A 125,449-nucleotide genomic window follows, 5' to 3' on the forward strand; every position below is an offset into this window, starting at 1 on the left:
AAACAAAAACGCAGCATGCAGTACCGATTAAAAATCGCAAATCGGAACTGCTTGTAAAACCACATCAAAATCGCAATCACATATAGTGTGCAAGAGGCCAGAGCCAAAAAGATGAGGAACTGAGGGAGATGGCATGTACCATGAGCTGTCCAGATGCCCACCGCTCTCCCGTTCTCCTCCTTTGCCTGATAAATTAACACTGGCAACTTCTTCTGGGTCGCCAGAGCCGGGCAGCACCACGCCTACGCTGGACCGACTGCGTACACCCGACAGCACTCCAACCCAACTGGGAACTCTCTGCGCATGACGTCAAGATGACATCATGCGCAGTGCACTCCTGGCCGCAATTGCGTGCTGTATGATGCGCACAGGTGGGCCAGGGTAGGCGTGGTGCTGCCCATCTTCAGCGAGCCGGGGGGAACTTAGCAGGCAAAGGAGGGGAATGGGGGGAGCGGTGGTTATCAGGAAAGCTCATTGTACATGCCTGTCCCCCCACATTTCTAATAAGCGAGTCGGCTCCGGTATCCTTTATGGTGATTTGCTCTTGGAATTCACCCTGAGGCCTGGAACCCGCTAGCGTTTTGCCTGAGCAGTTTGCAAACGGATTCATGCGAGTTTTTGGTCGCGTTTTGCAACAGTGTATTTTTTTCCTCAGCAGTTGTGTAGCGTTTTGCGTTTCGCGTTTTTATCCTGATTGGTCCTGTGAATTATTTTTAATTTTGTCAAAAAAATGTGAGATGGAAGAAAAAGTAGGTATGACCCGACTATGCACAAATCACAAAATAATTTCATCAAAAGATACTTTATTAATCATAGAAAATGTATATACTAAAACACACAGTTAAAAATGTGCCCGCCCCGCACCCCCAAAGAAACCCACCCACACAGCCCAACTCCCCCAGACCCTACAATATCCCCACCGATGAATCAGGAGCACCAATACACCAATAAGGATATGAATGGTTGGAATGCATGCATCAATAAAGCCACAGAGACCACTAATCCCTCCACATGAATGAGATCTAAGCGCTTAAATCATAAAGTCTCCAAACAGCTGTATAATGTATATCAAATGACCAGGAACAGAGCATCCATCTCAGTACAATTGATCCATATTGCCAACAGGTCAGCATGAAAGCACATTAGCCATGTAGGATAGGATTAAGATGCAGCCCAGCACATTGACCAGATGTAACAGAGTTAGTAAGCAGGCATTCAATTGCAAATAGGCATAACTCCAGCTTTTATGGAAACAGACGCCTTGCTTCACTGTAAAGAGGCAGTGGTAAACAGCAGCCACATAAAGCAAGTTCAGAAGCAAGCAGTTCAAATGCAAGCAGTTAGCACAAGCACAGTTCCATTGTGTGTGGAATCAAACAGTTCCTTGTCCATAAGGAGAGATCAGCAGTAACCAAATGGCAGGCAAGTTGATACCTCAAGGTAAGCTTACGTGTTTCCAAGTGCAATCCGGTCAGAGCAGCAGCTGAATGCTTGTAGCGTCCTGGCTAGAGCGCTGGTATGCCTGTGTATCGCTGGAGACCATGTAGGGCGAGGCTGGGTCCTTGTGCAGGAGGGTGATGGAGGCCGAGATGCAGCACATGCATCCTCGACCGGTTTCGCCGGACTTCCGGCTTCCACTGGAGGTATGCGTCACATCCAAAGTCCTCCGTGTGGGGATCTTAAGCTTCCGCCAGCCCGACGTCACAGATGGGCTGGCCCCGCCCACCCCCACCAGCGGCCAATGCCGGGCGAGCGGGCGGGGCGGGCAGACGCGACGGCCGGCCGCCATGGCAACCAGCCGGCGCGTCCCCCACGGCCCCGCCCACCCGTCCGAACGCCGCACACGGGGCGGGCAGGGCGGGCGAACACAGCAGCGGGGAGCGGCCGGGACCCAACAGCACCGAGCCACCCTCCACCACAGCGTCCACCAAGCCCCAGCCACACCAGGCGGCACCACCAGAGGGGACGGGCGAGGCCGGACCAGGAGGCACGCCAGACCAGAGGAGAAAGGACCACCACCACACGGGTACTAACCCCAAATCACCACAGTAATCTATTATCTACTGCCCAAAACGGGTCAGCAAGTTATATAAATACAATAATCCCAATAACATTAGTATTTCAGATGGTTGATGGTAAGTAAAATATACAGCCTAAATTTATAACATACAAGGGAAATCCATCGGAGATCCCTGCAAAATGCAGATGCTAAACGTATCCTCAATAAAACTGCTTACTGCTATACTATCCTAGTGTCTGGCAATAGCTACGATAAGGGACACCCCACCCCAAAACAAAGGCAGAACGGGTGCCCCACAGGGAGGATGTTAATAAGGCAAAAAAGATGTAATGCCATATTAAACTGGCAAAAAAGAGGCATAGCTGGTATTTTCATTCAAACCAGGAGGTGAAGTTGCCCCAAGGTCGAAAATCCATCTAGACTCACGTTGAAGCAACAGTCTATCCATGTCTCCACCTCGCTCAGATGCATGAATGCGATCCAAGCCAATGAATCTCATCTTGGCAGGATTACCTGCATGCATGGTCTTGAAATGCCTGGCCACCGGGGTGAGACCGGACGTATTCTTGCTCCTTATACTAGTTACATGATCCGAGATCCTAGCTCGTAGCTCACGTTTGGTTTTACCTATGTAGAATGCACCACACGGGCATATCAACAGGTAAACAACCAATATGGTGTTGCAATTTACAAAATGAGCCAGCGTCCAGTTCCTACCATCCGGTAGCCTAACTTCTCGACCGACATGTATATACCTACACATGGTACAACCGCCACATGTGTATGTGCCTAAAACCTTACAATGCCTAGAGTTCGTTAGAGGATTTCTGAAGTGACTACTGACCAGACTATCTCGAAGAGATGGTGATCGTCGGTACGAAAAAAGGGGATTTTCCGGAACATATCTACAAAGTTTGGCATCATTGGTGAGAATGTGCCAATGTTTCTTAAATATGTGGCTGATTTGTTGATGTTGAGCTGAGTATCTCGTACAGAAGCGCACAGCATCTCTCCCATCCCGTGCCCCCCGATATCTGTTCGAAAGAAGGGACGCACGGTTACTTGCGTCCGCCCTCTTAAATGCCCTCCTCAAAGTCCATTCAGGGTAACCCCTTTCTCTAAATTTACCCTTCAATTTATTGGCCTCTATCCTAAAAGTCGCATCATCTGAGCAGTTGCGCCTCACCCGAAGATACTGCCCCACCGGTATGCCTCTCACAGTATGGGAGGGGTGAAAGCTATCTGCTCTCAAAAGAGAGTTAGTGGCTGTCTCCTTTCTGTATAGGCTTGTTGATATAGCACCTCCCTCCCCTAGTGATATCCAAATATCAAGAAAGGGAATTGCATGGGGACTACTTTGCATAGTGAACTTCAAATTCCTCGAGTTTACATTCAAGATATCAGCAAACTGATTTAAAAGATCTTGACCTCCTGTCCAAAAGATGATGATGTCATCGATGTACCTGTGCCACACCAAAATGTGGCACAGGTACATCGAGAGGCCATCACTAGAAAATAATTCACGCTCCCACTCCCCCAGGTACAGGTTTGCATACGACGGGGCACAAGTGGTCCCCATCGCCGCTCCCTGCACCTGGAGGTAATGGGACCCCTCAAAAACAAAAATATTGTGAGTGAGTAGAAACTCAAGCAGGGACAGGAGAAAACCACTGTGCGCCGTGTACTGTATCCCCAGCTCACTGAGAAAAGTTCCTACAGCCTTAATACCTGCATCATGAGGGATGCTAGAATAGAGAGCCTCCACGTCCATGGCCACCAGAAGTGTATCAGGGGGCAATTGTAGCCCCTCCAAAATCTGCAAAAGATGCGATGTATCACGAATATAAGACGGAAGTGCCTGCACATGTGATTGGAGATACCGATCCACATAGATGCTGGCTTTTTCGGTCAGGGATCCACAACCTGACACGATCGGACGACCGGGAGGTTTATCCAGTTTTTTATGAACCTTGGGCAAGGCATAAAAAGTCAGTATGATGGGTTTAACCACTTTTAAAAACTTCACCGTATTCTCATCAATTACCGATCTCGCCGCGGCATCATCAATTATTGAAAACAATTTCTGTTGGCACATGGCGCCATGGACGCAGGGACCCTCCTATAACAATCACGTCTACTTAGAATATCAAGGCACATGTTTCTGTACAATTCGACCGACATGACAACCACGTTGCCCCCCTTGTCTGAGGGTTTAATAACCCACCTACTGTTATTCTTAGTTATTTCCTGTAAAGTCTCACGTTCTTGAATGCTTAAATTATCTGTAGTCACTTTTTGATTTTTTAAGCTCATTAGTTCTTTTTCAACCACATTAATAAAGGTTCTAAGATTTGGACTTAATGTAAAGGGAGGGAACTTTTTGGACTTATTATGCAGGCCTATATCATCCAGTTGAGGCAAAAAATAGCAAGGGCCCGAACCAAAGGCAGCAAGCCCGGTATCACCCCCCTCCCTAGATGAGGTTTCTGATGCTAATTCCTGTAATGATTGGAGGGCCAGCAAGTCCTCGTCAGACCACGGTCCGTCATCAAGGGTCGGTATAAATCGTTTGGGTGTATCCCCAAACATTGACTGTAGTAGGAGTCTGCGCCCAAATAGGTCCACCACAGTCTCAAAAATGTCAGCATTATAAGTGGGACAAAATCCCAACCCCTTCGACAGCAGATCCAGGTATGATCGAGGAATAGCTTCCCCCGTTAGATTAATAATTTGTAAGCTATCTAGGTCCGGGTATTTCTCCATTGGTGGGGTGCCATCAATTACCTCCCTGGATGAGCATTGGCTAAAAAAAACGAAGTAGAAGATATAGCCGATGTAGATCCTGATCCAGCGGCCAAAGCCTGAACCTGATCTGATGAACCTTCTGTTGTTCCGACTGCCGCCATTTTTTCCAAAATTTCCTGACATGATGGCTCGTTTTTCTTTGCTTTTTTATCCTTTTCCTTTTCTTTTTGTTTCACTGATTTATGGGGGTCACGCCCTGATCTTGTGTCGTGTCTGCGTGAACCCTCACCGGCTGATATGGAGCTGTCTGATACTGTACTGACAGGTTCGACAGAGGAATCCGATTCCTCTGTCGCCGATGGTCGTGGTTGGGGTTTGACACCCACTGGACCACGAGGTTTCGGACCCTCCCTTGGAAATTTCTTAGGGGGGCCGTTCCAAAGATATGCAGTGCCCACTTTATAGGCTGTCCTGTCCCTCAATACTTTCTGATCTCTCTGTATGACAAGTTTTTTATTGAATTGGGTAATGTGTTTCTCCAATTCCTCACTTCTCGTTTTGTAGAGTGGATCACTTTTAAATGGCGACAGGGAATCGGATAATTTATTTATCTCTATTTCTATCCCAGTTAGGTCCTCAGAATCTAGCTCGTTCATAAGGGTCAAACAAATCTTTGCGCAGCATTCAAAATTTTTCTCCCATCTCCTTTTAAAGTCCTCACTTAGATTGCGTCGGTGTGGGAACACCTGAAATCGCAACCAAAGGGGGGCAAACTGGTCGCTAAGATAGGTCTTATTGTACTTCAGATTCCACCACAATCTAGATTTCCTCTCATATAGCCTGGTCAGTTTTCTAAATCCTCCATTAATGAGTTGCTGCGCATCCCTACTGCCCTGTGTCTGTGAGCATTCACGCTCCACCTCTGCGAGGAGGGTGTCCCACCGCAGCATCGCCAGACACTAACCATCAACAAAACAAACACATATATATAGACCCCCTGACTCTAAGAGTCAATATTAGCCCACGTAAGTTGGGTATTAATCTCCCGGGGGATATGAGTTGTTAAATTAATTTGTAGACACTCGGGCCATCCCACTAATATATTATGTCAAAAAAATGTGAGATGGAAGAAAAAGTAGCTATGACCCGACTATGCACAAATCACAAAATAATTTCATCAAAAGATACTTTATTAATCATAGAAAATGTATATACTAAAACACACAGTTAAAAATGTGCCCGCCCCGCACCCCCAAAGAAACCCACCCACACAGCCCAACTCCCCCAGACCCTACAATATCCCCACCGATGAATCAGGAGCACCAATACACCAATAAGGATATGAATGGTTGGAATGCATGCATCAATAAAGCCACAGAGACCACTAATCCCTCCACATGAATGAGATCTAAGCGCTTAAATTTAATTTTGTTACAGTGTGCTGAACCGCAAAACGCTAGCAAAACCGCTCAGTTTAGGTTTTGCTGAGCGTTTCTGCTAGCGTTTCAATACTTTACATTGAAGCGCTAACGCTCCCAAAATGCTGCAGGTCCTGCGTTTGCGTTTCTGGGAAACGCAAACGCTCCTGTGGAAGTTGCCCCATCCATTAACATCAGCTGAGCGTTTTGGCAAAACGCTAGCGTATCGCAGCGCTGCCAAAATGCTAAAAAAACCGCTCTTGTGGGTTCCAGCCCTCACTGCACGGAAAACAATACTTTACTCTGTGACTGGACGCATACTTAAACTCCATGGTAACAGGTCATCGGGACAGATAGTGTCAAGACAATATATACGATGTGTAAAATGTTGGCACTATATAAATACTAAATGACGATAATATATCCCAACTAAAAGGTGTCTTCGCTCCTGGTAGTTATGTCACATAAAATAGGTCTCTCCTGTTAAAAAAAAAAAAGTGCAGTGACTGTATTAATGTGGAAACTGAACAGCAGCTAGACGGCAGATTGGATTACACTCTCAGTATTCTAATCAAGCACTTCTGACTGCTGTCTGCCCTGCAAATTAACCTAACCTCCTGCCCTGTCAGTAACCTTCTCCTACAATCAGCCACCTTCAGCGCATTACAACAGACACCATTCACAGCAGGGAAGTGCTGAGGGATTAATTACCATTGGAAGGCAGCTCTGCAGAAGCACAGTCTGAGCTGTGCTATCTATGTCTGATTGTGCTGCCTTCTCTCTGTGGAATGAGCAGTGTTGCCAACTCCTCAGTAAGGAAAGTAGCTATTGGCTGTCCTAGAAGTCGCTAGAAGTCGCTGGATGACGTCATCACGTAATTTGCATTACAGCTCCGCCCTAGATGGCATCATCACGTAATTTGTGTAGCGTCTCCACCCCGTCTCTCTCTGACTCAAGCAGCAGCGCCTATCAGCACCTCTTACAGCTCCACCCCCACATATCATTATCCAGCAACCGGCCCACACCTGACGTCACTCACCGCCCCACTCACACCAGCAACTTGCAAGAGCGCCTGCGATGGAAGCAGGAAGGGGCTACTGTGAGTGACGTCCCTGACAACAGAGTCTCCCAAGTCTCCAATAACAGGAGACAAAAAGTCGCCAGATTTGTCGCTAGTAGCTTTTTTTTAAAAACTGTCGCTAGAGGGGTGTCAAAAGTCGCAAAATATAGCTACAAAGTAACTAAGTTGGCAACACTGGGAATGAGGAAGCGATCTCCACAGAATGAGGAAGTCATGTCTGCGCATGTCTGCCATGGAGGGCAGCTTTGAGGCAGCGTAATCAGACATTACACCGGCCCCGGTGCACGTGGGCTAATTAGGAATCAGGAGTGAGTATTTAAACAAGACCTCCGGACACAGAACTTTGAGGAACGCCGCCTTGCATCACTGCTTCTGTCGCTCTGCTGCTACTTTGCTGGACTGCCTTGCCCGTGACCAAGAGGCTTGTTTGCTTCGAAACAGCATTGTAGGAGTAATATGGACATTACTTTGCTCCTCCTCTGATTGTCACAGGGATTTTTTTTGCTGTACATTTGCTTCCGTTCTCCTCTTATCTTTTTTGTTAATGATGTTGCTGCTAATGTATTGTACACCAATATAATCCCTGCTAGCAGTTTCTGTATGTATTGTTGAATTATTGCTGTACCAATTTGTCAATACACTTTTGCATACAAAATTGTGCTGGTGTGCGTGTTACTTTTTTGAAACAGAGACCATTAGGCTACTTAAACACCAAGACGTTGTGTTTTAGGGGACGTTATGGTCGCATAACGTGCCCCTAATGCAACGCCTGGTGCTCTTAGATGTGGACGTCAGAGTGAGCCATGTTGTGCAGCTCACTCTAACGCCGTGATGCGTACTCTTGGACGCATGCGGCATCACGTGGTCCCGCCGGCCAATCGCCGCACAGTGCGGCCGCTCCAGGAAGTAAACACTGCACGTCACACCGTGCAGTGAATATTAATTAGTCATGTGGCTGGCCGAGGAGGAGGAAGGAAGACCTCCTCCTCCAACACTACTGAGCATGTGCGCACAGTCTAACGCGGCCTAGCCGCGCATAACGCAGTAGCATGCAGCACATTCAACTTACGTGCTGCGTTACAATATAACGCAACGTGGGCACTGTGAACAGCCCATTGAGTTTTCATTACTGTGCGGTGGGCTGCGTTACAGGCTGCTCTAACCTGCGCCTGTAACGTCCCACTGTGAAAGCAGCTTTACACTTCCCAGCCACACGTGTCTTCTCTTTCCTTGGAAGTGGTGTCATTTTCTGTCTTGCTTTGCTTGGCCTTCATATGATAGTTAAAGTCACCACCCTCTGGCAGACCTGGCACAACGTCCTCCAGCACCCAAGGCTAAGACACCAAAGTGCACCCCTCCATCCCTCCCACCCCAGCCGTCACACACTGATTGCTATTAGACTAAGAGGCCCCTCCCCCATCCCCCCCACCCGAGCCATCACACACTGATTGCTATTACACTAAGAGGCCCCACCCCAGCCATCACACACTGATTGCTATTACACTAAGAGGCCCCTCCCCCATCCCTCCCACCCCAGCCGTCACACACTGATTGCTATTAGACTAAGAGGCCCCTCCCCCATCCCTCCCACCCCAGCCATCACACACTGATTGCTATTACACTAAGAGGCCCCACCCCAGCCATCACACACTGATTGCTATTACACTAAGAGGCCCCTCCCCCATCCCTCCCACCCCAGCCGTCACACACTGATTGCTATTACACTAAGAGGCTCCTCCTCCATCCCTCCCACCCCAGCTGTCACACACTGATTGCTATTACACTAAGAGGCCTCTCCATCCCTCCCACCCCAGCCTTCACACACTGATTGCTATTACACTAAGACGCCCCTCCCCCATCCCTCCCACCCCAGCTATCACACACTGATTGCTATTACACTAAGAGGCCCCTCCCCCATGCCTCCCACCCCAGCAATCACACACTGATTGCTATTACACTAAGAGGCCCCTCCCCCATCCCTCCCACCCCAGCCGTCACACACTGATTGCTATTACACTAAGAGGCCCCTCCATCCCTCCCACCCCAGCCGTCACACACTGATTGCTGTTACACTAGGAGGCTCCTCCCCCATCCCTGCCACCCCAGCCGTCACACACTGATTGCTATTAGACTAAGAGGCCCCTCCTCCATCCCTCCCACCCCAACCGTCACACACTGACTGCTATTACACTAAGAGGCCCCTCCTCCATCCCTCCCCAGCCATCACACACTGATTGCTGTTACACTAGGAGGCTCCTCCCCCATCCCTGCCACCCCAGCCGTCACACACTGATTGCTATTAGACTAGGAGGCTCCTCCCCCATCCCTCCCACCCCAACCGTCACACACTGACTGCTATTACACTAAGAGGCCCCTCCTCCATCCCTCCCACCCCAGCCGTCACACACGGATTGCTATTAGACTATAGGGGCCCCTCCATCCCTCCCACCCCAGCCGTCACACACTGATTGCTATTACACTAAGAGGCCCCTCACCATCCCTCCCACCCCAGCCTTCACACACTGATTGCTATTACACTAAGAGGCCCCTCCCCATCCCTCCCACCCCAGCTGTCACACACTGATTGCTATTACACTAAGAGGCCCCTCCCCATCCCTCCCACCCCAGCTGTCACACACTGATTGCTATTACACTAAGAGGCCCCTCTCCATCCCTCCCACCCCAGCCGTCACACACTGATTGCTATTAGACTAAGAGGCCCCTCCTCCATCCCTCCCACCCCAGCCGTCACACACGGATTGCTATTAGACTATAGGGGCCCCTCCCCATCCCTCCCACCCCAGCCGTCACACACTGATTGCTGTTACACTAAGAGGCCCCTCCCCATCCCTCCCACCCCAGCCGTCACACACTGATTGCTATTAGACTAAGAGGCCCCTCCTCCATCCCTCACACCCCAGCCGTCACACACGGATTGCTATTAGACTATAGGGGCCCCTCCCCATCCCTCCCACCCCAGCCGTCACACACGGATTGCTATTAGACTATAGGGGCCCATACAATGGTCGATTTCAGCCATCGATCAGAATTGGATTCTTTCAAATCAGCAAACCGATCGATTTGCAGCCGATTTCAATCGATTTGATCTGACAGGATGGAAAATCTAGGTCGATCTGCTGCTGGCAGCAGATCGATGGCCCACAGAGTTGCATTGGATCTAATGGTGCAATAATGCATTTAGATCAATTTTAAATGGATTTCCAATAGATTTCAATCTGTTCCTAGTGTGTGGCACACATCAGATAGATTCCTGTCAGACTGGACCAGACAGGCATCTGACAGAAATCTATCTGATGGATGAATCTGCTGCAAACCTATAAGTGTATGGCCACCTTAATGCTGGGTACACACTATGAGATTTTCTGGCCGATTTACTGTCAGATCGAATATTTCCAACATGTCCGATCTGATTTCCAATCAATTTCCTATTGAAGTGCACGGAAATCGATCGGAAAATGCTCGGAAATTGATCGGAAAGCAGATCGGACATGTTGGAAATAATCGATCTGACAGTAAATCGGCCAGAGAATCTCATAGTGTGTACCCAGCATTAGAGGCCCCCCAGTGCCCCAACACCTTAATCTCTAGTTATCTGGCTTGCAGTCACTGCCATGTATCCCCTTTTCCTATTTCTCTCTGCTGCTTCAGACTTAATAGGGGAATGATAGCTGAGTGATTTGTCCGCCCCCTCCTACACTGCGCCCTGAGGCTGGAGCCTCTCTCGCCTCTGTCTCAGCCTGTGCCCCCTCCTACACTGCGCCCTGAGGCTGGAGCCTCTCTCGCCTCTGTCTCAGCCTGTGCCCCCTCCTACACTGCGCCCTGAGGCTGGAGCCTCTCTTGCCTCTACCTCGGCCTGCCCCCTCCTACACTGCGCCCTGAGGCTGGAGCCTCTCTCGCCCCTGTCTCAGCCTGTGCCCCCTCCTACACTGCGCCCTGAGGCTGGAGCCTCTCTTGCCTCTACCTCGGCCTGCCACCTCCTATACTGTACCCTGAAGCTGGAGCCTCTCTCGCCTCTGCCTCGGCCCAGCCCCTCTTACACTGTGCCCTGAGTCTGGAGCCTCTCTCGCCTCGGCCCGCCCCCTCCTACACTGCGCCCTGAGGCTGGAGCCTCTCTTGCCTCTACCTTGGCCTGCCCCCTCCTACACTGTACCCTGAAGCTGGAGCCTCTCTCACCTCTGCCTTGGCCCAGCCCCTCCTACACTGTGCCCTGAGTCTGGAGCCTCTCTCGCCTCGGTCCGCCCCCTCCTACACTGCGCCCTGAGGCTGTAGCCTCTCTCGCCTCTGCCACGGGCCCAGTCCTCTGGCATCTTCTCCATGTTGCTTGTAGTTCTCCTGTGTTGACTGAAGAGATGCTACTGCCAGGGACTCTTCTCAGAATCCTGCCGATTCTGCCTCATTTTGTAGCGATAGTGGGATGATGTGGCTGGACAACATCAACATAGATGACTACAAGCAACGTAAAGAAGGTGGAAGCTTCCATCAACACATCAAGTTTCTTCAAGAAAGCTGACAGAAGACTTGCACTACAGACACTCTGCAGTCATCATACAAATAGGCAATGGACTAAGATAAGGATCCCTACAGAAGAACTCAAAATACTACGAACGACTTTCAAAATTAATATATCAATCAAATGGCTTATAGATTTTGAATTTGTGCTACTGGCAGATGAGTAATGGGTCTGAGGAAGACCCTTTCCCTCATTCGCTGGACGTGCTTATCTGGCCGCTCTGTTGTTGGAGATAAACCTTTGCCCCTGACTGGGTAACCTGAACGATTAATGAACGGGTTGCTGCAGCCAATTCAAAAATACTGACTCCACCTCGTGAATTCAGATATAAAACGCAGGTCTCACAGTCCACTTATGATGAGTGAATCCTCCAGCAGGGGGTGCGTCCTCAAAGCCCGGTACACACATTCAATTATGATTGGCCAATCAGTGACCAATTCCACCACCTCCACAAAGTATGAGGGTCAATACATACTGAATACTATAAGCAGATGTGCAGTAAACCCTCATACTACATGGAGGAGGTAAACCTGGTCAGTGATTGGCCAATCATAATTGAAAGTGTGTGCCAGGCTTAACATTACTTGCTCCATTGGAAAAGTACAGAATATGATTCTCGCATTCTTCGGACCAATGAAATTGTTTGTTAGCGGAAATCAAGAATACTGCATGCAATCAATTCCTTCTGAACTTTGAAGATAAAGACTGTGTACAGAACAACATAAATCATTTATTTTCGAGATGAATATCTCCAAATTCCGGAATTAATTCAAAGGACAGTTCTGTAACATGATAAATCAGAGATATTCATTATTTGCTCAATTTATAATAACCAGTACAAAAGTGTGTGTATACATATTATGTAACATAACAGTAAGCAAAAGGCATCTAGGTATACGTAGGGTCTCCACCACCTGCTGCTGTGTACAGGACTTCTCACGTCCTTCTCCCCATATTTGGAACTCCCTCCCAAAATCTATCTGACACTCACCAACCTTTGAGGTTTTAACATGCAATATTAATCCTCATCCCTTGACAGCAAATTTATAATCTGACCTTTAAGATAGTAACTGCTTTGCCTTCATTTTATCCTAAACCATGCTACATATTGCAGATGTTACTACCTTGTATACAGCTACGTGGATTATTAGACTTTCAACTTTTATGGGCAGGACTCTGTCCCTTGTTGTATCTTGGTAATGCTGTAATTGTCTTACTGTCCTATGATGAGGTTTATTTATAAAGGCACAAATGGCAACTCACGCGCGCTGGCCGCGAACACTAGTCTATTAAATTTATAAGTTTTGAGATTAAAAAAAAAATGATAAACCTCATAAATTAGCCTGAATAATTATTTATAGTTCATTAAAAGCATCAATGAAAGTTTAAAAAACATGGATATATAATTATGATGTACTCCTAAGCAGCCGGTATGGGTCGAGCACAGGTGGTTCCCGCTCAAAGTAAGATGTTGGGCGGGGCCTGCTGAACTGCCAGAGGGGTGCCCAGTGGTGTTTGGGGGGAACCTGAACAAATGCTAGATTTTCAGCCAAAACGATCATGAACAGTTGTTTCTGCTGAGGAAAATCTGAGGTTTGTGTGTAGGTACAGTGGGATGCGAAGGTTTGGGCAACCTTGTTAATCCTCATGATTTTCCTGTATAAATCGTTGGTTGTTACAATAAAACATGTCAGATAAATATATCATATAGGAGACACACACAGAGAAGTGAAATTAAGATTATTGGATTTACAGAACGTGCGCAATAATTGTTTAAACAAAATTAGGCAGGTGCATAAATTTGGGCACCACAAAAAAGAAACGAAATCAGTATTTAGTAGAAACTCCTTTTGCAGAAATTACAGCCTCTAAACGCTTCATGTAGGTTCCAATGAGAGTCTGGATTCTGGATGAAGGTATTTTGGACCATTCCTCTTTACAAAACAACCACCACCATATTTTACTGTAGGTAGCAGGTGTTTTTCTTGGAATGCTGTGTTCTTTTTCCTACATGCATAATGCCCCTTGTCATGCCCAAATAACTCAGTTTTAGCTTCATCAGTCCACAGCACCTTATTCCAAAATGAAGCTGGCTTGTCCAAATGTGCTTTAGCATACCTCGAGCGGCTCTGTTTGTGCTGTGGGCGGAGAGAAGGCTTCCTCTGCATCACTCTCGCATACAGCATCTCCTTGTGTAAAGTGTGTCAAATGGTTGAACGATGAACACTAACTCCATCAGAGGCAAGATGATGTTGTAGGTCTTTGGTGCTAGTCTGTGGGTTGACTGACTGTTCTCGCCATTCGTTGCTTCTGTTTATCTGAAATTTTTCTTGGTCTGCCACTTTGAGCCTTAACGTGAACTGAGCCTGTGGTCTTCCATTTCATCAATATGTTCCTAACTGTGGAAACAGACCGCTGAAATCTCTAAGGTCATTTGAGAGTTGTTTTGCGACCCCCATGTTGCTACGCTTCAGAGAAAATTAAAAGAGGAGGGAAACTTACAATTGACCCCGTTAAATACTCTTTCTCATAATTGGATTCACCTGTGTATGTAGGTCAGGAGTCACTGAGTTTACCAAGCCAATTTGAGTTCAAATAATTAGTTCTAAAGGTTTTGAAATCAATCAAATGACAAAAAGTGCCCAAATGTATGCACCTGCCTAATTTTATTTAAACAATTATTGTGCATTTTCTGTAAATCCAATAAACTTTATTTCACTTCTCAAATACCACAGTGTGTGTCTCCTATATGATATATTTAACTGACCTTTTTTATCGTAACAACCAATGATTTATACAGGAAAATCATTATGATCAACAAGGTTGCCCAAACTTTTGCATCCCACTGTATGTTAACTGTCACCCGAACTGATCACAAAACGTGATTTCAAGTACCAGAATTCCCACACATGCAGATGGCTGTAGAGAGTGACCTATCAATACAAATCTAAACACTGGATACCACTTGAATTAGTGGAGAAGAAATGTCTTCTAGAATATGGAAAAGTCCAGGTGAATTGAGTTAGTTAGTTTACTATGCGTATCACATAAAATGAAAGGACAGTTGTCTTGTATGCGGCGTGTAGGACGCTGTGAGATCCTCTGTAGGAGCCAGCGTGTGGAATACAATGCCCGGTTCCTCCTCTAAGACTCGATATTGTGAGATAGCCAAAGACTTCACAACTAGGGGGGGTCGTCATCTGCCGTCTCTCCTGCTCTCCTCAGAGGGGTTACTGAAAGCAGAAAACATCATCTACAAAATCCTGGAGCAACTCATTACATCACTTTACAAACACCCTCGGGTACTGGGTAGCCAGAGGTGCCTCCTAGTATTAGGTAGGCAGAGGTGCCCCCCAGTGTTAGGTAGGCAGAGCTCCCCCAGTATAAGGTAGCCCAAGGTGCCCCCAAGTGTTGGGTAGGCAGAGGTGCCCCCCAGTGTTAGGTAGGCAGAGCTCCCCCCAGTATTGAGTAGGCAGAGGTGCCCCCCAGTATTAGGTAGCCCAAGGTGCCCCCCAGTGTTAGGTAGGCAGAGGTGCCCCTCCCCCAGTATTAGGTAGTCAGAGCTCCCCCCAGTATTAGGTAGGCAGAGCTCCCCCCAGTGTTAGGTAGGCAGAGCTCCCCCCAGTATTAGGTAGCCCAAGGTGCCCCCCAGTATTAGGTAGTCAGAGCTCCCCCCAGTATTAGGTAGGCAGAGCTCCCCCCAGTATTAGGTAGCCAGAGCTCCCCCCCAGTATTAGGTAGCCAGAGGTGCCCCCCAGTATAAGGTAGCCCAAGGTGCCCCCCAGTGTTAGGTAGCCAGAGGTGCCCCCCAGTGTTAGGTAGGAAGAGCTCCCCCCAGTGTTAGGTAGTCAGAGCTCCCCCCAGTGTTAGGTAGTCAGAGCTCCCCCCAGTATTAGGTAGGCAGAGGTGCTCCTCAGTGTTAGGTAGGCAGAGCTCCCCCCAGTGTTAGGTAGTCAGAGCTCCCCCCAGTATTAGGCAGCCAGAGGTGCCCCCAGTATTAGGTAGTCAGAGCTCCCCCCAGTGTTAGGTAGGCAGAGGTGCCCCCAGTGTTAGGTAGGCAGAGCTCCCCCCAGTATTAGGTAGTCAGAGCTCCCCCCAGTATTAGGTAGTCAGAGCTCCCCCCAGTATTAGGTAGTCAGAGCTCCCCCCAGTATTAGGTAGTCAGAGCTCCCCCCAGTATTAGGTAGTCAGAGCTCCCCCCAGTATTAGGTAGTCAGAGCTCCCTCCAGTGTTAGGTAGTCAGAGCTCCCCCCAGTATTAGGTAGTCAGAGCTCCCCCCAGTATTAGGTAGTCAGAGCTCCCCCCAGTATTAGGTAGTCAGAGCTCCCCCCAGTGTTAGGTAGTCAGAGCTCCCCCCAGTATTAGGTAGTCAGAGCTCCCCCCAGTATTAGGTAGTCAGAGCTCCACCCAGTATTAGGTAGTCAGAGGTGCCCCCCAGTGTTAGGTAGCCAGAGGTGCCCCCCAGTGTTAGGTAGGCAGAGCTCCCCCCAGTGTTAGGTAGGCAGAGCTCCCCCCAGTGTTAGGTAGCCAGAGGTGCCCCCAGTATAAGGTAGCCGGAGGTGCCCCCCAGTGTTAGGTAGGCAGAGGTGCCCCCCAGTATTAGGTAGGCAGAGGTGCCCCCCAGTGTTAGGTAGGCAGAGCTCCCCCCAGTGTTAGGTAGGCAGAGCTCCCCCCAGTATTAGGTAGGCAGAGGTGCCCCCCAGTGTTAGGTAGGCAGAGCTCCCCCCAGTGTTAGGTAGCCAGAGGTGCCCCCCAGTATAAGGTAGCCGGAGGTGCCCCCCAGTGTTAGGTAGACAGAGGTGCCCCCAATGTTAGGCAGCCAGAGGTGCCCCCCAGTGTTAGGTAGCCAGAGGTGCCCCCCAGTATTAGGTAGGCAGAGGTGCCCCCCAGTATTAGGTAGGCAGAGGTGCCCCCCAGTGTTAGGTAGGCAGAGCTCCCCCCCCCCCCAGTATTAGGTAGTCAGAGCTCCCCCCAGTATTAGGTAGTCAGAGCTCCCCCCAGTATTCGGTAGTCAGTGCTCCCCCCAGTATTAGGTAGTCAGAGCTCCCCCCAGTATTAGGTAGTCAGAGCTTCCCCCAGTATTAGGTAGTCAGAGCTCCCCCCAGTATTAGGTAGTCAGAGCTCCCTCCAGTATTAGGTAGTCAGAGCTCCCCCCAGTATTAGGTAGTCAGAGCTCCCCCCAGTATTAGGTAGTCAGAGCTCCCCCCAGTATTAGGTAGTCAGAGCTCCCCCCAGTATTAGGTAGTCAGAGCTCCCCCCAGTATTAGGTAGTCAGAGCTCCCCCCAGTATTAGGTAGCCAGAGGTGACCCCCAGTATTTGGCAGCCAGTCGAGAGGAAACACTCCTCTTCAGGCTCCAACAAGACAATTCTCCTCTCTGTTCCTCAGTTCCTGTTTTTATGGCTCTGGTGGCCTTTCTCCTGACGTAACAGGCCGGTATGTGCCGGTTGGTCACGTGATGGCAGACAGCACTGGAGCCATGGAGACAGGGAACCCACAGTAGGATGAAGCTTCTCTGTTGCACGGAGAGGTGAGTTACTTCTCTGCTTCACTCTCCATGAGTCCCCAGGTGGTCCCATTGTTACTGGACATTCCCACAAGGCCTGAGGCAGCTGCCTCAGTTGCCTTGTAAGTAATCTGGCACTGAGTAGAGCCCAAATCATGTATGTGGTCCTCTGTGCTCCAGGGCTACAGTGCCTTATCAAGTCCCCCTCTCAAGTGTGTCATGTATCTATTAGACTTACAATCAGCGCCACCTTGCGTTCCCGACGGTTGCCTGGAAACAGGAAAGAAAAGCCATTATTTTCAGTTGACATAAACAGAGAATTCTAGAATGCTTTAAAGTGATCCAGGTGTAAATCTCAGTGACGTAAGCTGAGCCTGTGGTGGGAATGTACGCGATTGGAGGTCGCCTGCAGTGAAAACCGCACAGCCAAAGGACCTTTCCCCCAGAGATATGCAAGTATTAGCACTGTTTCAAAGACCGTCAGGAGGAACTCTCCCAGTGTCAGATGGAGGCTCCTCCTCTTTGAGCTTTCAAGCTTCCCTATTGGTTTTTTAATGTGATGGACGGCTTACCTGACCAATAGAGGAGATCAGCTTGCTTTCCTCTCTTTTCAGCTAACCTGTTATCCACTGGCTGGGTCAGTTATTGCCAAGGATTTCTACTGCTTGAGTCGTTTCCTGTTGCAGTTTTAAAATCGTTCCCACTTACTGTGAACTACAAGTCCCGCCTCCCCATGTAAACAAATGGTCTGTACTGTAGGTAAAGCATGGTCATGGAGATGCAAATTATTTAGAGTGGATGCTAACCGTATACAAATCGGTGCACTTGGGGAAGAACCAATCAAATGCAGCAGCTGCTTTATAGTAGAGGCAGGAATGTAGGGAAAATATTTTTTCAACTTAAATTCATCATGCATTTGACTTATCATCACCCAATGGGAGAAAAATGCATGACAAATGTAACCACTTCAGCTGCCAAGCAACTTTCACCTCCCATTCATTCGCCAATAACTTTATCACTACTTATCACAATGAAATGATCTATATCTTGTTTTTTCCACCACCATTTAGGCTTTCTTTGGGTGGGACATTTTGCTAAGAATTATTTTATTCTAAATGCATTTTAACAGGAAGATTAAGAAAGAAATGGAAAAAAAATCATTATTTCTCAGCTTTTGCCCATTATAGTTTAAAATTAATACATGCTACTGTAATTAAAACCCATGTATTTTATTTGCCTATTTGTCCCGGTTATTACACCATTTCAATTATGTCCCTATCACAATGTATGGCGACAATATGTTATATGGAAATAAAGGTGCATTTTTTCAATTTGCGTCCCTATATTAATATAAAAAATGATATTAATATACTCTCTTGACATGCATATTCAAAAAGTTCAGACCCTTAGGTAACCATTTTTGTTTTGTTGGGGGGTTTTTGAATTGTCATTTTTTTTTTTTATTTAAAATTTAATTTGGGTAATTTTTGGTGTGGGAGGTAAACAGCTAATTTTAAATGGAATTTAATGTATTTATTGTGTGGTGTAGTTTTACTATTTGGCCACAAGATGGCCACAGTCAAAAAGTCCTGGAAGCGAACAACCTCGCTTCCAGGAAGCACTAGGAGGACAGGAAACTTTTTTTTGTTCTGCAGAAAGACCGCGGCCTCTGATAAGAGGCCGTCGTTTTTTCTGCGGGGGACTTACATCAAAGAATGGGAATTATATTCCCATTCATTGATCTGGGGGCTAAGGGCAGGTGGCGGGAGCGTGCGCTCTCGTGCACTGGCAGCAGCACAGCCTATCTGGACGGATATATCCATCCAGATATGCTTAAGTGGTTAAAGTGAACCCGGTGAGAAAATAAACTAAGATTAACAATTGTATTTATCCTCCTTCTCCTTTTTACAAAGTAAGTTGAATGTTTTACTGTCTCTAATCAGTGGCAGCCTATTAAGAGTCCCAGAAGGTCAATGGTTTATGTATTTTATCGCTCCCTGCCCTCAGAAGTTGTATTCTGCCAGGAAAACTTTTATGGCTGTAGTCTGCTTATCAGTAATACTATATTCCAGAAATGGTACCACAAGACAGAGGCTGTCACTTCCATGCCTGGAAATTAACTCTTTCAGGCAGCAAAATAAAACCAGTAAAACAGCCGGGTTATTAATATGTTTTGTACTGTACATACACACATTTATCTCACATGTCACCTCGGGTAGACTTTAATTTGAAAGAAATAAAAAAACTTTTCCCAGCATCCCTGCATCTATTGTAAAGCTAGCTAGCTGCTATACGCAGGAGCAGGGGGTGGGGGATGCCTGCACTGACATGAGGCTTTTACCAGATGTCTACTGGAATCACAGTTTCAGGGAACATATATCTGGAACCCCTTTAATTCAGGCCTCTTGTGCCTCACACCACTGCTAACTGCCTGTTACAGAATTTCATGAATACAAAAGACGCAGTAGTGTGTGCTGAACAGCAGAGGGCACCCTAAGCCTTTGCCTGGATTGCCTGGGCCCAGAAACTGCCCTGCCTCATGCTATATCTAACCCCCCTGATATCACATCTTCACCTGCAATAGAGCAGCTTTGTACTTACGTAAATGTGTCACAAAGAGGACCACAAGCAGGATGAGGAGGAGGGTGGGGCCACAGATGCACAGGATGAGGATGTTTGTATCCTGTACGGCCTGGAACACCAATGCCATCATAGCTGCTCTGTTCTTGCGGTCCTCCTGTCCGGGATCTGTCTCTTCTCCATCAGATGGTCCTGCCTCGCTAACCTTCTCCTCCGCATCAACGGGGTGCACTGCAATACCACAAACTTACATCAAGGGGGAGCACTGCAATACCACAAACTTACATCAAGGGGGCGCACTGCAATACCACAAACTTACATCAAGGGGGAGCACTGCAATACCACAAACTTACATCAAGGGGGCGAACTGCAATACCACAAACTTACATCAAGAGGGACCACTGCTATACCACAAACTTACATTAAAGGGACGCACTGCAATACCACAAACTTACATCAAGGGGGTGCACTGCAATACCACAACCTTACATCAAGGGGGCGCACTGCAATATCACAAACTTACATCAAGGGGGCGCACTGCAATACCACAAACTTACATCAAGGGGGCGCACTGCAATACCACAAACTTACATCAAGGGGGCGCACTGCAATACCACAAACTTACATCAAGGTGGTGCACTGCAATACCACAAACTTACATCAAGAGGGACCACTGCAATGCCACAAACTTACATCAAGGGGGAGCACTGCAATACCACAAACTTACATCAAGGGGGAGCACTGCAATATCACAAACTTACATCAAGGGGGAGCACTGCAATACCACATACTTACATCAAGGGGGAGCACTGCAATATCACAAACTTACATCAAGGGGGCGCACTGCAATACCACAAACTTACATCAAGGTGGTGCACTGCAATACCACAAACTTACATCAAGGGGTAGCACTGCAATACCACAAACTTACATCGAAGGGGGCGCACTGCAATACCACAAACTTACATCAAGGTGGTGCACTGCAATACCACAAACTTACATCAAGGGGAGCACTGCAATACCACAAACTTACATCGAAGGGGGCGCACTGCAATACCACAAACTTACATCAAGGGGTAGCACTGCAATATCACAAACTTACATCAAGGGGTAGCACTGCAATACCACAAACTTACATCAAGGGGTAGCACTGCAATACCACAAACTTACATCAAGGGGGTGCACTGCAATACCACAATCTTACATCAAAGGGGAGCACTGCAATACCACAAACTTACATCAAGGGGGTGCACTGCAATACCACAAACTTACATCAAGGGGGTGCACTGCAATATCACAAACTTACATCAAGTGGGAGCACTGCAATACCACAATCTTACATCAAAGAGGTGCACTGCAATACCACAAACTTACATCAAGGGGGTGCACTGCACTACCACAATCTTACATCAAAGAGGTGCACTGCAATACCACAAACTTACATCAAGAGGGACCACTGCAATGCCACAAACTTACATCAAGGGGGAGCACTGCAATGCCACAAACTTACATCAAGGGGGAGCACTGCAATACCACAAACTTACATCAAGAGGGACCACTGCAATGCCACAAACTTACATCAAGGGGGAGCACTGCAATGCCACAAACTTACATCAAGGGGGAGCACTGCAATACCACAAACTTACATCAAGGGGGCGCACTGCAATACCACAAACTTACATCAAGGGGGAGCACTGCAATACCACAAACTTACATCAAGGTGGTGCACTGCAATACCACAAACTTACATCAAGGGGGAGCACTGCAATACCACAAACTTACATCAAGGGGGAGCACTGCAATACCACAAACTTACATCAAGGGGGCGCACTGCAATACCACAAACTTACATCAATGTGGTGCACTGCAATACCACAATCTTACATCAAGGGGGAGCACTGCAATACCACAAACTTACATCAAGGGGGAGCACTGCAATGCCACAAACTTACATCAAGGTGGTGCACTGCAATACCACAAACTTACATCAAGGGGGTGCACTGCAATACCACAAACTTACATCAAGGAGCCGCACTGCAATACCACAAACTTACATCAAGGGGGCGCACTGCAATATCACAAACTTACATCAAGGGGGTGCACTGCAATACCACAATCTTACATCAAAGGGGTGCACTGCAATACCACAATCTTACATCAAGGGGTAGCACTGCAATACCACAAACTTACATCAAGGGGGTGCACTGCAATACCACAATCTTACATCAAAGGGGAGCACTGCAATACCACAAACTTACATCAAGGGGGTGCACTGCAATACCACAAACTTACATCAAGGGGGTGCACTGCAATACCACAAACTTACATCAAGGGGGTGCACTGCAATACCACAATCTTACATCAAAGGGGAGCACTGCAATACCACAAACTTACATCAAGGGGGTGCACTGCAATACCACAAACTTACATCAAGGGGGTGCACTGCAATACCACAATCTTACATCAAGGGGTAGCACTGCAATACCACAAACTTACATCAAGGGGGTGCACTGCAATACCACAATCTTACATCAAGGGGTAGCACTGCAATACCACAAACTTACATCAAGGGGGTGCACTGCAATACCACAATCTTACATCAAAGGGGAGCACTGCAATACCACAAACTTAGATCAAGGGGGTGCACTGCAATACCACAAACTTACATCAAGGAGGTGCACTGCAATACCACAAACTTACATCAAGTGGGAGCACTGCAATATCACAAACTTACATCAAGGGGGCGCACTGCAATACCACAATCTTACATCAAGGGGGCGCATTGCAATACCACAATCTTACATCAAGGGGTAGCACTGCAATACCACAAACTTACATCAAGGGGGTGCACTGCAATACCACAATCTTACATCAAAGGGGAGCACTGCAATACCACAAACTTAGATCAAGGGGGTGCACTGCAATACCACAAACTTACATCAAGGAGGTGCACTGCAATACCACAAACTTACATCAAGTGGGAGCACTGCAATATCACAAACTTACATCAAGGGGGCGCACTGCAATACCACAATCTTACATCAAGGGGGCGCATTGCAATACCACAATCTTACATCAAGGGGGAGCACTGCAATGCCACAAACTTACATCAAGAGGGACCACTGCAATACCTCAAACTTACATCGAAGGGGGCACAACAGGGGCATTCATAGCCCCAAAGATCAGTGGCACGTGCCCCCGATGTATTCTAGGGTACCCCGAAATGTGCAGGTAGTCAGTTACACGGTGCACGTTACCTAAGTGATATGAATGGCGATATTTCTGCAATACCTTCGATGTGACTGCTATACTGGTGACATGGCAGGTACATGGTGCAAGTTACCTAGGTGATGAGAATGGCGCTATTAGCACAATGTCCGCTATGTAACCGCTATACTGGTAACATCATGCCAGTTACATGGTACATGTTACCTAGGTGATGTGAATGTAGATATAAGCGCAACGGCAGCTATGTAACCGCTATTCTAACCTCATGCCTGTTACTTGGCGCACGTTACCTAGGTGATGAGAATGGCATGATTTCCGTAATGCCTGTGATGTGACTGCTGTAAGTACCAGAAGCTACTAGCGCTTACCGTTATTAGCTACCCTTCCTGAATCATCCCCTAAATCAGTCATCTGGTTCAGGATAAACAACTAGGCATTCAATGGAGAAAATACCCCCGAAATGATGGAATGTAAAGTATTATCAGTCTATAAGAAAGACTTACCAGATACACCGAGCCGGACATCCTGATTTCCTAGTGTATGAAGAGGGGATGATAAAAAGAAAACCAATGAGAAAAGACTACACTAATACTGAATGCTACAATTATACTAATACTGAATACTACAGTTATACTAATACTGAATGGTACAGTTATACTAATACTGAATACTACAGTTACACTAATACTGAATGCTACAGTTATACTAATACTGAATGCTACAGTTACACTAATACTGAATGCTACAGTTACACTAATACTGAATGCTACAGTTATACTAATACTGAATGCTGCAGTTATACTAATACTGAATGCTGCAGTTACACTAATACTGAATGCTGCAGTTACACTAATACTGAATGCTACAGTTACACTAATACTGAATGTTGCAGTTACACTAATACTGAATGCTACAATTATACTAATACTGAATACTACAGTTATACTAATACTGAATGGTACAGTTATACTAATACTGAATACTACAGTTACACTAATACTGAATGCTACAGTTATACTAATACTGAATACTACAGTTACACTAATACTGAATGCTACAGTTATACTAATACTGAATGCTACAGTTACACTAATACTGAATGCTACAGTTACACTAATACTGAATGCTACAGTTATACTAATACTGAATGCTGCAGTTATACTAATACTGAATGCTGCAGTTACACTAATACTGAATGCTGCAGTTACACTAATACTGAATGCTACAATTATACTAATACTGAATGCTACAGTTACACTAATACTGAATGGTACAGTTACACTAATACTGAATGCTACAGTTACACTAATACTGAATGCTACAGTTATACTAATACTGAATGCTACAGTTATACTAATACTGAATGCTACAGTTATACTAATACTGAATACTACAGTTACACTAATACTGAATGCTACAGTTATACTAATACTGAATGCTACAGTTACACTAATACTGAATGCTACAGTTACACTAATACTGAATGCTACAGTTATACTAATACTGAATGCTGCAGTTATACTAATACTGAATGCTGCAGTTACACTAATACTGAATGTTGCAGTTACACTAATACTGAATGCTACAATTATACTAATACTGAATGCTACAGTTACACTAATACTGAATGGTACAGTTACACTAATACTGAATGCTACAGTTACACTAATACTGAATGCTACAGTTATACTAATACTGAATGCTACAGTTATACTAATACTGAATGCTACAGTTACACTAATACTGAATGCTACAGTTACACTAATACTGAATGGTACAGTTATACTAATACTGAATGCTACAGTTACACTAATACTGAATGCTACAGTTATACTAATACTGAATGGTACAGTTATACTAATACTGAATACTACAGTTACACTAATACTGAATGCTACAGTTATACTAATACTGAATGCTACAGTTACACTAATACTGAATGCTACAGTTACACTAATACTGAATGCTACAGTTATACTAATACTGAATGCTGCAGTTACACTAATACTGAATGCTGCAGTTACACTAATACTGAATGCTACAGTTACACTAATACTGAATGCTACAGTTACACTAATACTGAATGCTACAATTATACTAATACTGAATGCTACAGTTATACTAATACTTAATGGTACAGTTATACTAATACTGAATGCTACAGTTACACTAATACTGAATGTTGCAGTTACACTAATACTGAATGCTACAATTATACTAATACTGAATGCTACAGTTATACTAATACTGAATGGTACAGTTATACTAATACTGAATACTACAGTTACACTAATACTGAATGGTACAGTTACACTAATACTGAATGCTACAGTTACACTAATACTGAATGCTACAGTTATACTAATACTGAATGGTACAGTTATACTAATACTGAATACTACAGTTACACTAATACTGAATGGTACAGTTACACTAATACTGAATGCTACAGTTACACTAATACTGAATGCTACAGTTACACTAATACTGAATGCTACAGTTATACTAATACTGAATGCTACAGTTACACTAATACTGAATGCTACAATTATACTAATACTGAATGCTACAGTTACACTAATACTGAATGCTACAATTATACTAATACTGAATGCTACAGTTATACTAATACTGAATGGTACAGTTATACTAATACTGAATGCTACAGTTACACTAATACTGAAAGTTGCAGTTACACTAATACTGAATGCTACAATTATACTAATACTGAATGTTACAGTTACACTAATACTGAATGGTACAGTTACACAAATACTGAATGCTACAGTTACACTAATACTGAATGCTACAGTTATACTAATACTGAATGCTACAGTTATACTAATACTGAATGCTACAGTTACACTAATACTGAATGCTACAGTTACACTAATACTGAATGCTACAGTTACACTAATACTGAATGCTACAATTATACTAATACTGAATGCTACAGTTATACTAATACTGAATGGTACAGTTATACTAATACTGAATGCTACAGTTACACTAATACTGAATGTTGCAGTTACACTAATACTGAATGCTACAATTATACTAATACTGAATGCTACAGTTATACTAATACTGAATGGTACAGTTATACTAATACTGAATACTACAGTTACACTAATACTGAATGCTACAGTTACACTAATACTGAATGTTACAGTTATAATAATACTGAATGGTACAGTTATACTAATACTAAATGTTACAGTTATACTAATACTGAATGCTACAGTTACACTAATACTGAATGCTACAGTTATACTAATACTGAATGCTGCAGTTATACTAATACTGAATGCTGCAGTTACACTAATACTGAATGGTACAGTTATAATAATACTGAATGGTACAGTTATACTAATACTAAATGTTACAGTTATACTAATACTGAATGCGAAAGTTACACTAATACTTAATGCTACAGTTACACTAATACTGAATGCTACAGTTATACTAATACTAAATGTTACAGTTATACTAATACTGACTGTTACAGTTACACTAATACTGAATGCTACAGTTATACGAATGCTGAATGCTACAGTTATACTAATACTGAATGCTACAGCTATACTAATACTGAATGCTACAATTATACTAATACTGAATGCTACAGTTACACTAATACTGAATGCTACAGTTACACTAATACTGAATGCTACAATTATACTAATACTGAATACTACAGTTATACTAATACTGAATGGTACAGTTATACTAATACTGAATACTACAGTTACACTAATACTGAATGCTACAGTTATACTAATACTGAATGCTACAGTTACACTAATACTGAATGCTACAGTTACACTAATACTGAATGCTACAGTTATACTAATACTGAATGCTACAGTTACACTAATACTGAATGCTGCAGTTACACTAATACTGAATGCTACAGTTACACTAATACTGAATGCTACAGTTACACTAATACTGAATGCTACAATTATACTAATACTGAATGCTACAGTTATACTAATACTGAATGGTACAGTTATACTAATACTGAATGCTACAGTTACACTAATACTGAATGTTGCAGTTACACTAATACTGAATGCTACAATTATACTAATACTGAATGCTACAGTTATACTAATACTGAATGGTACAGTTATACTAATACTGAATACTACAGTTACACTAATACTGAATGGTACAGTTACACTAATACTGAATGCTACAGTTACACTAATACTGAATGCTACAGTTATACTAATACTGAATGCTACAGTTACACTAATACTGAATGCTACAGTTATACTAATACTGAATGCTACAGTTACACTAATACTGAATGCTACAATTATACTAATACTGAATGCTACAGTTACACTAATACTGAATGCTACAATTATACTAATACTGAATGCTACAGTTATACTAATACTGAATGGTACAGTTATACTAATACTGAATGCTACAGTTACACTAATACTGAATGTTGCAGTTACACTAATACTGAATGCTACAATTATACTAATACTGAATGCTACAGTTACACTAATACTAAATGGTACAGTTACACTAATACTGAATGCTACAGTTACACTAATACTGAATGCTACAGTTATACTAATACTGAATGCTACAGTTACACTAATACTGAATGCTACAGTTACACTAATACTGAATGCTACAGTTACACTAATACTGAATGCTACAATTATACTAATACTGAATGCTACAGTTATACTAATACTGAATGGTACAGTTATACTAATACTGAATGCTACAGTTACACTAATACTGAATGTTGCAGTTACACTAATACTGAATGCTACAATTATACTAATACTGAATGCTACAGTTATACTAATACTGAATGGTACAGTTATACTAATACTGAATACTACAGTTACACTAATACTGAATGCTACAGTTACACTAATACTGAATGTTACAGTTATAATAATACTGAATGGTACAGTTATACTAATACTAAATGTTACAGTTATACTAATACTGAATGCTACAGTTACACTAATACTGAATGCTACAGTTATACTAATACTGAATGCTGCAGTTATACTAATACTGAATGCTGCAGTTACACTAATACTGAATGGTACAGTTATAATAATACTGAATGGTACAGTTATACTAATACTAAATGTTACAGTTATACTAATACTGAATGCGAAAGTTACACTAATACTTAATGCTACAGTTACACTAATACTGAATGCTACAGTTATACTAATACTAAATGTTACAGTTATACTAATACTGACTGTTACAGTTACACTAATACTGAATGCTACAGTTATACGAATGCTGAATGCTACAGTTATACTAATACTGAATGCTACAGCTATACTAATACTGAATGCTACAGTCATACTAATACTGAATGCGACAGTTACACTAATACTGAATGCTACAGTTATACTAATGCTGAATGCTACAGTTATACTAATACTGAATGCTACAGTTATACTAATACTGAATGCTACAGTTATACTAATACTGAATGCTGCAGTTATACTAATACTGAATGCTGCAGCTATACTAATACTGAATGCTACAGTTATACTAATATTGAATGCTACAGCTATACTAATACTGAATGCTACAGTTATACTAATACTGAATGCAACAGTTATACTAATACTGAATGCTACAGTTACACTAATACTGAATGTTGCAGTTACACTAATACTGAATGCTACAGTTACACTAATACTGAATGCTACAGTTACACTAATACTGAATGTTGCAGTTACACTAATACTGAATGGTACAGTTATACTAATACTGAATGCTACAGTTACACTAATACTGAATGCTACAATTATACTAATACTGAATGCTACAGTTATACTAATACTGAATGGTACAGTTATACTAATACTGAATGCTACAGTTACACTAATACTGAATGTTGCAGTTACACTAATACTGAATGCTACAATTATACTAATACTGAATGCTACAGTTACACTAATACTGAATGGTACAGTTACACTAATACTGAATGCTACAGTTACACTAATACTGAATGCTACAGTTATACTAATACTGAATGCTACAGTTATACTAATACTGAATGCTACAGTTACACTAATACTGAATGCTACAGTTACACTAATACTGAATGCTACAGTTACACTAATACTGAATGCTACAATTATACTAATACTGAATGCTACAGTTATACTAATACTGAATGGTACAGTTATACTAATACTGAATGCTACAGTTACACTAATACTGAATGTTGCAGTTACACTAATACTGAATGCTACAATTATACTAATACTGAATGCTACAGTTATACTAATACTGAATGGTACAGTTATACTAATACTGAATACTACAGTTACACTAATACTGAATGCTACAGTTACACTAATACTGAATGTTACAGTTATAATAATACTGAATGGTACAGTTATACTAATACTAAATGTTACAGTTATACTAATACTGAATGCTACAGTTACACTAATACTGAATGCTACAGTTATACTAATACTGAATGCTGCAGTTATACTAATACTGAATGCTGCAGTTACACTAATACTGAATGGTACAGTTATAATAATACTGAATGGTACAGTTATACTAATACTAAATGTTACAGTTATACTAATACTGAATGCGACAGTTACACTAATACTTAATGCTACAGTTACACTAATACTGAATGCTACAGTTATACTAATACTAAATGTTACAGTTATACTAATACTGACTGTTACAGTTACACTAATACTGAATGCTACAGTTATACGAATGCTGAATGCTACAGTTATACTAATACTGAATGCTACAGCTATACTAATACTGAATGCTACAGTCATACTAATACTGAATGCGACAGTTACACTAATACTGAATGCTACAGTTATACTAATGCTGAATGCTACAGTTATACTAATACTGAATGCTACAGTTATACTAATACTGAATGCTACAGTTATACTAATACTGAATGCTGCAGTTATACTAATACTGAATGCTGCAGCTATACTAATACTGAATGCTACAGTTATACTAATATTGAATGCTACAGCTATACTAATACTGAATGCTACAGTTATACTAATACTGAATGCAACAGTTATACTAATACTGAATGCTACAGTTACACTAATACTGAATGTTGCAGTTACACTAATACTGAATGCTACAGTTACACTAATACTGAATGCTACAGTTACACTAATACTGAATGTTGCAGTTACACTAATACTGAATGGTACAGTTATACTAATACTGAATGCTACAGTTATACTAATACTGAATGCTACAGTTATACTAATACTGAATGCTACATTTATACTAATACTGAATGCTACAGTTATACTAATACTGAATGCTACAGTTATACTAATGCTGAATGCTACAGTTATACTAATACTGAATGTTACAGTTATACTAATACTGAATGCTACAGCTATACTAATACTGAATGCCACAGTTATACTAATACTGAATGCGACAGTTACACTAATACTGAATGCGACAGTTACACTAATACTGAATGTTGCAGTTACACTAATACTGAATGCTACAGTTATACTAATACTGAATGCTACATGTTTACTAATACTGAATGCTACAGTTATACTAATACTGAATGCGACAGTTATACTAATACTGAATGCGACAGTTACACTAATACTGAATGTTGCAGTTATACTAATACTGAATGGTACAGTTATACTAATACTGAATGCTACAGTTATACTTATACTGAATGCTACAGTTATACTAATACTGAATGGAACAGTTACACTAATACTGAATGCGACAGTTACACTAATACTGAATGTTGCAGTTACACTAATACTGAAGGCTACAGTTACACTAATACTGAAGGCTACAGTTACACTAATACTGAATGCTACAGTTATACTAATACTAAATGCTACAGTTACACTAATACTGAATGCTACAGTTACACTAATACTGAATGGTACAGTTACACTAATACTGAATGCTACAGTTACACTAATACTGAATGTTGCAGTTACACTAATACTGAATGCGACAGTTACACTAATACTGAATGTTGCAGTTATACTAATACTGAATGCTACAGTTACACTAATACTGAATGCTACAGTTATACTAATACTGAATGCTACAGTTACACTAATACTAAATGTTACAGTTATACTAATACTGAATGGTACAGGTACACTAATACTGAATGTTACAATAGCTGTGTAATTTTTTGGGAGGTGTCTGTGCTGTCCAAGTTGTGGGGAGGCCCCAACTGCGGCAGTACGACCGCTTCCTGGAACCTAGTCCTGATGTTAATTGACAGCCATTTTTTTTTGGGGGGGGGGGGGGGGATTTTAAGTCCCCACATCATCAATTAGTGTTTCCCTTTACAAAATAATGATGCTACATGCCTCATATACCCTAAAAAAAACGTTTTTATAGAAATTTAAAGGCCACTTCCGGTTTTCCATCCGGATATCCGAATCCATCGGATATTGCGGTCGGATATCTGATTCGGATTGGAAAATTTTTGATCCAGATATCCGACCTGGATCAGATAGAGGGGTATCCGGATCCGAATTAGTTCCAGATAGTGAAAAATGGTATCCGAGCAGCACTGCTGGTGCTCTCACCGCCCATTAGAAGGTGGTCTAATCTCCTACCTGTGCTCTGTAATTTCGCAACCTTAGGAGTTTACCAAAATAACATCAATGGAAGCATGGGAAAGCGACCTGGACCTATCTCTCACCACTAAACAATGGACCAAATGTTGTCTTACCTTAACTAGAGGAAGTAACTACTTCTCTCATTTAGAACCTAATTATAAACTCCTGCATGGCACATATCTCACCCCTAAAAAAATGCACATTATCCCTGAAGACAATTCCCCCTTATGCTTTAGAGCAGGGGTCAGGAACCTTTTTGGCTGAGAGAGCCATAAACGCCACACATTTTAAAATGTAATTCGGTGAGAGCCAAACATACAATGTTTCAAGCTGAAACAGTACGCATGCGCAGCAGAGGGTCATGTTGCCCAGTTGCCATGGTGATGTGTATACAGTTGATCCTCCGGGCAGCAGAAGTGTGAGACACGTCTTCAGCTTCTCTTGGGTTTCAGCAACATCAGCAATTTCCCTGAGAGCCAGACAGGAGAAATACAGACTAACAGCTTGTACAATTAGCTAACTGACCCAGGAGTTAATTCACTTTGTAGGACGAGATCCCCACACTTTGCCCAATAGGCTGCCTGTCAAGTGACAGGCAGCCTATTGGGTCAATCAAAGTGCGGGGATCTCATTCTACAAAGTCACTGGACCTGACTGGGTCTAGAGTGGGACAATTGGAGCAGCCATTAGTTTTGGGATAGCGCCAGTAAGTTAGTAGTGCATGCTACAGCAGTAGCATGCTTACATTGAAAATGTTACTTGCGCTGCCAGACTTGCGCTGCCACAGCGCTGCTTGAGCAGTGTTGCTTCTTAGTGAATCAACCCCTGCTGATTTGTCTGTGAGCCAGATGCAGTCATCAAAAGAGCCACATCTGGCTCCCGCGCCGTAGGTTCCCTACCCCTGCTTTAGAAGGTGTGGGCGAACGGGAGACCTAGCACATATCTGGTGGTTCTGCCCCATAGTGAAGAGATTTTGGGCCCAGGTCGCTTCTGCCATCAGCACAGCAACCAGAACTCCCCTCTCTCCTGACCCATTGCAATTACTATTGGGCAATAAACCACAGAAGTGGACATTTCCACAACACAGACTCGCCCAACATGTTGCTAAAGCAGCTCGCCGCTCACATTGCTCATCAGTGGATGAAACCCACTCTATCCCTAAACCTCATGGATTCCATTATTATCGACATTTTAATCTCGGAAAGATTGCTAGCAGTAATCAATGATACAACTCTTTCCTTCACCAAAACTTGGCAACCCTGGCTATCTGCTTCAGCCTCACTGGGACCGCGCTCCTGTGCTCTATCCTTTTGAGACCTTTTTATGCATCCATACGTCATCTACATTCCAACGCAGGCCCGGGCCGAGGCATAGGTTGGAGAGGCTCCAGCCTCAGGGCGCAGTGTAGGAGGGGGGCGCAGAATTCATTCAGCTGTCATTCCTAATTGTGTTTGAAGCAGAAAGAAATAAGAAAAGGGGATACATGGCAGTGACTGCAAGCCAGATAACTAGAGATTAAGGTGTTGGGGAGGTTGTGAGCCCTGTGGCACCTCTTAGTGTAATAGCAATCAGTGTGTGACGGCTGGGGTGGGAGGGATGGAGGAGGGGCCTCTTAGTGTAATAGTAATCAGTGTGTGACGGCAGGGGTGGGAGGGATGGGGGAGGGGCCTCTTAGTGTAATAGCAATCAGTGTGTGACAGCTGGGGTGGGAGGGATGGGGAGGGGCCTCTTAGTGTAATAGCAATCAGTGTGTGACGGCTGGGGTGGGAGGGATGGAGGAGGGGCCTCTTAGTGTAATAGTAATCAGTGTGTGATGGCTGGGGTGGGAGGGATGGGGGAGGGGCCTCTTAGTGTAATAGCAATCAGTGTGTGACGGCTGGGGTGGGAGGGATGGAGGAGGGGCCTCTTAGTGTAATAGCAATCAGTGTGTGACGGCTGGGGTGGGAGGGATGGGGGAGGGGCCTCTTAGTGTAATAGCAATCAGTGTGTGACAGCTGGGGTGGGAGGGATGGAGGAGGGGCCTCTTAGTCTAATAGCAATCAATGTGTGACGGCTGGGGTGGGAGGGATGGAGGAGGGGCCTCTTAGTGTAATAGCAATCAGTGTGTGACAGCTGGGGTGGGAGGGATGGGGAGGGGCCTCTTAGTCTAATAGCAATCAATGTGTGACGGCTGGGGAGGGAGGGATGAGGGAGGGGCCTCTTAGTCTAATAGCAATCAGTGTGTGACAGCTGGGGTGGGAGGGATGGGGAGGGGCCTCTTAGTCTAATAGCAATTAATGTGTGATGGCTGGGGTGGGAGGGATGAGGGAGGGGCCTCTTAGTCTAATAGCAATCAGTGTGTGACAGCTGAGGTGGGAGGGATGGGGAGGGGCCTCTTAGTCTAATAGCAATCAGTGTGTGACGGCTGGGGTGGGAGGGATGAGGGAGGGGCCTCTTAGTCTAATAGCAATCAGTGTGTGACAGCTGGGGTGGGAGGGGTGGGAAGGGGCCTCTTAGTCTAATAGCAATCAGTGTGTGACAGCTGAGGTGGGAGGGATGGGGAGGGGCCTCTTAGTCTAATAGCAATCAGTGTGTGACGGCTGGGGTGGGAGGGATGAGGGAGGGGCCTCTTAGTCTAATAGCAATCAGTGTGTGACGGCTGGGGTGGGAGGGATGAGGGAGGGGCCTCTTAGTCTAATAGCAATCAGTGTGTGATGGCTGGGGTGGGAGGGATGGGGAGGGGCCTCTTAGTCTAATAGCAGTCAGTGTGTGACGGCTGGGGTGGGAGGGATGGAGGGGCGCACTTTGGTGTCTCAGCCTTGGGTGCTGGAGGACCTTGTACCGGCTCTGTTCCAACGACTTATGTACTGACTTGCTTGTTTATGTTGTTTATTGTTCTCTTGTTCTTTATATTTCTGAAATGTGCCCTTTGTTAGGGGTCTATTCAAAGCTGTTTGATTATTTAAAAAAAAATTCAATAAAACGTTTGAAACTAAAGTGTACCTAAGATGAAAGCCATCTCTAGTTCCATACTTACCTCGGGCCTCGTTAAAGAGAACCAGAGACGAAGCACCCACATGTATTTTATCATAAATATCAATGAGAACATGACAGTAAACACCTACTCTGCTCTTTGTTTCATTCTTCTCTGCTAAATCTGCCTGTTATCAGCCCTGATATGAATCCCCGACTGAGCATTTAGTCTAGCTTTGCTCTGTAATGATTATAGCTGAGTCAGTCTTCTGTGATGTCTTCTCAAGTCTGCCCCCTTCTGACTCTGCTTTGCTGCTATGTATCCTAGTAGCAGGAAAGCAGAGCCAGCAGGGGGCAGGCTTGGGCTTGAAAAGACATCACAGAAGACTGACTCAGATATAATCATTCCGGTGAAAGTTAAACTGAATGCTCAGTCGGTGATTCTTACTAGAGTTGGGCCGAACGGTTCGCCTGCGAACGGTTCCATGCGAACTTCAGTGGTTCGCGTTCCGCAGGCGAACCTTTGCGGAAGTTCGGTTCGCCCCATAATGCACATGGAGGGTCAACTTTGACCCTCTACATCACAGTCAGCAGGCCCAGTGTAGCCAATTAGGCTACACTAGCCCCTGGAGCCCCACCCCCCCTTATATAAGGCAGGCAGCGGCGGCCATTACGGTCACTCGTGTGCTGCCTGCGTTAGTGAGAGTAGGGCAAGCTGCTGCAGACTGTCTCTCAGGGAAAGATTAGTTAGGCTTAACTTGTTCCTGTCTGGCTGCATACCTGTTCTGTGAACCCACCACTGCATACCTGTGCTGTGAACCCACCACTGCATACCTGTGCTGTGAACCCACCACTGCATACCTGTGCTGTGAACCCACCACTGCATACCTGTGCTGTGAACCCACCACTGCATACCTGTTCAGTGAACCCACCACTGCATACCTGTGCTGTGAACCCACCACTGCATACCTGTTCAGTGAACCTGCCACTGCATACCTGTTCTGTTCAGTGGACCCGCCACTGTATACCTGTTCATTGAACCCACCACTGCATACCTGTGCTGTGAACCCACCACTGCATACCTGTTCTGTGAACCCACCACTGCATACCTGTGCTGTGAACCCACCACTGCATACCTGTTCAGTGAACCTGCCACTGCATACCTGTTCTGTTCAGTGGACCCGCCACTGTATACCTGTTCATTGAACCCACCACTGCATACCTGTGCTGTGAACCCACCACTGCATACCTGTTCTGTGAACCCACCACTGCATACCTGTGCTGTGAACCCACCACTGCATACCTGTTCAGTGAACCTGCCACTGCATACCTGTTCTGTTCAGTGGACCCGCCACTGTATACCTGTTCATTGAATCCACCACTGCATACCTGTGCTGTGAACCCACCACTGCATACCTGTGCTGTGAACCCACCACTGCATACCTGTTCTGTGAACCCACCACTGCATACCTGTTCAGTGAACCCGCCACTGCATACCTGTTCTGTTCAGTGGACCCGCCACTGTATACCTGTTCAGTGAACCCGCCACTGCATACCTGTTCTGTTCAGTGGACCCGCCACTGTATACCTGTTCAGTAAACCCGCCACTGCATACCTGTTGTGTTCAGTGAACCTGCCACTGCATACCTGTTCTGTGAACCCGCCACTGTATACCTGTTCTGTTTAGTGAACCCGCCACTGTATACCTGTTCTGTTTAGTGAACCCGCCACTGCATACCTGTTCTGTTCAGTGTACCCGCCACTGTATACCTGTTCAGTGAACCCGCCACTGCATACCTGTTGTGTTCAGTGAACCTGCCACTGCATACCTGTTCTGTGAACCCGCCACTGTATACCTGTTCTGTTTAGTGAACCCGCCACTGCATACCTGTTCTGTTCAGTGGACCCGCCACTGTATACCTGTTCAGTGAAAAAGCCACCAAAACCTGCACTCTCGCCATGGTGCCTCTCTCCTGACCCATTGCAATTACTATTGGGCAATAAACCACAGAAGTGGACATTTCCACAACACAGACTCGCCCAACATGTTGCTAAAGCAGCTCGCCGCTCACATTGCTCATCAGTGGATGAAACCCACTCTATCCCTAAACCTCATGGATTCCATTATTATCGACATTTTAATCTCGGAAAGATTGCTAGCAGTAATCAATGATACAACTCTTTCCTTCACCAAAACTTGGCAACCCTGGCTATCTGCTTCAGCCTCACTGGGACCGCGCTCCTGTGCTCTATCCTTTTGAGACCTTTTTATGCATCCATACGTCATCTACATTCCAACGCAGGCCCGGGCCGAGGCATAGGTTGGAGAGGCTCCAGCCTCAGGGCGCAGTGTAGGAGGGGGGCGCAGAATTCATTCAGCTGTCATTCCTAATTGTGTTTGAAGCAGAAAGAAATAAGAAAAGGGGATACATGGCAGTGACTGCAAGCCAGATAACTAGAGATTAAGGTGTTGGGGAGGTTGTGAGCCCTGTGGCACCTCTTAGTGTAATAGCAATCAGTGTGTGACGGCTGGGGTGGGAGGGATGGAGGAGGGGCCTCTTAGTGTAATAGTAATCAGTGTGTGACGGCAGGGGTGGGAGGGATGGGGGAGGGGCCTCTTAGTGTAATAGTAATCAGTGTGTGACAGCTGGGGTGGGAGGGATGGGGAGGGGCCTCTTAGTGTAATAGCAATCAGTGTGTGACGGCTGGGGTGGGAGGGATGGAGGAGGGGCCTCTTAGTGTAATAGTAATCAGTGTGTGATGGCTGGGGTGGGAGGGATGGGGGAGGGGCCTCTTAGTGTAATAGCAATCAGTGTGTGACGGCTGGGGTGGGAGGGATGGAGGAGGGGCCTCTTAGTGTAATAGCAATCAGTGTGTGACGGCTGGGGTGGGAGGGATGGGGGAGGGGCCTCTTAGTGTAATAGCAATCAGTGTGTGACAGCTGGGGTGGGAGGGATGGAGGAGGGGCCTCTTAGTCTAATAGCAATCAATGTGTGACGGCTGGGGTGGGAGGGATGGAGGAGGGGCCTCTTAGTGTAATAGCAATCAGTGTGTGACAGCTGGGGTGGGAGGGATGGGGAGGGGCCTCTTAGTCTAATAGCAATCAATGTGTGACGGCTGGGGAGGGAGGGATGAGGGAGGGGCCTCTTAGTCTAATAGCAATCAGTGTGTGACAGCTGGGGTGGGAGGGATGGGGAGGGGCCTCTTAGTCTAATAGCAATTAATGTGTGATGGCTGGGGTGGGAGGGATGAGGGAGGGGCCTCTTAGTCTAATAGCAATCAGTGTGTGACAGCTGAGGTGGGAGGGATGGGGAGGGGCCTCTTAGTCTAATAGCAATCAGTGTGTGACGGCTGGGGTGGGAGGGATGAGGGAGGGGCCTCTTAGTCTAATAGCAATCAGTGTGTGACAGCTGGGGTGGGAGGGGTGGGGAGGGGCCTCTTAGTCTAATAGCAATCAGTGTGTGACAGCTGAGGTGGGAGGGATGGGGAGGGGCCTCTTAGTCTAATAGCAATCAGTGTGTGACGGCTGGGGTGGGAGGGATGAGGGAGGGGCCTCTTAGTCTAATAGCAATCAGTGTGTGACGGCTGGGGTGGGAGGGATGAGGGAGGGGCCTCTTAGTCTAATAGCAATCAGTGTGTGACGGCTGGGGTGGGAGGGATGGGGAGGGGCCTCTTAGTCTAATAGCAGTCAGTGTGTGACGGCTGGGGTGGGAGGGATGGAGGGGCGCACTTTGGTGTCTCAGCCTTGGGTGCTGGAGGACCTTGTACCGGCTCTGTTCCAACGACTTATGTACTGACTTGCTTGTTTATGTTGTTTATTGTTCTCTTGTTCTTTATATTTCTGAAATGTGCCCTTTGTTAGGGGTCTATTCAAAGCTGTTTGATTATTTAAAAAAAAATTCAATAAAACGTTTGAAACTAAAGTGTACCTAAGATGAAAGCCATCTCTAGTTCCATACTTACCTCGGGCCTCGTTAAAGAGAACCAGAGACGAAGCACCCACATGTATTTTATCATAAATATCAATGAGAACATGACAGTAAACACCTACTCTGCTCTTTGTTTCATTCTTCTCTGCTAAATCTGCCTGTTATCAGCCCTGATATGAATCCCCGACTGAGCATTTAGTCTAGCTTTGCTCTGTAATGATTATAGCTGAGTCAGTCTTCTGTGATGTCTTCTCAAGTCTGCCCCCTTCTGACTCTGCTTTGCTGCTATGTATCCTAGTAGCAGGAAAGCAGAGCCAGCAGGGGGCAGGCTTGGGCTTGAAAAGACATCACAGAAGACTGACTCAGATATAATCATTCCGGTGAAAGTTAAACTGAATGCTCAGTCGGTGATTCTTACTAGAGTTGGGCCGAACGGTTCGCCTGCGAACGGTTCCATGCGAACTTCAGTGGTTCGCGTTCGCGTCCCGCAGGCGAACCTTTGCGGAAGTTCGGTTCGCCCCATAATGCACATGGAGGGTCAACTTTGACCCTCTACATCACAGTCAGCAGGCCCAGTGTAGCCAATTAGGCTACACTAGCCCCTGGAGCCCCACCCCCCCTTATATAAGGCAGGCAGCGGCGGCCATTACGGTCACTCGTGTGCTGCCTGCGTTAGTGAGAGTAGGGCAAGCTGCTGCAGACTGTCTCTCAGGGAAAGATTAGTTAGGCTTAACTTGTTCCTGTCTGGCTGCATACCTGTTCTGTGAACCCACCACTGCATACCTGTGCTGTGAACCCACCACTGCATACCTGTGCTGTGAACCCACCACTGCATACCTGTGCTGTGAACCCACCACTGCATACCTGTTCAGTGAACCCACCACTGCATACCTGTGCTGTGAACCCACCACTGCATACCTGTTCAGTGAACCTGCCACTGCATACCTGTTCTGTTCAGTGGACCCGCCACTGTATACCTGTTCATTGAACCCACCACTGCATACCTGTGCTGTGAACCCACCACTGCATACCTGTTCTGTGAACCCACCACTGCATACCTGTGCTGTGAACCCACCACTGCATACCTGTTCAGTGAACCTGCCACTGCATACCTGTTCTGTTCAGTGGACCCGCCACTGTATACCTGTTCATTGAACCCACCACTGCATACCTGTGCTGTGAACCCACCACTGCATACCTGTTCTGTGAACCCACCACTGCATACCTGTGCTGTGAACCCACCACTGCATACCTGTTCAGTGAACCTGCCACTGCATACCTGTTCTGTTCAGTGGACCCGCCACTGTATACCTGTTCATTGAATCCACCACTGCATACCTGTGCTGTGAACCCACCACTGCATACCTGTGCTGTGAACCCACCACTGCATACCTGTTCTGTGAACCCACCACTGCATACCTGTTCAGTGAACCCGCCACTGCATACCTGTTCTGTTCAGTGGACCCGCCACTGTATACCTGTTCAGTGAACCCGCCACTGCATACCTGTTCTGTTCAGTGGACCCGCCACTGTATACCTGTTCAGTAAACCCGCCACTGCATACCTGTTGTGTTCAGTGAACCTGCCACTGCATACCTGTTCTGTGAACCCGCCACTGTATACCTGTTCTGTTTAGTGAACCCGCCACTGTATACCTGTTCTGTTTAGTGAACCCGCCACTGCATACCTGTTCTGTTCAGTGTACCCGCCACTGTATACCTGTTCAGTGAACCCGCCACTGCATACCTGTTGTGTTCAGTGAACCTGCCACTGCATACCTGTTCTGTGAACCCGCCACTGTATACCTGTTCTGTTTAGTGAACCCGCCACTGCATACCTGTTCTGTTCAGTGGACCCGCCACTGTATACCTGTTCAGTGAAAAAGCCACCAAAACCTGCACTCTCGCCATGGTGCGCACCAGTCCAGCACGGCCGTCACTACACAAACAGCTGTTTGCGGTGCGTTACACGGTGAGTTTGGTGTGTCAGTGTGAAGCAGTACCTCAATTACACTACCTGATTGATGTATACACATGCAAGATGTTTGAAAGCACTTTAGGCCTGTCATTTAGCATTCAATGTGATTTCTGCCCTTAAAACGCTGCTTTGCGTCAAATCCAGATTTTTCCCCGGGACTTTTGGCATGTATCCCACTCCGCCATGCCCCCCTCCAGGTGTTAGACCCCTTGAAACATCTTTTCCATCACTTTTGTGGCCAGCATAATTATTTTTTTTTTCAAAGTTCGCATCCCCATTGAAGTCTATTGCGGTTCGCGAACTTTAACGCGAACCGAACCTTCCGCGGAAGTTCGCGAACCAGGTTCGCGAACCTAAAATCGGAGGTTCGGCCCAACTCTAATTCTTACTAGAGCTGATAACAGGCAGATTTAGCAGAGAAGAATGAAACAAAGAGCAGAGTAGGTGTTTACTGTCATGTTCTCATTGATATATATGATAAAATACGTGAGTGTGCTTCGTCTCTGGTTCTCTTTAAGCCCCCTTGAGGCCGCTCAATCCCTTGCCGTCTCCGCGGGTGGCTCTTGTCACCCACAATACGGCCCGAAAGCCTGGGCGAGTAGCTTTTCATCACGCATGCATGGCCAGGCCAGGGGCACTCCCCCATTGTTTTCTTGCAGCTTGGAGCGATCTGCACTTCCACAGCACTACCACGCTTTGTATTGCAGGTGACAGGAGCCACTCGTGGGAGGCAGTAAGGGACTGAGCGGCCTCAAGGGGGGCTTAAGCCCCAGGTAAGTATAGAACCTGAGATGGCTTTCATCTTTCATTTTTGCTGGACAGGCTTACCGCTCTGAAGCAGCATGAAGTCTATTTGCTGCATTCATTGTAACCCCCCAGACAGGCGGTCCTTACCTTTGTCCACGCTCACATTCTGAACAATACTCAAGGCCTCCCTGCCGAGCGGGCCCCTGGCAAGACACTGCAGCTGCATGGCTCCCGACGTCTGGATGGTGAAGTTGGCCGGTTGGTTGGTGTGGACGGTCACGTTCTGCACAACTTTGCTGTCCTGAATCAGCTCGTATTGGATTACCGGAATCTTGGAGGCAGAGAAGCAGCTGACAACCAGGCCGTGCTGAGTGATGCCCAATATGATCTCTGGCTTGGCTGGGGTATCTACAGGCAGAAAGATGTGGCCAGGAGAAAAAAAACAACTTCTATCAAAAATCACTGCTTGACTATAATTGACTCTCGTAGGTCAGTTGTCCTTTATGCTATTAGAGTCTAAGGATCAGCAGGACTGCCAGGCAATCTGAATTGTTTAAAAGTAAATACATATGGCAGCCTCCCTATTCCTCTCAGGTCAGATGTCCTTTAATTGTACTGGCAGTTTCCATGGCTTCATGTAAATGTTTTTCAACTTCAGGTAAGCAAGTTAAATAGCCCACATCTGCAAAAAGGGGGGAGCCCTCTGGCTACCTATACTGTGTATGTGTGTGTGTGTGTGGGGGGGGAAGGCTGTGTGTGGGTATTGCTCTCTGGCAACCTATACTGGGGGGACTCTCTGGCTACCTGTACTGGGAGGCTCTCTAGCTACCTATACTGGGGGGGCTCTCAGACTACCTATACTGGGGGACTGTTTGTCTACCTATACTTGAGGGGGAATCTCTCTGGCTACCTATACTGGGGGGGACGGGACTCTCTGGCTACCTGTACTGGGGAGCTCTCTGGCTACCTATAGTGGGGGGGCTCTCTGACTACCTGTACTAGAAGCTCTCTGGCTACCTATACTGGGGGCTCCTCTGGCTACCTATACTGGGAGGGGGGGGGGGAATCTCTGGCTACATATACTGGGAGACTCTCTGGTTACCTATACTGGGGAGGGGGGCTCTCTGGCTACTTATACTGGAGGTTCTCTGGCTACCTGTACTGGGGGGACTCTCTTTCTACCTATACTGGGGGGACGCTCTGGCTACCTATACTGGTGGGGCGGGGCTCTCTGGCTACCTATACCGGGCGGGCTCTCAGGCTACAAATACTGGGGGGAGATCACTCTCTGACTACTTATACTGGGGGGGGGGGGACTCTCCAGCTACCTATACTGGGGGGAGGGGCTCTGGCTGCCTATACTGGGGGGGGGGGGGGAGACTCTCTGGCTACCTATACTGGGAGGGGGGGGGGGCTCTGGCTGCTTATACTGGGAGAGAGGTTCTCTGGCTACCTATACTGGGAGGCTCTCTGGCTACCTATCTAGGTAGAAATGGAGCGCTCCATAGTGCAATATCAAAAGGGTGAATTTTATTTACAAAACAATATGGTACTTACAAGATTGCCATAAAAACTCGCATATCAGCGGTACATCCAACTGCTTCCGACCCTGGCAGTACATGAAAATGCGCTGAGGTCAGCAGCGCGATCTCCGGTGGCCTGGAAGTCATCTCACTGGAGGGTGGGCGTGGCTTGGTATCAGTGTGCGTATGACGTCATGACGCGTTTCTGCTTCGTCGGCTACCTATACTTGGGGGGGTAACATTCTCTGGCTACTTATACTATGGGGACTCTCCGGCTACCTATACTGGGGGGCTCTCTGGCTACCAATACTGGGGGGGAACTCTCTGGCTACCTATACTGGGGGGGCTCTCTTGCTACCTATACTGGGGGGGTGTCTCTGGCTACCTATACTTGGGGGCTCTCTGGCTACCTATACTGGGGGCTCTCTGGCTACCTATACTGGGGGGGTCTCTCTGGCTACCTATACTGGGGGGGGACTCTTGGGCTACTTATACTGGGGGGGGACTCTCTGGCTACCTATACTGGGGGGGAGGCGGGACTCTCCGGCTACCTATACTGGGTGGCTCTCTGGCTACCAATACTGGGGGGGGGGTTCTCTGGCTACCTATACTGGGGGGGACTCTCTGGCTACCTATACTGGGGGGGGTGGACACTCTGGCTACCTATACTGGGGGGGCTCTCTTGCTACCTATACTGGGGGAGTGTCTCTGGCTACCTATACGTGGGGGCTCTATGGCTACCTATACTGAGGGACACATCTGGTTACCTATACTGGGGGGGGGGGTCTCTTTAACTACCTATACTGAGGGACACATCTGGCTACCAACTACTGGAAAGGCCACCTATCATGGGAGCTACCCAGTACTGGGGGGACTTCTGTCTGCCACATCACAACAACTGTTAGGCCTAAAAACTGCCCAGAGTATCACCTTACCAGTTTCGCCATGCTGTGTCCTGGAAGTGTTGACTGCAGAACGACCTAAAAGATTAAAAACAGCTAATGAAGAAGAGAACAGTGATAGTGGACTACAGTACATCCAAATGAAATGAGTAGTTTATCCTCCACCAGAGATCTGCTGCATCTCACAAGATAAGATTAAAAAGCAGCATCAGGCAGGCTATCCCACCTCTTACATCAAAGTGGCAACAGGAGTGCCTCAGCCAGCTGCCAGTCACTGGATTAGCCCGGGTGTTGGAATAGAGTAACAAGGGCAGGGTGTGGGGGGTATTTGCTGCTCTGTTAAGCCCAATCTACACGATACGATTCTTTATACGATTCGATTACGATTCTATTTACGATCCGATTAAATCCGACATGTCCAATCGGGATTCGATTCAATTCGGTTTGCCATTGTTTTGCAATGGCAAATCAAATTGAATCGAATCGAATCCCGACCAGACATGTCGGATTTAATCGGATCGTAAATAGAATCGTATAAATAATTGTATCATGTAGATTGGACAACGGGATTGAACTGCAGTATAGTAAAGCAGCCACAACATGTCACTGTCTGTGCAATGATGATCTCTATGGTATTGTGATTTCCTGTATTCTGTTAGGAACTCACCTGGAGGTTCCCGCAATGCGACCCCTCCTGATGAGAGTCATGTCGGGTCCTCCACTTCCACTGCCGTCCTCTGCTGGTGATGCGTGCACTGGGGATCGCTCTGCGCATACTGGTGGGCGGATGTCTCGCTCCTCTCGGCCGCAGTATGGTCTGAGGCGGCGACAGAGGTAGTGTCAGCCAGGGCTGTGGAGTCGGAGTTGGAATCGGAGTCGAGGAGTCGGAGTTGGGGCAATTTTGGGCACCCGGTGTCGGAGTTGGAGTCGTGGTTTCAGAAACTGAGGAGTCGGAGTCAGGAGTCAGAGTCGCATGATTTTTGTACAAAATCCACAGCCCTGTTAAGTATTAGACTAAGGAGTCGAGGAGTCGGTGTCTGAGCAATTTTGGGTACCCGGAGTCGGAGTTGGAGTCGGAGTCGTGGTTTCAGAAACTGAGGAGTCGGATTCGGAGTCGGAAGATTTTTGTACCGACTCCACAGCCCTGGTGTCAGCTGACAGGATAGTCAGCTGACACTTAGGCAGGGGTTTATTTTATAAATAATGGATGCTGACCCTGGTCGGGATTGAACCCTGGTCTCTCATGTCGGAGGCGATGCCCTTGACCAGCATGCTATAGCTAACAAACAGTCAGGATGTTTTGCTGGTCAGCTGACTGGTTAGTCAGTTGACATGTATTGCTACTAAACAGGATTATTGCCTGTGTGTGATTGGCTGCTGTGTGCATGTGGCTGGCCACTGATTGGTTGCATCAAGTATTTAAACCTGCTGAGTGCTTTCTGTCATTGCCCGTGATAGCTTTGGCTGTGTGCTTCTGCTGAGTGCGATTTATTGCTTATTGATTATCTGTGTACCGACTGTGCCTGGAATCTGACTACTCTCTGCCTGCCGCCTGAACTGACCTTCTGCCTGGAATCTGACTACTCCCTGCCTGCTGCCTGAACTTACCTTCTGCCTGGAATCTGACTACTCTCTGCCTGCCGCCTGAACTGACTTCTGCCTGGAATCTGACTACTCTCTGCCTGCCGCCTGAACTGACCTTCTGCCTGATCCCTGACTACTCTCTGCCTGCTGCCTAAACTGACCTTCTGCCTGGAATCTGACTACTCTCTGCCTGCTGCCTAAACTGACCTTCTGCCTGGAATCTGACTACTCTCTGCCTGCTGCCTGAACTGACCTTCTGCCTGGAATCTGACTACTCTCTGCCTGCTGCCTGAACTGACCTTCTGCCTGGAATCTGACTACCCTCTGTCTGCTGCCTGAACTGACCTTCTGCCTGGAATCTGACTACTTTCTGCCTGCCGCCTGAACCGACCTTCTGCCTGATCCCTGACTACTCTCTGATCTCTGCCCGGACCGACCTAGGATTACCTGACCTTGATTTTGCCTGCTCCTTGTGTACCTCAATACTTCTGTTTATATGTGTATGACCTCGGATTGTTACTGGACTCTGCTTATCTCCTGGTAGGTTCTGGTGAGTCACATAGTTCAGCTCCTATACCTTGCAGCTACAAGGCCTGGGTGTAACCGAAGTCAGGCAGTCACCAGATGCCCAGATACGGGGACACCAATCACAAAACTCCAGACAGCCCAGACCAGACCAACACCCAACAGTGATCCAGTGAAGCTCAGCAAACAGCTACAGGGAATCTCTCAAAGGCACAGCAATCTACGGATAACGAAGAGCAGACATGGCTAGCGGCCCAGAACTTAAGGGGCCCATACACTGGTCAATTTCAGCGATCGATCAATTCGATAATATTCAAGTAGAATTGATCAATTGGAAATGGATTCTATCGAATCAGCCGATCTATTGATTTGCAGCCGATTTCGATCGTTTTGATCTATCTGACTGAATGGAAAATCTAGGTCGGTCTGCTGCTGGCAGCAGATCGATGGCCCACAGAGTTGCATTGGATCTAATGGTGCAATAATGCATTTAGATTGATTTCCAATAGATTTCTAATAGATTTCATTGTGAAATCTATTGGAAATCTGTTCCTAGTGTGTGGCACACATCAGATTCCTGTCAGATTCGACCTGACAGGCATCTGACAGAAATCTATCTGATGGTTGAATCTGCTGCAAATCTATCAGTGTGTGCAGGCCCGGCCCTAGACCATTTGCCGCCTGAGGCAAACTTTAAAGAAATCGCCGCTGCGCCCCCCCCCCCCCCGTGGGTGTGGGGGGGCCGCCCGAGCTGGAGGGGATAGCGGGCAGGAAGGGGGTATTGGGGCTAGCGGCGGGGAGGGGGTCGGACCCCCCCCCTCCCTCGCCTGGGTCCCCCGTCCTCCGCTCCCCTCCAGCTTGTTATGCGCGCTGGCTGGCTGGCTGGCTGCAGCTGTAAGAGGCAACGGGCGGGGATCACTCACCTCTTCCTCGTTCCAACGTGCGCTCCACTGACGTCACTTCCTGCTACGCCGCAGGAAGTGACGTCAGTGGAGCGCACGTTGGAACAAGGAAGAGGTGAGTGATCCCCGCCCGTTGCCTCTTACAGCTGCAGCCAGCCAGCCAGCCAGCGCGCATAACAAGCTGGAGGGGAGCTGAGGACGGGGGACCCAGGCGAGGGAGGGGGGGGGGTCCGACCCCCCTCCCCGCCGCTAGCCCCAATACCCCCTTCCTGCCCGCTATCCCCTCCAGCTCGGGCGGCACTCCACACCCACGGACGGGCGGGTGCCGCCCCCTCAGAAGCGCCGCCTGAGGCAAACGTTTCACCCCGCCTCATGGGCGGGCCGGCCCTGAGTGTGTGGCTGCCTTTAGTGATTAAACTAAATACTGGAAACTACCAGTTACGGAAGTTTAAAATGGAAATGCTGCTAGCTAGAGATGATCTGTGGGATGTAATTGTCACAGATAGAGCAGGTGAACCCATCAGGAATGGGATAAAGAGACAAGCCAGGGCAGCCATAAGCCTGTAAGTGGGGAGGACACAGCTAGAGGCCTGTGGGATGCATTGAAAAAGCTGCATGAAAGAGCCAGCTTAAACAGCAAGCTATTCCTACAAAGAAAACTGTACCAATGAGACCAAAGCCGGCCATACACTCGTTAAATTGGCAGCAGATAGATCATCGGTAGATCTTCTGATCTATCTGATGTGTTTAGGAACATTTTTTACTAGGAACAGATTTCCAATAGATTTCAGTATGAAATCGATTGAAAATCGATCTGATGGCATTTTGTTGCCATCAGATATCCATAAGGTCCAATGCAAAATGATAAGCCATCTCAAGAGATAAGCCTACATTTTCCAACATGTCAGATCGATCGAAATCGGCCGAAATCGGCCGCAAATCGATCGATTGGTCAATCGATTTGCGCTCGATCGATCGGCCCGAAAATCAGCTGAGTGTATGGGCCCCTTAAGTGACGGGGACAGACATGCAGGAGCATACACGTGCAATGTTGGAAGTAGTGGCACAAAAGACAGCCACATGCCAGCCATATTGCTGTGTAGCCAGAATCCTACAATGCACTGATTAACCGCTTAAAGAGAATCTGTATTGTTAAAATCGCTCAAAAGTAAACATACCAGTGCGTTAGGGGACATCTCCTATTATCCTCTGTCACAATTTCGCCGCTCCCCGCCGCATTAAAAGTGGTTAAAAACAGTTTTAAAAAGTTTGTTTATAAACAAACAAAATGGCCACCAAAACAAGAAGTAGGTTGATGTACAGTATGTCCACACATAGAAAATACATCCATACACAAGCAGGCTGTATACACCCTTCCTTTTGAATCTCAAGAGATCATTTGTGTGTTTCTTTCCCCCTGCATCTCTCATGCACTAAAGTTTCAGGCTGCTCTTTTCTTCCTGCAAACAGCTTTGCCCTTGTCTGAATTTCCTCAGTATGTGAAAGCCCAGCCAGCTCAGAGGACGATTTATCCAGCTTGTAAAAGATAAGAGAGAAGAGAGAAGCTGCACTAATCTAAATATCACACAGGCAGTGTGCAGAGAGGGGCCTGAAAGGGGGAGTTCATAGCAGAACCACAACACTGAAGAACTTGGCAGCCTTCCAGACACAGGCCGACAAGTCTGACAGGGGAAAGATACATTGATTTATTACAGAGACTGTGATAGTACAAAGTGTTGCAGTAAGCCAGAACACATTAGAATATCTTTTGGAACTTGCAGGATGATAAAAAACAGGATGTAATTTTTGTTACGGAGTCTTTTTAAAGTGGACCCAAATTAAAAATACAAGATTTCAGAAATAAAATCTATTTTCTAAATTATAATAATAAATAGCAGCCTTTTTTCAGCTGCATGATGACAAATATCAAATATTTTACATTTATTCCTTTCATATTGCCGGGACAGAATGCAGCAGACTGGTGGAGTAGATGGTGTCCAGCAAAGGAGGAATTGCTAATGGCTGCCACCTGTATAACCCTAGTTATGAAAAGAGAAGGGTGAAAAGCATGCATTGAAATGCTCATAGGCGTGAAGGAGTGTTTATTTATCTTTGTATGTGTCACAGTGGTGCAACTAAAAATGTTTGGTCTGGGTCCGCTTTAAGCCCACAGGGTTGTTTATTTTTTGCAACTGAGCAACTTTTACCTCCCATTCATTTGTCAATAAATTTATCACTACCTATCACAATGAATTGGTCTATATCTTGTTTTTTTTGCCACCAATTAGGCTTTCTTTGGGTGATACATTTAGCTAAGAATTTATTTATTCTGAATCCATTTATTTAATCTGAATCTAAGAAAGAAATGAAAAAAAAAAATTATTTCTCGGTTTTTGGCCATTATAGTTTGAAATTAATACGTTACCATAATTAAAACCCATGTATTGTATTTGCCCATTTGTCCTGGTTATTACACAGTTTAAATTATGTCCCTATCACAATTTATGGCGCCGATACTTTATTTGGAAATAAAGGTGCATTTTTTTCAATTTGCGTCCATCACTATTTACAAGCCCATAATTCAAAAAAAATATATTAATATACTCATTTGACATGCATATTTAAAAAGTTCAGACACTTAGGTAACTAATTATGTTTTGATTTTTGTTTTTTATTGTAATTTTTTGTAATTTTTTTTATTAAAAATTGTATTTAGGTAATTTTTGCTGTGAGAGGTAAACAGCTAATTTGAAATGTAATTTTTTTTATTTATTTAAAGTGTAACTGTCGGGCATTAAATAAAAAATCAATTATTTAGTTTTATCTGGTAAACAAGTAATACGGATGCTAATCAGGCAATCCGAAAGTTAAAATCTCTATTACTTTTCTTATTTATAAATGATCATTCCCCAGTTCACCTGACCCTTATTTGGTACGTTGCCGCACAAAGGAAGTTGCAGGGCATGCTGGGTTGTCTTTTTTTGCTTCTTTATTTCCTCTCAGACTTAACTAATGTACAGAAGCAAAAAATGACAACCCAGCATGCCCTGCAGCTTCCTTTGTGCGGCAACGTACCAAATAAGAGTCAGGTAAACTGAGGAATGATCATTTATACACAAGAAAAGTAATAGAGATTTTAACTTTTGGATTGCCTGGTTAGCATCCTTATTACTTGTTTACCAGATAAAAATAAAGAATTGATTTTTTATTTTATGCCTGACAGTTACACTTTAAGAAAAAATGGATGTGGGTGTAGTTTTACTATTTAGCCACAAGATGGCCACAGTCAAAAAGTCCTAGAAGCATGATCATACGCTTCCAGGAAGCATTAAGAGGCTGTCGTTTTTTCTGCGGGGGGCTTCGATCAATGAATGGGATCTTTAATCCCATTCATTGATCGCTGGGCTAATGGCTCTTGGGAGTGCGCGCAGCCTATCTGGACGAGAATGTTCGTCCAGATATGCTTAAGTGGTTAAAGGATACCTGAAGTGACATGTGACATGATGAGATAGACATGGGTATGTACAGTTCCTAGCACACAAATAACTAGGCTGTGTTCCTTATTTCCTTTCTCTGCCTGAAAGAGTTAAACATCAGGTATGTAAGCGGCGGACTCAGTCCTGACTCAGACAGGAAATGACTACAGTGTAATCCTCACTGATAAGAAATTCCAACTATAAAACACTTCTCTAGCAGAAAATGGCTTCTGAGAGCAGGAAAGAGATAAAAAGGATCAATAGTTGATATATTTTAGCTCTGGCATACTTCAATAAATGTGTCATTGAGCAAAACAATAAAACAGTTAAAACTGTTTTAAAACACCCAAGGCAAAAATAAACTAATGAAATAAACATTTGTATCTATCTTCTTTTTCCTAAAAATGACTTTTTAAGATATTTCACAGTTTTATTTTATGCTTAAATCTACTTTTTAAGTTTTAACTGTTTTATTGTTTTTGCTCAATGACACATTGATTGAAGTATGCCAGAGCTAAAATCTATGAACTATTGACCCTTTCTATCTCTCAGGACTGAGTCAGCCACTTACATACCTGATATTTAACTCTTTCAGGTAGAGAAAGAAAAAAAGGAACACAGCATAGTTATTTGTGTGCTAGGCACTGTACATACCCATGTCGATCTCATCATGTCACATGTCACTTCGAGTATCCTTTACCACTCTGGAAACTAGACCCGAAGAAGAACTGATACTAGACGAGTACAGGTGCAGAAAAGAAGGGACAACTGTGGAAAGTAATGATCACACTGCACTTCAAGCTACAGACACAAAAGTACACAGAAAAGAGAATGCAGCATGTATCGGATGCAAGAAGGTTAAACACTTTGGACTAATGAATGGGCTACTGGCTAGGTGCTATTCAAATGTCATTACAGCAGACTTCAAAGGAGATGCAAATAAAACGAAAGTCTACCAGTGGTTATTTGTTTCTATTTAATGACAGAATAATCAGCTGGACCAGCAGGAAGCAGACAAGCTCAACACTGTCTTCAACTGAGGCTGAATATGTAGCAGCTAGGGGTGTTTTTAGGCATTACAGGCCACTGCCTGGAGTGCCATTGGTCCTAAAGGGATGGCATACCTCTGACTAAGCCACCCCCTGAACTTGGCTCCACCCCTGAATGAATCCCCATCTCCCAAATAAAGCCACGCCCAACACAGGTGTTTGTACCGCCTTCTGACCACTTGTGCCTCCTTATGTCTCCTTGTGCCACCTTCAGTCCCCCTGTGTGTCCCTCTGTCCCCCTGTGCGTCCAGGGATGGATTAAAATGAAATGATGCCCTGGGCAAGCAATGACTTTAGGCACACACTTAATGGTTTCAAGATTTCTTGTCAAAATTTGTTGGGGATTAGTATAAACTGGGCCCCTAGACTCTCTCCAGGCCCTAGGCACCTGCCTAAGTTGTGTTGTGGATGATCAGTCTCTGTGTGCATCCCTCTGTGCCTCCCTCTGTCCCACTGTGCCTCCCTCTGTCCCACTTTGACCCTCCTTGCCCCACTATCTGTTCCTATCACCCTCCTGCTCTCCCCCAGTCCAGTGTGTAAATGCAGAGTATAGTGATGCAGAAGCTGTGCTCTCACCTCCCCTCTGGAGTCCTGTGCTGTGCCTTTGCAACAATCCTGTCTGTCTCCTGCTCCCTCTAGTGCTGGCTCTCATCATGTAGGGTGTAATCACGTTCCAAGCGCTAGGAGATGCTGGGCACTAGGGTGAGTGGTGAGCGGATAGGCGGAAGCACAGCACTGGACTCCAGGGGGGAGCACAGCTTGTGCTGCCCTACACTATGCATTTACACACTAAGCTGGGGGAGTGCAGGAAGGGGATGGGGACAGACAGGATGGTCACACAGGCACAGCACTGGACTCCAGCGGAGAGGTGAGAGCACAGCTTCTGCTGCTCTATACTCTGCATTTACACACTAAGCTGGGGGACAGCAGGAAGGGGATGGGGACAGACAGGATGGTCACACAGGCACAGCACTGGACTCCAGCGGAGAGGTTAGAGCACAGCTTCTGCTGCACTATACTCTGCATTTACACACTAAGCTGGAGGGATGCAGGAGGGAAATGGGGACAGACAGGATGGTCACACAGGCACAGCACTGGACTCCAGCTGAGAGGTGAGAGCACAGTTTCTGTTACCCTATACTCTGCATTACACACTAAGCTGGGGGAGTGCAAGAGGGGGATGGGGACAGACAGGATGGTCACACAGGCACTGCACTGGACTCCAGCTGAGAGGTGAGAGTACAGCTTCTGCAGCACTATACTCTGCATTTACACACTAAGCTGGGGGAGTGCAAGAGGGGGATGGGGAAAGACAGGATGGTCACACAGGCACAGCACTGGTCTCCAGCGGAGAGGTGAGAGCACAGCTTCTGCTGCACTATACTCTGCATTTACACACTAAGCTGGGGGAGTGCAAGAGGGGGATGGGGACAGACAGGATGGTCACACATGCACAGCACTGGACTCCAGCGGAGAGGGGAGAGCACAGCTTCTGCTGCACTATACTCTGCATTTACACACTAAGCTGAAGCAGTGCAGGAAGGGGGTGTGCAACAAAATGCGACAGGATTGGCCAGTTGATTGTATCTCAGGGTCTCCCTGTATTATGCATCCACCTTGTATGGCTCATGGTATATATTCTCTATGTAGTTTTTTTTCTTTTTTGGGGCGGGGGGGATGCTTAAGGTTAGGAGCCCTGCTGCGGAGGTCCAGTGATATGTGGAGGGGTAGTAGCACCTCTGCGGAGGCCCAGTGATCTGTGGAGGGTTAGGAGCACCGCTGCGGAGGCCCAGTGATTTGTGGAGGGTTAGGAGCACCGCTGCGGAGGCACAGTGATTGGAGGAGGGTTAGGAGCACCGCTGCGGAGGCCCAGTGATTTGTGGAGGGTTAGGAGCACCGCTGCGGAGGCCCAGTAATCTGTGGAGGGTTAGGAGCACCGATGCGGAGGCCCAGTGATTTGTGGAGGGTTAGGAGCACTGCTGCGGAGGTCCAGTGATTTGTGGAGGGCTAGGAGCACCACTGTGGAGGTCCAGTGATTTGTGGAGGGTTAGGAGCACCACTGCGGAGGCCCAGTGATTGGTGGAGGGTTAGGAGCACCATTGCGGAGGCCCAGTGACATGTGGAGGGTTAGGAGCACCGCTGCGGAGGCACAGTGATTGGAGGAGGGTTAGGAGCACCGCTGCGGAGGCCCAGTGATTTGTGGAGGGTTAGGAGCACCACTGCGGAGGCCCAGTGATTAGTGGAGGGTTAGGAGCACTGCTGCGGAGGTCCAGTGATTAGTAGAGGGTTAGGAGCACCGCTGCGGAGGCCCAGTGATTAGTGGAGGGTTAGGAGCACTGCTGCAGAGGTCCAGTGATTAGTAGAGGGTTAGGAGCACCGCTGCGGAGGCCCAGTGATTAGTGAAAGGTTAGGAGCAATGCTGCGGAGGCTCAGTGATTAGTAGAGGGTTAGGATCACCGCTGCGGAGGCCCAGTGATATGTGGAGGGTTAGAAGCACCGCTGTTGAGGCCCAGTGATATATGGAGGGTTAGAAGCACCGCTGTTGAGGCCCAGTAATATATGGAGGGTTAGGAGCACCGCTGCGGAGGCCCAGTGATAGGTGGAGGGTTAGGAGCACCGCTGCAGTGGCCCAATGATTTGTGGAGGGTTAGGAGCACCACTGTGGAGGCCCAGTGATTGGTGGAGGGTTAGGAGCACCACTGCGGAGGCCCAGTGATTTGTGGAGGGCTAGGAGCACAGCTGCGGAGGCCCAGTGATATGTGCAGGGTTAGGAGCACCGCTGCAGAGTGCCCATTGATTTGTGGAGGGCTAGGAGCACCGCTGCGGAGGCCCAGTGATAGGTGGAGGGTTAGGAGCACCGCTGCAGTGGCCCAATGATTTGTGGAGGGTTAGGAGCACCACTGTGGAGGCCCAGTGATTGGTGGAGGGTTAGGAGCACCACTGCGGAGGCCCAGTGATTTGTGGAGGGCTAGGAGCACAGCTGCAGAGGCCCAGTGATATGTGCATGGTTAGGAGCACCACTGCGGAGGCCCAGAGATTTGTCGAGGGTTAGGAGCACCGCTGCGGAGGCCCAGTGATTGGTGGAGGGTTAGGAGCACCGCTGAGGAGGCCCAGTGATATGTGGAGGGTTAGGAGCACCGCTGCAGAGGCCCAGTGATATGTGGAGGGTTAGGAGCACCGCTGCGGAGGCCCAGTGATATGTGGAGGGTTGGGAGCACCACTGCGGAGGCCCAGTGATATGTGCAGGGTTAGGAGCACCACTACGGTGGCCCAGTGATTAGTGGAGGGTTAGGAGCACTGCTGCGGAGGTCCAGTGATTAGTAGAGGGTTAGGAGCACCGCTGCAGAGGCCCAGTGATTAGTGGAGGGTTAGGAGCACTGCTGCAGAGGTCCAGTGATTAGTAGAGGGTTAGGATCACCGCTGCGGAGGCCCAGTGATATGTGGAGGGTTAGGAGAACCGCTGCGGAGGCCCAGTGATATGTGGAGGGTTAGGAGCACCGCTGCGGAGGCCCAGTGATAGATGGAGGGTTAGGAGCACGGCTGCAGTGGCGGAATGATTTGTGGAGGGTTAGGAGCACCACTGCGGAGGCCCAGTGATTGGTGGAGGGTTAGGAGCACCGCTGCGGAGGCCCAGTGATTTGTGGAGGGCTAGGAGCACCGCTGCGGAGGCCCAGTGATATGTGCAGGGTTAGGAGCACCGCTGCGGAGGCCCAGTGATTTGTGGAGGGCTAGGAGCACCGCTGCAGAGTGCCCAGTGATATGTGCAGGGTTAGGAGCACTGCTGCGGAGGCCTAGTGATATGTGGAGGGTTAGGAGCACCACTGCGGAGGCCCAGTTATATGTGGAGGGTTAGGAGCACCGCTGCGGAGGCCCAGTGATATGTGCAGGGTTAGGAGCACCGCTGCGGAGACCCAGTGATATGTGGAGGGTTAGGAGCACCACTGCGGAGGCCCATTGATATGTGCAGGGTTAGGAGCACCACTGCAGAGGCCCAGTGATTTGTGGAGGGTTAGGAGCACTGCTGCGGAGGTCCAGTGATTTGTGGAGGGCTAGGAGCACCACTGCGGAGGCCCAGTGATTTGTGGAGGGCTAGGAGCACCACTGCGGAGGCCCAGTGATTGGTGGAGGGTTAGGAGCACCACTGCAGAGGCCCAGTGACATGTGGAGGGTTAGGAGCACCGCTGCGGAGGCACAGTGATTCGAGGAGGGTTAGGAGCACCGCTGCGGAGGCACAGTGATTTGTGGAGGGTTAGGAGCACCACTGCGAAGGCCCAGTGATTAGTGGAGGGTTAGGAGCACTGCTGCGGAGGTCCAGTGATTAGTAGAGGGTTAGGAGCACCGCTGCGGAGGCCCAGTGATTAGTGGAGGGTTAGGAGCACTGCTGCAGAGGTCCAGTGATTAGTAGAGGGTTAGGAGCTTGCACCGCTGCGGAGGCCCAGTGATTAGTGGAAGGTTAGGAGCACTGCTGCGGAGGCCCAGTGATTAGTAGAGGTTTAGGATCACCGCTGCGGAGGCCCAGTTATACGTGGAGGGTTAGGAGCACCGCTGCGGAGGCCCAGTGATATGTAGAGGGTTAGGAGCACCGCTGCGGAGGCCCAGTGATAGGTGGAGGGTTAGGAGCACAGCTGCAGTGGCCCAATGATTTGTGGAGGGTTAGGAGCACCACTGTGGAGGCCCAGTGATAGGTGGAGGGTTAGGAGCACCGCTGCAGAGGCCCAGTGATTTGTGCAGGGCTAGGAGCACCGCTGCGGAGGCCCAGTGATATGTGCAGGGTTAGGAGCACCGCTGCGGAGGCCCAGTGATTTGTGGAGGGCTAGGAGCACCGCTGCAGAGGCCCAGTGATATGTGCAGGGTTAGGAGCACCACTGCGGAGGCCCAGTGATTTGTGGAGGGCTAGGAGCACCGCTGCGGAGGCCCAGTGATTTGTGCAGGGCTAGGAGCACTGCTGCGGAGGCCCAGTGATATGTGCAGGGTTAGGAGCACCGCTGCAGAGGCCCAGTGATTTGTGGAGGGCTAGGAGCACCGCTGCAGAGGCCCAGTGATATGTGCAGGGTTAGGAGCACTGCTGCGGAGGCACAGTAATATGTGAGGGTTAGGAGCACCGCTGCGGAGGCCCAGTGATATGTGCATGGTTAGGAGCACCACTGCGGAGGCCCAGAGATTTGTCGAGGGTTAGGAGCACCGCTGCGGAGGCCCAGTGATTGGTGGAGGGTTAGGAGCACCGCTGCGGAGGCCCAGTGATTGGTGGAGGGTTAGGAGCACCGCTGCGGAGGCCCAGTGATTTGTGGAGGGTTAGGAGCACCGCTGCGGAGGCCCAGTGATATGTGCATGGTTAGGAGCACCGCTGCGGAGGCCCAGTGATTTGTGGAGGGTTAGGAGCACTGCTGAGGAGGCCCAGTGATATGTGGAGGGTTAGGAGCACCACTGCGGAGGCCCAGTGATATGTGCAGGGTTAGGAGCACCGCTGCAGAGGCCCAGTGATATGTGGAGGGTTAGGAGCACCGCTGCGGAGGCCCAGTGATATGTGGAGGGTTGGGAGCACCACTGCGGAGGCCCAGTGATATGTGCAGGGTTAGGAGCACCACTGCGGAGGCCCAGTGATTAGTGGAGGGTTAGGAGCACTGCTGCGGAGGTCCAGTGATTAGTAGAGGGTTAGGAGCAACGCTGCGGAGGTCCAGTGATTAGTGGAGGGTTAGGAGCACCGCTGCGGAGGCCCAATGATATGTGGAGGGTTAGGATCACCGCTGCGGAGGCCCAGTGATTAGTGGAAGGTTAGGAGCACAGCTGCGGAGGCCCAGTGATTAGTAGAGGGTTAGGATCACCGCTGCGGAGGCCCAGTTATACGTGGAGGGTTAGGAGCACCGCTGCGGAGGCCCAGTGATATGTAGAGGGTTAGGAGCACCGCTGCGGAGGCCCAGTGATAGGTGGAGGGTTAGGAGCACAGCTGCAGTGGCCCAATGATTTGTGGAGGGCTAGGAGCACCGCTGCAGAGTGCCCAGTGATAGGTGGAGGGTTAGGAGCACCGCTGCGGAGGCCCAGTGATATGTGGAGGGTTAGGAGCACCGCTGCGGGGCCCAGTGATATATGCAGGGTTAGGAACACCGCTGCGGAGGCACAGTGATATGTGGAGGGTTAGGAGCACCACTGCGGAGGCCAAGTGATTTGTGCAGGGTTAGGAGCACCGCTGAGGAGGCCCAGTGATATGTGCAGAGTTAGGAGCACCGCTGCGGAGGCACAGTGATATGTGGAGGGTTAGGAGCACCGCTGCGGAGGCCCAGTGATATGTGGAGGGTTAGGAGAACCGCTGAGGAGGCCCAGTGATAGGTGGAGGGTTAGGAGCACCGCTGAGGAGGCCCAGTGATATGTGGAGGGTTAGGAGCACCACTGCTGAGGCAGCTCTTAGAGCCACAGTGGCCTCACCTTCAGTCACGTTCACTTTCCGAATGTCACTTGAGGCCTCGCTGCCGGACGGGCTCCTGGCTCGGCACTGCAGCTGCATAAATCCCGGCGTCTGGATGGTGAAGTTGGCCGGTTGGTTGGTGTGGACAGTCATGTTCTGCACAACTGCTCTATTCTGAATCAGCTCATAATGGAGGTTCGGAATGTTCGAGGCAGAGAAGCAGCTGACAATGAAGACGTTCTGGTGAAGGCCTAATCTGATTTCTGGTTTGCCTGGGGTATCTGTGGGCACACGAAGAAGGATGTGGTAAAGGGCTGCACATAAAAGGGGGGCAGTTACTGTACAAGGCAGGGGTGGGCTGCACATAGAAGGTTGGCAGTTACTGTACAAGGCAGGGGTGGGCTGCACATAGAAGGTGGGCAGTTACTGTACAAGGCAGGGGTGGGCTGCACATAGAAGGTGGGCAGTTACTGTATAAGGCAGGGGTGGGCTGCACATAGAAGGTGGGCAGTTACTGTCCAAGGCAGCAGTGGGCTGCATATAGAAGGTGGACAGTTACTGTACCAGGCAGGGGTGGGCTGCACATAGAAGGGGGCAGTTACTGTATAAGGCAGGGGTGGGCTGCACATAGAAGGTGGGCAGTTACTGTCCAAGGCAGCAGTGGGCTGCATATAGAAGGGGGACAGTTACTGTACAAGGCAGGGGATGGGCTGCACATAGAAGAGGGGCAGTTACTGTACAAGGCAGGGGTGGGCTGCACATAGAAGGGGGGCAGTTACTGTAAAAGTTAGGGGTTGGCTCCACATAGAAGGGGGGCAGCTACTGTACAAGGCAGGGGGTGGGCTGCACATAGAAGGGGGCAGTTACTGTACAAGGCAGGGGTTGGCTGCACATAGAAGGGGGCAGTTACTGTACAAGGCAGGGGGTGGGCTGCACATAGGAGGCAGTTACTGTACAAGGCAGGGGTGGGCTGCACACAGAAGGGCGCAGTTACTGTACAAGGCAGGGGGTGGGCTGCACATAGAAGGGGGCAGTTCCTGTACAAGGCAGGGTGGGCTGCACATAGAAGGGGGGCAGTTACTGTACAAGGCAGGGGTGGGCTGCACATAGAAGAGGGGCAGTTACTGTATAAGGCAGGGGTGGGCTGCACATAGGGGGAGTTACTGTACAAGGCAGGGGGTGGGCTGCACATAGAAGGAGGCAGTTACTGTACAAGGCAGGGGTGGGCTGCACATAGAAGGGGGGCAGTTACTGTACAAGGCAGGGGTGGGCTGCACATAGAAGGGGGCAGTTACTGTACAAGGATGGGTGGGCTGCACATAGAAGGAGGCAGTTACTGTACAAGGCAGGGTGGGCTGCACATAGAAGGAGGCAGTTACTGTACAAGTCAGCGGTGGGCTGCACATAGAAGGGGGGCAGTTACTGTACAAGGCAGGGGTGGGCTGCACATAGAAGGGGCAATTACTGTACAAGGCAGGGGTGGACTGCACATAGAAGAGGGGCAGTTACTGTACAAGGCAGAGGTGGGCTGCACATAGAAGGGGGGCAGTTACTGTACAAGGCAGGGGTGGGCTGCACATAGAAGGGGGCAGTTACTGTACAAGGCAGGGGTGGGCTGTACATAGAAGGGGGCAGTTACTGTACAAGGCAGGGTGGGCTGCACATAGAAGGAGGCAGTTACTGTACAAGGCAGGGTGGGCTGCACATAGAAGGAGGCAGTTACTGTACAAGGCAGCGGGTGGGCTGCACATAGAAGGGGGCAGTTACTGTACAAGGCAGGGGTGGGCTGTACATAGAAGGGGGCAGTTACTGTACAAGGCAGGGTGGGCTGCACATAGAAGGAGGCAGTTACTGTACAAGGCAGGGTGGGCTGCACATAGAAGGAGGCAGTTACTATACAAGGCAGCGGTGGGCTTCACATAGAAGGGGGGGAGTTACTGTACAAGGCAGGGTGGGCTGCACATAGAAGGGGGAAGTTACTGTACAAGGCAGGGGTGGGCTGCACATAGAAGGGGGCAGTTACTGTACAAGGCAGGGTGGGCTGCACATAGAAGGGGGCAGTTACTGTACAAGGCAGGGTGGGCTGCACATAGAAGAAGGCAGTTACTGTACAAGGCAGGGTGGGCTGCACATAGAAGGGGGGCAGTTACTGTACAAGGCAGGGGTGGGCTGCACATAGAAGGGGCAGTTACTGTACAAGGCAGGGGTGGGCTGCATATTGAAGGGGGCAGTTACTGTATAAGGCAGGGGTGGGCTGCACATAGAAGGGGCAATTACTGTACAAGGCAGGGGTGGGCTGCACATAGAAGAGGAGCAGTTACTGTACAAGGCAGAGGTGGGCTGCACATAGAAGGGGGGCAGTTACTGTACAAGGCAGGGGTGGGCTGCACATAGAAGGGGGCAGTTACTGTACAAGGCAGGGGTGGGCTGTACATAGAAGGGGGCAGTTACTGAACAAGGCAGGGTGGGCTGCACATAGAAGGAGGCAGTTACTGTACAAGGCAGGGTGGGCTGCACATAGAAGGAGGCAGTTACTGTACAAGGCAGCGGTGGGCTGCACATAGAAGGGGGGCAGTTACTGTACAAGGCAGGGGTGGGCTGCACATAGAAGGGGGCAGTTACTGTACAAGGCAGAGGTGGGCTGCACATAGAAGGGGGCAGTTACTGTACAAGGCAGGGGTGGGCTGCACATAGAAGGGGCAGTTACTGTACAAGGCAGGGTGGGCTGCACATAGAAGAAGGCAGTTACTGTACAAGGCAGGGTGGGCTGCACATAGAAGAAGGCAGTTACTGTACTAGGCAGGGGTGGGCTGCACATAGAAGGGGGGCAGTTACTGTACAAGGCAGGGGTGGGCTGCACATAGAAGGGGCAGTTACTGTACAAGGCAGGGGTGGGCTGCATATTGAAGGGGGCAGTAACTGTACAAGGCAGAGGTGGGCTGCACATAGAAAGGGGCAGTAACTGTACAAGGCAGGGGTGGGCTGCACATAGATGGGGGCAGTTACTGTACAAGGCAGGGGTGGGCTGCACATAGAAGGGGGCAGTAACTGTACAAGGCAGGGGTGGGCTGCACATAGAAGGGGGCAGTTACTGTACAAGGCAGGGGTGGGCTGCACATCTACTGAAAAATGTGTTTGACTCTAAACATCTTATTCCCATCCTTTAAATTGATATATTACTAATTTTAAAATGTTAATATGAAGGAAAATGGAACAGGATAGAAAGGACCAGCGTGGTTTGAATTATAAAACAGCATATTTTTCTAATGCTTGACCAGGGGTGGGGCGAGGGTGTGGAAGGGGCAGGGCTTAATTGTCCCTCTTTCTCATCTCAATAAGTTGGGAGGTATGCATTTGCCTGTTGTGCAGTGAGTAGGGTCAGTATTAGTTCTGTCTGGAAGGTGGAGGCAGCCTGAGGGTTTGGTAACTGGTGAGACTCTTACCTGGAGGTGTGGGATGAATTGCTCCAGCTGTGGCCTCCGGTCTGGTTTTAGCATCAGGGGGGAGATGTGGGAATGTTACTGGAGGAACAAAAAGAAAACTAAAGTAAATGATGGATGATTTCAGCCTGACCTCCTCTGTGCTGCTGTGTTCTGTCCCTCCCGGGATTTAATCCCCCAGCTCTTCACCAGGAGAGGAAGTGTCGGGGCAGAGCTGCACTGCAGATCCAAAAGGATTTTGGTTTTACAATGTTGTCTCTGTCTACCAGCTACAGGAAGTGGAGAGGAATGCCAGCAAGGACAGCAGTAAAAGCCTAGCACAGTGATCTGCAAACTTGGCTCTCCAGCTGTTAAGGAACTACAAGTCCCACAATGCATTTGCCTTTATGAATCATGACTGTGACTGTCAGATTCCTGCAATGCATTGTGGAACTTGTAGTTACTTAACTACTTCAGCATGAAGCATTGTAGTGTGTTGTGTTGGTGGTATAATGGTTAGGATAGCAGCCTACCAAGTGGTAGGCCTGGGTTTGATTCCTGGCCAATGTGAGTTGGCTTTTAGCATCCTACAAACTTTAAGCAAGCTCATTTTTCGCTTGGATATATCATAATGGTACATGCTAGGCTGGCTTCAGCATGTAGCATTGTAGTGTGTTGTGTTGGTGGTATAATGGTTAGGATAGTAGCCTACCAAGCGGTAGGCCTGGGTTCGATTCCTGGCCAATGTATGTGAGTTGGCATTTGACATCCTACAAATCCCTAAGCAAGCTCATTTTTTTCTCTTGGATATATCATAATGGTACATGCTAGGCTGGCTTCAGCTTGTAGTGTTGGTGGTGGTATAGCGGTGAGGAGAGCTGCCTACCAAGCACTAGGCCTGGGTTCGATTCCCGGCCATTGTATGTGAGCTGGTTTTTTAAACCCTACAATTCCCTGGAAGACAAGACCCTCCTCCTCCGGAGAGGGAGGAGGGAGAGAGGGAGCTGTTGTGGGGTGCTATATAAGGAATAACAATCAGCCAAGAGCAAGCTAACAAGCCTACAAGAGCCTAACTATGGTCTCCCTAGCAGAGTCTGTCAGCAGCTGACCCTTAACTAATTACTGTATGCATACGAGTGAGTAAAACGTCTGGAGAACATTGCCTTTTATAAGGGGGGTGGGGCTCCAGGAGTGAGTGTAGTCTGATTGGTGATAACGTGCCTGCTGACTGTAGAGGGTCAAAGTTGACCTTAATGGAGCATTATGGGGGCGAACCGAACTTCCGCAATAGTTCGCCTTCGCTGGCGAACGTGAACCACTAAAAGTTCGCCTGGAACCGTTTGCGGGCGAACCGTTCGGGCCATCTCTAATGTTCTGTCCCCAGCTACACTGCACAGTAAGTAGACAAGCAGAAAAGTAAGGTTTCCCAACTGCCTCCCAGTTGGAGAAGTGTGTGTGTGTGTGTGGGGTTGGGGGGGGGGGTGTATTTGCCCATATACACTAAAGGGGGTTCTGCTTGTATACATGTATACATTATTTATCTGCCATTAAAGGGGGGGGGATCTGTCTATATACACTAAAAGGAGACCTGCCTAGATACACTAAAGTGGGGGGGGGGAGGAGAATCTGCCTATATACACTAGCAAAAATGACCTTTAAAGCACCATTCTGAGGGGAGCAATGTGTCACCTGGGTAGAGCATGCTAAGTTTGCTGCTCTTCCATGAGTTTGGTAACCGGTGACACTCTTACCTGGGAGTGCGTGGTGAGTATCTCCAGCTGTGGCCTTCAGTCTGGTTGTAGCATCAGGGGGGAGATGCGGGACTGTTACTGGAGGAACAAAAAGAAAACTACAGTAAATGATGGATGATTTCAGCCTGACCTCCTCTGTGCTGCTGTGTTCTGTCTCCCCGGGGTTTCCCCCAGCTCTTCACCAGGAGAGGAAGTGTCAGGGCGGAGCTGCACTGCAGATCCAAAAGGATTTCGGTTTTACATTGTTGTCCATGTCTACCAGCTACAGGAAGTGGAGAGGAATGTCAGCAAGGACAGCAGTAAAAGCCTAGCAAGTCCCTGCACTGTATATAACTAGGGGAGGGAGGGGTAACCACACACATGACGGTAGGCCGAGGAGGGGACTTATGGGGGAGTCTGGGAGTCCCCTTTAATTCACTTCTGACCCTAACCTATTCATGACAAAGGGTTAAAAGTAAACGTTAAAAAAAAAGTATTTTCATTTCTTCTGTTATTTCTTCTGTTTGTTTTTGTTTCTCTTCTGTAACCTTCTTTCTTCTTCTGTACGCTTGTATTCTGTGATGTCATCTTATGTATTCTGTGATGTCATCTTATTCATCCTCAACGCCATCTTTTCATCTTCCATTCTTCTGATCTTCTGATATCCCAGTCTTCTTTTCTTCCATTCTTCTGTTCTTCCATTCTTCTGATATTCCAGTCTTCTTTTCTTCCATTCTTCTGTTCTTCCATTCTTCTGAGCTTCCATTCTTCTGATATTCCAGTCTTCTTTTCTTCCATTCTTCTGTTCTTCCATTCTTCTGAGCTTCCATTCTTCTGAGCTTCCATTCTTCTGAGCTTCCATTCTTTTGTTCTACTAATCTTCTGTTCCTGTAGTGTTCTTCCGGTCTTCTGTTCTACTAGTGTTCTATTTTTCAATTCTTCCATTCTCCTGATCTTCCATTCTTTAGATCTCCTAATTTTCTGTCCTTCCATTCTATGGAACTTCTAGTCTTCTGTTTTTCCATTCTTCTGTTTTTTCCATTCTTCTGTTTTTCCCTTTTTCTAATCTTCTTCTCTTCCTTTCTTCTGTTCATCTACTCTTCTGTTCTTCCATTCTTCTGATCATTTTCTCTTCTGTTCTTCCATCCTTTTAATCTTCTTCTCTTACATTCTTCTGTTCTTCCATTCTTCTAATCTTCTTTCCTTCCAGTCTTCTGTTCTTCCATTCTTCTAATCTTCTTTCCTTCTATTCTTCTGTTTTTCCAGTCTTCTGTTTTTCCATTCTTCTGGTAATTTTCTCTTCTGTTCTTCCATTCTTCTGTTATTCCATTCTTTTAATCTTCTTCTCTTACATTCTTCTAGTCTTCTGTTTTCCCTTCTTCTGTTCTTCCATTCTTCTAATCTTCTTCTCTTACATTCTTCTGTTCTTCTAGTCTTCTGTTCTTCAGAAAGTGTGATGGAATACCGGTGGCCACACAGCCATTCTCACTGAACTACCATCACACCACCACAAGGTGTCACTGCACTACTAACAGGGAGCCCTAGCAAAAATGATCTTTACAGCACCATTCTGAGGTGAGCAATATGTCACCTGGGTAGAGCATGCTAAGTTTGCTGCTCTTCCATGAGTTTGGTAACTGGTGAGACTCTTACCTGGGAGTGCGTGGTGGGTATCTCCAGCTGTGGCCTTCAGTCTGGTTGTAGCATCAGGGAGGAGATGTGGAAGTGTTACTGGAGGAACAAAAAGACAACTACAGTAAATAATGGATGATTTCAACCTGACCTCCTCTGTGCTGCTGTTTTCTGTCCCCCCGGGGTTTCCCTCCAGCTCCTTACCAGGAGAGGAAGTGTCAGGGTGGAGCTGCACTGCAGATCCAGAAGGATTTTGGTTTTACATTGTTGTCCCTGTCTACCAGCTACAGGAAGTGGAGAGGAATGTCAGCAAGGACAGCAGTAAAAGCCTAGCAAGTCCCTGCACTGTATATAACTACGGGGGGAGGGGTAACCACATACATGACGGTAGGCCGAGGAGGGGACTTATGAGGGAGTCTGGGAGTCCTCTTTAATTCACTTTTGACCCCTAACCTATTCATGACAAAGGGTTAAAAGTTAAGATTTTAAAAAAAGTATTTGCATTTCTTCTGTTTGTTTTTGTTTCTCTTCTGTAACCTTCTTTCTTCTTCTGTACACTTGTATTCTGTGATGCCATATGCATTCCGTGATGTCACCTTATTCATCCTCAACACCATCTTTTCATCTTCCATTCTTCTATTCTTCTGATCTTCCATTCTTCTGATCTTCCAGTCTTCTGATCTTCCATTCTTCTGATCTTCCAGTCTTCTTTTCTTCCGTTTTTCTGAGCTTCCATTCTTCTGATCTTCCATTCTTTTGTTCTACTAATCTTCTGTTCTTGTAGTGTTCTTCCAGTCTTCTGTTCTACTAGTGTTCTATATTTCCATTCTTCCATTCTCCTAATCTTCCATTCTTTACATCTGCTAATTTTCTGTTCTGCCATTCTACGGAACTTCTAGTCTTCTGTTCTTCCATTCTTCTGTTTTTCCATTCTTCGGGTATTCCATTCTTCTAATCTTCTTCTCTTCCATTCTTCGGTTCTTCCATTCTTCTAATCTTCTTCTCTTTCATTCTTCTGTTCTTCCACTATTTTAATCTTCTTCTCTTTTCCCTTCTTCTGTTCTTCTAGTCTTCTGTTCTTCAGAAAGCATGATGGAATACCTGTGGCCACACAGCCATCCTCACTGAACTACCATCACACCACCACAAGGTGTCACTACACTACTAACAGGGAGCCCTAGCAAAAATGACCTTTAAAGAGACACTGAAGTGAAAAAAAAATGATATAATGAATTGGTTGTGTACTATGAATAATTATTAGAAGATTAGCAGCAAAGAAAATATTCTCATTTTTATTTTCAGGTATATAGTGTTTTTTCTAACATTGCATCATTCTCTAATATGTGCAGATTAAACAACACTCAGCATTCAAAGTGATTCTTTCAGAGCAGTCTGGGAACTAATGACCTCTCCTCTAGCAGATAAAAAGAAAACTGTTCACTTATAGTTGAGATAATAAAAGTCAGAAGACAGCCCTCTCCACGACTTTGAAAGTCGTAGAGATTAATGGCTTTTTTGCATAGAGATAACAACTGTAGTTTCTTAACTCTTCCTGTACTGGAAACAATTACACTGATGTATCTGATCTTAATGTTTTATTTCTTAGCTGTGCTACACCTACAAATCATAATATCATAATTTTTTTCGCTTCAGTGTCTCTTTAAAGCACCATTCTGAGGTGAACAATGTGTCACCTGGGTAGAGCATGCGCTAAATTTACTGCTCTTCCATGAGTTTGGTAACCGGTGAGACTCTTACCTGGGAGTGTGGGATGAATTGCTCCAGCTGTGGCCTCCGGTCTGGTTGTAGCATCAGGGGGGAGATGTGGAAGTGTTACTGGAGGAACAAAAAGAAAACTAAAGTAAATGATGGATGATTTCAGCCTGACCTCCTCTGTGCTGCTGTGTTCTGTCCCCCCCCGGGATTTAATCCCCCAGCTCTTCACCAGGAGAGGAAGTGTCGGGGTAGAGCTGCACTGCAGATCCAAAAGGATTTCGGTTTTACATTGTTGTCCCTGTCTACCAGCTACAGGAAGTGGAGAGGAATGTCCGCAAGGACAGCAGTAAAAGCCTAGCAAGTCCCTGCACTGTATATAACTAGCGGAGGGAGGGTTAACCACATACATGAAGGTAGGCCGAGGAGGGGACTTATGGGGAGTCTGGAAGTCCTCTTTAATTCACGTTTGACCCCTAACCTACTCATGACAAAGGGTTAAAAGTAAATGTAAAAAAGAAAAGTATTTTAATTTCTTTTGTTTGTTTTTGTTTCTCTTCTGTAACCTTCTTTCTTCTTCTGTACGCTTGTATTCTGTGATGTCATCTTATGTATTCTGTGATGTCATATGCATTCCGTGATGTCATCTTATTCATCCACAACACCATCTTTTCATCTTCCATTCTTCCATTCTTCTGATCTTCTAGTCTTCTGTTCTTCCATTTTTCTGTTCTTCCATTCTTCTGATCTTCCATTCTTCTGAGCTTCCATTCTTTTGTTCTACTAATCTTCTGTTCTTGTAGTGTTCTTCCACTAGTCTGTTCTACTAGTGTTCTATTTTTCCATTCTTCTATTCTCCTGATCTTCCATTCTTTAGATCTCCTAATTTTCTGTTTTTCCATTCTATGGAACTTCTATTCTTCTGTTTTTCCAGTCTTCTGTTTTTCCATTCTTCTGGTAATTTTCTCTTCTCTTCTTCCATTCTTCTGTTATTCCATTCTTTTAAACTTCTTCTCTTACATTCTTCTAGTCTTCTGTTTTCCCTTCTTCTGTTCTTCCATTCTTCTAATCTTCTTCTCTTTCAGTCTTCTGTTCTTCTAGTCTTCTGTTCTTCAGAAAGTGTGATGGAATACCTGTGGCCACACATCCATCCTCACTGAACTACCATCACACCACCACAAGGTGTCACTGCACTACTATCAGGGAGTCCTAGCAAAAATGACCTTTAAAGCACCATTCTGAGGGGAGCAATGTGTCACCTGGGTAGAGCATGCGCTAAGTTTGCTGCTCTTCCATGAGTTTGGTAACCGGTGACACTCTTACCTGGGAGTGTGGGATGAATTGCTCCAGCTGTGGCCTTCAGTCTGGTTGTAGCATCAGGGGGGAGATGCGGGACTGTTACTGGAGGAACAAAAAGAAAACTACAGTAAATGATGGATGATTTCAGCCTGACCTCCTCTGTGCTGCTGTTTTCTTTCCCCTGGGGTTTCCCCCAGCTCTTCACCAGGAGAGGAAGTATAAGGGCAGAGCTGCACTGCAGATCCAAAAGGATTTAAGTTTTACATTGTTGTCACTATCTACCAGCTACAGGAAGTGGAGAGGAATGTCAGCAAGGACAGCAGTAAAAGCCTAGCAAGTCCCTGCACTATTGTCAGAATTCTAGCGGTTTATTTATGCAGGAAAAGCTGTCATATGTGTATGTTTTAAGTTTGAATGTTCTATGCATAATTTCATTGTAAACTGTAAAGTTGGGGTACTTCTTTAAAATATTGCTCTGAGACATCTCAGCATATTCCAGGCAGTGAAACTCATAATTACATTATTTTAATTTAGAAGCTAAAACATTTTTGTTTATGTTACAAAGCATCTTTAAATGTCAAGGTTATAGATAAGCGTACTGTGTGAAGACTGAAAAGAAGAAGTTTAAAATTCACATTACTGCTGCAGTCATATATAAACATTTTTTCAATTATTACATATACATTTTATTAATATAAATATTAATAATCGATACAGAAAGTAATAATTATTGTTAAAACCTGTACTATAATTTAATATTTTGAAATACATTTAAATGCTAGATTCTGCCAGTAAAAGTTTCAAAATATATTAGATGTGTTCCGCAAAGATGTTTTGACCATGAGAGTCCTTTGGAACGTAAATAGAACTTTACAAGGTTTTTTTCTATTGTCCTATATTTAAGACAATTATGCCACCTGGCGGTTTCATAGTCTTACAATTAATATTATTAATACTGCTTATTAAATGGAAATGGTATTTATTTCTTCATAAGAAAGGCAAACAGATATGGAAAAGTATTTTATATTATTAAATTTGAATATGCAATTCTATCTTATATGATTAATAGTTTTAAGAAGAATTATATAATAAGCTTTATATTTAAGTATATTGGAGGAAGCCCTGTGTACCTCAATAAGCATCTAAATTGCTGTAGACTTTTTACTTGGTCAAAATGACCAGTTTTATTTTTGGAAAAGGACAGGCACATTCCAAACTAATTAGCAGAAGGACACATTATCAGAAATGTGTCATGAATGACATTGTTTAATGTTGGAAAGTCCCAATGTCTGGGGCAAATAAGTCAACCAGCAGAGAAGATGGCTGGTGACGTCCATTTTTAATTAACTGCGTCAAATATGACCTATTAATCAAATGTCAAAATGTCAAACATTCCTAATGACGTTAATGCTCACAAGATAAGGTAATAAGGAATTTATAAACAATAATATTATGACTTAGGTATTCAAAACATGATAAAGCATTGACGCATGGAAGTTTTAGCCAATCAAAACCTGGGATTTAGGGAAATTCCAGATTAGGCAGCCATATTGCATCCTATCCCTCTGCTCTGATTCATTTCAAGGTACACCATCAATCTATAATTACTGTTATAGAGGATTCAGACCCCGCTATGCCGGATTTATATGATAATAACAATGTTTTAAAGGGAAGGTTCAGGGACTATGAAAAAAAAAATCCTTATCCACTTACCTGGGGCTTCCTCCAGCCCGTGGCAGGCAGGAGGTGCCCTCGGCGCCACTCCGCAGGCTCCCGGTGGCCTCCGGTGGCCGACCCGACCTGGCCAGGCCGGCGGCCAGGTCGGGCCTCTTCTGCGCTCCATTGTGCGTTCCACGCCGTCGCGCTGACGTCATCGGACGTCCTCCGGGCTGTACTGCGCAGGCTCAGATTTTTTTTTTTTTTTTCATAGTCCCTGAACCTTCCCTTTAAAGGGATACTGTAGGGGGGTCGGGGGAAAATGAGTTGAACTTCTAATGGTCTAATGGTCCCCTGACATCCTGTGCCTGCGCAGCCACTCCCCAATGCTCCGGCCATACCTCCGGTTCACGTCTGGAATTTCAGACTTTGAAGTCTGAAAACCACTGTGCCTGCGTTGCCTTGTCCTCACTCGCACTGATGGCACCAGGAGCGTATTGCGCAGCCCCAGTATGGTCTGTGCCTGCGCCGTGCGCTCCTGGTGACATCAGGGGAAGCGAGGACACGGCAACGCAGGCGCAGTGGTTTTCAGACTATAAAGTCTGAAATTCCAGAAGTGAACCAGAGGCGGGGCCGGAGCATCGGTGAGTGGCTGCGTGGGCACAGGATGTCTGTGAGGGACCATTAGAAGCCCCGGGTAACTTCAACTTATTTTCCCCCGACCCCCCTACAGTATCCCTTGGGCTGGTCCTTTACTGAGTTAGCAATCAGGAAAAAGGCAAGAACTGCTCAGGTTTTTGACACTATATATAACTAGGGGAGGAAGGGGTAACCATACACATGACAGTAGGCCGAGGAGGAGACCTATGGGGGAGTCTGGGAGTGCCCTTTAATTCACTTTTGACCCCTAACCTATTCATGACAAAGGTTAAAAGTAAGCGCACAAAAATTGAACAAAAGAAATTAAAATATTTTATTGCTAGCCTGTCTTTTGTTTTGTTTTGCTTTTTCTTCTGTAACTTTCTTTCTTCTCTGTACGCTTGTATTCTGTGATGTCATCTTCTGTATTCTGTGATGTCGTCTTATGTATTGTGTGATGTCTTATGCATCCTCGAAACTTCATCTTTTCATCTTCCATTCTTCTGTTCTTACATTCTTCAGCTCTTTCATTCTTCTGATCTTCTAGTCTTCTGCTATTCCATTCTACTGTTCTTTCATTCTTCTGGTTTTCTATTTTCCATTCTTCTGTTCTTCCATTCTTTTTCTATTCCTTTTTCTGTTCTTCTAGTCTTCTGTTCTTTCATTCTTCAGTTCTTGCATTCTTCTGCTCTTTTAGTCTTCTGATCTTCAAGTCTTCTGTTCTTCCTTTCTTCTGTTCTTCCTTTCTTCTGTTCTTCTAGTCTTCTGTTCTTCGGAAAGCGTGATGGAACACCTGTGACTACAAACCCATCCTCACTGAACTTCTTTTTTCTTATGTATGTTTGTATTCTGTAATGTCATCTTATGTATTCTGCATCCTCAAAACTTCGTCTTTTCATCTTCCATTCTTTTGCTCTTTCATTTTTCTGTTCTTTTAGTCTTCTGTTCTCCTAGTCTTTTGTTCTTCCATTCTTTTGTTCTTCCATTCTTCTGTTCTTCCATTCTTCTGATCTTCTCTTCCATTCTTCAGTTCTCACATTCTTCTAATCTTCTTATCTTCCATTCTTCTTTACTTCCATTCTTCTAGTCTTCTGTTTTACCTTCTTCCATTCTTCTAATCTTCTTCTCTTCCATGTCACACATCCATCCTCACTGAACTACCATCACACCACCACAAGGTGTCACTGCACTACTAACAGGGAGCCTGTAACATCTGCGGCTGCGGGCACGCCGGGTGTCTCCGCATCTGCCTCGGGTCCCTGTTCAGAGGTGTTTTCCGTTCCGGCGGCGTCTAGCACACCGAGGACGGATTTGTCAATTACACAGAGGGTTGCTGTAGACAGGACCTTTATGCTAGGACGAGGCGCGTCAGCTGACCCGCTGGTCGGCTGACGTCAGAGGGGACTCACACCGCTCTGGATTGGTTGATTATAGGTGGGTGCAGCTGTGAGGTCTCCTCTGCTTCTTAAGCCTTCTCTGCTCACTTGCAGCCTGTCTGCGGTTGCGAATACATACGTGTTAGCGCTCAGACCTTAGACTAGTATCCAGTGGCGGTTCTACCGCAGGGCGCAGGGGGGCAGGGCGCACCGGGTGCCAGACAGCCAGGGGGGTGTCGCCAGGACCCCCCATAGATGCCGGACTCAGGAGGGGAAGAGCAGCGCTAGGAGGAGGGGTGACAGCAGGGATAGCGGTGGGGAGGGGGGACATATCCCCCCCCTCCCTCACATGGGTCCCCTCCTTCTGCCTCTCTTCTCCCCCCTCAAAATGCGGGCAGCAGGCCGGGGGCAGTGGTCAGCGAGCAGGCAAACGTGGAGAATACTCACTTTACTTCCGCGTATCAGCCTGGAACGCTCCGTCGCCGTCACGTGCCTCTTCTGCGCCTCCAATCATTGGAGGCGCAGTAGAGGCACGTGACGGCGACGCATGTTCCAGGCTGAAACGCGGAAGTAACGTGAGTATTCTCCGCGCCTGCCTGCTCGCCCTGTTTGCTACCCGCTGCCCACATTTTGGGGGGGGAAGAGGCAGAAGGAGGGGACCCAGGTGAGGGAGGGGGGAGATATGTGCCCACCTCCCAAACGCTATCCCTGCTGTCACCCCTGTTTCTAGTTACACGGGGGGGGGGTACTATACTACCTAAACTGGGGGCCACTATACTGGGGGCAGCTAAACTGGGGGCCACTATACTACCTAAACTGGGGGCCACTATACTGGGGGCAGCTAAACTGGGGGCCACTATACTACCTAAACTGGGGGCAGCTAAACGGGGGGCCACTATACTACCTAAACTGGGGCCACTATACTGGGGGCAGCTAAACGGGGGGCCACTATACTACCTAAACTGGGGGCCACTATACTGGGGGCCACTATACTACCTAAACTGGGGGCCACTATACTGGGGGCCACTATACTACCTAAACTGGGGGCCACTATACTGGGGGCAGCTAAACGGGGGGCCACTATACTACCTAAACTGGGGGCCACTATACTGGGGGCCACTATACTACCTAAACTGGGGGCCACTATACTGGGGCAGCTAAATGGGGGGCCACTATACTACCTAAACTGGGGCCACTATACTACCTAAACTGGAGGCCACTATACTACCTAAACTGGGGGCCACTATACTACCTAAACTGGGGGCCACTATACTACCTAAACTTGGGGCCACTATACTAGCTATACTGGGGCCACTATACTGGGGGCAGCTAAACGGGGGGCCATTATACTAGCTACACTGGGCCTGGGGGTCACTATACTAGCTATACTGGGGCCACTATATTACCTATACTGGGGGGGAAGGGCACCATACCAGCTACAATAGAGGCTACACTGGGGGCAACTATACTATCTAAACTGTGGGCCACTATACTACCTACACTGGAGGTCAGCTGTACGGGGGTCACTATACTAGCTACACTGGGGGCCGCAACACTACCTACATTGGGGGCCACTATACTGGGGGCAGCTAAACTGGGGGCCACTATACTACCTAAACTGGGGGCAGCTAAACGGGGGGCCACTATACTACCTAAACTGGGGCCACTATACTGGGGGCAGCTAAACGGGGGGCCACTATACTACCTAAACTGGGGGCCACTATACTGGGGGCCACTATACTACCTAAACTGGGGGCCACTATACTGGGGGCCACTATACTACCTAAACTGGGGGCCACTATACTGGGGGCAGCTAAACGGGGGGCCACTATACTACCTAAACTGGGGGCCACTATACTGGGGGCCACTATACTACCTAAACTGGGGGCCACTATACTGGGGCAGCTAAATGGGGGGCCACTATACTACCTAAACTGGGGCCACTATACTACCTAAACTGGAGGCCACTATACTACCTAAACTGGGGGCCACTATACTACCTAAACTGGGGGCCACTATACTACCTAAACTTGGGGCCACTATACTAGCTATACTGGGGCCACTATACTGGGGGCAGCTAAACGGGGGGCCATTATACTAGCTACACTGGGCCTGGGGGTCACTATACTAGCTATACTGGGGCCACTATATTACCTATACTGGGGGGGAAGGGCACCATACCAGCTACAATGGAGGCTACACTGGGGGCAACTATACTATCTAAACTGTGGGCCACTATACTACCTACACTGGAGGTCAGCTGTACGGGGGTCACTATACTAGCTACACTGGGGGCCGCAACACTACCTACATTGGGGGCAGCAGCTATGCTGCCTATCCTGGTGGGGGCAACTATACTAGCTATATTGGGGCAACTATACTACCTTCACTGGGGGCAACTAGCTACCTATACTGGGGGCAACTGCTAGCTACCTATACTGGGGGCAGTGGCGGCACCGGGGGGGGGGGGGTGCTTTGGGTGCTGAAGCACCCCCTAAAATTCTCCAAGCACCCCCCAGCGTGAACTGACTTTCGGCATCTAATAGATGTCGTGTCAGTTTACCGCAGTGGCAGAGCAGGGCTATAGTAAAATGTCCGAAGCCCTGCTCTGGAGACTTTGGGAGTTTCAGTTGCTGGCTGCAAAGGATCGTGGGAGCCGGAACAGGAGCTCTGCTGCAGGTGAGTAAATGTGTTTTTTTTTAAATTTATATTAGCAGCCAGGTGTAGCGTTTATGTTCTGGCCAGGTCTGCTACACGATTGAAGTGTTTTCTGGACTGGTCTGCCACACGTTTGCATGTATTTTCTGGTCAAATCTGCTACATGATTGCATGTATTTTCTGGGCAAATCTGCCGACATGATTCCATGTATTTTCTGGGCAAATCTGCCGACATGATTGCATGTATTTTCTGGTCAAATCTGCCGACATGATTGCATGTATTTTCTGGGCAAATCTGCCGACATGATTGCATGTATTTTCTGGTCAAATCTGCCGACATGATTCCATGTATTTTCTGGGCAAATCTGCCGACATGATTGCATGTATTTTCTGGGCAAATCTGCCGACATGATTCCATGTATTTTCTGGGCAAATCTGCCGACATGATTGAACTTATTCTCTGGGCAAATCTGCCGACATGATTGAACTTATTCTCTGGGCAAATCTGCACACATTACGTTTATTTTCTTGAGAAAACCTGCACAAGTATGTGAATTTTCTGGGGAAAGGGTCACCAAAACTTGGGTCCACTGTCTTTGCGTTGAACTTTTAAAGGGAACCCGAGGTGAGAATAATATTGAGGCTGCCATATTTATCTCCTTTTAAGCAATATCAATTGCCTGGCTGCCGTGGCGGTCCTCTGCCTCTAATTCTTTCAACCATAGACCCTGAACAAGCATGCTTGTTTCTGGTGTGATTCAGTTCGCTACTGCAGCCAAATAGATCAGCAGGGCAACTAGTATTGTTTAAAAGGAAATAAATATGGCAGCCTCCATATCACTCTCACCCGGGTTCACGGTAAATTACAGTTAGCTCTGCCCTCATCCGGTCATGGCCACACCCATTTTTATAGCTCCACCCATTTTTTCCCCTTTACTTTTTTGGGGGGGGGGGGGGGGTCGTATAATACCCAGCACCGGGTGTCAAATGCCCTAGGTACGCCACTGCTAGTATCCAGTGTGCTTTGATCTGGGAGGAAACCAGGGATTTCACACAAGACTAGGATTATTATTATTACTGTATATTTGATACTCTGTGTATGACTCTGGCTATCTCTGACTCTGCTCTTGCTTATTGATTCTGTACCTCTGCCCATCTGATCTAGTTGCTGAAACTCTGCCTGAATACTTACTACTCTCTTGCTTACTGATTCTTTACTGTATCTGTCTCTCAGTTGCCGAACCCAGCCTGTCTGACCTCTCTACTCACCACTGGGCCCTTGTCACTGGTGAGGTGTTCTAACAGTTTCCACCAGCTCCTCTGGTGAGGTTCTGCCAAACTAGTCATTTACTGTGTTCTAACAGTACCCACCAGCTCCTCTGGTGAGGTTCTGCCAAACTAGTCAGTAACTGTGTTCTAATAGTACCCACCAGCTCCTCTGGTAAGGTTCTACCAAACTAGTCAGTTACTGTGTTCTAAACAGTACCCACCAGCTCCTCTGGTGAGGTTCTGCCAAACTAGCCAGTTACTGTGTTCTAATAGTTCCCACCAGCTCCTCTGGTGAGGTTCTATCTATCTATCCGGTACTGGGTTCTAACACTGCCCACCAGCTCCTCTGGTGAGGCCTAGTTATTCTACTCTGTTACTGTTGCACCAAGCACTATACACTATTGCATTATCCTGTTAGCTATACTTGCATTATTGGTGATTCTGCAGATCACCATATAATCAGGTATAGTGTTTGTATTATTGGTGATTCTGCAGATCACACGTAATCAGACATCTGTGTTGCTACACCGATCGTCAGGCACGTGCAGAGGGGGGTGCTCTGGGTGCCCAGGCACCCCTCCTTTTTAAAATCAGTAAAAAGGCCCCTCTGATCGCGCAAAATAAGCCCCGCCCCCTACCGCGGTAAGCCCCGCCCACCCGCGAGAAGCTCCGCCTCCTCCTGGGGCACTTTCAGGTGAAGAGGTCTGGATAGGAATCCTAGTGTGGCATACTGACCTCACCCTCCACCTAGGACCCATACTGACCTCTACCTCCCCAAGCACCCATAGTGACTTCTTCCTCACCCACAGGGACCTCTCCATCCACCTAGCACCCACAGTGACTTCTCCCTCCCCAGCACCCACAGTGACCTCTCCATCCACCTAGCACCCACAATGACCTCTCCCTCCACCTAGCACCCACAGTGACCTCTCCCTCCACCTAGCACCCACAGTGACCTCTCCCTGCACCTAGCACCCACAGTGACCTCTCCCTGCACCTAGCACCCACAGTGACCTCTCCCTCCACCAGCACCCACAGTGACATCTCCCTCCCACAGTGACCTCTCCCTGCCACAGTGACCTCTCCCTCCACCTAGCACCCACAGTGACATCTCCTTCCCCAGCACCCACAGTGACCTCTCCCTCCACCTAGCACCCACAGTGACCTCTCCCTCCACCTAGCACCCACAGTGACCTCTCCCTCCACCTAGCACCCACAGTGACCTCTCCCTCCACCTAGCACCCACAGTGACCTCTCCCTCCACCTAGCACCCACAGTGACCTCTCCCTGCACCTAGCACCCACAGTGACCTCTCCCTCCACCAGCACCCACAGTGACCTCTCCCTGCCACAGTGACCTCTCCCTCCACCTAGCACCCACAGTGACATCTCCTTCCCCAGCACCCACAGTGACCTCTCCCTCCACCTAGCACCCACAGTGACCTCTCCCTCCACCTAGCACCCACAGTGACCTCTCCCTCCACCAGCACCCACAGTGACCTCTCCCTCCCACAGTGACCTCTCCCTCCGCCTAGCACCCACAGTGACCTCTCCCTGCGCCTAGCACCCACAGTGACCTCTCCCTCCACCAGCACCCACAGTGACCTCTGCCTCCACCTAGCACCCACAGTGACCTCTCCCTGCGCCTAGCACCCACAGTGACCTCTCCCTCCACCAGCACCCACAGTGACCTCTCCATCCACCTAGCACCCACAGTGACCTCTCCCTCCACCAGCACCCACAGTGACCACTCCCTCCCACAGTGACCTCTCCATCCACCTAGCACCCACAGTGACCTCTCCATCCACCTAGCACCCACAGTGACCTCTCCCTCCCCCAGCACCCTCAGTGACCTCTCCCTCCCACAGTGACCTCTCCCTCCACCTAGCACCCACAGTGACCTCTTCCTCCACCTAGCACCCACAGTGACCTCTCCCTGCACCTAGCACCCACAGTGACCTCTCCCTCCACCAGCACCCACAGTGACCTCTCCCTCCCACAGTGACCTCTCCCTCCCACAGTGACCTCTCCCTGCCACAGTGACCTCTCCCTCCACCTAGCACCCACAGTGACCTCTCCCTCCACCTAGCACCCACAGTGACCTCTCCCTCCACCAGCACCCACAGTGACCTCTCCCTCCCACAGTGACCTATCCCTCCACCTAGCACCCACATTGACCTCTCCCTGCGCCTAGCACCCACAGTGACCTCTCCCTCCACCAGCACCCACAGTGACCTCTGCCTCCACCTAGCACCCACAGTGACCTCTCCCTGCGTCTAGCACCCACAGTGACCTCTCCCTCCACCAGCACCCACAGTGACCTCTCCCTCCACCAGCACCCACAGTGACCACTCCCTCCCACAGTGACCTCTCCATCCACCTAGCACCCACAGTGACCTCTCCATCCACCTAGCACCCACAGTGACCTCTCCCTCCCCCAGCACCCTCAGTGACCTCTCCCTCCCACAGTGACCTCTCCCTCCACCTAGCACCCACAGTGACCTCTTCCTCCACCTAGCACCCACAGTGACCTCTCCCTGCACCTAGCACCCACAGTGACCTCTCCCTCCACCAGCACCCACAGTGACCTCTCCCTCCCACAGTGACCTCTCCCTCCCACAGTGACCTCTCCCTGCCACAGTGACCTCTCCCTCCACCTAGCACCCACAGTGACCTCTCCCTCCACCTAGCACCCACAGTGACCTCTCCCTCCACCAGCACCCACAGTGACCTCTCCCTCCCACAGTGACCTATCCCTCCACCTAGCACCCACATTGACCTCTCCCTGCGCCTAGCACCCACAGTGACCTCTCCCTCCACCAGCACCCACAGTGACCTCTGCCTCCACCTAGCACCCACAGTGACCTCTCCCTGCGTCTAGCACCCACAGTGACCTCTCCCTCCACCAGCACCCACAGTGACCTCTCCATCCACCTAGCACCCACAGTGACCTCTCCTTCCACCAGCACCCACAGTGACCACTCCCTCCCACAGTGACCTCTCCATCCACCTAGCACCCACAGTGACCTCTCCATCCACCTAGCACCCACAGTGACCTCTCCCTCCCCCAGCACCCACAGTGACCTCTCCCTCCCACAGTGACCTCTCCCTCCACCTAGCACCCACAGTGACCTCTCCCTCCCACAGTGACCTCTCCCTTCACCTACCACCCACAATCACCTCTCCCTCCCCAGCTCTAGCAGTGATCCTGCCTACCCCAGCACCCACACTGACCTATCCTTCCCCCAGCACCCACAGTGGTCTTTCCCTCCCCCAGAGGCTACCCTCCTGTCCCCTGCAGCACTTACAGGGACCTCCCATCCCAAAAGCAGCGCCCACACTGATCTCTCCCAACACACAGCATCCACAACTACTCCCTCCTCCAATAACTACAATGACCTCTCCCAGCACCCACAGTGACCTCCCCTTCCTCCAGCACTCATACTGACCTCTTCCTTCCACAGAACCCACAGTGACCTACCCTTCCACCAGCACCCACACTGACCTCTACCTCCCCCAGCAACCACACTGACCTCTACCTCTCCTAGCAGCAACTATGCTATTCATAGCAGTACCCACAGTGACCGCCCACTCCCTGCACCCACCGCAATCCCACCAATATTCAGCACCCACATTACACTCAACCAGTAACCCCCACTATAGCAAGCACCCAGTACTTGCACCAAGCAACTTTCACCCAATACTTATATCCGACCTCCATATGGCACTTAGTACTTGCATCATTCACCCTATAGCTGGCACCCAGTACTCACACCCACTTGGCACAGTACTTGCACATTATCTGAACTCACATAAACTAGTACTAGCACCCAAAGTACCTGCACTCAGAATCCACATGACACACAATGCCCACCCATAGCTAGCACCTAGTGGAGGCAATGCACCAAGTATTCGCACCAATGTACCTGCACCCAACACCCACATGTTTCATCTGCAGTAGTTCCAGTTGCACTAAGCCTCCACTTGGTGCCCAGCACAAACACCAAGCACTCACATATGACATCTAGTACTTGCACCCAGAACTCACAATGGACTGAGTAACTGCAATCAACACCTACATGATGCTTGACACCAACCCATACAGCCAGAATGCACATGACACCCTGTGCCAGCACCCAGATCCCACATGGCACCCAGCTTCTGCATTTAGCACCCACATGACAACAAATACCCCACTAGCCAGCACCCATTACCCAGATGTTACCATGTACTTGCTCCCAGTACCCACTTGGCACTCAATATTTGCACCTAAGACCCACATGACACCCTATAACCCCCATAATCAACACCCACATGGCACAGTACTCACACAGCACAAAGTTCCAAAGCCATTATATGCACCTAGTACCCATCCATGGCCAGCACTCAAATAGCAACCAGTACCCACCCTTGGTCTGAACCCATATGAGACTCAGTACTCTCCCATGGCACACATCCAGACCACACATGGCACTACCTACACTCATGTCCAACACTCACATGGCTCCCTGTATCAATTAGCACTCACATGGCACCCACTATTGTTTATCGCCTTCTGCTACTCATTCAGCACCCAATATAGCATAGCATCCACTGCAAATAAACACCCAATACAAACTGGACCTTGGTACCCACAGCAGCTTGACACGGACTGTACTTTGGCACATCGGCACCCACTGCAACTTAGCACAAACTGGACCTTTGCGTCTTACCACCCACTGCATCTGTGCACCCACTGCACCTTGGCACTTACTGCAGTTTTGCATCTACTAATGCTTAGCAACCACTGCATATTGGCAACCACTGCTTCTTTGCCTGAAAAGAAGCTTGGGTGCTGATCTAGAGGGACAGAGGTCCCAGTAATGAAAGGTGAATCCATGCCTACATCAGGCTCCACTGTGCCCACTCTAATAGTGCGCACCTATGACTGCTGATTTGAGGGTGGTGGCACCAAAGAAGTTGGTTGGAAGAAGACACAAAGTCTGCCTGATACTTCTATAAAGGTGTGTGTGTGTGTGTGTGTGTGTGTGTGTGTGTGTGTGTGTGTGTGTGTGTGTGTGTGTGTGTGTGTGTGTGTGTGTGTGTGTGTGTGTGTGTGTGTGTGTGTGTGTGTGTGTGTGTGTGTGTGGTGGTGGTGGTGGTGGTGGGGGGGGGGGGTTAAGACTGCCTAGTGCTTTCTGGAGAAGGGGTATTACATACACAATTTAGCACGATTTATCGATTAGGGCCCCTTTTTAAAATTTGAGCTCCCCCCTTGAGAATCCTCTGCACGGCCCTGCCGATCGTTACAGAGCCCTAGCAAAAATGATCTTTACAGCACCATTCTGAGGGGAGCAATGTGTCACTTGGGTAGAGTATGCGCTAAGTTTGCTGCTCTTCCATGAGTTTGGTAACCGGTGACACTCTTACCTGGGAGTGTGGGATGAATTGCTCCAGCTGTGGCCTTCAGTCTGGTTGTAGCATCAGGGGGGAGATGCGGGACTGTTACTGGAGGAACAAAAAGAAAACTACAATAAATGATGGATGATTTCAGCCTGACCTCCTATGTGCTGCGGTTTTCTGTCCCCCGGGGTTTCCCTCCAGCTCTTCACCAGGAGAGGAAGTGTCGGGGCAGAGCTGCACTGCAGATCCAAAAGGATTTCGGTTTTACATTGTTGTCTCTGTCTACCAGTCATGATGGCCCGAACGGTTCGAATGCAAACGTGTTTGCGTGAACAACGTGAGTTCGTGTTCCCATCGAAACTTTATGCGAGTTCGACCTGCCCCCTATACTACATCATTGGGCTATATACCAGTCCGTGCATACCTTTCACTGCATCTGTGTGACCGCACGCTGTTTTATATACCAAATACCAGCAGTCAGTGCATCCATTTTCACTGCACTTGTGTGACTGCACATTGTTATACCAAAAGTCACTGCATACCTTTCACTGCACCTGTGTGACTGCACATTGTTCTACCAGCAGTCCCTGCATACCTTTCACTGCACCTGTGTGACTGCACATTCTTATACCAGCAGTCACTGCAACCTTTTCACTGCACCTGTGTGACTGCACATTGTTATACCAGCAGTCATTGCATACCTTTCACAGTTAGTGTATAAAGTGGATCAGCACCAATGGATAAATGACGTGCAGTGATCGCCCCTGGAGTGCACAGGGATATCCAAGCAAATAAGTTCTCAGGATCCGCACCGTCTAAAATCTTCTTTTATTTCAGCTTTTTAAAATTCCATAGCAGGCATAAAATATGTGTATCACACAGCCATGACGCACAGCGTTTCAGAATAGCTCTTTCTTCTGATGGCGTCAGACACACACTCAATCAACAGACAAAAAAGCCTTGCTTAAATAGTTCCAAAGTGGACCTGATGGAAGACTTCTCATTAGCATAAATGCAAATATATGCAAATACATATCCCTTTCCGCTTTGTACGTTTGGTGGGCTGTGATGTCAGTCTTGAAGTTTATACTATAACCTTGCAGATGATTGGCTAGAGACAATCTTTATGCTGAAATAGATGTGATCAGCTAGTACAAGTTTAGCTGACCCCATTGCTGAGGATTTGTTACAATGAGTGACACTGGCTCTGCACCTTTGTGTGTGGTATGCTGTGTCAGAGTAACTTTTACAAGATTCCTGTGAAGCTTTGGCTGTTTTGTCTCTGGCTTGAAAACATATTAGCCTCTATGGAGGTGTGTAGGCAGTAGTCCTATTGGCTTTGAAAAGGATATGTATTTACATATATTTGCATTTATGTTAATGAGAAGTTTTCCATCAAAGATTCCTGTGAAGCTTTGGCTGTTTCTGTCTCTGGCTTGAAAACATATTAACCTCTATAGAGATGTGTAGGCAGTATTCCTATTGGCTTGGAAAGGGATATGTATTTGCATATATTTGCATTTATGCTAATGAGAAGTCTTCCATCAGGTCCACTTTGGAACTATTTAAGCAAGGCTTTTTTGTCTGTTGATTGAGTGTGTGTCTGACGCCATCAGAAGAAAGAGCTATTCTGAAACGCTGTGCGTCATGGCTGTGTGATACACATATTTTATGCCTGCTATGGAATTTTAAAAAGCTGAAATAAAAGAAGATTTTAGACGGTGCGGATCCTGAGAACTTAATTGCATACCTTTCACTGCATCTGTGTGACTGCACATTGTTATAACAGCAGTCCCTGCATACCTTTCACTGCACCTGTGTGACTGCAAATTGTTTTATATACCAGTCACTGCATACCTTTCACTGCACCTGTGTGACTGCACATTCTTATACCAGCAGTCACTGCAACCTTTTCACTGCACCTGTGTGACTGCACATTCTTATACCAGCAGTCACTGCATACCTTTCACTGCACCTGTGTGACTGCAAATTGTTTTATATACCCGTCAGTGCATACCTTTCACTGCATCTGTGACTGAACAATGTATTATACCAGCAGTCAGTGTATACCTTTTACTGCACCTGTGTGACTGCGCATTGTATTATACCAGCAGTCAGTGTATACCTTTCACTGCATCTGTGTGACTGCACATTGTATTAGTCAAATCAGTGCTGTAACGCTGGCTGTGATGCAGGCTATGAAGTGTACACTGAATATACGATAATCGAGGTCAGATCGTCAACTGAGGTCATACACGAAGTCAGAGATATTCGGTACACATGGACACGGAGGCAGAGCAAGGTCAATAACAGACTAGGATCATACACTGGTAACCAGATGGCTAAAGTACAGTGGGCTAAGACAGGTGCAAAAAAATTATACAGGCCGAAGTCATACACATAGGTCAGATGTCAATCATATTGGAAGGATCAAACAGGAGCGAAGTCAGGGACAGGCCGAGTCATACACAGATATCAGATGGCAGTAATACAGAGGAGCTAGGCAGATTCGAGGTAAAGATGCAGGCAAAGGTCGATACACAGAACAATATACAATATTACAATAATACAATACTGACTGACTACAGTATATGTATATCGCGCTGATGCCCAATATATGAAATGTAGCTCTCCGGAACTTTAACTAGACTAAGTAGTAAAGCAAGGTCCAGCGCTCAGAGAACTGAAGGCAATCACGGACAACGAGTAACTGAATGCCCAGGGTTTATATAGCAGGAATAGAGCACAGACCAAGCCCCCAGGAAAATCAGACCAATCAGCAACGTCCCTGCAGCAAGTGTCAGCTGACCGCAGGAATCAGCTGACACACTTCAGACACGCTTCCTTAACCTATAAAGGCAGTTCTGAGCTGTGCGCGTCCTCCTAAAGAGACTGCCAGAAACAACACATTGACCCACATCTACAGGGGAGCCGGGGATGTGAACATGCTGATTTCGTCTACAGCGGAGCTGGGGGTTCCGACCGACCAAAGAGGGGGAGGAAGCTTCCTCCAGCTGCTCAGATCAGCCTGCAGAGACAACACCAAGTAAGTTTGTTACAGGTGCATACCTTCACTTCATTCCCCCCAATATGGTCAAAACAAAAGGCAAAGGCAGAGCCAGAGGCAGGCCACCAGGCAGGTCTGTTTGATAGAGTTGGGCCGAACCTCCGATTTTAGGTTCGCGAACCGGGTTCGCGAACTTTCGCGTAACGTTCGGTTCGCGTTAAAGTTCGCGAACCGCAATAGACTTCAATGGGGATGCGAACTTTGAAAAAAAAAAATTATGCTGGCCACAAAAGTGATGGAAAAGATGTTTCAAGGGGTCTAACACCTGGAGGGGGGCATGGCGGAGTGGGATACACGTCAAAAGTCCCCGGGAAAAATCTGGATTTGACGCAAAGCAGCGTTTTAAGGGCAGAAATGACATTGAATGCTAAATGACAGGCCTAAAGTGCTTTAAAACATCTTGCATGTGTATACATCAATCAGGTAGTGTAATTAAGGTACTGCTTCACACTGACACACCAAACTCACCGTGTAACGCACCGCAAACAGCTGTTTGTGTAGTGACGGCCGTGCTGGACTGGTGCGCACCATGGCGAGAGTGCAGGTTTTGGTGGCTTTACAGCCCATATGGTCGCCTGGCTGATGTAGCTGAATGACAGAACAGTGACTGTCCAGTTGATCAAATTTGGTCTGACCACAATGAGGCAACGACCTTATTATCGTGGGTGTGCCCCCCGAGACACTCATCTAGGCGCCGGTCATTGCTTCATTGTGATACGCAAGCCCCTTCACCACGGCAAGGTAATGATCACGAAGGGGAATGGGCGCATGTACATGCCTTTTCTTTTGTTGTTGCAGCTGCCCACAGTGCAGCCAGAAAAATTAGGCAGTCATGTACACGCACCAGAAAAATTATTACAGCGGCCGCTGCTAGCAGCGGCCTAAAAAATTCAGCAATCTGCTTGGAATCCCGGACCCTGTTGGTGGTGGCGGAGAAGGTAGTCAAGCGGCCTGCAGGCAGACATGCTGTGTGGAGGGACTGGGAGCGACTTAGTCTTCTTGGGGCAGGCCAGGCAGCCAGTCACACGGCGTGCAGGCAGAGATGCTGTGTGTGCGGGGACTGACTTAGTCTTGGGGCGAGCAGCAGCCCTCCGGGATCCATGCCTCATTCATTTTGATAAAGGTGAGGTACTTAACACTTTTGTGACTTAGGCGACTTCTCTTCTCAGTGACAATGCCTCCAGCTGTGCTGAAGGTCCTTTCTGACAGGACGCTTGCGGCAGGGCAGGAGAGAAGTTGGATGGCAAATTGGGACAGCTCTGGCCACAGGTCAAGCCTGCGCACCCAGTAGTTCAAGGGTTCCTCATCGCTGTTCACAGCAGTGTCTACATCCACACTTAAGGCCAGGTAGTCGGCTACCTGCCGTTCCAGGCGTTGGTGGAGGGTGGATCCGGAAGGGCTACGGCGAGGCGTTGGACTAAAGAACGTCCGCATGTCCGACATCACCATGAGATCGCTGGAGCGTCCTGTCTTTGACTGTGTGGACACGGGAGGAGGATTAGTGGCAGTGGTACCTTGCTGGCGTTGTGCTGTCACATCACCCTTAAAGGCATTGTAAAGCATAGTTGACAGCTGGTTCTGCATGTGCTGCATCCTTTCCACCTTCAGGTGAGTTGGTAACAGGTCCGCCACTTTGTGCCTGTACCGAGGGTCTAGTAGTGTGGCCACCCAGTACAGCTCATTCCCCTTGAGGTTTTTTATACGGGGGTCCCTCAACAGGCAGGACAGCATAAAAGACGACATCTGCACAAAGTCGGATCCAGATGTACCATCCATCTCCTCTTGCTCTTCCTCAGTGATGTCACGTAAGTCAACCTCCTCCCCCCAGCCGCGAACAATACTACGGGAAGGTTGAGCAGCACAAGCCCCATGCGACGCCTGCTGCGGGTGTTCTCCTGCCACCGTCCCCTCCTCCTCCTCCTCCCCCAAAGAAACACCTTGCTCATCATCCTCTGAGTCTGACTCATCTTCTGCACACGACTTCTCTTCTTCCTCCTCCTCCCCACTCTGTGCTGCCGCAGGTGTTGAGGAAACAGCTGGGTCTGATGAAAATTGGTCCCATGCCTGTTCCTGCCGTAACGGTTCCTGGTCACGCTCATTCGCAGCTTCATCCGCCACTCTACGCACAGCACGCTCCAAGAAGTAAGCGTAGGGAATTAATTGGCTGATGGTGCCCTCACTGCGGCTCACCAGGTTGGTCACCTCCTCAAACGGCCGCATGAGCCTGCATGCATTTTTCATCAGTGTCCAGTTGTCGGGCCAGAACATCCCCATCTTCCCAGACTGTTTCATTCTACTGTAGTTGTAGAGGTACTGGGTGACGGCTTTCTTCTGTTCTAGCAGGCGGGAGAACATAAGCAGGGTCGAATTCCAGCGAGTCGGGCTATCGCAAATGAGGCGTCTCACTGGCATGTTGTTTTTCCGCTGAATTTCCGCAAAGCGTGCCATGGCTGTGTAAGACCGCCTCAAATGCCCACAGAACTTCCTGGCCTGCTTCAGGACATCCGCTAAGCCAGGGTACTTTGACACAAATCTTTGAACAACTAGATTCAATTTCATGACATGTGCCATGCAGGGTATGTGTGTCAGCTTCCCCATATGCAAAGCGGCAAGCAGATTGCTGCCGTTGTTGCACACCACGTTGCCTATCTCCAGGTGGTGCAGGGTCAGCCACTCATCCACCTGTTTCTTAAGAGCAGCCAGGAGAGCTGCTCCAGTGTGACTCTCCGCTTTGAGACAAGACATGTCTAAGATGGCGTGACACCGTCGTACCTGACATGCAGCATAGGCCCTGCGGAGCTGGGGCTGTGTAGCTGGAGAGGAGAACTGCCACTCAGCCAAGGAGGAGGAGGACAGCGAAGAGCATGTAGCAGGAGGAGAGGAGGTGGCAGGAGGCCTGCCTGCAAGCCGTGGAGGTGTCACAATTTGGTCCGCTGCGCCCTGCTTGCCATCGTTCACCACCAGGTTGACCCAATGGGCTGTGTACGTAATGTAGCGGCCCTGCCCGTGCTTGGCAGACCAGGCATCCGTGGTCAGGTGTACCCTTGACCCAACGCTCTTCGCAAGAGATGACACCACTTGCCTCTCAACTTCACGGTGCAGTTGGGGTATGGCCTTTCTCGAAAAATAAGTGCGGCCTGGCATCTTCCACTGCGGTGTTCCGATGGCCACAAATTTACGGAAGGCCTCAGAGTCCACCAGCCGGTATGGTAACAGCTGGCGAGCTAACAGTTCCGCCACGCCAGCTGTCAGACGCCGGGCAAGGGGGTGACTGGCCGAAATTGGCTTCTTCCGCTCAAACATTACCTTCAAGGACACCTGACTGCTGCTGTGGGCAGAGGAGCAGGAAGCGCTCAAGGGCAGAGGCCGAGTGGAGGAGGGTGCCTGTGAAGGTGGAAGGGAGAAAGCGGCAGAAGCAGATGATGCACCTGAAGGAGAAAGAGGAGAAGGAGGGTGACTTTTCTTTTGTGTGCTGCTGCTGCTTTTGCTCAGGTGGCCATCCCATTGCTGTTTGTGCCTTTTCTCCAGGTGCCTTCGTAAGGCACTTGTCCCTACGTGAGTGTTGGCCTTTCCACGGCTCAATTTTTGTTGGCAGAGCGAACAGATGGCTTTGGTCCGATCTGAGGCACACACATTAAAAAATTTCCACACCGCTGAGCCACCCTGGGATGTGGGCACTATGGGGACCTCAGCAGCTGATGCTGAAGGGCAAGTTGGCTGGCTGTAAATAGGTGGCGATACATGGTGCCGGACACTGCCACCAGCTGTTTCTGACGAAGAGCTGCCCCAGCTTCTTTCAGCAACTTCTCTCCTCCTACTACTCTCTGACTCCCCCTCTGAACTGTCCCCCTCTTCATCTCCTCTATTGGGAACATACAGAGGATCCCTATCATCGTCATCATCATAATCATCCTGCCCAGCTTCGCTTGCCTCAGACAAATCCAAACATGCACCATCAGTAGGTCCTTCATCCTTCTTACACGTTACATCCATAGTGTTGCCGCGTAACTCAGACATATGAGCTGGTGAAAATTCATCTGGCTGTAACAACAATGGCTGTGCATCAGTGATTTCAACACTAAATAATTCTTGCGAAGTGTCAAATGCAGCGGAAGTGGTGCTAGTAGTAGCGCTGGTGGCTGAGCAAGATGAGGTGTTCTGTGTCGCTAAATACTCAACCACGTCCTGACAATCTTGGGAGGTGATGGGACGTGCCTTCTTCCGAGCACTGTACTGTGGGCCAGGTCCACACGAAATTACATTTACACGACCTCGCGCAGACCTGCCGGGTGGCCTTCCTCTGGCTCTGGCACTACCTCTTGCTCTACCTGTTTTGTCCATATCGGGTATGCACGGAGTGGTATATCACACTGCGTGCACTCACGTAGGTAGGTGGGTTCACTTAACTGCACAGGTATGCGCACTGATGCTGTGGGTTCACTGAACAGAACAGGTATACAGTGGCGGGTTCCTGCAGTGGCAGGTTCACTGAACAGAACAGGTATGCAGTGGCGGGTTCACTGAACAGTACAGGTATACAGTGGCGGGTTCACTGAACACAACAGGTATGCAGTGGCGGGTTCACTGAACAGAACAGATATACAGTAGCGGGTCCACTGAACAGAACAGGTATACAGTGGCGGGTTCACTGAACACAACAGGTATGCAGTGGCGGGTTCACTGAACAGGTATACAGTGGCGGGTTCACTGAACAGAACAGGTATACAGTGGCAGGTTCACTGAACAGAACAGGTATGCAGTGGCGGGTTCACTGAACAGTACAGGTATACAGTGGCGGGTTCACTGAACAGAACAGGTATACAGTGGCGGGTCCACTGAACAGAACAGGTATGCAGTGGCGGGTTCACAGAACAGGTATGCAGTGGCAGGTTCACTGAACACAACAGGTATGCAGTGGCGGGTTCACTGAACAGGTATACAGTGGCGGGTCCACTGAACAGAACAGGTATGCAGTGGCAGGTTCACTGAACACAACAGGTATGCAGTGGCGGGTTCACTGAACAGAACAGGTATACAGTGGCGGGTTCACTGAACAGAACAGGTATGCAGTGGCGGGTTCACAGAACAGGTATGCAGTGGCAGGTTCACTGAACACAACAGGTATGCAGTGGCGGGTTCACTGAACAGGTATACAGTGGCGGGTCCACTGAACAGAACAGGTATGCAGTGGCAGGTTCACTGAACAGAACAGGTATGCAGTGGCAGGTTCACTGAACAGAATAGGTATGCAGTGGCGGGTTCACTGAACAGTACAGGTATACAGTGGCGGGTTCACTGAACACAACAGGTATGCAGTGGCGGGTTCACTGAACAGAACAGGTATACAGTAGCGGGTCCACTGAACAGTACAGGTATACAGTGGCAGGTTCACTGAACAGAACAGGTATGCAGTGGCGGGTTCACTTAACAGAACAGGTATACAGTAGCGGGTCCACTGAACAGAACAGGTATGCAGTGGCGGGTTCACTGAACAGTACAGGTATACAGTGGCGGGTTCACTGAACAGAACAGGTATACAGTAGCGGGTCCACTGAACAGAACAGGTATGCAGTGGCGGGTTCACTGAACAGTACAGGTATACAGTGGCGGGTTCACAGAACAGGTATGCAGTGGCAGGTTCACTGAACAGAACAGGTATGCAGTGGCGGGTTCACTGAACAGAACAGGTATACAGTGGCGGGTTCACTGAACAGAACAGGTATACAGTGGTGGATTCACTGAACAGAACAGGTATACAGTGGCGGGTCCACTGAACAGAACAGGTATGCAGTGGCGGGTTCACAGAACAGGTATGCAGTGGCAGGTTCACTGAACACAACAGGTATGCAGTGGCGGGTTCACTGAACAGCACAGGTATACAGTAGCGGGTTCACTTAACAGAACAGGTATACAGTAGCGGGTCCACTGAACAGAACAGGTATGCAGTGGCGGGTTCACTGAACAGTACAGGTATACAGTGGCGGGTTCACAGAACAGGTATGCAGTGGCAGGTTCACTGAACAGAACAGGTATGCAGTGGCGGGTTCACTGAACAGGTATACAGTGGCGGGTTCACTGAACAGAACAGGTATACAGTGGTGGGTTCACTGAACAGAACAGGTATACAGTGACGGGTCCACTGAACAGAACAGGTATGCAGTGGCGGGTTCACAGAACAGGTATGCAGTGGTGGGTTCACTGAACACAACAGGTATGCAGTGGCGGGTTCACTGAACAGGTATACAGTGGCGGGTCCACTGAACAGAACAGGTATGCAGTGGCAGGTTCACTGAACACAACAGGTATGCAGTGGTGGGTTCACTGAACAGGTATGCAGTGGTGGGTTCACAGAACAGGTATGCAGTGGTGGGTTCACAGTACAGGTATGCAGTGGTGGGTTCACAGAACAGGTATGCAGTGGCAGGTTCACTGAACAGGTATGCAGTGGTGGGTTCACTGAACAGGTATGCAGTGGTGGGTTCACTGAAAAGGTATGCAGTGGTGGGTTCACAGTACAGGTATGCAGTGGTGGGTTCACAGAACAGGTATGCAGTGGTGGGTTCACTGAACAGGTATGCAGTGGTGGGTTCACTGAACAGGTATGCAGTGGTGGGTTCACAGAACAGGTATGCAGCCAGGAACAAGCTAAGCCTAACTAATCTTTCCCTATGAGAGACAGTCTGCAGCAGCTCGCCCTACTCTGACTAATGCAGGCACACGAGTGGCCGTAATGGCCGCCGCTGCCTGCCTTATATAAGGGGGGGTGGGGCTCCAGGGGCTAGTGTAGCCTAATTGGCTACACTGGGCCTGCTGACTGTGATGTAGAGGGTCAAAGTTGACCCTCCATGTGCATTATGGGGCGAACCGAACTTCCGCAAAGGTTCGCCTGCGGGACGCGAACGCGAACCACGGAAGTTCGCATGGAACCGTTCGCAGGCGAACCGTTCGGCCCAACTCTACTGTTTGAGGTTGAGGTGGCGTGATTTCGTGTGGCCCTGGACCAAAGAACAGTGTTCAGGAGGCACATGCCATCAACTCCCAAGATTGTCAGGACGTAGTTGACTATTTAACACTGTACACCTCATCTTCCGCAGCCACTAGCACTACTACTAGCACCACATTCGTTCCATTTGACACTTTGCAGGAGTTATTTGGTGGGGAATTAACTGATTCACAGCCATTATTGTTACAAGATGAAGGCGCTAAGCATGTTACACCACCTCATATGTCTGAGTTAGGCATCAGTATGGACGTAAGCTGTGAGGATGATGAAGTACCTGTAGTTGGTGCAGTTTTGGAGGTGTCTGATACAAGCGAAACTGTGGAGTATGATTATGATGATGATGATGATGATGATATTGCCATGGATGTCACATGGGATCCCAATAGACATGATGACCAGGGGGACAGTTCAGAGAGGGGGAATCAGAGAGGAGTAGGAGGAGACGAGTTGCTGAAAGAAGCAGGGGGAGCTCGTCGTCAGAAACAGCTGGTGGCAGTGTCCAGCAGCATGTGTTGCCACCTATGGACAGCCAGCCAACATGCCCTTCATGGTCAGCTGCTGCCGCCACCACCACCACCACAGTGCCATCATCCCAGGGCTCAGCGGTGTGGACATTTTTTTTGTGTGTCTGCCTCAGATGACAGCGATGCCATCTGCACTCTCTGCCACCAAAAATTGAGCCATGGAAAGACCAAGACCCGCGTAGGTACAACTGCCTTACGAAGGCAAATGATGAAAAAGCACAAACGGCAATGGGATGACCACCTGAGGAAAAGCAGCCCACAACAGCAAAGTCATCTTCAGCCGCTTTATAATTTGCACCTTCACAGCCACCCTCCTCCACTCCGCCTCTCACCTTGAGCGGTTCCTGCTCCTCTTCCCACAGCAGCCAAATGTTCATGAAGGAAATTTTTGAGCGGAAGAAGCCAATGTCTGCCAGTCACCCAGTTGCCCGGCGGCTGACAGCTTGCTTGGCGGAACTGTTAGCTCGCCAGCTTTTACCATACCAGCTGGTGGACTCTGAGGCCTTCCGAAAATTTGTGGCGATTGGGACACCGCAGTGGAAGATACCAGGCCACAATTATTTCTCAAAAAAGGCAATACCCAAACTGTACCGTGATGTTGAAAGGCAAGTGGTGTCATCTCTGGCACACAGCGTTAGGTCAAGGGTCCATCTGACCATGGGTGCCTGGTCTGCAAAGCACGGTCAGGGCAGGTACATTACTTATATGGCACATTGGGTCAACCCGGTGACCGATGGCAAGCAGGGAGTACGCGGCTGTGCAGTGGACCTAGTTGTGACACCTCCACGGCTTGCAGGCAGGCCTCCTGCCACCTCCTCTCCTTCTCCTCCTCTCCTCCTGGTACATCCTCTTCGCTGTCATCCTCCTCCTCCTTGGCTGAGTGGCAGTGCTACTCTACTGGTGCTGCGATCTCCTCTCCAGCTACACAGCCCCAGCTCCCCAGGGCCTATGCTGCATGCCAGGTACGACGATGTCACACCATCTTAGACAAGTCTTGCCTCAAAGCGGAGAGTCACACTGGAGCAGTTCTCCTGGCTGCTCTGAACAAACAGGTGGATCAGTGGCTGATCGGTAACGTGGTGTGTGACAACTGCAGCAATCTCATTTCGGCTTTGAATTTGGGAAAGCTGACACACGTACCCTGCATGGCACATGTGCTGAATCTAATAATTCAGAGATTTGTGTGTAAGTACCCAGGCTTACAGGACACTTAAAACAGGGGTGGAGGCTCCCAATGCATAAAGGATAGGCTAACAAGCTATTAATCTTATGAACAGAGAGGGAGTCTTACCTCTCTTGCAGAATTTGGACCAGTTTATGGAAAAAAGGTCTTTTATTCAAGCACATAAAATTGACAACGCGTTTCATGGGTACTTGCCCCCTTCCTCAGGTCAGTGTAAAAAACAGGTGCCTTAACTGCTATGGCTGTATAGCAAGACTGGCTTACAGGAGGTCCAGAAGCAGTCCAGGAAGGGGCATGGACTGTGGGGGCATGTGGGTATTTCAGGCTTTCCTACACGGCCATGGCACGCTTGGCCGATATTCAGCAGAGAAACAACTTGCCGGTGCGGTAGCTAGTGTTGGGCGAACATCTAGATGTTCGGGTTCGGGCCGAACAGGCCGAACATGGCCGCGATGTTCGGGTGTTCGACCCGAACTCCGAACATAATGGAAGTCAATGGAGACCCGAACTTTTGTGCTTTGTAAAGCCTCCTTACATGCTACATACCCCAAATTTAAAGGGTATGTGCACCTTGGGAGTGGGTACAAGAGGAAAAAAATTTTTAGCAAAAAGAGCTTATAGTTTTTGAGAAAATCGATTTTAAAGTTTCAAAGGGAAAACTGTCTTTTAAACGCGGGAAATGTCTGTTTTCTTTGCACAGGTAACATGCTTTTTGTCGGCATGCAGTCATAAATGTAATACATATAAGAGGTTCCAGGAAAAGGGACCGGTAACGCTAACCCAGCAGCAGCACATGTGATGGAACAGGAGGAGGGTGGCGCAGGAGGAGAAGGCCACGCTTTGAGACACAACAACCCAGGCCTTGCATGAGGACAAGAAGCGTGCGGATAGCAATTTGCATTTTGTCGCCATGCAGTCATAAATGTAATACAGATGAGAGGTTCAATAAACAGGGACCGGAAACGCTAACCCATCACAGATGTTCATTGTTCATGTTACTTGGTTGGGGTCCGGGAGTGTTGCATAGTCGTTTCCAATCCAGGATTGATTCATTTTAATTTGAGTCAGACGGTCTGCATTTTCTGTGGAGAGGCGGATACGCCGCCGATCTGTGACGATGCCTCCGGCAGCACTGAAACAGCGTTCCGACATAACGCTGGCTGCCGGGCAAGCCAGCACCTCTATTGCGTACATTGCCAGTTTGTGCCAGGTGTCTAGCTTCGATACCCAATAGTTGAAGGGTGCAGATGGATTGTTCAACACAGCTACGCCATCTGACATGTAGTCCTTGACCATCTTCTCCAGGCGATCGGTGTTGGAGGTGGATCTGCACGCTTGCTGTTCTGTGTGCTGCTGCATGGGTGTCAGAAAATTGTCCCACTCCAAGGACACTGCCGATACCATTCCCTTTTGGGCACTAGCTGCGGCTTGTGTTGTTTGCTGCCCTCCTGGTCGTCCTGGGTTTGCGGAAGTCAGTCTGTCGGCGTACAACTGGCTAGAGGAGGGGGAGGATGTCAATCTCCTCTCTAAAGTCTCCACAAGGGCCTGCTGGTATTCTTCCATTTTGACCTGTCTGGCTCTTTCTTCAAGCAGTTTTGGAACATTGTGTTTGTACCGTGGATCCAGAAGGGTATAAACCCAGTAATTGGTGTTGTCCAGAATGCGCACAATGCGTGGGTCGCGTTCAATGCAGTCCTAGGCCGAAGAGGTCATAGCCTAGGGTCACAAAACCTGTTTATTGGGCAATTTCAATGGTGGCGAGTCTGACGTACATAAATCGCAGCAATGGCCGTTAGCAACGTCTGAATCTCACGAAATGTCTCATGCAGGTAGAAGACATATTGTTAGACTTGGGCTCCAAAGATGGGTTCCCTACATCTCTGCAAACCAGAGTTACATGGCTCCAAATTTGGTAAAATCCCCCATAGGCTTTCATTGGGCCTCCTATTTACAGTTCCAAAATCTCACATCTTTTCAAAGGGCAATTACTCAGCAGTGGCAAATTTTCTAGCATTGTAGGGACCCTTAGGGGGAACATGACTGGTGAGTTTCGGGCCCCTAGGCCAAAGAGGTCATAGCCTAGGGTCACAAAAACCTGTTTATTGGGGCTATTTCAATGGTAGTGATGGTGACGTACATAAATCGCAGCAATGGCCGTTAGCAAAGTCTGAATCTCACAAAATGTCTCATGCAGGTAGAAGACATATTGTTAGACTTGGATTCCAAAGATGGAGTTCATATGTGAAATCAATCCTGGATTGGAAACGACTACGCAACACTCCCGGACCCCAACCAAGTAACATGAACAATGAACATCTGTGATGGGTCAGCGTTTCCGGTCCCTGTTTATTGAACCTCTCATCTGTATTACATTTATGACTGCATGGCGACAAAATGCAAATTGCTATCCGCACGCTTCTTGTCCTCATGCAAGGCCTGGGTTGTTGTGTCTCAAAGCGTGGCCTTCTCCTCCTGCGCCACCCTCCTCTTGTTCCATCACGTGTGCTGCTGCTGGGTTAGCGTTACCGGTCCCTTTTCCTGGAACCTCTTATATGTATTACATTTATGACTGCATGCCGACAAAAAGCATGTTACCTGTGCAAAGAAAACAGACATTTCCCACGTTTAAAAGACAGTTTTCCCTTTGAAACTTTAAAATCGATTTTCTCAAAAACTATAAGCTCTTTTTGCTAAAATTTTTTTTCCTCTTGTACCCACTCCCAAGGTGCACATACCCTGTAAATTTGGGGTATGTAGCATGTAAGGAGGCTTTACAAAGCACGAAAGTTCGGGTCCCCATTGACTTCCATTATGTTCGGAGTTCGGCCATGTTCGGCCCGAACCCGAACATCTAGATGTTCGCCCAACACTACACGTGACCCGTTCGGCCAATCACAGCGCTAACCGAACGTTCGGGTAACGTTCGGCCATGCGCTCTTAGTTCGGCCATATGGCCGAACAGTTTGGCCGAACACCATCAGGTGTTCGGCCGAACCCGAACATCACCCGAACAGGGTGATGTTCTGCAGAACCCGAACAGTGGCGAACACTGTTCGCCCAACACTAGCGGTAGTCCGACTCGCTGGAATTTGATGGAATTGACTGCCTGCTACAACAGGAGAAAGCCGTCAACGACTATCTGTACACCTACGGTCAAAAGTCAGGCTCTGGGGAGCTGGGAATTTTGTTGCCAAGGTACTGGATACTCATGCGTAATGCATGCAGGCTCATGCGTCCATTTGAGGAGGTGACAAACCTGGTGAGTCGCAGTGAAGGCGCCATCAGCAACTTGATCCCATATGCTTTCTTCCAGGAGCGTGCCGTGCGTAGAATGGTGGATAAAGCTGTAGAGGAGCGTGATCAGGAAGAGGAGGAAGAGTTGTGGGAGCCATCATGACCTGAACCAGATGTTTCGTCAACACCTGCGGCAGCACAGAGGAGGGGGAGGAGGAGTAGTGTGGGGAAGAGGAGTCAGATGAGGAAGGTGTTTTTTTTTTTTTTTTTTTTAGGAGGAGGCAAAAGAACAACCGCAGCAGGCATTGCAGGGGGCTTGTGCTGCTTACCTTTCCCATGGTATGGTTCATGGCTGGGGGGAGGAGGAGAACTTACCTGACATCACTGAGGAAGAGCAAGAGGAGATGGCTAATACGTCGGCATCCAACTTTGTGCAGATGGGGTCTTTCATGCTGTCCAGCCTGTTGAGGGACCCCCGTATAAAAAAACTCAAAGTGAATGAGCAGGGGCGTAACTAGAAATCACTGGGCCCCCCTGCGAATATTTGGATGGGGCCCCCCCCCATAGGTGCCAAACAATCGTAATGGGGCAGCGTTTCACTGTAAATTAATTGTAAAGTGGGCAGCATTTTACCAGACAATCGTAATGTGGGCCAGAAAATCGTAATGTGGACAGAGTTCACCAGAAAATTGTAATGTGGGCATCAGTCACCAGAAAATCCTAATGTGGGCAGCAGTCAGTCATCAGAATATCATAATGTGGGCAGCACACACCAGAAAATCCTAATGTGGGCAGCAGTCACCAGAAAATCCTTTTGTGGGCAGCAGTCACCAGAAAATCGCAATGTGGGCAGCAGTCACCAGAAAATCGCAATGTGGGCAGCAGTCACCAGAAAATCGCAATGTGGGCAGCAGACACCAGAAAATCGTAATGTGGGCAGCAGACACCTGAAAATCACAATGTGGGCAGCAGACACCTGAAAATCGTAATGTGGGCAGCATACACCAGAAAATCGTAATGTGGGCAGCAGACACCTGAAAATCACAATGTGGGCAGCAGACACCTGAAAATCGCAATGTGGGCAGCAGACACCTGAAAATCGTAATGTGGGCAGCAGGCACCTGAAAATTGTAATGTGGGCAGCAGACACCTGAAAATCGTAATGTGGGCAGCAGACACCTGAAAATCGCAATGTGGGCAGCAGTGACCAGAAAATCGTAATGTGGGCAGCAGTGACCAGAAAATCGCAATGTGGGCAGCAGACACCAGAAAATCGCAATGTGGGCAGCAGACACCTGAAAATCGTAATGTGGGCAGCATACACCAGAAAATCGTAATGTGGGCAGCAGACACCTGAAAATCGCAATGTGGGCAGCAGACACCTGAAAATCGCAATGTGGGCAGCAGACACCTGAAAATCGTAATGTGGGCAGCAGACACCAGAAAATCATAATGTGTGCAGCAGTGACCAGAAAATCGTAATGTGGGCAGCAGTGACCAGAAAATCGTAATGTGGACAGCAGTGACCAGAAAATCGCAATGTGGGCAGCAGACACCTGAAAATCCTAATGTGGGCAGCAGTCACCAGAAAATCCTTTTGTGGGCAGCAGTCACCAGAAAATCGCAATGTGGGCAGCAGTCACCAGAAAATCGCAATGTGGGCAGCAGTCACCAGAAAATCGCAATGTGGGCAGCAGACACCAGAAAATCGTAATGTGGGCAGCAGACACCTGAAAATCACAATGTGGGCAGCAGACACCTGAAAATCGTAATGTGGGCAGCATACACCAGAAAATCGTAATGTGGGCAGCAGACACCTGAAAATCACAATGTGGGCAGCAGACACCTGAAAATCGCAATGTGGGCAGCAGACACCTGAAAATCGTAATGTGGGCAGCAGGCACCTGAAAATTGTAATGTGGGCAGCAGACACCTGAAAATCGTAATGTGGGCAGCAGACACCTGAAAATCGCAATGTGGGCAGCAGTGACCAGAAAATCGTAATGTGGGCAGCAGTGACCAGAAAATCGCAATGTGGGCAGCAGACACCAGAAAATCGCAATGTGGGCAGCAGACACCTGAAAATCGTAATGTGGGCAGCATACACCAGAAAATCGTAATGTGGGCAGCAGACACCTGAAAATCGCAATGTGGGCAGCAGACACCTGAAAATCGCAATGTGGGCAGCAGACACCTGAAAATCGTAATGTGGGCAGCAGACACCAGAAAATCATAATGTGTGCAGCAGTGACCAGAAAATCGTAATGTGGGCAGCAGTGACCAGAAAATCGTAATGTGGACAGCAGTGACCAGAAAATCGCAATGTGGGCAGCAGACACCTGAAAATCGTAATGTGGGCAGCAGTGACCAGAAAATCGCAATGTGGGCAGCAGACACCAGAAAATCGTAATGTGGGCAGCAGTGACCAGAAAATCGCAATGTGGGCAGCAGACACCAGAAAATCGTAATGTGGGCAGCAGACACCAGAAAATCGTAATGTGGGCAGCAGTGACCAGAAAATCGTAATGTGGGCAGCAGACACCTGAAAATCGTAATGTGGGCAGCAGTGACCAGAAAATCGCAATGTGGGCAGCAGACACCAGAAAATCGTAATGTGGGCAGCAGACACCAGAAAATCGTAATGTGGGCAGCAGACACCAGAAAATCACAATGTAGGCAGCAGACACTAGAAAAAAAAATGCACCTGTGAAAAAAAAACAATTTACTTACCTGACAGAAGTCTTCTCCTCTCCCGGCATCTGGCTCGCAGCTCCCCGAGTCCTCCTGCAGCACATCTCCCACGCTGACAGGCAGAGTGCAGGGCTACGGCAAGATGGCTGCCGAAGCCCTGTACTAGAGACACAAATAGTCTCCAGTGTAGGGCTTCTTCGGCGGCCATCTTGCCGTAGCCCTGCTCTGCCTGCCGGAGACTATGCAGGCTGCTGGAGCGGGGCTGAGGGGAATGAACTGGCGAAGCGTCTATTAGACGCTGCGGCCAGTTGAGCACCTTGCTGGGGGGTCCAGAGCAGCGCTCCCCCCACGCACAGTGAGCGGGCCCCAGAGCAGCCCCGGGCCCCCCTGCGGCTGAGGGGGTCGCATCCCCGGTAGGTACGCCGGTGGGAATGAGCTGTACTGGGTGGCAATGCTACTAGACCCTCGGTATAAGCACAAAGTGGCGGATATGTTACCAAATCACCAGAAGGCAGAAAGGATGCAGCACTTGCACAACAAGCTGGCAACTATGCTTTACAGTGCGTTTAAGGGTGATGTCACAGCAAAACGGAATAAAGGTGCCACTGCCAGTTCCTCCCATGTCCACGCAGGCAAGGACAGGACGCTCTAGTAATCTCATGGTGATGTTGGACATGCGGACATTCTTTAGTCCAACACCTCGCCTTAGCCCTTCCAGATCCACCCTCCACCAACACCTCGACCGGCAGGTAGCCGACTACCTGACCTTAAGTGTGGATGTAGACACTCTGAGCAGCGATGTTCCCTTGGACTACTGAGTGCGCAGGCTTGACCTGTGGCCAGAGCTGTCCCAATTTGCTATCCAACTTCTGGCTTGCCCTGCCTCAAGCGTCCTGTCAGAAAGGACCTTCTGCGCAGCTGGAGGCATTGTCAGTGAGAAGAGACGTCGCCTAGGTCAAAAAAGTGTTCAGTACCTCACCTTTATCAAAATGAATGAGGCATGGATCCCGGAGGGCTAATGCCTGCTCGAAGACTAAGTCAGTCCCCACACACAGCATCTCTGCCTGCCGGCCGCTTAACTGCCTTCTCTGCCACCACCAACAGGGTCCAGGACTCCAGGTGGATTCCTGAATTTTTATAATAATTTTTTCTGGTGCATGTACATGCCTGCCTAAATTTTCTGGCTGCACTGCGGCTGCAACAACAAAACAAACAGGCATGTACATGTGTCAATTCCCCTTCGTGATCATTACCTTGCCGCGGTGAAGGGGCTTGCGTATCACAATGAAGCAATGACCAGCTATATGAGTGTGTTGGGGGGCACACCTGAACCAAGATAATAAGGTCGTTGCTTCATTGTGGACAGACCAAATTTGATTAGCTGGACACTCAGTCATTGTTGTTCTGTCATTGAGCTACCTCAGCCCGACCATATGGCCTTGAAAACCGCCATCGCCTGCACTCTCGCCTTGGCGCGCACCAGTCCAGCACGGCCGTCACTACGCAAACAGCTGTTTGCGGTGCGTTACACAGTGAGTTTGTGTGTCAGTGTGAAGCAATACTCTAATTATACTCCCTGATTGATGTATACACATGCAAGACGTTTTAAAGCACTTTATGCCTCCAATTAACCAATGCAATGTGATTTCTGCCCTTAAAACCCTGCTGTGCGTCAAATTCGGATTTTTCCCCAGGACTTTTGGCGTGTATCCCACTCCGCCATGCCCCCCTACAGGTGTCAGACCCCTTGAAACATCTTTTCCATCACTTTTGTGGCCACAATTAGTGTTTGTGGTTTTGAAAATTCTCCTGTTCATTGAAGTCTATTGCGGTTCACATGGTTTGCGCGAACGCAAACTTTTGCGAAGTTCGATGTTGGCGAACCTAAAATTGGAGGTTCGAGCCATCTCTATCTACTAGCTACAGGAAGTGGAGAGGAATACCAGCAAGGACAGCAGTAAAAGCCTAGCAAGTCCCTGCACTATATATAACTAGGGGAGTGAGGGGTTACCACACACATGACGGTAGGCCGAGGAGGGGACTTATGGGGAGTCAAGTCAATGGGAGCATGTTTATAAGAGTGAAACTGGATCGAAAAGCTCTTTGCAGTGCCTCTGCCCATTATCTTGATATATTGATGTCACTGGGGTTAATTTTTTTAACCACTCCCTTCAAAAGTATTTTTGTTCTTTTTTAAGGTACGTACACACGCACTACGGCCGCCAATGACGGGTCCTTCAGGGTCCTGTTTCTGAACGATCCACTGAGTGGATCGTTCAGAAACAGCCTTATCAGTCTGCACTACTGTCGGCTGGACGTGCGCCCAGTGGGAGGGTCTGACGGACCTGTCGTTGGCGGCGGTATGGCGTGTGTACGCACCTTAAGAGAGCTAACATGCTGGTGTTTTACCCTTCCCTCTACAAACACGACAGCTCATATATTCTCAATTTGAGTTACAAGTATATACGATGCTACACTATGTTATATTATTTTCTGTTGTGCTATATTTGCTGCATCATATGTACTACTGTATTGAGGAGTTTCTTCTGATGTTTTAGGCACTGTTATTGGCCTGAGGAAGCGGACTCAGACCCGTGAAACGCGTTGCCTGTGCTAATTAAAATCTTTTACTACTATAAAGATTTCGTCATTGAGGTAAGCTACCTCGTTTCTATTCCAATTTTAAACTGCTTTTAAAAGCTTTTATACGCCAGGGCTCCTCTTTCCCAAATTGTGTTCTATCTGGATGGATGTATCCATCAAGATATCGCCGCTGTCAATCAATTGGAAAGGAGATATCCATTCAGCATAGTTACGGCGGGTGCGCGCACATGTACATGCTCTTGCCGCTCGTTCACAGCGGGCTTTACGTAACGGCAATTGGTGAAGGGGGGATCATGTGTCCCCCTGAGCCAATCAAATCACGAGGCAAGTTCATTCATCAAAGTGAAAGTAAAAAGTGTGATTACAAAAACGATTGAACACTTCCTGGTAACTTCTAGGAATATGTTTAGCAGCATCTAGTGGCCAAAAAGTATAATAGAATTCACAATAAAAAATAAATATATTTAATTATTTTTAAAACATAATTTACAACCCTCTCTCCTTCCCTTGTAGTTACCAAACATAAATACAAAAAAAAGTGACTGTTAAGGAAAAAAAAAACCATAAATAGTTAACTGAAATTTTTTAAACGTTTACTAACTGCTGGTACGCATATCTATGCCCATGTGGACTTCACTTCAGCACTGGGGGCGTAGATATGCGTATCTGTTTGTTTACTTTGTCGTTCCCGATCGCCAAGCCTCTGCCATTCGTTTCTATCGGAATGTCGCCATTTCAGTGATCAGTGAATAGGAACAACTTGTTCTCAAACCCGATCGCAGTGCCTGTGATGAATGACAGCCTGCGTCAGCAAGACATCAGCTTTCATTAATAAACAAAAGTAAACACTGTTAGACTTACTACTTCCGTGTACTATATACAGTACTCGACAATTAAGTGTACCACCATCTTGTGGCCGAAAAATGAAAATGCAGCCCCATACACTATTTTATAGAGAAATAATTACATTTTTATTAATGTTTAACCCCTTACACCCCTACACTATACCCCTACCCCCCAAAAAATACATAAATAGTTACCTAATGGACCTTTTAATATGTATATCATGAGGGTATATTACTGTTTGTTTGTTTTTTTGCAAATAAAGGCTCATAATTAGTAATATACCGGTAGTTAAAAATCACTAAACGGAAAAAATACACCTTTATTTCTAGATAAAATATTATCGCCATACATTGTGATAGTGAGACAATTTAAACATTTAATAACTGGGACAAATGGGCAAATAAAATGTGTGTGCTTTATCTATCGCCACCCATTTTATTTTAGAACTATAATGGTTGGAAACTGAGAAATAATAATAATATATTTTTTATATATATAATTTTCCATTTATTCCTTTTAAAATTCATACAAAATAAATTAATTCTAAGAAAAAAGAATCACCTAAAGAAATCCTAGTTTGTGGTGAAAAAAAAAACAATATATATGTATCATTTTGGTTTGATAAGTAACAATAAAGTTATTGGCGAATAAATGGGAGGAGCATGATGTGAAATATGCTTTGTTTTTTAAGGGGAAAAAAACCTGTGGTTGGGAAGTGGTGAGGGTTTACTACTGTTACTTTAGCAACTACGGGCTTGTCATTATCGATGGGGTACAAAAAAAAACATAATACAGAAAAAATACACCTTTATATACAAATAATGTATTGTCGCCACACCTTGTACAAGGGACATAATTTAAACATTGTAATAACTGGGACAAATGGGCAAATAAAATGTGTGGGTTTTATTTACAGTAGCATTGTTTATTTTGAAGCTATAGGGGGTGGAGTTGAAGAAATAGTGTATTTTTCTCCTGTTTTTCCCCACAAAATGCTTAGAAAATAAAATAATTACTGAAAACAAGCATCGCCCACAAAAAGGATAATTTGTGGCGAAAAAAAACCCAAGATATAGATCATTTATTTGTGATAATCAGTGATAAAGTTATGGCCAAATGAAATGTGAAAATGGCTCTTGGCAGGAAGGGTAAAATAGCCTTAGCCTGTGGGGTGGAGTGGTTAACTGGTCTGTTATTTAGACATTTGTGGTGCAGTTTGGATTTCACTGTTGTTCCATGGATAGTGTAATGGCTAAGGGCTGTACCTCTGACACAGGAGACCAGGGTTTGAATATTGTCTATTCCCGATCAGTAAGCCAGCACCAGTTCAGTACGGAGTCCTTGGCCTAGACTCCCTAACACTGCTACTGCCTACTAAGCTCGGCCTAGAGCCTGCAGGTGCTTTGAGTCCACTAGGAGAAAAGCACAATTTTATTTGTCTTATCTATGATCATATTTCTCTGGACAGGGCCCCCATCAGGGCAGTACAACCAATACTGCCCTGTGGGGCCTGAGGAGAGTGTGGAGCTCCACCCCCTTCTTGGAAGAAGCCCCTCCTCTTCCCAGGTAGCTCCTCCCAATTGCTGAGACACAAAGCAGAAAGGAGATGCGGATCTTGGATGCCCTGAGGAAGCCCCGCCCTCACCCGAGAGGAAGTCCTGCCCCTCACCTGGGACACTGCAGTCCGGACAATATTAAATCACATCGGCAGACATCTGAAATCTGCTGTTGCAGCTCAGTGCAGGGCAAGCAATGGGCAGGCTGGACGGGCAGACTGGCTGTCCCATCCTGCACTCACTACACAAAAGAGCATAGCAGACTGGTGGTATGACGCATGGTACTGGCTGACTTGGTCACGGTTACTCAGGCAGTAACTAAAGTTTTACAAGCAATGTAACTGCTGCGTGTAAAATGCAAGTCACATTTTAAAGAGGAACTCCAGTGAAAATAATGTAATAAAAAAGTGCTTCATTTTTACCATAATTATGTATACATGATTTAGTCAGTGTTTGCCCATTGTAAAATCTTTCCTCTCCCTGATTGGCATACAAACATTTATCACATGGTGACATTTTTACTGTGGGCAGGTGATGTAGCTGCTGCATGTTTTCTTGGCAGTTGAAAACAGCTGTAAACAGCTATTTCCCACAATGCAGCTAGGTTCACAGACAGGAAACTGCCAAGAGTACGTACTCACCACAATATCAGCCATACAGCGCCCCCTGATGGTCTGTTTGTGAAAAGGAATAGATTTCTCATGTAAAAGGGGGTATCAGCTACTGATTGGGATAAAGTTCAACTCTTGGTCGGAGTTTCTCTTTAAGGTACTGCACATTATGCAGTGTAAAGTATGCCTGACCTAGTTTTTAAATGAAATGCTTTTTATGCTTTTTTTTTTTATTTGTGGTGCTGTGACATATGAGTCACAGCATCTTTCTCCCCATTCAGTGCCCCACCCCCTCCCCCCCGGTCCCCCGCTTTGCTCAGTCCAACTTGAGCAGAACGTCGATGGTGGGAGGGGAGGAAGTGTCAGTACTCCACTCACCGCTAATAGTTCCTATCTGCACAGTGCACTGTGTGCTGTCTTGAGGTAATTTAACTCAGAACGTTCATGTAGTAATAGGTGTGTTCGTACACTATCGTTCCGAGCTAAATTACCCTAAGACCGCACACAGTGCAGTGCCACAAGTTGAATCTTTTGGCTGAGCAGAGCGGGGGATGGGGCGGTGGGTGCTGGATGGGGAGGAAGGTGCTTTGGTTTATGTCCAGCCCTGGGCTGCCCATGACGCCAGGTGACGCCTCTTCCTCAGGCGACATCAGCGTCAGGGCGGCATCCCTTTTTACAATACGCTTCTGCACACTTTGGTATTTTAGAAACAGGAAGTTAGCGCAAGCGAGCATCACTTCCTGTTTGGATGTCGGCCAGAAGGGGATTACATGTAGTGGCCTCCATGTTGGTTAGTGAACCCAGGACATTTTTCCCAGAAAGGTAGGAAGAAGCACTCTTACCGTCATGGGGTGTAGCAGTCACTGCCATGGCGCCTGTAGGGTGCACAGCTGTAGGGTGCGCAGATATAGGGGGCGCAGATGTACGGTGCACAGCTGTAGGGGGCGCATCTGTAGGGGGCGCATCTGTTGCAGCCACAACAACAACTAAACACAAGAGGGGGAAAAGAAACACAAACAAAAATATGAACACGTCACAAAACATAATAAACCAACAACATTTATAGTAAAACACAATTCAAGGAATAAATGTTCATCTTAGATCAGGTCGTGTAACAAGAAGTGAGAATGTTAAAAAAAAAAAGAGTATTGCAGCCCAGTGTCTACACCTGTGAGCTGTGCATTCACTTCCTGTCTAGAGAGGAAGTAGAGAAATCTCCCCAACAGTTGCATTATTCCTCAGTAATTATATCACTTTTTATTTTTGAGTCTGTTTTGGGCCCCTCCTATACCACAGCAAGTTTCTTAAAGAAAACCTATACTGAAAATTAAAAGTCAAAATAAGCATACACAAGTCATACTTACCTTCCATGTAGTCTAATCCTCAGTGACTTTCTCCTGTCCCGCGTCCTGTTTGTTCACTGTGATCAAGGGAATTTTTCCGTCCTCCATTTTGAAAATGGCCATTACCCATAACAGCTTTCTGGTCAGCACACAGTTAAACTGTAACATCGTCCACTTGAGCCATAGGGAAACATGGGCATTACCTGGTACATCAGTTTTCCTCTCAGCTATAACTGACAGCAACTGATATTTTACTATCAGCAACTGATATATTTCAGATCTGACAAAATATTGTCAGAACTGGAAGGGATTATTGTCAAAAGAAAATGGTGAGCTTCTGAGAGGAACTGATGGCAAGGTAACTATGTAATGTTCATTTGAAGTTACCTCATGTGTTTATTTTAAATATTTTTACTCAGTACAGGTTCTCTTTAAAGAGACTCCGTAACAAAAATTACATCCTGTTTTTTATCATCCTACAAGTTCCAAAAGCTATTCTAATGTGTTCTGGCTTACTGCAGCACGTTCTACTATCACCATCTCTGTAATAAATCAACTTATCTCTCTCTTGTCAGACTTGTCAGCCTGTGTCTGGAAGGCTGCCAATTTCTCCAGTGTTGTGGTTCTGTGATGTATCTCCCCCCTCCAGGCCCCTCTCTGCACACTGCCTGTGTATTATTTAGATTAGGGCAGCTTCTCTCTTCTCTCTTATCTTTTACAAGCTGGATAAATCCTCCTCTGAGCTGGCTGGGCTTTCACATACTGAGGAATTACATACAGGCAGAGCTGTCTGCACTCTGCAGGAAAAAACAGCCTGACACTTCAGTGGAAGATAGCTGCAGGGGGAAAGAATCACACAAATGATCTCTTGAGATTCAAAAGGAAGGGTGTATACAGCCTGCTTGTGTATGAATGTATTTTCTATGTGTGGACATACTGTACATCAACCTACTTCCTGTTTTGGTGGCCATTTTGTTTGTTTATAAACAAACTTTTTAAAACTGTTTTTAACCACTTTTAATGCGGCGAGGAGCGGCGAAATTGTGACAGAGGGTAATAGGAGATGTCCCCTAACGCACTGGTATGTTTACTTTTGTGCGATTTTAACAATACAGATGCTCTTTAAGCCCATGGCCACTGAATAGTATAAATATAATATCTCCCAGGACAGCGAAGAGATAAATGAGTATAAAATCTCTACATTTGCCTGGAGGTGTGGATTGGACAGCGTGAGCAAATGCACAGTGCTACGTCTGGGACCAGTCAGAGCTACACACAGGCTATAGGCACAGAAGGCCTAGAGGTGCGGAGTGGTCAGGGTATGTGTGATGCTACGTCTGGGACCAGTCAGAGCTACACACAGGCTATAGGCACAGAAGGCCTAGAGGTGCGGAGTGGTCAGGGTATGTGTGATGCTACGTCTGGGACCAGTCAGAGCTACACACAGGCTATAGTGGCAAGAGGAAGGGGAGGCCGGGCACAGAAGGCCTGGAGGTGCGGAGTTGACAGCGTCAGCGTATGAGCCGCGCTACGTCTGGGACCAGTCAGAGCTACACACAGGCTATAGCGGCAGGATGGAGGGAAGGCCGGACATAGAAGGCCTGGAGGTGCAGTGTGGACAGCATCAGCTTATGCGCCGCCCTAGCGGCGCTACGTCTGGAACCAGTCAGAGCTACACACAGGCTATAGTGGCAAGATGGAGAGGGGGGGGGGGAGGTATGGGGCGGGTACAGAAGGTCTAGAGGTGTGGAGTGGTCAGCGTATGCGCCGCGCTACGTCTGGGACCAGTCAGAGCTACACACAGGCTATATTGGCAGGATGGAGGGGAGGCCGGGCACAGAAGGCCTGGAGGTGCAGTGTGGACAGAGTCAGCGTCTGGGACCAGTCAGGGCTACACATAGGCTATAGTGGCAGGATGGAGGGGAGGCTGGGCACAGAAGGCCTAGAGGTGTGGAGTGGTAAGGGTATGTGTGATGCTACGTCTGGGACCAGTCAGAGCTACACACAGGCTATAGGCACAGAAGGCCTAGAGGTGTGGAGTGGTCAGGGTATGTGTGATGCTACGTCTGGGACCAGTCAGAGCTACACACAGGCTATAGGCACAGAAGGCCTAGAGGTGTGGAGTGGTCAGGGTATGTGTGATGCTACGTCTGGGACCAGTCAGAGCTACACACAGGCTATATTGGCAGGATGGAGGGGAGGCCGGGCACAGAAGGCCTGGAGGTGCGGAGTGGACAGAGTCAGCGTATGCGCGGCGCTATGTCTGGGACCAGTCAGGGCTACACATAGGCTATAGTGGCAAGATGGAGAGGGGGGGGGGGAGGTATGGGGCGGGTACAGAAGGTCTAGAGGTGTGGAGTGGTCAGCGTATGCGCCGCGCTACGTCTGGGACCAGTCAGAGCTACACACAGGCTATATTGGCAGGATGGAGGGGAGGCCGGGCACAGAAGGCCTGGAGGTGCAGTGTGGACAGAGTCAGCGTCTGGGACCAGTCAGGGCTACACATAGGCTATAGTGGCAGGATGGAGGGGAGGCTGGGCACAGAAGGCCTAGAGGTGTGGAGTGGTCAGGGTATGTGTGATGCTACGTCTGGGACCAGTCAGAGCTACACACAGGCTATAGGCACAGAAGGCCTAGAGGTGTGGAGTGGTCAGGGTATGTGTGATGCTACGTCTGGGACCAGTCAGAGCTACACACAGGCTATATTGGCAGGATGGAGGGGAGGCCGGGCACAGAAGGCCTGGAGGTGCGGAGTGGACAGAGTCAGCGTATGCGCGGCGCTATGTCTGGGACCAGTCAGGGCTACACATAGGCTATAGTGGCAGGATGGAGGGGAGGCTGGACACAGAAGGCCTAGAGGTGCGGAGTGGTCAGGGTATGTGTGATGCTACGTCTGGGACCAGTCAGAGCTACACACAGGCTATAGGCACAGAAGGCCTAGAGGTGCGGAGTGGTCAGGGTATGTGTGATGCTACGTCTGGGACCAGTCAGAGCTACACACAGGCTATAGGCAAAGAAGGCCTAGAGGTGCGGAGTGGTCAGGGTATGTGTGATGCTACGTCTGGGACCAGTCAGAGCTACACACAGGCTATAGGCACAGAAGGCCTAGAGGTGCGGAGTGGTCAGGGTATGTGTGATGCTACGTCTGGGACCAGTCAGAGCTACACACAGGCTATAGGCACAGAAGGCCTAGAGGTGCGGAGTGGTCAGGGTATGTGTGATGCTACGTCTGGGACCAGTCAGAACTGCACACAGGCTATAGGCACAGAAGGCCTAGAGGTGCGGAGTGGTCAGGGTATGTGTGATGCTACGTCTGGGACCAGTCAGAACTGCACACAGGCTTTAGTGGCAAGAGGGAGGGGAGGGCGGGCACAGAAGGCCTGGAGGTGCAGTGTGGACAGAGTCAGCGTCTGGGACCAGTCAGAGCTACACACAGGCTATAGTGGCAAGAGGGAGGGGAGCGCGGGCACAGAAGGCCTGGAGGTGGGGAGTGGACAGCGTCAGGGTATGCGCAGCTCTTTGTCTGGGACCATTCAGAGCTACACACAGGCTATAGGCACAGAAGGCCTAGAGGTGTGGAGTGGTCAGGGTATGTGTGATGCTACGTCTGGGACCAGTCAGAGCTACACACAGGCTATAGGCACAGAAGGCCTAGAGGTGTGGAGTGGTCAGGGTATGTGTGATGCTACGTCTGGGACCAGTCAGAGCTACACACAGGCTATATTGGCAGGATGGAGGGGAGGTTGGGGACAGAAAGCCTGGAGGTGCGGAGTGGACAGCGTCAGAGTATGCGCGGCGCTATGTCTGGGACCATTCAGAACTGCACACAGGCTATAGCGGCAAGAGGGAAGGGAGGCTGGGCACAGAAGGCCTGGAGGTGCGGAGTATCAAAGATATGCAAATTCTTCCAGGTTGATGCAAATTTTAATGTAAATATATGCAGCTTGAAAATGGACCAATCAATTTAACCTCTTGAGGACCATGGTGTTACCCCCCCTAGTGAACAGGCTATTTTCTACTTAATTGGCCACTGCAGCTTTAAGGCCAAGCTGCAGGGCCGCACAACACTTCCCCCCTTTTCCCCCACCAACAGAGCTCTCTGTTGGTGGGGTCTGATCGCCCCTTCTGTGTTTATTTTTTTTTAAATAAATATTTATTTGTTTTTTTTATTATTTATTACTATTTTTTTATTATTATTATTTTTTTTTTTACAACCCCTCCCTCCCCCCAGCCGGCCAATCACGGCGATCGGCTGTCATAGGCTTCTGCCGAAAGAACTGTTGAAGTTCAATGTCCAATCTCAGAGGATCAGGCCAGTGGGTGGGAGCAAAGGAAAGTCCCTTATTGAGCAAGGATTGTTGTGCCTCTGTTAGTTGATGGGAGGAAATATTAACCACTATGTTGTGGATGGGCCTGGTTTCTGCCTCGGTCGCTGTCGCAGCCTCTCTTTTCAATGGCGCACGGAGGGGGGTGTTCCGGGTGTCTGGAACCACCCCCTCGCACCTAGACCAGAAGTGCCTCCTGAATCTGAGCAGCGGCAGCCACTGTTATAGTGCAGCTGCCGCCTGCTCATGTGTGTGCTCCGGGATCCCCATCGGCTTCAGGGGGGCCCGGGGCCCGCCAGCCGTGTGTGCGGGGGGGAGCGCTGATGCCCTCTCAATTGCGGGACCCCCCAGCCAGGTTTAGAGCTTGTTCCCCGCAGCCTGCACTCTCCCGGGAGGCAGAGCAGGGCTACGGCAAGATGGCTGCCGAAGCCCTGCACTGGAGACTATTTGTGTCTCCAGTACAGGGCTTCGGGAGCCATCTTGCCGTAGCCCTGCACTCTGCCTGTCAGCGCGGGAGATGTGCTGCAGGAGGACTCGGGGAGCTGCACGCCAGATGCCGGGAGAGGAGGAGACTTCTGTCAGGTAAGTGAATTGGTTTTTTTTCGCAGGTGCATTTTTTTTCTGGTGTCTGCTGCCCACATTGCGATTTTCTGGTCACTGCTGCCCACATTACGATTTTCTGGTGTCTGCTGCCCAAATTGAAATTTTCAGGTGTCTGCTGCCCACATTACGATTTTCTGGTCACTGCTGCCCACATTGCGATTTTCAGGTGTCTGCTGCCCACATTGCGATTTTCAGGTGTCTGCTGCCCACATTACGATTTTCAGGTGTCTGCTGCCCACATTACGATTTTCAGGTGTCTGCTGCCCACATTGCTATTTTCAGGTGTCTGCTGCCCACATTACGATTTTCTGGGCACTGCTGCCCACATTGCTATTTTCAGGTGTCTGCTGCCCACATTACGATTTTCTGATCACTGCTGCCCACATTATGATTTTCTGGTGACTGCTGCCCACATTGCGATTTTCAGGTGACTGCTGCCCACATTACGATTTTCAGGTGTCTGCTGCCCACATTACGATTTTCTGGTCACTGCTGCCCACATTGCAATTTTCAGGTGTCTGCTGCCCACATTGCGATTTTCAGGTGTCTGCTGCCCACATTGCTATTTTCTGGTGTCTGCTGCCCACATTGCGATTTTTCAGGTGTCTGCTGCCCACATTACGATTTTCAGGTGTCTGCTGCCCACATTACGATTTTCTGGTCACTGCTGCCCACATTGCGATTTTCTGGTCACTGCTGCCCACATTGCGATTTTCTGGTAACTGCTGCCCACATAGTGATTTTCAGGTGTCTGCTGCCCACATTGCTATTTTCTGGTGTCTGCTGCCCACATTGCGATTCTCAGGTGTCTGCTGCCCACATTACGATTTTCAGGTGTCTGCTGCCCACATTACGATTTTCTGGTCACTGCTGCCCACATTGCGATTTTCTGGTCACTGCTGCCCACATTGCGATTTTCTGGTAACTGCTGCCCACATTGTGATTTTCAGGTGTCTGCTGCCCACATTACGATTTTCAGGTGTCTGCTGCCCACATTGTGATTTTCTGGTGCCTGCTGCCCACATTGCGATTTTCTGGTGCCTTCTGCCAACATTGCGATTTTCTGGTCACTGCTGCCCACATTACGATTTTCTGGTCACTGCTGCCCACATTGCGATTTTCAGGTGTCTGCTGCCCACATTACGATTTTCTGGTCACTGCTGCCCACATTGTGATTTTCAGGTGACTGCTGCCCACATTGTGATTTTTAGGTGTCTGCTGCCCACATTACGATTTTCTGGTCACTGCTGCCCACATTGTGATTTTCAGGTGTCTGCTGCCCACATTACGATTTTCTGGTCACTGTTGCCCACATTGCGATTTTCAGGTTTCTGCTGCCCATATTACGATTTTCTGGTGACTGCTGCCCACATTGCGATTTTCTGGTGACTGCTGCCCACATTGTGATTTTCAGGTGACTGCTGCCCACATTGCGATTTTCTGGTGACTGCTGCCCACATTGCGATTTTCTGGTGACTGCTGCCCACATTACGATTTTCTGGTCACTGCTGCCCACATTGCGATTTTCTGGTGACTGCTGCCCACATTGCGATTTTCAGGTGTCTGCTGCCCACATTGCGATTTTCAGGTGTCTGCTGCCCACATTACAATTTTCTGGTCACTGCTGACCACATTGCGATTTTCTGGTGAATGTTGCCCACATTTCGATTTTCAGGTCTGCTACCTGTGTGATAAATGGGGGTCATCTGGTCACCTATACTAAAGAGGGGTGGGGTAATTTCGTTATCCATAATAAAGGGGGGTTATCTGGCTACTTAATCACTGCCACATTATATATATTTTGGCGAAACACTACTGCATCATGTGTATTTTGTAGGGAAACACTGCGCATTGTGTGTATTTTGTGGAGAAATGCTGTGCATCATGTGGATTTTGTGGGCAAACGCATGCGCGGTAGTGTGCAGCTTGTCAAAAGAGACCTATCAGGAACCCCCCCTTTGAAAATCCTGGATTTGCCCCTGCTTTTATGTCGCCTGTGTCTCCCCCCCCCCCCCCCCCCCCTTGTTTGTCCTGACTTGACTGGTTGTCTGTAGAGTCCTCCGGTGTACTGACCGGAAAAAAAATCAGAGGATCCACCCAAATTGGGATCCACAGGGGGTACTGAAGGTTTTGGTGCCCGCTTAGGGGTACGTGGCTTAGGTGGACGTACATATCCGGTAGTATAATCAGCTTCATCCCTCTGAAACTTCTGTCTCTAAGTAGTTTCTATTTGAGTTTTCACAGTGTGGCAATATTTAGAGAAATCTTCTTCAAACTTAGACCACTGTTCATCAGACAGAACACTTTGCAATTTGGATTTTAAGTCCATAATTTGTTTGTCCAACTTGGGGATCTCCAGTTGTACACAATCTCCGCCGTTGCCTCTGGTGTAAACGCAAAGGTAAGCATTTTGATATCCACTGGTTCAATGATGTGAAGAAAGGTAGGGGTGTAATTCTCCGCGTGATCAGCCGGCGTAGGCAGTGACGTACACGTCCTGCCCTCCTGGAGACGGACGGATTCCTCCGCCCACATCCTGCACGTCTCCCTGGTAACGTCTCTGACGTTACAACGCTGCCCGCCCTCTGCATTGTTCCCCATCAGGTCCGGTTGGACCAATGGGTGGTTTCCATCGCTTGCTTGTCGGAAAAGGGGGCTGTATCGGCGTTAGTGCGGACACTGAGGCGGACTCATCAAAAAGGTGAGCTGATCGCTCCTATTGGTTATTTTAAAGGTAAAACAGTTCCCCACCAAGTCCGGCTGTTGCATAGCCTGACCGGGATTGGTTATTAGTGTTTTCTAGCCTGTGATTGGTGTAATTTAAATTTGATGTGTAATATAAACCTGCATGTGATTGTATCATATAAAGGCGTCATGGCTTGATAAAGGAGCAAGTCTAACGCTCCGAAACGTCGCTGCTTGTACCATTGTACCATATGACGAAAGCCTTATAATAATAAAACAGTAAAAGAGCATTGGACGGTGCCGGCTTCATTCTTTCTTTTATTCCATATGGAAACAGGGGCGTTGCTAGGATCTTAAGAGATCCGGGGCACTTTTAGGCACTACTGCTGAAAATGGGTGTGGCTGCACAAGAATGTGGGTGTGGTCATGGGTGGAGCCAATTTTATATGAACCGGATTTACAGCTCAGGAGCCTGTAGGCACAGAAGTTCTAGTGCCCTAAGCCCCGCCCTCAGCACAAGCCACACCCCTTTTCTTAATAAATAAAACCACTGCCAGGACCAAAGTTGTATGTTTTACTGCCCAAGGCCTACTATCTCCAGCTATGTCCATTTATGGGAAAATGTTCACTGGATTATGAAGGGCACACCATCAGTTCAATCGGTCGTGTGCTTGACACTGAGATATAGGCATTAGTATCTCCGGATAAGACATTGAACAAATGTATCAGCACACCGGTGTTTCAATAGGTCACGCTCTTTTATTGAGCCATGCGTTCCCACGAAAGGAAAAAGCCGACAATTGTTTCGGGGCCACACAGGGTCCCCCTTCTTCAAGGTAACCACGCGCCTTGAAGAAGGGGGACCCTGTGTGGCCCCGAAACAATTGTCGGCTTTTTCCTTTCGTGGGAACGCATGGCTCAATAAAAGAGCGTGACCTATTGAAACACCGGTGTGCTGATACATTGGTTCAACATTTATGGGAAAAGGGATAACATTAAGTACCAGGTTAGGGTTTCCGATAGGCGATAGCAAGATTGGAGTGACTAAATTGACAATCAGGAACATGACTATGTACTCTGTACTGTGCTGCAGAAGACATCAGTGCTATATAAATACATGTTAATATGGTAGGACATTAGACTATGACTATGGTAGGATTAGATTGTGAGCTCCTCTGAGGACAGTCAGTGACATGACTATGTACTCTGTAAAGTGCTGCAGGAGGTGTCAGTGCTATATAAATACATAATAATAATATGGTAGGACATTAGACTATGACTATGGTAGGATTAGATTGTGAGCTCCTCTGAGGACAGACAGTGACATGAGTATGGTATGTACTCTGTACAGTGCTGCAGAAGAGGTCACTGCTATATAAATACATAATAATGATATGGGAGGACATTAGACTGTGACTATGGTAGGATTAGATTGTGAGCTCCTCTGAGGACAGTCAGTGACGATGTACTTTGTAAAGTGCTGCAGAAGATATCACAGCTATATGAATACATAATAATATGGTAGGACATTAGACTAGGACTATGATAGGATTAGATTGTGAGCTCCTCTGAGGGAAGTCAGTGGCATGACTATGTACTCTGTAATGTGCTGCAGGAGATGTCAGTGCTTTATAAATACATAATAATAATAATAATAATAATAATATGGTAGGACATGACTATGTACTCTGTAAAGTGCTGCAGAAGATGTCAGTGCTATATAAGACATAGAGAGATGTGAGAGCCAGAAGTACTGGTAAGGGAAATATAAGAGGGGATCAGGAAAGAGAGAGCGAGAGGGGGGGAATTGAAGATGTACGGGGAGACAGACAATGCGGAAATAACGCAAGAGGAGATCTCACCAGTTATATTAGGCAGGGACATGTTGAGAAAGCCTGCCACCATAACCCTCTGCCTGGAGATGCAAAGCCCATCAGAGAGAGGAAGCCGCATGATGGAAGGGGGAGACCAGGAAGCATGCATCCCACAAATAATCTTCTGATCGAAATTGTCCAGAGCTCACTCACACAGTGCCTGTTTCTGCACCCCCCCCCACCCCAATAGACATGAATCCAGCAGCATGTTACAATGTGCATCACTGAGCTCTGCAACACTGCACTGCCTGCACTATTAATTAATCATCCTGATCAGTATATAAGCTGATCAGAATAATTAATTAATAAAGGAAGGCAGTGGGTGTCACAGGAGTCAGTTTATGCACATGGTATCGGTCATACTCCACACACCTGCTGTAAATCATAGTGCTGACATGACGCTGTCCAACTTGTCCAGAGCTCCGCTGATGCTGCTGATAGCTGGAGCAGGAAGGAGGGGGCAGAGGTGAGTGAGGCCAGCAGGGCTGCAACGCTTGTCCATGGGCTGCCTGCTAGAGACAGGGCCGAGCAGCTCTGCCTCTTGCACAGGGCAACCTCCAGCTCGTGTTCGGAGCTATGCAGGCAGACTGTTCTCTGGGGAGCTAGACTCCAAGCCCTCCTGGGGCAGAAATTAGTCCGTCCTCGTCGCTCCCAGGTTGACGCTCCTGAAGCACGTGCTTCAGGCTGTGTCAGGCTGTGTGCACCGGCAGAATAACCTAAGAGAGCGGCAAAGGAGAGGGGGGCGGGCGGACATTTTTGCATACCTGTGCTGTGCATCTCTGCCGCTTGATTCGTCCACCACCTCCACTTTATCCAATTCTCCCCCTCTATCAGGGCTTTGGGGCTGGGTGCACCGGCGCAGGCAGGGCAGGCTAACTTCGCAATTGCGGCCAGTAAGTGATACCATGCCTGCCCACGTGCTTCCTCAAACTCCCGGCTCCCAGCAGATGGACAATCGCGCCTCCCCCCACCGCCTATGCACGCAGCTGTTTGCAGCGCTGCGTGCCGGCATGGAAACGGCGGCCGGTGGGCGGGGAGAGCAGTGTAATGAATGTGTGTGTGTTGCCACTCACCGCACGGGCCTGCCCCTCACTGTAGTTCCGGCCGCGGCCACCCGCTGCAAATAAAGACGCGAGCGGCCGCTAATGTGTTTTAACACTTTTAAATTTAAAGGGGACATGAAACAAATGCCGCCTTTGACTAATTAGGCGCCTGTAGGCACGTGCCTAGTGTGCCTTATGGTAAATCCGGCCCTGGGCCTGCCGAGCAAAATGTTGAATGAAACCCCCATCTCCATTAATAAAAAAAAAAACCATAAATAGACAGTGTCATTTGACATACCATAGCAAGGCAGAATTATCTGGCTTCTGTGCTGGCTGGTCTGGCTTTCTGCTGGGTGGGCTGGCCTGTTGCTAGGTTGTTTGGCAGTTCCCCCATAGCATTCCCTGACCTTCTAGTGGACTCCCTTCCATGCTCCCATGAGCCCCCCAGGAGCTGATTCTCAGACACTAGGGGAAGAAGCCCGGAAGAGAAGATGTCTGCATAATCTGGAGACCAAGCGGCCGATAGTGAGTACTGCCGCCTGCAGGCCAACTCTGCCTGGGTGACATCTGGCACACCCCATGATAGATCCGTGGCACGTGCCACTGATCTTTGGGGCTAGCGACTCCCCTATAAGCAAGTATCTTGTTGTATGTCTTTGTCATTTTTACTTTTGTTTTTGTAAATAATATTCTTGTTTATATTCTTTCTGCATTTGTTCCACTTTTCGGAATAGCAAAACCAGTGCTGGTCGTAATGGAAAAATCTACGCTTACGGATCAATATGCGTAATTTTACGCTATTACGCATTACGCAATTACGGTTACGGCGTAGGAAATTATCTACGGTTCACTGTAATTACGCGTTAACTTACGCAGTTACGATACCGTAATGTAGGCACTTACGCTACGATGTTACGCGTAGTGCCGTAATACCCATTAATGCGTACTTTTTGACGCATACGGACGATGTGTACGCAATAGCCGTCAATGTGACAGCTATTGCGTACACATCATTCGTATGCGTCAAAACGTACGCTTATATACTGAAGGGCGGGAGAAGATACTATTGGTTGCTTGGGATGTTGACTGATTGGCTACTCTTAGAAAAGGGGAGTTTTTACGTTAGTAATTACGGGTAAAATTACGCGTAAGTCTTCGTAAAATTACGCATGCCTAGCAATTACGGTACACAGCGTAATTACGATACCACTTTACTATTTACGCGTAAATAATTACGCGTAAGACCGTAAGTTACACGTAGCGCTTACGCGTAAATTTGCATTGAATTACGATGCGTAATTACGCTCATGCATAATTTCGGCCCAGCACTGAGCAAAACTTAATTACTGAACTAAATAAGTTTGTTTCCTGTGTACTAAGCAGATTTCTGCTTTTCATTCCCCTAGGCCAGCTTGTACTTGTGCCCTCCCCCATGTGCAGCAGCCCCCTCCTTCATTTGTCCCATCCACGTCTAGCTTCCTTGCACATCACTTCTCTTCCATGTGTTTCACCACCCTTGTCCAGTTGCAGCCTTCCCCTCCATAGGTTGCAGCCCCACTTCCATTTGTTGCTGTGCCCCTTGGTTAGTATCCGCCCTAAGCCCATGCCTCTGCGGCCTTTATAGAAACTCGGCCCTGATCAGCATTCAACCACAAAAATCGCAATGCCATCCCGTATATTATTCTCATAACAGATCTCTAAATCCACGTTTGTAATGAAGGACAAACACAATCCCATCAGTTCAACTCAACACATTACAAGTATAGATAGTCCCCTACATACAACCGACTCGAGTTACAACATTTCAGACATACCTACAAAGTTCATGGCCGGATTTCAGGCAAGGCCACATAGGCCATGTCCTTGGGCACCAGGAAAGCAAGGGGCGGGCTGTGGGCAGCAGGATGGTAATAGCAGTTAGCCTGCCGAACATTCACCCTGCTTCACTGAGTTCGCACATAGTGGTGGGTGACTACTAACAGCTGGATCTGGCACTTGGGGGAGGAAGAGGCAGCGAACAGACACTTCCAGTGATCTCTAAGCTGCCTGTCACTCACCAAATGTGCTACTCGCCAAGAAGCTTACAATGTAATCCCTGCCATCATGTCACTAACTGTCCACAGAGGAGCTTATAATGTTATCCTTGCCGTCACTGCACTAAAGGCAGCCATACACTGGTCGATTGCCACCAGAAAGACCAGCAGATATATCCCTCTGTGATCGAATCTGATCAAAGAGGGATCTATTGGCTGCCTGCACTGCAAACAGATTTTGAATCGTTTTCACTATGAAATCGATTCACTATCTGTGGAGCAGCCGCTGCCCCCAGCAAACGTTACCTGATCCGGCCGGCACGAGTCCCCTAGTCTCCGCTGTCTCTACTCCGCTCTGGGCTTCAGCTTCACTTTACTTCCTGTCGGGGGAAATTTAAACAGTAGAGGGCGCTCTATTGTTTAAACTTCCCCCGACAGGATGTAAGTGAAGCCACCCGGAGCCCAGCGCGGAGAAGAGACCGCAGTGACATGTGCTGGCGGAACAGGTAATGTATTGCCGCTAGTGTCGGTCGTCGGACATTTCGAGCGCCGCTATCGACGCACTCCCGACCCTCCGGCGATTGAGCGAAATTTTCCACGAGGACAGATCAACGGGATCGATCGATTTCGGACGGAAATCGGTCGAACGGTCAGCATTTGCATATCGATTTCACAGCAGATTCAATCACAGTGATCGAATCTGCTGTCTATTGACCTACAATCTAATCTCTGCCATGTTGGGGGGAGGGGGGGTTAGTATGCTGTCGGTCGGGGGCAGCTGGTGAAAGATAGCCTTGAGCGGTAAAAAGTAGAAATCCGGCCCTGACAAAGTTGTCTCCATGTACAAACTACACAATGCTGTGTTAGTTATTACAGGTGGTCTCCTACTTACACACAGGTTCTGCTCCCGGGAGATTGTTTGTAAGTTGAATTTGTGTGTAAGCAGAGTCCTCTGTTAAACATGGTGGAATGTGGATAAGGCCAGGGAAACACTAGGCAGCGCAGCACAAAACGCACCTAATGAAAGTCAATGGGCCGCATGAAAAAGCTCATATGTTTGCGTTCAGCAATGTGCGTTTTTAAAAACGCTGTTTTTTTCCATGTTTTTCAAAAACGCATCAGAAATACACATAATAAAAGTCAATGGCAACGCAGAAGTATTGCATTTTAGTGCGTTTTTTTAATATGCTTTAAAAAAATCTATTTTGAGGATGCATTTCCACTTCCTGTTTACTTCTTAGTGATTTGCATAAAACGCATAAAAAAACGCATACAAACCACATGCATTTTTTGTATATGCGAACCGCAAACCCAATAAAGCGCATGCAAATTGCAAGATAAATGCATGTATGGGGAAAACCGCAAATGCACAGAAAACGCATTGTAGACGGACTAAAAACGCACAAACGCATATGCAGCAAAATGCGACTTTTACCGCACTGCCCAGTGTGCTCCCAGCCAAAATGAATTACTCTTGGACAACTCTGGGTTTGGATTTTATTGTATATACTATGTATTTCGGGTGTTTTCACTGTTTGCTTTCAAAATGTTTTAAATTACTTATAACAGTTTATACAGTACTGTAATATGTAACACCAAAAAGACATAATAAAGAACAGTATTGTTTAATTCGTACATGAAGACAACTTCACAGAGGTGCCTGGCTCTTCTACTGACCACATACGCTATTGCTCCGTTGTTATTGCCTGATGAAGCGGGATCAATCCTGCGAAACGCGTTGCATATTTGGAGTTCATAAATAAAATATAGTGACTGTCTTTACTACAGTCGTTGTGTCTACTTGGAGGAGGTAAGTCCACCACTACCTCCTCTATTTACCAAGAATTTGGTTTTTTAAGCTCATTTAGCTTCCTTTTATCCTCTTGGCGCCTCTGTTCTCCTGCATAATGAAGACAACTTTGTATGTATGTAATGTTGTAACTCGACTTGTTTGCTAGCAGGGGACTGTCTGCATTTATTTTTGTTGTAATATGTTACACATTGTATAAACTGTTGTAAGTACAGTAATCCAAAAAAAACCTTAAAGCGGAATATAACCCTGCATTTCAACTTTGCTCTAAAATATTATTTACAGCATATGATATTATATGCAAAAAGCATTTTTTTTTTACTAGACCAGCATTGGAAGGGTTAAACACAGAGGTTTAAAGTTCCGTGGAGAGATATGCAGAAGTTCAGATTGTTACATTCTATTTAGTTAAATGTATCTATTGAGAAATGTTACACACTCTTTGGCTGTCCTCCAAGCTCCTTCTCAGTCAGAGAGAGTGAGTCACATTCAACACTTAGATACATTTATGTAAACAAAATGTATCTATGTCAGCTTCGGAAGCCTCTGCAGAAATCTCCAGGAACTTTAAAGCCCTGTATAACCCTTCCAATGCTGGTCTAGTAAAAAAAAAAATGCTGGTTGCATATAATATACTGTAAATAATGTTTTAGAGCAAAGTTGAAATGCAGGGTTATATTCCGCTTTAAAAGCATATTGAAATCAACAACAAAAAATAGTTTATACTATGTCCAAGTCCAGGGTTGTCCGACATCATTTATCCACGTCTTACAAACATCATTTTAGCTTGTTTACCTTGTTTTTATATGCATATAAAAATATACAACCATTCCACAGTGTTTCCATCTGTGGCTGTTAGATAGGAGTGGCAGAGTTTGGAGTTGGTGTGAAATATGGGGAACAAGGGCTGGGGCTATCTGCTGTTCATTACTTATTGGCAAAGTGAGAATTTTAGACTCCGAGCGCAGTTACCATGGTTGCAGGGAGTCTACAGCCAGTTCTGGAAAGTCATAGCTGGCTGCAGATTATAACAGGAAGGTAATTTTTATCAATATTTGGAGCCTTGCAGCGCTGGGTCTCTGGTTCGAATCCCTGCCAGGTCAACCTCTGCAAGGAGTTTGTATGTTCCTCCTGTGCATGTGTGGGTTTCCTCTGGGCACTCTTGTTTCCTCTCATATCCCAAAAACATACAGAAAAGTTAATTAGCTTCCCCCTAAATTGTCCCTAGACAATGATAAATGCACTGCATGATATAGACATAGGACTATGGGAGGGATTAGATTGTGAGCCCCTCTGAGGGGCAGTTAGTGACAATATACTCTGTACAGCGATGTGTAATATGTTGGCGCTATATAAATACTTAAAATAAATATTAAAAAATTATTTTTAAATGGTGTGCACTAAAACGTGTTTGTAGCAATTTTGAATGAAAATAGGCATTGCAATAAAGTGTTTAAGAAGACAGGAATGAGAGTAGGGGAAGACTTACGGAAGGCCGGTACCAGCAGCGCGACGTACCCTCTCATGGCTGCGAGATGACCAGGAGATCTTCCCTGTCCCCCTCGCTGTACTCCCTGTGACATCTGCGTTGTCACAGCTGCTAATGACCTCACCCAAACACCAATCACCCATGTGCTGAACTCAGATAAGCTGCCACCGTCCTATCAGCTGAACGTCACCTCCGCCACCACATCCTAACACGTAAGAATTCCCACTCGCCACAACCTACCTCCAAACAAGACGCATTGCATAACACTGAGTGCCCAGGATAGCTGAAGCAAGCATATTTATGAGTACATTTCTCCCAGAGCAAAATGAGCTGTAAATTACTTCTCTCCTATGTTGCCGCTGCTTACAGTATTCAGTAAAAACATGACAGATCTGACCGGTTTTGGATTAGTCCATATCCTCATGGGGTTTCTCCGTATTGCCTTTATTCTTTGCAAATGCACCCCCTGGAAAGGATCTGTACAAAGATGTCGGGCATTTTTTTCTGTTTGCTCGCACGCTATTTTGGCAGTTGTACTGAGCAACTGCCGTTCAGTAAGTGCAACCCTGAGAATCCCCCAGGAGGAGAAGGACTAGTCCAAAACCTGTCAGACATGTCAGATTGTAACAACTTATTGTGACAATGATGTAGGGAAAAACTCCACTCACACTACTGTTGGGCTGATGTCGTGCTGCTGGCCGCGTGTGTACATGTCGTTTGACCGGCATACTTGTTCTGAATGTGCCCATGTCATGCAGTCTGTCATTTCAGTTGCGCGCAGTATGCTAATGAGTTAGTTGTTCAGTTGGTTGGTGTGCGGAAAATACGAGTCGTGTAAACTGTTGTGGGGTTGGTCGTGCACTTTGTTGGGTGTGTGTACATACCTTTACTGTTGTCAGAGGCAGGGAAGCCTCATGGGGACTCAAACAAACTTTATTGACCAAAATAAACAAATACAAACATAAAAAAAAAGCTTCCACACCAGTCAGAAAACAAAAGTTTGCCTTCTTAAAGGGGAACTGAAGAGAGAGGTATATGGAGGCTGCCATATTTATTTCCTGTTAATCAATACCAGTTGCCTGGCAGCCCTGCTGGTCTATTTCTCTGCAGTAGTATCTGAATAACACCAGAAACAAGCATGCAGCTAGTCTTGTCAGATCTGACTTTAAAGTCTGAAACACCTAATCTGCTGCATGCTTGTTCAGGGGCTATGGCTAATAGTATTAGAGGCAGAGGATCAGCAGGGCTGCCAGGCAACTGGTATTGCTTAAAAGGAAATAAACATGGCAGCTTCAATATACCTCACTCTTCAGTTCCCCTTTAAAATAGACAGAAGGTAGCTGTGATGATTCAGGTTGGAGAGAGCATATATTGTCTCCCAAAATGCATCACTGCTGAATATGCAATTCATCCGTTGTTGTCCCTCCAGAACCACTAGAATGCAATGATGTGTCAGCTTGTTAATTGTACAGAACCACAATAATCCAACATGTATACAGACTGTTTCAGATTGGTTGGTCCTCATCAGTGCATGGCATGGATTAATGCGGCTCTATGGGGTAGGACGTGAAGCACCCAGAGTTACAGACTAACCAGCAAGCTCATGGTGAACCAGAACTCCTAGGAGTGTGTAATGCTAGGTACACACCATACAATTTCCTGGCAGATTTACCTGCCAGATCGAATATTTCCAACATGTTTGAATTTCAATCGATTTTTTATTTTCTGATCATTTTTTAACTGTTCTTTCGATCTTTTTTTTTAATCAAATTTCATAGAACTGAACGAAAATCACAAAAAAAAAACAAAAACGATCGAAATGTATATTGATCATGTTGGAAATATTCGATCTGGCCGGTAAATCTGCCAGAAAATTCTATGGTGTGTACCTAGCATTAGGGGCTACAATGAACCTGAAACCCCTCTTACTAAAATGCTATGGAAAACAAAAATTTGCTTTCTTAAAGCGGTTTTAAACTCTGACAAAATATTCAATAAAATGTGTTTTCCTACTTTGTATAACTCATACAATTATCATAATTGCTTTTGTGCACAACACATTATTATTCGTTTAGAAATTATAAGTTCCCAAAGTTCAGTTTATTTAGTTTGAAAGCTGCTGGTGCATTTTATTCATAACTAGCCAAAGTATTGAAGTTTGTAGGCACCACTCTATATCCCTATCACCCCACTTGTCAGCTGCTAAGTTCTCAAGGTATGGGGTACCCCCTTAGCCCCCACCAATCGTAAAGGTATAAAAGAAAGGAAGAGAACAGCACTTAAACTTAAATCTATTACACTAATAGTTTTTATTGCTTGTATATATAAAATTTTCAGTTGTTCCGGAAAACATATAATCATAATGGGCATAAAAACATCATAAAAAACATATATTATCCCTAAAAGAGTTTTTCATCCAATGGCCTCTAATTATTGGAAGGGAAGTGAAGTCACTCCCAGCTGATCCACCACCGGAGCCGCAAGAGACTTGCACACAGACGGACGTCAAACCGGAGAAAGTGGCTAAACGGGGCTGGAAGCTAATCCCTGCTTGCGAGGCTACCGGCCGGAGCCCGCACGGGACATCTTTGAAACTACAGGACGCGTAAGTGACTATAGTGTGTATACTGGGAAGGGGCTAAACCCTCTTAATGATAAAAAGGAAGTGAACTATTCATCTTATTAACGTCTGCACACTACAAAGATTCATTTATATTAGTCCATCGCACGGATCATCTATAAAGGCAAAAGGATTTTTTTAGGAGGATTTTTTTAGAGAATGAGGTGGCTCCAGAGTGCGTATGGTTGTATGTATGTAAATAAGAGTGGGGCTTATTATCCAAACATCTTTTGCCAGATAGATAGGAGATATATTTAGAGGCCATTGGATGAAAAACTCTTTTAGGGATAATATATGTTTTTTATGATGTTTTTATGCCCATTATGATTATATGTTTTCCGGAACAACTGAAAATGTTATTTCCCTGGTGCTTCCATGGCAGCATACGATGGGTTATTGTCCCGCCCATTAACCCCCATTGGACACTTTAACTATAAGTTTTTTGCAAGCCCATAGACCACCATTCTTTTTTGTTTGTCCTCCCTCTCCGTTGGACATATCCCTTGTTGCTCTCAGCAAATCCCCCAGGGTTTATCCCTTTCCCTGGGGAAGCCTCCAGTGACTGCTAAATGCACTACAGAGAGTGCCCGTCCGATCCCGGATTGAATGTCTGTTAAATACAGACGGAAGGTGCATGCTGCGCATAACTTTTTTCTTGTTTCCTCCCTTTCTTATGGGTGTCTTACCTAGCGTTGTATTCTGGCTGGGAGCGGCGGGCGCTGCATGTTTCGCCAGCCGCTCTTCTGTTCTGTCGGGAGGCAGAGGGCTGGAGTTTCTGGGAGTCTCCGGGAGATCCGTCTGTTCGGCTGAACGCCATAGCGTCTTCTCGCGCACGCGCGCGCGAGATTTCAGCTCTTTTGTATTCTGGCTGGGGGTTTGGTCTTCTTGCCCTTACTTCCGGTCACGGCGGCCATCTTTGTTGTGGGCAAAGCTCGTCTGAGCATGCCCAGAGCCTGGTGGGCTATTTAAGCAGCCGTTTTTCGTCCTGACAGGTGCTTCTTCTGAAAGCTCCTGTCGGGATCTCTAGAAGAAGCCTGCACACTCCTGTTTTGCAGACAGATACAGCGTTTATTACTATAGGTATAATTGTCAGCAAACAGTTGCTATTTAAAAAAAAAACAAAAAACTTTTTCTATCTTATTTTCTGACTAATTCTGATATCTATCTTTCTTATGCTTGCAGCGTTACAAAAATCCCTACAATGGGGGGCACCAAAGATCGGAAAAAAGACCAAAGGTTTGTAATCCCTATTTAAAAAAAAAAAAAGAAAAAAAAAAAGGAGGGTCAGTGGCAGTGTGAATACTAATTAGTATTCCTTTCAGCCCTTCTAGACCTAAAAACCAAGATGACCGCAAGACCTCAGGAAACTACCAATCAAGTTCCTCTTATCGATCGACTAGACAAAGTCGTTCAAAGTCTCGGCATCCATCTTCACAATATTACTATAAGTCTAGATCAAGATCAAGATCAAAGAGAAGATCTCCTACTCCTCAACGCAGAAAGACTCCTCCAAGACCAAATCCGGCAGATTGTTGGATGTGTGGTAGGAAAACAATTCCGGACAAAATCGTTTGTGAAAGGTGCTTACAAGAAAACGCATCCTCTAATTCAGAAGATTCTTCTAGAGTATTGCAACTCATAAAACAAGCTGTCAGAGAAGAAATTGCTGCACAAGTGGCTACGATTGATAAAGGCTCCACCTCGGCACCCTCGATTCCATCCGCTTCAAGAACGACTATACCTCCACCGCTTGATATGGATGTAGATACACAGGAAGATTCTAACTCAGATGGAGAAGAACCGGTTGCCTTTCAGTTTTC

At 47.5% G+C, this 125,449-nt stretch overlaps 1 protein-coding gene across 5 annotated transcripts; it reads right to left on the reverse strand.

Moving 5' to 3' along the window:
• Positions 1-14,598: 14,598 nt before the first annotated feature.
• On the reverse strand, positions 14,599-121,106 carry LOC137542578 (uncharacterized). 5 transcript variants are annotated; one of them, XM_068264601.1, is made up of 15 exons: positions 121,010-121,106; positions 104,647-104,790; positions 80,513-80,590; positions 67,531-67,608; positions 66,253-66,330; positions 64,516-64,593; positions 62,884-62,961; positions 61,157-61,234; positions 57,734-57,994; positions 43,811-43,855; positions 41,500-41,760; positions 23,612-23,641; positions 19,902-20,111; positions 17,539-17,570; positions 14,599-15,028 (listed from the first exon to the last, which is right to left on the reverse strand). In XM_068264601.1, the coding sequence occupies exons 1-15, from the start codon at positions 121,101-121,103 to the stop codon at positions 15,026-15,028; spliced, it is 1,548 nt and encodes a 515-aa protein (XP_068120702.1). In that variant the 5' UTR covers positions 121,104-121,106; the 3' UTR covers positions 14,599-15,025. The 5 variants fall into 5 exon arrangements, with proteins under 5 accessions (XP_068120702.1, XP_068120706.1, XP_068120705.1 ...); XM_068264605.1 differs by having other exon boundaries at positions 121,039-121,087; XM_068264604.1 differs by lacking the exon at positions 121,010-121,106 and adding an exon at positions 115,399-115,596.
• Positions 121,107-125,449: the final 4,343 nt, after the last annotated feature.

Source organism: Hyperolius riggenbachi, chromosome 12 (assembly GCF_040937935.1).
Source record: "Hyperolius riggenbachi isolate aHypRig1 chromosome 12, aHypRig1.pri, whole genome shotgun sequence".
Taxonomy (NCBI): Eukaryota; Metazoa; Chordata; class Amphibia; order Anura; family Hyperoliidae; genus Hyperolius; species Hyperolius riggenbachi.

Bases quoted from the DNA above. Each gene is read 5' to 3' on its own strand.
- LOC137542578 (XM_068264601.1), bottom strand. From the start codon at position 121,103: ATGTCACAGGGAGTACAGCGAGGGGGACAGGGAAGATCTCCTGGTCAT. The intron at 67,609-80,512 runs GTAAGAGTGTCA...TTGTTCCTCCAG, and splicing joins AATTCATCCCACACTCCCAG to TAACAGTCCCGCATCTCCCC. The intron at 66,331-67,530 runs GTAAGAGTGTCA...TTGTTCCTCCAG, and splicing joins AATTCATCCCACACTCCCAG to TAACACTTCCACATCTCCCC.